This window comes from Centruroides vittatus, unplaced genomic scaffold (assembly GCF_030686945.1).
Source record: "Centruroides vittatus isolate TY-2023 unplaced genomic scaffold, ASM3068694v2 scaffold_1172, whole genome shotgun sequence".
Taxonomy (NCBI): domain Eukaryota; kingdom Metazoa; phylum Arthropoda; class Arachnida; order Scorpiones; family Buthidae; genus Centruroides; species Centruroides vittatus.
In genome coordinates, this window is record NW_027122672.1 from 749,027 (window position 1) to 865,074 (window position 116,048).

At 30.3% G+C, this 116,048-nt stretch overlaps 3 protein-coding genes and 1 long non-coding RNA gene across 5 annotated transcripts; 1 reads left to right on the forward strand and 3 right to left on the reverse strand.

Moving 5' to 3' along the window:
- Positions 1-6,277: 6,277 nt before the first annotated feature.
- Sirt6 (sirtuin 6) lies at positions 6,278-14,101 on the reverse strand. 2 transcript variants are annotated; one of them, XR_010882531.1, is made up of 7 exons: positions 13,929-14,101; positions 11,903-12,030; positions 11,592-11,834; positions 9,018-9,191; positions 8,817-8,940; positions 6,544-6,870; positions 6,278-6,469 (listed from the first exon to the last, which is right to left on the reverse strand). XR_010882531.1 is itself a non-coding variant. In XM_067284422.1 (6 exons), exons 1-6 carry the CDS (start codon positions 13,992-13,994, stop codon positions 6,595-6,597), a joined length of 1,011 nt encoding a protein of 336 aa, XP_067140523.1. In that variant the 5' UTR covers positions 13,995-14,101; the 3' UTR covers positions 6,278-6,594. The 2 variants fall into 2 exon arrangements, 1 of the variants encoding a protein (XP_067140523.1); XM_067284422.1 differs by having other exon boundaries at positions 6,278-6,870.
- A 4,103-nt stretch (positions 14,102-18,204) lies between these two features.
- On the forward strand, positions 18,205-18,596 carry LOC136986762 (uncharacterized). The gene is made up of 2 exons (XR_010882525.1): positions 18,205-18,290; positions 18,360-18,596. It is a non-coding gene; the product is annotated as an uncharacterized lncRNA (long non-coding RNA).
- Positions 18,597-25,221: 6,625 nt separating this feature from the next.
- On the reverse strand, positions 25,222-108,718 carry Nedd4 (E3 ubiquitin-protein ligase Nedd4). The gene is made up of 21 exons (XM_067284374.1): positions 108,386-108,718; positions 68,374-68,453; positions 65,283-65,364; positions 64,897-64,935; positions 63,806-63,859; positions 61,892-61,998; positions 60,295-60,403; positions 56,967-57,163; positions 54,414-54,543; positions 53,897-54,028; positions 52,739-52,837; positions 50,416-50,470; positions 49,769-49,827; positions 46,415-46,480; positions 42,329-42,558; positions 38,241-38,362; positions 37,201-37,271; positions 35,792-35,961; positions 32,901-33,129; positions 27,062-27,231; positions 25,222-26,529 (listed from the first exon to the last, which is right to left on the reverse strand). Exons 1-21 carry the CDS (start codon positions 108,449-108,451, stop codon positions 26,427-26,429), a joined length of 2,370 nt encoding a protein of 789 aa, XP_067140475.1. The 5' UTR covers positions 108,452-108,718; the 3' UTR covers positions 25,222-26,426.
- Positions 108,719-113,907: 5,189 nt separating this feature from the next.
- LOC136986802 (inactive hydroxysteroid dehydrogenase-like protein 1) lies at positions 113,908-114,864 on the reverse strand. The gene has a single exon (XM_067284417.1). It carries the CDS (start codon positions 114,862-114,864, stop codon positions 113,908-113,910), a length of 957 nt encoding a protein of 318 aa, XP_067140518.1.
- Between the last annotated feature and the right edge of the window lie 1,184 nt (positions 114,865-116,048).

Consider the following 116,048-nt stretch of genomic DNA (forward strand, 5'->3'; position numbering starts at 1 on the left):
ATAAATGTGTATCTTCGGACGGGTTTCTCTTCTTCAAAATATGCATCTTCCACTCGGTTCTGGGGTGGTCGTGTAAACACTAGACAACGCCCGACTTTATACGCGACCGTCCGAGAGATCCGATACGAAAAAGAAACTGCCGAAAGCCACAGAACAAACAAACATAAACCCTACACAAATACGGAAGTGAAACCCGAAAGACCCAAACAAATGAATTTTGAAGGTCTTAAAGGCTTAACGGATCGAGTTCTAAAACACAATATTCCAATGGAGGCTTCCTAATATTGAAATTATGTAATTAACGGCGGTTTTAATGAGCTTTCTGAAGCCTTAAAATGTTTAAAAATATTTCGTGTTATCTTCATAATAATTACCATGCTGATAAGACGAATATATTACAGTAAAACCTGTGTAAACTGGAATGGCGCGGTAGCGAATGTTTTGGTTCCGGTTTGGCAGGTTTCCGTTTCGAACAGGTATTTTAACATAAGAAAATCGCCCCGTTCCGAAGAACATTTCCCGTTTAGGCAGGTTTTTACCGTAAATAATAATTTTTTAAATACAGTAGAGCGTCGAAAAGTGGAACCAATTGGGGACTGTGGTCCTTCCAGTTAATGATTTGTTCCAGTTTCCGACTTTGTACAAAAAAATACATTAACCTGTCCGATGTTCAAATTTTTCTCCGTTGCGTGTCGCTTCCTGTTGAATTTTTCTCCGTTGCGTGTCGCTTCGTGTTGAATTTTCGTCGATTTTAAGCCTAACGAAAATTTTTATAATAATCATCGAGGCTATCGTATCGTTAAAAATTATTTCTGCATTTTGTACAAACAAAATAAATATATTAAAGAATATAAAAAACATGAAAATTATACTTTAGAAGTAAATTTAGTATCAAAAACATTCGATTCAGCACGACACAGTCCGACTGAAAATCGTTCCACTTTCCGGCCATTCCACTTACCGACGTTCCACTTATCGACGCTCTACTGTACTCGAAAACTGAAGAATCTTCCTCCGATATATTTTGAATCGTCGAGTAAATCATAAAATTAGCTTTTTAGTAATAAAAAATAGAATTTTTTTTAACAGAAAATGATATTAGAATACAAAAACTACTGTTAATGAGAGATTATCTTATGTGTTATTACTTTAGAAAAAAATATATACAGTATATAAATTATTCTGCTCAAGAATAAAGTTTTTTAAGTGCTACAGTATATTAGCGAGTCGATTATTTAAAAATAGTATAAATACAATGTTTTAACTGCATAAAATTTATAGTGTAACAGTAAAAATAATTCAAATTTGACGGGAGAGAAAGAAAACTCGAACCCGACATCAATTTTACAGCCCGGTTTATCATCCTCTCACTTAAGATTTTCATACTAAAATATGCCTATATCCTTAGAAATCCTACGATAGGATATATAAAATATACATTCGACATAGGACATAGGATCCTGAAGGAAATACAGAAAAACCTGTTCCAAACGGAAAAACATTCGGTAACGCGCCAGTCCGGTTTACACAGGTTTCACCGTACCTTAATATCTATAACATACGTAATTGATTGTTATATAAACTTCAGTTAAGGTTCGTGTTTAAATTACTAAATCTATAATATTAAGAAAATTATTTTACTACAAATGAATGGAGGGTGGAAAAACGAATGACGTCATGGAAAATGCTATCGAATAATAAATTTTGGAGATATCTGCTCGTGCTCCCGACCAGCTGCAATGAGTAAAATAAACCCTGGCGAGTCTGGTTGCTGAATGAATCGTGTCATTTCTATCTTCGATGAGAACGTCAAACCACGTGACTATGTCAAACCCACTGTAATTAGTCGAACCGACTGGAAGAGGGGGGGATTAAATAAAGGTTTTGTAGACACGAGAATCTACAAAAGGTTAATTTATGCCACGAAAACCAGAACTCGATGGACGTTTTGTCATTGGCCTCACGAAAATTATCAGTATATATATATATATATATTTTTTTTTTATCATCTCTTTTGCTAAATGGAAATTCTAACCCCTGAGGTTAGAATTTCCATTTAGCAAGTCATATCGTAAAAAGAGTCAACTCTTGATATTGTTTTAACCTTTCGCTGATAAACGATCCTTCGTTATTACTTGAAACACTTCTTTATTCTTTTGGTACATCATTGCTTACAGAAGTTGATCCGTTTCGGATTGTTTGATGTTTAATTGGGTTTCTAAAATCGCTGCGTGTTGGCCCTTCTTCTTTCTCCTCCTCCATTTTGTTTTTTCTTTGTGGCAAATATAATACTTGTATACTAACGCGGGATCTTTGGCCCGAAAAGAAAATAAAAGACGACGTAACCACCTCCCGTAGATTACTTTGTAAGGATACAAAACGGGGCATTGATTGGCGTTCGGAATTTTCCGATGGGTCAACCGGGGTCAATTCTATCCATTTAAGAAATGTTTTATGTCGAATTTTAAAGAAGTTTGGCGATTTTCTCGAGTACGAAAGGAGATAAGCGGGCGACAACTGATGGAGCGCGCAGACATTCTCGGAAATAAGATATTGTGAAGTACGAGGTGTCAAGGATTAAGCAAAGCGTCGTCATCTGTAAACCATCAAACGCCCTTTAGTGTAATGTGAGAATCTAGTCATTTTTTAGTGGGAAGATGGGAACAAGGATAGCCGCACTGGAATTTAATAAGCAGCCTCGTTCTTTAACATCACCGACTTTTTCAATAGGGATCGGAGGGAGAGAGAAAAAATCATCCGGTGACGTGTACCACATTGCATTTTTTCAAAAAAAAGAGGAAAAAAAATAACCTCAACCACTTAAAAGGACAATGTTTCTTTGCAGATTTCGCAAACGAAAAAAGAAAATCGATCAATGATCCCTCTGTGTTTCCATTAGGATCTCATCTGAATTACTATTCCACATAAGCAATATCCGGTTGCTTACAATACTCGATGTGGCCCTGCGCTACGTCGTAGAGTACAAGAGGACCAATACGTATAAACTGAGGCCCTAAGCCGTAGCTCGTTTAGCTTATATGAGAATATGGCTCTGCTTGTATTATATGCACATAAATACATTTAATAAACTCTTTTATTCTCTAGTTCTATTAATTTTATTAAAATGAACTAATAAACTAGGAAATATATAATAGAGACGAGACAATCTGATGAATATGCTGAAAGACCTGAATTGCAATGTATAGTTTACGAATGTATATTCACGTTTTCAATTATTTCTAAACGAGACAAGTCATTATTTCTTTATATATATACTTTTTTTAATTACATCTTTTCTCGACAGATTCGTAGAAAAATTATTAAAAATTAAAAGGCGGAATATACAAAAGATGGTTTCCTTTCTTTTTCTAAAGCTCTTCGTGTAAATGTTGCGGAACAAATGAGCCCTGTATCATCTAAAACAGCACATTTTATTAATGAATCGCATCCATTGACGAAACGAGCACTCGACCACGATACTTAACACTTCTCTCTACATTTTCCTAACGCCTTCTTAAATTAAAAATAAAATAGTATTATGTTAAATTCATATAAATACAATAAAATTTCATACCGCCGGACAATTAAATTACTTTAAACTGCATAAAATTCCATTAATAAAAGTAGCGACTATTGCTGTCCCTCCAGGGAAAGAATCGCCATCTGTTAACCATTTTGTTCACTATTACCAACCACCCTTTCAATTAAAAAGGCATTATAAATTAAAATACATACTTTAATTATTATAATAACGACAATACAAAAACTTTTCGAATGTTCAATTAATTCAAAATTAAAAAAAAAAAAAGAATAAGAAACAAAGAAAACTTTATGCAATTAAATTGCCAAACTATCAAATTTATGTGGTTAAATTTTCAAAATAAAATGATGAGATACTTAAAACAATGGCAAAGTTTTATTTAATTATCTTCTACCATTCTAATTCATTCAGAGTATTTCAGAATTACTCTGAAAATATAGGCCTATGTACTACATGAAATTCTATAGTAATTGTATAAGATAAAGTATACAGAGTGTGTTTAATATGTTCTAATATTTTTTTAACAATGGCAAATAAGAGAAAATTAAACAAGCATTTCGATAAAATAATATAAACAAAAATTAATTAAATTTCCTAGCCCGAGGAAGATCATCATCCAAGAATGAAAGTACTAACCAAATTAATCAAGTTCTTTATACTCTTTTTTTAAATTAAGTGTTTGTTTAATTTCATTCCGTTATAACTTCACAGCATACAGCCAAATATGTCATTGTCAAATCCAATTAAAAACGAATTCTATTACAATAAACTTAATCCAATTAAATCATAAAAGCATTATATTTTAAATTTTTCATTAGTTTATTCTGTAGAGATTTTTCATATTTATTCTAAATATTCTTTGAAATGAAATAGTTACATTTCTAGGGAATTTCATTATGTAATGCTTATATTATTATTAACTTCATTATATAATGATTTATAATATTTTTATTAGTTTTATATACTCACTTTATACATTTTTATAATAATTTACATTAAAATGTTATTTCCTGTATTTTTAAAACTGAAAGTAGAGAAAAAATCTTAAATTTATAAATAAAATTATATGCTTTTTTTAAAATCTTTATATCTAAATTATTCAGGTTCGTAACCCCTTTCGGTATGAATGGCATATTCGTATAATTTTATCATAATTTGTCGACTAAATGAAAAATTTCACTCAATAGCCTTCATATATTGAATGAAATTACTTGAAGGATTACTTTCTGATTAAATTTGAAAATTATTCAGAATTATTTCAACTTTTTTTGAGGTAGATCTCTTGCCTTGAGATGGTAGACTGCAATTTCTTCTTCTTGACAACTGACAAGTTTCTTTTGACTTTGATTGTAAGATACATCCTGATTTCAGAAATCTTAAAAATATAATTACTGTACATCTTGGAAACAAGGGAAAATAGTAAATCAAATTCCAGGTAAATCAACAAATATATACATATATATATTTGTGAACTTCAGCTTACATTTAAAAGATAACTTTTAAATAACAAAAATACAGGATGGGAAAGAAAGTCGCGTAACATCCCTGCTACCCCAGAATATAAGAATGTATGTGGTACTTTGAACACATTGTGTAACATGCAAACCCTCTGCGACCGTTCCGGATGAGTCAATAAACTCTTTCGGCAATCAATTCCTTAAGAAGTTCTGAACCTAAATAACGTGTCACGTGATCTCCTTCCCATTTATAGTTTTGAAGTTGCATTCAAGATGGCATACATACTAATCTGTTTCCCCCTTGTCTAACGTGTTCCTGACATGAGTGAAATTAACTTTGGATACATTCTATATTCCGTAGCAAGGGTTTTAAGTGACTTTCTTTCCCACCCTGTATATTATATTTAAAAACATTTTGACTAATCAAATAATTGCTGATATATAGTATATGTCATATTAAATGGAACATTAATTCATTCTGAAAATTTTAAAAAAGTTAATATTAGCTTTCTTTTTAATTTTTGATTATTTCCACCCTTTGGAAACTAAAAAGCCTTTTTTTTCTTTTTCCTGTCACAGGTTTAGCTAGGCCCACAAAGGGGCAGCCAGATGAGATGTACTGTACATACTCCAACATATATGGGACAGACCAGCCCCGTCCCTGCTTTAACTGCTGATTTTCTGAGGCAGTTAAGGCATCAGCCAGGCAATTTAGAACTTTGACTCTTTTGTTTGTTTTATTTATTAATCTATTATTATTTACTAATATACAATGTAAATTTACTTACAAAAGTAGACTTAGCAATGCCATGAGCTAGCCATGCTTGTTACTGCCAGTTACTTGACAAGAAATACATAAATCATGAACATTTATTTGCTATGAGATAACATTTTTAACTCTAAATAAATAAATTGGTGGTGTGATGAGTCAATTCCACTAGCTCCCAACATCACAAAGTCTACTCCTTGCAACTCATTTTATTTGATCACCAAGTATAACAAAAGAAATATGAATTATTTATGCTTTATTTCATAATTATTTTTAATGCATAATGTAATCTGTGAATACTTTTTAAAACATAATCCAACAAATTACTGTTATAAGAGATTCAAAATCCACATTACTGACAAGCATTTTATACGAATAATTAGAATAGCAGACCAATTTTAATAATGTTCTATAAATTACTTGGGAATTATTTAGTGGAATAAAATAATTATAAAATAAATAAATAAAATTATTTCTAGATAAATTTAGATATAATATATTAATCATAAATTTCTTTAAAAACTTTTGTTTAATTATAAAACACATACGAATACATTAAGTAATTACGTTAAATCCGGTTGTCACATTACGGAACTACTGATGTGTCTTCGTGCCAATTTTTCACTCGCACTTTGCAGTAAATTAACAGATATTCGTAATAATACTGATTCGATTTTCTTGCTTCAAAGTATCATATAGACACTGTAAACATGTTAAAAAACAATTGCATATATACAGATTGCATGATATATACTTTTAAATATGTAACATGGTACCTCAATGTTAAATTTTCATTAAATTATTGAAATTATAGATGATAATAGATATCAAGTATCTTTAAGTTCTACGAAATTTTCAATTTTAACTTTTTTATAAACATTGTTCTCTTCTTTCAATTTCTGATTATTTGAATTCTTATTCTTGCATTTGTTATCGTTTCTTATGAATTTAACAGATGGACGTTCGATGTACTTAAATAAAGTTGAATTTCTCGTAGGATCAATATCGTCTGAGTAAGGAGTAATCTTCACTTCCAATATTTTTAGTAGCTGAATCATGATATTGTCCACATAATCATGTATGAGTAAATCAGCGTGCTTGTCCTAAATTTAAAAAAAATCATTTTATTTTAAATTTGTAAAGAATATATATCTATTTATACATAAATTTTATTGAAATATATAATAAATGAATAAATTACGAGAAATAATGATACAGCATTCGCATTAGTATTTTACTTTCTAGTCTTATCCTAGAAAACAGATTGTTATTATAAAAACAATATTATTAGCATCTCTATTCTTTGTGAATAATAAACGAAATAACGTATGTACAACCATAAATAACTCATACATGAATAAATGAATCCATTTAGATAATATTGTGTTAAGATTTACTTTAAATAAGTCAGCAAGACAAACCTAGTCTTCTTTATAGAAGTAAGACCTGAAACACATAAAAGATAAATCAGAAAAAATACTGGAGGTAGAATACAGATGATATTTCTGATATTCTTATCCAGGATTTAACAGCACAGACAGAACGAAAAGCAAAGAAATTAAATATAAACATCATGACAACATAAACAAATACAAACAATACTCAAAAGACTATGTTGAAAGCAAGAAAACTAAGACTCTCAAAATGCTATAGAACGTAAGACTGATAGAGTAAAGAAACAGAAAAAAATCTCGAAACACTAAAAAGAATATAGTTGTATCCTTTCCTCTAATGAATTACATAATCATCTCAAACTATCAACTGGCGGAGATGTACAAGGCTTTATTAAATTGTATTGGAGCATTAGAAAATCGATATCACATCAAAACACACTAATTTAATTTGTAGGATACACTTCAACCTTCACTAGACCCTCTTCAGCCACTATTACATAAATATTGATACCTACAACAGTTTGATTAAATAATTTAGTATGTTGGAAGGGAAAACAATCTAAAAGCATGAAAAAGAAGAGTTGACTGTAGTATATCAATCAAGATTTTTAAGTCTTAGCTGCATTTTTTAATCAACTTTCTGTTACAAATTGTAGTTTAAGCCAATTGAACATTTTAGTAATCCTAATGGCTCCATTTTTCACCAGTCAAAAATAAAGCACTGTACAGTTTAGAATTGTACACAATATAATAATTTAATAAAAATAATAAATAATAATAGAGATTACAGTGTTTCATTTACATTCGTCTTGGCAGATAAATCAAGAGATGTAAAGAAATAATTACACAGCTAGCTGTTTCGCTAACTACATGATTATTGCAATTTTTCTGACATAAGGGAAAAGTTCATTATCTAATAAATGCAGAATAAATTTTAAAAATCTTTTCACTTTTCAGATTTTTACAACTTTTTACCAGATATTTAACCATTATTTATTTTTATTTTTATATAATCTTCAATTAGATCGGCTTTATAATTAAAATATCTTTTATTTTCATAATAAGAGTAAAATTGCTACAGTAACATAATCAATAAACAAAATTCTTTTAAAATACAAACAAATATATGCTTTAATAAAGTATAACATAGAATGGAACAAAGAAACCGAAATCAAACATTTTCAGATTTATGTCCATCTTTCAAGTATACTTATAAGATTATAAAACACCTACTCTACAAGCTACTACAGTATTCTTTTGATTACGATTATAACTTGAATGTTGCTCCCGACAACACAACCACTATAGCAAAGATAAGATAACTTTTCGCACAGTTAAACTTAGAGAAATATGGTCATGGGCGTAGCCAGGAAGGGGCGTGGGTGGACACGGCCCCCCAGTTAACCTGGTGCCCTTCCCCAGAAAATTACAGCCTCTACTAGGTCTCCCCATAACAAAACCCTGGCTATGCCAATAAATATGATTTTCTCATTTTCAAAGCAATGTGACAAATCTTGTCTTCTAGTATACAAAGAGTTAAACCAAACATTTTGTCTGTATTGTAAATTTGTACAGGCTTGTATGTATTTGAAACATTTTTAACGTTAACGGAATCACGTATAATATTTCAAAATATAAAACTAAAATATACATACATGTTTTGTAGGCTGTAAATTGCAAATTACTAATTTTCCATTATTTGTTTTTGTAAGGAGAGGTAAATTACCACTTGGTATTATTTGAAGAGTTGTGCCTAAACAAATACTCAAGTCGGCTTCCCTGAAAAAAAATCATTCCAAATTAAAAAAACTCATAATTTCGTACATTAATTATAATAATTAATAAGTTTAAATTACTTTGAATGTTTCTCTGCCATTTTTAAATCAATATCAGGTAATTCATCTTCCCAATCCAAAATTGTGTCGTAGAGTGTACCACGACACGGTTTATTGTTAGATTTAGGAATAGGGCACAAGACTCCCGTATTTTTTTGTCCGACGGATTTACCTGCGGTATTTTGCACAAATAATCTACAAATAATAAAACTTCATATGTTAAAAAATTTGATTAAAAAATTCTAAAAATTAAAATGTAAATCAAATGATAAAAAAATTTTATATTGATGTATATAAAAATACTAATATACTCAACATGTTTAAAAATAATAGAATTCAAAACATTTTATTCTTTCAAATAGAAATCCAAATTATAGTCAGTCACTAAAATTCATTTTGTTTCATATTACGGTAAGACCCCGCTTAACGCGGGGGATGCATTCCTGGACGACAAAGCGCTAAACAAAACAGTGTCAAACGAAGTTATTTTAACAGAGTAAATAGGGATAGGGGAACGTGCGACCACAAATAAACAGATTTTACTATAATTTTAAGTTATTTTTATATTAATTTGCATAATAATATATGTTAAATAAAACACACAAACATGTGCGCACAGAAATGTAAAGTTCATTTTTTGTGACAAAGGTCCTGACTTTTTTGAAATTCTTGTTTTTTGCCATAAAGTCGTGTAGTTTCATTTGTTGCTTTTTTTCTTTCCTTAAGCAAATGTCGGTAGCGAAAGATCGCATCCAAAATGCCTTGTTTCACTTTTGCACTCCTTTGAAAATCTGGATCATTCTTTACAATTTGATCAACAATTTCGGTTATCGTTACCAAACTTTTACTAAGGAAATCTGCAGAGAAATTCTTTGGGGTTCTTCATTTTCATAATCACCATTTTCCAGTTCTACATGAATTTCTTTTTCTGCCAGTTCTTGAAGGTTGTCGTTGGTAAGGCTTTCACCAGAATTTCTGTCTATTATTAAAATAGCTTGATATTTACATATGAGATTTTTATTTCAATTTTCACCTTTTCAACCAGCTCTGTGGATTTGAAATGCTAAAAATTAAGTTGAAAAGTTTACCTTATTATTTATCTTTAATTTACAATTGACAATGCTCTTACAAGCAAGAAATTACTTCCCCAAACAAATACCTCCAAATAAAAATAACAGACAAAATCAATGCCATAAGTGTCTACAATTGAATAATAGATAAACCAGATGATTTTAACAGTTCGACTTATCAGTGGTACACTCGAGATTTGATTTTGAAGGAGCCGAGTTGAACCGTTTAAACTTTTTAATCCAAAATATCAATAAAATTATATCCTTATGTGACCATTAATTCAAAATTACTGTAGAAATAGAAGACACGACACAATATAAATAAAAATATGAACTTTAATTGAGAAAAGATTTTTGGAAAATTTTCTAGTGTTTGTTTTCCTTTTCTTTGGGGGTGCCAAGGTCCCTGGGTGCACCACTGCTACATATAGTAAATTACTTAGAACTTTGGATTAAAAAATTTATTAATATCAATTAAAATGATTCATTCTTAATTCTATTAAGGGAAAATTCTTTTTATATACCAATGTTCAACGTTTCAGTATTATAGTATAATTTTTAATATTGCAACTCTGAGTTTATTTTCAAAATATCTTGTTTTGGCATCAGTACCTTTGTATGTTCTTCAAGAAGACTTTTGAAACTGTTTACACGAAAGGTACAATTCATTATATGCAGTATATTATTTACATAATAACAAGAGAAATGTTATCATCACTAGATACTTAAATTAGTAATTACCACAACTGTGGATATAATAATTCCTAGAAAATTAACATGTTTTGACCAGTTATATATTGAGTTAAAAAAAAATGGAATAAAAGCAAAGTATAAATTACAGATCACTTCAGATAAAATCCAGTGAAAACTACAGAATGGCTTTAGAAATAAAAATGACAATCTGTCATTAGATTTTTCAGTATGGCTGGTGTACAATATGACAATCTAGTCCAGGAATGATGAACATTTTTGAGCCCTTGTGCCATATAGTAAGCATACTTAGCTTTAAAGATTTTATGCAGGCCAAAGGTTTGATTTCAAATAATGATATTTAAAGAAATTAAACGAGTATACTTTAATTATAATAAATGTAAAAAAACTGGTTAAAAAAGTATGATCAAGTGATAAAACAAAAGGTTGATTGAAAAGCACAGCTGATAAATTAAAATTGTATAATATTTGGGCACATTCACATCTAGTCAACAGCAAAGAAGCCCGCAGAACGGTAGTCTTGGCAATCAAGGACATTCATAACCTTAGCAGTAGCAACAGTGTTATAAAAACCATTCTTTTTTATATAAACATTATTGTGTTCCTGTGTTTGGAGATGATCATATGAATTTATCAAAATGATTCATCAAGAAACACTTCTGTTTTAATATATATATAATATTTTATTACTACTTTAACGTTTCAAGACAATGAACACTCTACAATGTGTGAAATTTAAAAATAAAAACATTTTTATAATAATTTTTTCATATTAAATAACAAATGATTAAATTTTAAGCAATTAAAATAGTACCTTTTACATTTATTACATTTGTGAAGAAACATATTACCGTGAAGCTCCGACAACTTAGAAGTGGGAAATCCAGATCGTAAGTGCAAACCGTCAACGTTCTGGCTAACTATATAATGAACGTATCCGGCTTTCTCCAATGCAAGCAATGCCATGTGCGTGGTGGTCGGCACGGCCTCGTCAAATGACGTGTTAATTTGAGGCTTTATGCCCTTCTCTTCTAAAGTCCAGACTCCCTTCGGTCCTCTATAATTTGATTAAATTATAAAACATTAATTTGAGATAGCCTAATATAATGACTGCTCAATTCTCACCTAAAATCGGGAATGCCCGAAGAAGTGCTAATTCCTGCTCCAGTGTGAAAAACAGTATGATTAGATTCTCTCATCCATTTAGCCAATAATTCTACTTTTACCACAATAGCATCTGGATCATCGTGTTCCTAAAAATTATTTTTATAGTCAAACAGTGCTTTGAAGAAATTTTGGGTAAAAGTTACTTTTTGCTAACTTTTGCATACATTGTATACAACTGAACATGGTTCATGTCTCAAACAGTGGCGTAGCGTAGTGGGGGCGGCAGGGGCGGCACCTTTAGGGGCGGCAAAATTTCACAATAAATAATAATAATATCTTGTAAAAATTTGAACCTGTACAATACACAATAATGATGATTGTTCTTGCTGAAAACTTCTTTAGAATTACTGTATATTTTAGTCTTTTAAATTGAGATACCTAAATAAGGGGGCAGCGAAATTTTCTTCCGCCCTGGGCGGCCTCCGACCCACGCTACGCCACTGGTCTCAAGTCTCAAGGAAACAAGAAAAAACTTTAAGACAGACAGGTTTCGGGGTACAGAGGCTCATACACAGTATACGGTAATAGGTTTGATTAGAAGTAGGGTATTTTATAAATACAATGGCAAGTACAGTACATACCTTATTAGGTATAAATAAAACATTTTTGACATATCTGAACAGAAGTAATTTATCAATAGTTTCCAATACTCAACTTTCTTTGTCCAATTAGACACAAGACTCTAGCCAATTAGAGAAAAACATTATTCACAACTACAGTAGAATCTTGTTTTAACATATCATAAAACAATAGATTTCTCGAAATAACAATATTTTCCAGGTCCCACCAAATCAATGTAATTTTACTTCCTGGATCTGTTACTCAGAATAACAGACTTTTTGTACCCCAAATCTATTGTAAACTTCACATTTTCTCAACGTTTAGTTAATATTTGAGATATTTGTTTCTGGAAATTTGTAGAGTTTACATTTGGGATACGTACAATGGAAGAATTATACGAATTGCTGGCTGATATGATTCAGGAGTCACCTAGCGAACACTCAAAGGTCTATGCGTAATGCCAAAATTTAGCAAGGCCATCAAGTATTTCCAAGCCATAAAGACTTTCCTGACAAATTTCAGCAAAAATGAACAGGCTGTACTGTTCGTGATATTGCTAATATCACTAAATACACTCATCCATCTTGGTTTCTTTTCTATCAATAGATAGAAAAGCATCAAAAGAAACCAAGATAGCCAAGATTTTTTTTTCACAAATTGTGAAGTCAAGCAATGTCATGTTTTGCTAATGAGCATATGTAATTTGCCTCTTTTTATGCTTATAGTATGTATAGTTTTTGTCAGCTTTCTCATACACACGTATGGCGTAACGTGCAATCACGTACAGCATAATATATGCGTACGTTACAAACATACGTTTTTCTATAGGATAAAGAATAAAGATCCCACGAGACTGAATAATTCCAAGTACTGGTATTTCTTATATATAGGGGTTAAAAAAATGGAAATTTCTTCGAATAATTAATATTTTCCCAGGTGTGCCAGAAATCAGTCGTTTGCAAAATAACAGATTCGCGAAACAACAGACGGTTTTTGGCAACCCGAGCAATCCATCGAAACCAGATCCTTCTGTATATATCCGGTGTGTTTCCTCGTTGGGCAGCTAAGTACGTGAGCCAACGACGTCGTTTCGTACTAAACAATCTATATCGTTGGCTCACTTACTTAGCTGCCCGACGAGGAAACGGCACCCACCATATTACAGGAGACGATTCTCACCTGCAATTTATGCTATCGAAACGTAGTGGCCGAGCTTTGAATTTGTAGTCGACACTTCAGTCCATATTTTGAGAGAGAGGTTTTGGAAGAAAATTATTTGAGATAAACATGAAAAATATATTCAATTTAGGCTGAAAGTGCAGGGGAAAAATAAATTTCGAGCAAAGCATGTTTGGGTTGTCTAACCCATGTTTGAGACAGAGATATTCAATTGTATGAACAAATTACATGTAAGTAATACTACCTCGGGTAAGCCACAAATCCCTTTGTCATCGTAATCCGAAAGACCTTCCGCATAATTGCAAGACATTTCGTCACGTTCTTCCAACAATCGTTAAGTTTTTAATACGTGTTGATCCGCGAAACACGTTTTCATAATATAAACAATAGGAACACAACATACAACGATTACACCGAACTTCTTAAATTTCCCGCTTGAGGTCACTTTTACGACTAGTTATAAATAAATAACCGTAATAATCTTCATAATAAAAATATTATAGCAATTATTATTTATTATTATTTTGGATTAAAAATTTTTCGCTTCTATATTACATTAAGCATAACGTATACAATAAATAAAGCCGGGAGCGCCTACGCGAGAACAGATGAGTCACGTGATCGATTCCAATCGACTGGGCAGTTAGGTTGCGACTATGCAGACACGAGCGAGCGATAATATGTGGCGAAAAGAGGTGAGACGCGATAAATATCAAACCCTGCGATTAACAGAAATTTGCTCTCGCTAGCGAGATTTCTCGCTTCTCTCTTGTGCGTGGTTTTCCTTTGCGATAACTATATCGCTCGCTAAAAAATTCGCGTCTGCATAATCGCACCCTTAACCACTGTTTCTATAAGTTGGATATTAAAAAATCGAACTGTCCCGCCTAATTCGGGCCTTCTGGTCACTTTAGCGAAGCTCACAAGAGGAATCGGTGTCGCGTTATAGCTTCGTAACTCAAGCAAATTTCAATTATAGGCCCCACGCACGGCGTTAACTTCAGATATTTTCCTTCGATGGACATTTTGGGGTCCCCTGTTAGTTGAGACTAGTCGCCAACTATACCGCACAAAAAAAGACCGCATAAAAACAGGTTTGACTGTATTTAATTATAAATTTCTTTAAAAGTATATTCGTACAATTAAAGAATTTTTCGTACTAGGTATGTACATTTCTCACACATTTTGTTTTACCAAGTAAGTTTTTTTTATAATTTTAATTTTAGCCCTTATATCGTGACTAGTGATTCAAAAATTTATTTTAAAAAAGTTTTGGCTCGAGACCACATAATGAAAAAAAAAAAAAACATTATTAAAAGAGAAAGACCGATGCCTAAATTAAATATAAATACGTCGACAAAAAAATTTCGACATTTTGACGATAAAATTTATGACGAGTGACGATTCTTTCGTAAAATTGAAGCAATTTGGAAATCAAAGCGGAATAGAATTTAACATTGGTAGACAATACGAAATAAATATTGAAAATTATAACGAGATAATTACGATTAATGGGTATATCTAAATTAATAGATGTTATATGTTTTTTCTCAAAGCGAGAATTGGCATTTAGAGGGCACAGGGAATTTATTGAATCTGATAACGGAGGTAATTATATTGAACTTTCTTATTTATTAAGTACTTCGAATAATCTATTAAAAATACATTTAAAGAAGTATACGGTTTTTACCGGCTTATCGAACGAACGAATACGAACGGGCCCTGACGCGCAATTAATTGATTGCCCCTGAAAGTCGGCTTCTTACAGAAACACAGCTTCCCTATTATCAAATGTCACGGCACGCCACTGCCATTCACTCACGGTGGCGTTGCTTGTAGATGGGCAACCTGCGGCGTTGCACAAAATATCACAAAACAATATAACGCTATATAAAATAAAAATTTTAAATATTGACATCTAGTCGTTTGTAATCGTACTAAATATCAAGAGCCCGCTTCGTACATATATTCGACGCAACTAGAGTTGGCCCTTGAGTTGAGTCATTTTTGGATCTTTAAATATGAATAGAAAAAAAGACATTTTTTTTATTTATGGGCTGGGCCGGTAATAATTTTCTTCCGCACAAAAATTTTAAGGCCAGTCCGCCCCTGGGTACAGGTCAAGTAGACCAACAGCAAAACCTTTGTCTTCTCCGTATTATAACTACATTTAAACGACTCGCAGATAGTTTAATTAATAACTAACGATGACCACTAAAAATTCCTTTTTATACGCTGCCGATGCTTTTTCCAAGCTAAAAAAATCAAGTCATCTAAGACACAAATTTTGTCAGCGTGAAAACGCAACAAACTTACGAATTTTGCTGACGATATTTTACAATTCGTTGCTTACCACAAAACCGTTTAAAACAAATATCATTGTCGTCATCAGCTTCGGCTTATTCTACCATTTCAAATTATGGTGTAGTCTCCCGTACATAATCGTCTGCCATTTGTGCCCATGTTTGTCTATCGTTAGCTTCTCTCCACCATGTTGTGCCTGTTTTTCCTTACGTCATAGTCCCATTTTAAGAACGGACGTCCTTTGGGATAGTGGCGTAGCGAGGGGGTATATCATGCACCGGGCGCCACTCGCAAAGTAATTCTACGCTGTTAGATGAAGAAAAGAAAAATATTCGTAGTCACTGCATTGCCTTCCTTTTATCTCTTATAAAACAACTTCGGCAATAGTTACCTGACATTATATCAATTTTGAAAACCATGATGTCACTAACTATTGACCATTGTCTCAATCCAATTAAAAGTGATATAATAAACCTCGCGAAAACGTTTTTCTTTTACTGATGATGCAGTATTAACTAGCATTGACTTTCAATGGAGGAAAATCCATACAGTCTAGTGGAAAGAAACTTCCAGCGCATTATACCTGTGGATGGAAGTAGCTCAATACCGAGATGGTGCCAGAGAAACTTCCTTTCGAGACTTTGCCAATTTTGTTTCAAAAATTCTTTTGTCACCTCACTCAAATACAGAGATTAGATATGGTTTGAAAAGATTAGGAAAATGCAGCTACGATTATTAATTGCAAGTAAATGTCATTGAAAAAATACGCACTATAAAATCATACCAAAATTTAAAGTCTGAAATAGCACTGTCTTTTGAACACAATGAAGAAATGAAGAAGTAACGGAATTTAGCGACGAATAGACTTTTTGAATAAACTTAATAATAGATTAATCAAATGTTGGTTTTTACTTTTTGTTTAGTTACTTTATTAGCGAATTTTGAAACCTTTTAGCTATTTTTAGAGACTTTTTTGTTTGCTTTTAGCTACTTTTATTTTTTTTTTTTTGAGTTGACAACCCTAGGCCAAGCGGTTCCCTTCCATGAACGCTGGCAGTTGGTCGTGGGTTCGTTCCTGGCCACGTGAAGTTTTCCGAGTTTTCTCCACGTCTGTAACGCCCGAAAAGCTTTTAAAACACTTCTTAAAAGGCATTATTTCCGGGGTATCGACCATCATAACCACACACCCCTACCCTTACGTGGCAATTACGTCACACTTCACCACAGGGCGATATAGCCTAAAGCTCGTGCCCAACTAGCTGATGCGATACGATATGAAAGAAGAGGATAAGACAAAACATGGTCTGTAAGTACGAAGTCTACACAATACCGTGATAAATTGCGGCAGTGGCCATATTGGTTCCTTTGTCTCTGATGTTTATATTCGGTATTTGTAGAGCGAAGTTAGCTCTGTTTATTCGATCTCAATTAACAGGATTTTTTGTTATCTATATTTGTCTTTTACGATCTCTCTTGGTTATTCCTAGCATGTATCGCTCCATTGAGCTTTGGGAGCGATAGGACCATGCTAGGAATAACCAAGGAAAATCACAAAAGAATAGAGTGGATTAGGCAAAGAACCCAGGTAATTGATGTGATCCATAGAATTAAATCTCTCAGATGGCAACGGGCAGGACATCTGGCAAAAAGAACTGAATACAGATGGTCCAGGAGAATCACAATGTGGTATCCACGGGAAATCAAGAGACCCAAAGCAGTGGCGTAGCGAACATAACTAGGGCCCGGGGCACGAAACTTTGTTGGCGCCACCTTCCCCCTCCAGAAACACAGTTTGTCTTGGAGACTATTTGGGCGCCCCTTTGCGAGTGGCGCCCGGTGCATGATATACCCCCTCGCTACGCCACTATCCCAAAGGACGTCCGTTCTTAAAATGGGACTATGACGTAAGGAAAAACAGGCACAGCATGGTGGAGAGAAGCTAACGATAGACAAACATGGGCACAAATGGCAGACGATTATGTACGGGAGACTACACCATAATTTGAAATGGTAGAATAAGCCGAAGCTGATGACGACGATGATATTTGTTTTAAACGGTTTTGTAGCAACAAATTGTAAAATATCGTCAGTAAAATTCGTAAGTTGCGTTTTCACGCTGACAAAATTTGTGTCTTAGATGACTTGAGTTTTTTAGCTTGGAAAAAGCATCGACAGCGTATAAAAAGGAATTTTTAGTGGTCATCGTCAGTTATTAATTAAACTATCTGCGAGTCGTTTAAACGCAGTTATAATATGGAGAAGACAAAGGTTTTGCTGTTGGTCTACTCGATTTTTATTGCAGGTGAGTGTCACTAATTATTCTAATTACGTAGAGAAATATTTAATCGAACTGGATTGGTTTGTTTTGCAGTTACTCCAATCGTTACGAGTGGTTATAGACTATGTACTAATGCAGAAGTGCGTGGAATTTGCAGACCGTATTGCTTGCTGACTGATAGACCGGTGTGTAGGAGTGTAGATCCTCCTTGTCTTTGTCCTCCTCGGTATAAAACAAAGCGACCAAGAACATGAGAAAATGCTTTTGTTTAAATCAAATCCACGACGTTTTGTATCGAAGAATACTGAATAAATATCGTTTTGTGATAAATGTCGTGCTTAAATTTTATAATTCATACATAAAAATATAAAAATACGTGCAGTAAACACATTTATAGTGTTTTTTCTAACAATTATCTTCTTCGATTTTCTGTAAATACTGCTTTTGAGTTGTAAATTTCCGTTAATAACTTTGTCCCGCCGATCTTCGCAGTAATAGGCCAACCGGGCCACCATTGGGGGAAAGACGGTCAACATATATTTAATTGCGAGTCGATCATTCGACCCGGCCGGAATTAAAAAAGCCGAAAAAGCTTCTTCCTCGACTCCCCTCACTCCAACACATCAGAAAGGAGATTTTTAATATCAAATTCTGATAATAACAAATGCAAAAGGTGAGTAATTTTGTTGAATTATGACTAATTTCTATTTTAAAACGTTTTTCCACATGAAATTAATTTTGAATTAATTTTCAAGCAACGTTTATCAGAAAGTTACCATGTATTGACTTTCGATGTTCTGGAATAAAGCTTTTGACGACCGAGCTTTATTTCTAGCTGCTTTAGCGTTGAAGTTACAAACAATGTCTGTTTGTGAACAGCGGGTGATGGGGGCATAGCTCAGTGGTAGAGCATTCGACTGCTCGATCGAGAGATCCCCGGTTCCACCCTCCTTGTAATTTTTTTTTTTTCCGAAGAAATTATAAAGTTACATAATTTCGTTATAATGATTATTAGAAAATTTAATATACTTTTTTCAATTAAATGATAAGATTACTCTAGAGTCTAGATAGTCAAATTGGTGTTTACTAGTTTTAACTCTCGTGAGTTCACCAATTTAGAACTTAATTGTTTAAAGGATTTCGATATTAATGTCTTGTGAAAAAGTTGTATGTAAAATTTTCATGTACAAGCACTGTACTTGATTTCTAACACAAACACATTGTGGTGCCTCAGAAACACTGCACGTCGCATTCTAAACATTTAGAATATATGCTTACATAATAACTCTTGGATGTCTTCTGTTTTGAAGTTTAATGACAATACAAAAATACCACATTTTTAAGTCTGGTTAGTCTGACTCTAAGTCTGACTAGTTAGAGTGATTCCATTAGCTAGGTGTATACAGTAAAATGCGTTGATTTTTGTCTAAATTTTCATTTGTTGATTAAAGAGCTGATTTCTGTAAGACTTTCTTATTTTTTATTAACCCTCAATACCGAAGTAATCCCGGAATCCCGGGATTAGAAATAAGGGCAGGTATCGAATTCCCTAGACATGACTAAACGGATAAGATAGATAGATTTAATTGAAAAATTTTAATTACCTCGGACATATAAACATAAAGTTTACAATACAAAATGATAAATATTTATCATCTGTCTTGTGGCAGCAAACATAAGAAAAATATTTCTTATAAACATTTCTATTGGACTTGGTAACTTAATATTACTTTATTCAAATAAGACTTTTTAATCCCTTTCAATACTTTTAATTATTTTTATATATAAATACACACACGCAAACGAGCAATTATTTATTGCGACATCATTATTTAATTTAAAATATATGCTCTCCACCTAAAATCGGTAGTGTCTTGTCCCTGTACATCATACTTTTCCTGTTACAATAGAGTTGTGCCGGTCATCTATCTAACTCTTTCAGGGGGAAATTTTTGAATTGAAATAACTATACATGATTAATTACATTACGTATAACCCAATTAACCATGTAACTACACGTATAACTATAATCCAATTAACTATATAGAAACTACGACTATATTTACTTTGACTTTTTGACTTATTGTAAATATTTTTTGTTTTTTTCTCGGCCCTTTATTAAAATTATACAAAACTTGGCTAATTTTTATGAATTTTAAAAAATTTTAATAAACAATTGTGTTATTTATGAATAAAATCTGTATGTATTATTCTATTCATTCATTATTTTATTGCTAAAATTATTGTTTGTATTCCAATTTAAATGATTTTTATATTATTTTATACAGATATATTAATTTAGAATAAGTTGCAGTGTATTATATTCACAGATATGTTACGTTACATGTATCGAAATAATACAATACAACTAAATAAAAACTCGGTCCACTAACGACGTTATTGCGGAAAGGAAATAAGGGCAAACAACCAATTGCGGGTCATTCTTTTTTATTTATTTATTTATTTATTTATTTACAATTCTTGTAGGAAGATGTTTACCATTATTTTATTATCAGAGAAGAAAATCTCATTAGAAAATATGAATTTGTGTGTCTACGATTTACCTAAAAATCTCCAAATGACATACATAGATTGTACACAAAGCTGACTATAGAACATGTATCAAATTTATTTAAGCAGATTGTTTAGTGTTTTTCCAAAACTGATCATTCTCTCTTCCAATCGTATGTACAGTACATAAAGTATCAATCTGATAACATAATACTGTCATATATCACTTTTTTAAAGAGTAATTTAAACGCATTTGTGAATTTATACTTAAATTTTACCGTGGCCTTGAAAAATTCTTTGTATTTTACAATTTTCAACCAACTCTATTTTTCTACGGGTCATCCTTGCCATTTAATGAGCAAATATTTTAATTGGATGATCACCCGTCTCGGCACTGACAAAAACACAATTGGCACATGTACACAAACACACGAAGATGTTGTACGTCACGGTCTATTTAAATAAGAACATAATGTAATATACACACGATTTCTTGCAACTGATAATTGCCAATTTTTATATTCATTGGCCAAGTAGAAGCGCAGTGAATGACTGTCTAATATATACAGCAGAGCATCGATTATCCGACCCCCGATTAACCGACCGCGTTCTAGTCGGCAAATTCAAATGTCCGCTAGTGTAGTGATGTGGCGCTACAATATTTGGTTATGTCTTGGCTACTTTATTATTATTTTTGTTAAATTTTTGCATGTTTTAGCTGGTAGCACTGGCTCGACCGTGAAAGGGGGGCTAGTATTTAACCCATAAGTACCGGTTTTTCTTCATAAACCTAATTATTAAAGACAAACGAACCGAACTGTCGAATTATCGGGCTACAAGGTTAATACCGCTATTAAGGCAGCCAAGCTAGACAAATCGAGACTACTACAGAGCAAAAGAAGTACAGTAGAGCGTCGATAAGTGGAACGTCGGTAAGTGGAATAGCCGGAAAGTGGAACGATTTTCAGTCGGACTGTGTCGTGCTGAATCGAATGTTTTTGATACTAAATTTACTTCTAAAGTATAATTTTCATGTTTTTTATATTCTTTAATATATTTATTTTGTTTGTACAAAATGCAGAAATAATTTTTAACGATACGATAGCCTCGATGATTATTATAAAAATTTTCGTTAGGCTTAAAATCGACGAAAATTCAACACGAAGCGACACGCAACGGAGAAAAATTCAACAGGAAGCGATACGCGACGGAGAAAAATTTGAACATCGGACAGGTTAATGTATTTTTTCGTACAAAGTCGGAAACTGGAACAAATCATTAACTGGAAGGACCCCAGTCCCCAATTGGTTCCACTTATCGACGCTCTACTGTACTACAATCTCGAAAACGAACTAGAAATCCGCCATGCTACGGGTGAAAAAACACATAACATCTGTTTTCTCTTAAATGCATTAAACACGATTCCAACCACACGAATTGAATTGGAAAGGGCATTCTCGGTAGCAGGCTTTTCATTAGTTAAATAAGAACCGGATCGTATTATAAAATTTTCCAATAATTTTTTGTATTGTGTTTTATTGACCTAATTCTTTTTTCCATTTTTAAATTATTCTGTTGAAAAGACGACGTTGCTTGAGTTTGTGCGTCAATTTCGGGTGCCGATTGTCGTAATGGTAGCATACCATGACCAATATTGATATCTGTATTGGCATAATTCGGTTCTTCTTTAATTTCAGCAATTTCGGCATAATGTAATACCGAGTTTCCAGTAACCCCTGCAGTTTTATTACAAATTCTTGAAGATCTGGATAGTGGTGAGGAAGATGGAGAAGGAGAAACTACGGATGATGATGATGATGATGACGGAGTAACAGCTGTTGATGGTGGAAGCGATGATGACATATTTCCTTGAAGAGGTTTATTGATTGTTGGAGATGATCTAGGCCATGTACCATAAGAGGTTGTTGGCCTTGTTGTTATTGAATTGCTTTGATTATTTCTTTGGTTTTGAACTAAATTTTTTGATTGAAAATTTTCGTGTTTTATGTCGGTGTATGGTACACTGATACCAGAATTATCAGGGGATTCTTGAGGGGAAGTATTCACCCTCATCACTGTCCCATTACTAGTTTCATCCGAGTTTTTAGACATATTTTGATGTCTTGGAGAAGTACCGGGTGATAACAAAGGAGTATTTGTTGGAGATGCTCGTCGTGGAGGAACAGGAGGCGGCCCAGAAATAGGTGGTCTACGAGTAGATTGCGGTAAGACACGGGGTGAAACTAATGGAGATCTGCTATTTGACCTTCTTCCATCGGCAGTTTCTGATCTTGGAAAGAGCCAAAGCTTGAAGACAGGAAGTCCATGTATTTGGATCCTCAAAGTTTTCATCATCATCCAAATCAACAAGATTAGTAGTATTTGAGCCTTGAGAATCATCTCTTCTGATTGTTCTTCCACTAGGATCGAAAGGATCGACGACAATCTGTTCGGTACCTTTTATTTCAGCTCGGCAAAATGGACATTCTTGACCTTCCGAATCCTGCCACGAAGTAAGACAAGGTGTACATAAAAGATGACCACAAGGTTCAATTCGAATATCCTTATCATTTTCAGCACATATTGCGGGTCATTCAGTTTTCCATAATATCGAGTTGAGGAGAATATCCTCACAAAGGGTTTTGGAATAAGTCTTCGGAATTAGTTTTCTTACGCGTCTCCAAATTTTTAATGAATCGCTATCGATTATTAAAAATTATTCGTTTATCGTCGAGGTAAGGAAGGTGATCAACAGTTCGATTTCTTCTTGGTCTAAATCTTCGATCATTCGTTGAACTTTTACGAACGACGAACCATTTCGTGAATGAAGTGACGTCAAACTTCTTGAGATACTTTCTTTTCCGGTGTTTTGTGATAGTACAGTTGATTCCGACGGTATTGGTTTCCATGCAGTAGACTTTCTGGTTGCACTCGGCGAACAAATCAGTTCGGAAAAAAATCTTCTACACAGTTGGAGGAATGTTGCGCAAACTATTATAATAGAGATAATTAGAAACACGAACATAATTCGGGTAGGCGATTGTTCCGTTTCAGTTACATCGATATCTATTCCAATATTAGATTTAGTTGACACCGACTCGTCCTTGCTTTGTTTCTCGAGATCTTGTAATTCTTTCCATTTTTTATCTCTCATACTTTCCAGTTCCAATTTCAGCCAATCTGTTTGTGTCTTTGGTGGATAATTGGCTGCCGTCGTTATTTCCGTCACTCTTTCGGGTGTTACATTGCCGACGTCGCCTTTGGTTGTTGGACGTGATAATAGTCGATACAAATGCGTTAAATAGTTGTAATATTTAAAAGATTTTTGAAATTGTTGGGGACCTCGTCTCGCACGGAACACACTAGGATAATTTTTGTCTTCTGTTCGGTGTTTGACTGGATTCAAGCGTCTATACCGAATGGGCGTAGCCTTTGACAAAATTTGTATAGAGGAGAAGATGAAAATTAAAATAAACACGCGAAACATTTCGAGCGACTTTTTCTTCGTACAGAATATAGTCTAACAATGAATCTCTATTGTTACTTTTCGTTTATTGTTGAATTTCATTCTTATGTTAGAAAAATTTACATTCATAAACTTTTATTTTGCGTAATGTGAGACTGTTTTTAGTACCAAGACGTTTTTCTAAAATTGTAACCTAGAGTTAAAAGACTTTTATATTTTTAACTATTAGGAAATTCCAAACAGCGTTTGAGAGTAGGGATGGGTTTTATAAAATATTGCAAATGCTACCCTGTTATATTGTAAATGCTACACACGACCCCCGTTATCTTTCCAACCCCTCGATCTTTAACCACCAGAACTTAATAGTATCAATCTCCCTAAGAAACAAAACCTCCCTGCAAAATTTCAGAAATTTCCGACAAAAAGCACAGGAGTTATTAAGCTTCAAAGAGGGTGAATATAATCGTGCCCTCACGGAAACATATTTTATTTATAGATAATAAATTTAATTAAATCAATTGTAATTGAAGTCTCTCTTCCATTCACACGAAGTACGTACAGGCCTTTAGTGCCACGCTTAATTATCATAAAATATAGTGGCTCAAAATCGAGCTGGGTGGTTAAACACAAAAGAACTTGATAATGCCGCCAGCGGGTCACGCTTGTTACGTCACCGGTGTCGCCAAATTTGACTGACGTCAGTGTATTTATTGCACTTCTTGTGATTTCTAATCTTGTTCGACCACCCAGTATTGTACAATGTACTTCGCGAAGATATTATAGTATTCATTAAAAAGGAACAACGTGAAGCAGGAAGAAAAGTAATCGTAGTACCTACTTTTTGTTAGATTATTGTTCATCTTAAGATGTATTTTTTGTTTCTATTTGTAATGCTTCCGAAATCAGCAATTTCTCACGAAAATTCCTTAAGATTTTAGCCATTTCTGTGACCAATTCATTATATAAATAATACAAAAATTGTTTTCAAAAGTCATATAGCTTTCTTTATTGATGATAAACAATAAAATGACATTTTGTTTTTGATAAAACATCACAATCAATTAAATAATTCACATTCAAAATACATTGGGGTAAATATTAGTTTGTTTTTTTTCCTCTCATGGATCCAGCAACAAAACGAATTTATCAAAACAAAAAAAAAGAAAGAATCTTTTAACAATATTTTACATTCAACATTCAAATGAAGAACATCTTTTAGTAAACAAAAGCATGGCTTCTGAATGGAATGTTCCAGTTATTAACTACTTATTTAAGGTTTCCTCCAACGAGACAACTCCTAAACAACAGATATTTTCGAAGCTATAAAAATAATAACTAACAGCAAAACTCATACCAGACTTACGGCACAGGTACAATATGAAGAATAATTATTTACATATATATTTTGTTTTTTTTTTGTTTTGGAAATTCCCAGTTTAATCAACTTCTTTTGAACTTAAGCTGATTTCTTTTGGGAAGAGAAGAGACTTTCATAAACCGTATAAAATATCTAATCAGGTTGAGAAAACTTGAAAAGTTTCTATATATACAAACATATTCATGTAAATTAAAAACCTATGATAAACTGTACATCTTTGAGTAGATAATTTAAGATTAATATTGGTTTTTTTTTTTTTCTTTTTTTTAATAGGAAATATTGGACACAAACTTTAATGCACTAAATTTCACTCCTTTTTTTTTTTTTTAGTTATTTATATACAATTAATTATTTAGCTGCAGTGCAACGCTTTAGTAAATAGAAACCTTTCTAAGGAAAGAATCAATTATTCATGATTATATCACTGATCAGGAGATAGGTAAAAACAGTAAAAAGTAAGGCAGGAAAATTGAGGTGTAGCAAGAATTATTTCTTGAAACGTGTGGTCGATACTTTTACTTTACGTGAATTATGATCAAAGCCTCTCGATTATCTCTCTTTAATTAAGCAGATCTCTGCTGTTTTGTACTTTGTACAACACCAGCTTCGCATGCTATGATAATATATTCAAGTTAGCGAGAACCTTAATAGATTGAAATCGTTTCGAATCTTATTACACTGCCATTATGAATTTTCTTATTTTTTTTTTTTTTTTTTTTTAGCAAGAATTGCTATAAAATTATACTAATAATAACTAGGTGAATACAAACATTTCATATTAAAGATAATGGCACAAGCTGAAATTTTAATCCACGCCTCCAAATGATTCCGAACCTTCGATGGCCTTAATCAGTTTCTCTCTCAACTCTTCGTACACTTCGTATGGGGGTAAATCTATTCGATTGAAACTAGAAAACAAATATAATGTATTAAATACAGCTTTACTAAAAGAAATTCATTATAATTTTTTTTAATGTAATTAAAATAAACAATTCATCACTAACAATTTGAAGCAGGCAAACATTTAATTAGTAATTATTACAACTTTTTTGCTTATCACACTGACTCGCTTGACAAGAGGAGTTTATTATTTAATTATATACGCACATACATGCACACTATTACCAATCTAAAATGCATTTCGGGCTTTACAATGGCCCCCTCTTTGGTTAGACATGTTTGGTAATTTAAACATTAGGTGTATAACAATCTATTAAAATTGTTATACACCTAATTAAACTCCTCTTGTCGAGCGAGTCGGTGTTATAAGCCCTAAAAGTTTAATTCTGTATTAACACAGAAAATTGTAATAATAATAAGGGCAAGAAGCTATAGTAATGTAATTTAATTGGTAAGTTATAAGTTCATAAATAAAATTATACATTAGCTTTCACATATGTATTATTCAGATGTGTGCAATTAAATATATCTATTATTTACCATGTATGAGAACGAGGTAAATTATTAGGTGCTCCCCACTTCTCTATAGTAAACAACTGTGGACCATTACTTCCGTAGAGCTCTTTAAAACCGTTCATAGGTACACGAGAAGTTCCCGTCACAAACTGCAATAATCTTGCCCTCATTTCATTATTAAACGAAAGAAGAACCTGGAAGAATTTTATTTAAAATATAAGCATATATATACATACGAGTATTTAAGTAAATTAATCAAGTTATTATAAGCTTTACACTAAAGAAATAAAACATTATTAAAATATTTTATGCACAAAGCCACATTACTTATTATTATTTTAATTATATTCTACTTTTCAACAAGTGCTCAAGTGGTGTCATGCGAAATATCCATCTCCTGGCTGACAATACGAAAAGTTCTGCAGTCCATTTTAAAATAGGTATCTGTGTAAGATCCACATTGTGCAAAAGCTGCAATCTTGCAAAAGACATACTGATTTTGCTTTCTGGTTTTTGGCAAGAATGGCTGCTGATGATGCGTGGCCGTGGAGAATTCTGTGGTCGGATGAGGCTCGCTTTCTGTTAGATGGAATGGTGAATAATCAGAACTGTAGCATATGGGGTTCCTTGCGGGAGCCCAATTTGTTCACCAAAAGTCACTGCATGCTGATTACGTGACCATGTTGTGTGGACTTACTGCTGATTTTATTATTGGGCTGTTTTTCTTTGAAAATCTCACTCGTGAAGAGCCTGAAAGATGCTTTGTCACGAGTGTGCATTACTGTGAACTCCTTCAACAAGCAAGTCATTCCTACCTTACAGGAATAACAACGTTTACAGTTCACTGTCGTCATGCAAGATGGAACAGCTCCCCACATTGGACGAGTCAAGAAACTTCTTCTTGCTAATTTTGGTCAAGATCGTGCAATATCAAATGCTTTTTGGGATACCTGGCCCCCTCATTCACTGGACTTGAATCCATGATTTCTGGTTGTGGGGATTGCTAAAAGATTGGGTTTATGGAGGAGAGATTAGGATTCTGCCTGAATTGAAAGCCAGCATCGCATGCCATGTTGCTGAACTTCATGGAGACTTTCTTTGTGCTACCATTGAACATGCTGTGTAATGTGCTTTGAACACATAATGTGAAGCACACATTAAACACATTCTTTGATTGAATAAAGTTTAATATTTCTGAAATTGTTTTGGTCCTTCTTTAGGCACCACATTTTCACCTGGTGGTCTGAATTTTGAATTATTTTTTTACTGTTAAAAACTCTTTCCCATGGTCTACATAACAGACATTTCAAGTTTCATCAAAATCCGATAAGCAGAATGGGCTCTACAGGGGACCGAATTGGGTCAATTTAATTATAACCATCCTGTACTGTGGCTGTCAATAAACAATAAATATTCACTAACAATTTTCTATATCTATATTAAAAATGTACATTTAATGTATTCAAAATAACTTCAATTAAATTGCCGAAGTGTTGATCACAAGAATTGTAATGTTCTGTACTCTTTACAATTATTACATTAAGCTATGATTTACGTATTATGGGAGACTCGTTCTTTTCTGCTTAGATTTCCTTCCAGTTGTAACAATAAGTAAAAACTAAGTTTTCTTCTGCCTTTAACTGAAATCCAATTAAAAATTTTTTTCATTATGTTAAGATGCTTCTACTTTTAGAATTATTAAAACAAAGTATACAGCCAAAATTAGAAAATTAAAAATTAATACGTGTTCAAACTTTTTTAACATTTCCGACAAATGTAAGTGAATAATGAACTGAAAATTATGAAATTGTTTTGTTTGTATACTTTGTGAAAGTGTTTAATTAGTCTTGATTTTAAGTCATTTATTTAAAGAGATTTCTCCTATTTATGAAATGCTTTGTATATTTGTTAGTTAAAATATTATCAATGACTTTATATTAAAATTCTGTAACAACAAAGAATTTGTTGGGGAGGCCCAGATTAACTATATACGAACTTCCAGTTTGCATTGGATTATAGTTATACGTGTAGTTACATGGTTAATTGGGTTATACGTAATGTAATTAATCATGTATAGTTATTTCAATTCAAAAATTTCCCCCTGAAAGAGTTAGATAGATGACCGGCACAACTCTATTGTAACAGGAAAAGTATGATGTACAGGGACAAGACACTACCGATTTTAGGCGGAGAGCATATATTTTAAATTAAATAATGATGTTACAATAAATAATTGCTCGTTTGCGTGTGTGTATTTATATACAAAATTAATTAAAAGTATTGAAAGGAATTAAAAAGTTGTCTTATTTGAATAAAGTAATATTAAGTTACGAAGTCCAATACACATGTTTAAACTTAAGAAATATTTTTCTTAAGTTTGTTGCCACAAGACAGATCATAAATATTTATCATTTTGTATTTTAAACTTTATGCTTATATGTCCAAGGTAATTTAAATTTTTCAATTAAACCTATCTATCTTATCTGTTTAGTCATGTCCAACTCTCGGTCACTATATGGATCAAAGCTCTCCATGCCTCTCTAACCTGCACATCCTCCTTCAATTCCGTTATAGATAAGTCAGTGTCACTTTTGATTGTGTCGAGTTACCAAGTCCTTGGTTGGCCTTGTGTTCTTTTCCTGCTAACCATCCCCAGCATGATCACCTTCTCAAGGGAGTTGGTTCTCATTATATGACCAAAAAAAGATAAATTTCTGTTTGGTTATTTGGCTTCCAGTGAGATTTTCGGTTGGACTCTGCCTAAGTCAGTTTTGTTGGTGATCTGCGCTGTCCATGGAATGCACAAAAGCTGTCTCCAACACCACAGTTCAAAAGCATCTAACTTCCTTGTGTCTGATTTCTTTAAATTCCATATATGACAATAGGAAAAATAATTGCTCTAACTAATCTGCACTTAATTTGGAGGCAGATGTCTTTGCTCTTCCAAAAGCTATTCATGCTGATCATCAAGGTTTGTCCAAGGGCTATGCGTCTTCTGAGTTCAGGACTGCAATCTCCATTATGGTTGATTTTGGACCTGACGAACATGAAATTTTCCACTATCTCGATTTCTTCACCATTGATCACTACTTTGAGTTCCATATTCTGTGCGGTAGTCATTATTTTGGTTTTCTTGAAGTTAAAAAGCAGCCCTACCTTTGCACGTTCGTGCTTGACTCTCAGAAGCAGCTGCTCAAGATCTTCCTGACTTTCCGCGAGCAGCGTGGTATCATCCACACATTGGAGATTATTGATGTTCCTGCCTCCAATTTTCACTCCAATGTTAGACTCATTCAAATCTGCTTTCCTCATCGCCACCTCTGCATATGGATTGAATAGCAATGGTGAAAGGATACAGCCCAGGTGGGTACCCCTTCTGATCTTGAACTAGTTTGTATCACCATATGGCATTCTTACAGTGGCTTCTTGTCCAGTTGTTCGAGTAATCAATGAAGCACATGTATAGATCTTTTCGTTATTCCCTCGCTGTTTCCATCATCCAATGAAGATTAGCGATATGATCATGTGTTCCTCTTCCTTTTCAGAAACCTGCCTGTACATGTGGCATCTCTCTGTCTATGGTTGAGTACATACGCTGTTGAACAATCTTCAGTAGAATCTTACTAGCGTGTGAAATCAGAGCGATGATGCAATAGTTGGAGCAATCTTTGGTATCACCCTTCTTTGGTATGGGGATAAAAATAATCTTTTCCAATCATTTGACCATTCTTCCACACACTATGGCACAGTGCTGTCAAAACTTTTAATGGTAAAGATTTCAGTAACTCTGCTGGTATTCCATCGATTCCTGGGGCCTTGTGGCTGGCCAGCTGTTTGAGTGCCCATGCTACCTCTTCTTCTAAGATGTCTGGCTCCAGCTCTGTCAGTTCTTCCCCTTCAATACCTTAGGTACCAACTTCCGTTTCACTGGTGTAAAGTTGTTCTGGGTATTCCTTCCATCTTTCTTTGAATGCGTGTTTATCGTGTAATTCATGACCATCCTGGCCATTGACAGCTGCCTTACGTGCGATAAATGGTGTTTGGGTTTTCTTCACATAAGCGAAGCATTGTCTAATGAGGCCTTTCTGATCTGCTACTTCCATTTTCTTGCATTGTTCTTCCCAGAATTTTCCTTTATCTTTCCTGGCTTCTTTTTGGAACTTTGCATTTAATCTTTGCATTTCCTCTCGGTTACCACTGATTTTTGCCTTTCTTCATTGTTCTGCTACTTCTATTGTAGTTTCTGATATCCATTTCGCCAATTTTACCATCTTGTATGAAATGAGTTGATGTGTTACATCATTGATATGTACTTTTATATCTTTCCATAGTTCTTCTGGTTCTTTTTCTGCGAAATTGAGTGAGTCAAATATATTCTTTATTTCGATATCATAGGCAGCAGGGATCATTTTAACGTCAAATTTTGGTGTCGTTAATGGTCACTTGACATTACAACACCTTAGTTTCACTTTGGCAACAAGCAGTTCATGATCCATTCCGCAATCGGCACCAGGATATGTTTTCACAGACAAAACGGAACTCTTCCTCTTTTGCTGGCACAGGAAGTAGTCAATCTGGTTACGATAATTTCCATTGGGAGAAGTCCATGTATACAATTGCTACCTTGGCTGTTCAAACCATGTATTCATCGCAGTCATCTGCTGTTCTTGGCAGAACTGAATCAGTCATTCACCTGACTCGTTTCGTTCTCCAAGACTAAATTTACCTATAATGCATGATTTCTCCATTTCACCTACTTTCACGTTGAAATCACCAATGACATAGACAACATCTTTTGTTAAAGTCTGACACAAGTGTTTCTTGGAGTTCATTGTATAAAGCCTCAGTTACTTCTTCTTCTGAATCAGCAGTGGATGCAGAATTGTAAACCTGCAGGATTGTAAAATTGCAAAGTTTCCCTTTGATACAGATTGCTATGATTCTGTCATCAATTGTTCAAAAGCTTTCTACGGTGCAACTGATCTTCTTGTGCAGAATGAAACCTGCTCCTCTTCACCAGATGGTATCATTTCCAGAGTAGTAGATGACATAATCATCGAAATTAAAGAATCTGCTTCCAGTCCAGTGAACTTCACTGATGCCTAGAAGATCTATCTTCAACCAATTCATTTCATTTTTGATGCTGTTCAACTTTCCTACGTGTAACCTGTTCACGTTCCAAGTTCCAATTTTAAATACTTTAGTACAGCGCAGAGTTCTCTTCTCACTATGAGAGACATCAGCAGTCAGGTCTCCATTAGGATTTAGCCTGGTCGCATCATCAATGCTCCTGCTACTAATAACAACTTGTTGCTCTTTCCCAGTTACTCGATTAGTACCTTCTGGCTCAAGGGTGGCACAAGTCGGTACCATATTTGAAACTGTATTTGTAAATTGATCCATAGGGTATTTTGGCAAAATACTGGAGTAGGTTGCGTTAAAACGATTTCAAACATTCTGAAATTACGCTTGCGATACAAAATTTGTTCAGCCAATCCATTCAATTAAATATAAATATATAAATGTGTGAATGTGTGCTGTGTTTATTTGTAATCATGATTTCTAAACTTAATTTTTATATATTAATATGTTTATTATTATTATTGATTTATTTTTAAAAGTTTCATTACTGTCTACATGTCAATGGACTTTAATACGTGATAATGTTTGGTTACAGCAAATTATGAAAGCTCTGAGCCAAAAATATTATATTTGGTGTCAAGCTAAACAAATCATAACACTGAGATAATAAATGTACAACATTTTGACGAAATGAAAACATTAGATTATCGTTAAATACATTAACGATAAAGAAAAAATATATAAAATAATTTAAAATTATTTTTAACAAATAAGTACTTACTCTCCAAAACCACTGAATTACAATATGATTCGGATGATATCCACCCTTATATACAGTATTCTGTTTCCAATCCTTAACGTCGATTTTTCCAATGCCACACATCAAGAGTTCTAATTCGTGCTCATCAAACACTTTAATTAATGATAAAGGTACAATTTCATTGAATCCTTCTAGAAGGGAATTCATTTGTGGTTGTATCCGTGACATAAATCTCCATTTGATGACGAGTCTGTTAGAGAAAGATAAAAAAAATAATAATTTATTTAATATAACATTGTAATACACAATTCTATTTTAGCATATTTAAAATACAAAATGAAAATCAAATGACTCAAGTTAATAATTTCAGTTAACAGTCAAGCACTTTTGAATTAATTACATTTCAAGTTTATGTAACTAAATTAACAACAACAAAATGTAATTTTTAATATATTTTAATAAGAAAACAAAGCAATTTTTTTTATTTGTGACTAAAGACTTTTCGTTCTATAAGCCAGACAATCTCTGATTTTTTTCAGGCATTTCTTGTTCATCGAATTTTTAAAATAGCCATAAATCCCGAGTTTAATATAGCAATTCTTTTCATTGATACGTATTTGTTTTTTCACAATTAACATTAGATGCATTTCAGACTGACTTCCTCATCGGTCACTTTTTTTATATTATTGATTATTACATACATGCATTGCTTTTCTACATAATAAATCCATCATTATATAAGACATCAAAAGGATAAGAAGCTAGTGTTCAACAAATAATGAAACAGAGCAATGTAAATACTTCCTTATTTCTGTTAGCATTTGATCGAAATGTAGATTTTAAATTTATATAAAAGTATTTTTTAAAGGAAAATGTTTCTTAAATTATTGAAAATCTTGAAATATTTTCAATCACTTAAGAATGTTTCTGTGTTAATGATTATAAAATTAGACTGTAAATTAAGCCTGAAATTATAAATTAATCAAATGATAATGCCAGATTCTTTGGAATATAACTTGGCTAATTAAATATATAAAGTAATTTAGACCCACGGTAGGCAATTAAGTTAACTTGTGGCCCAAAGAATCTGGTATTATCATTTAATTAATAATTATAAAACTTTAACAATAAAAAGCAGTATAATTGCACATGAATACCAATATATAATCCCACATTATTATGCAAACAAAATATTTATAAATGCACAAAAAAAAAAACCATATAAATGCTGTTATATGCAAAAAAGAACATGTTTATATGCAATATAACACCAATAAAATGTTTATGAGTGCAAGAAATTATATTTAGGGTATGGGAGTGATACAAATAAAATATTTAGAGGCACAGATAATTGAACAAACAAATATATTGTCTCATGTGTGGAAAACCAGGTTTTACAAATAGCGCAACTGAGTATGATATACCTCAAAACATTGGTAGAGCTGAGACACGTGTTGCTTTGTTTGCAGTAATACTTAGTTTGCCTAAGACATCTGTCTTACCTGCTTCCTCTTTTTATTGGCATTACATAGAACACAGTTTTACCATTTACTTTTTCCTGTTGTTGTTTCCAACTCTCTAAAAAGTGCTGACCTGTAAGATATCTAGGTGGATCAGAACCTTCTATTCTCACACACTGCTAGTCTGCATACTCCCACCATATTTTTCAAATATTTCCATAATCAATTTCGATTTGAATTCGAGCAGTGTGAGTCTCCTGCATAATTTTTCATGGATAATGTGCAAGTTTGGTGCACACACATCCAAAAACCCAAGGTATAACTTTTTGTAATATTTTTTTAGATGCTTTCTGAGTGATAAAGTGGGTAATATCTGATCTATCAGATCAATGCCTCCCATGTGGTGTTTATACTGAACACATACTTTCTGCATTGTATGTCACTCAGCATTGTCACTCAGCATGTTAGTCTCCTCACAAATATGATTGATTATCTCATCATTTCAGAGAGACTTGAAAATTCCTAATACATCATTCAGGTCAGTTACTTGCAATTTTACTCTCTCTTCACTGAAAAATTCAAATGGCTTCCTGATTTGTGATGAATTTTGCAATCTCGACCATAAAGAAACATCGACAACAAAATCAGAATCTGAATCAGAACTTGCCCGATACAAATATATATGCAGAATAATATACAATATTTACACATAAATGAATGAGTATCTATATGCATCTGTCATAAATATCCTGCTACAGTCATTATACCCAACGGCTAAGTAATTTTAGAGCTACTGTCTAACAAAATCTGCCTGGCACCATCTAGAGAAGTATGGTTTCTTTTGTTTGAAAAATCATTATAACTAAGTAACAAATGAAGTGAATAAAGCATAACTTTTAACATTAATTTTTTCCTGTAGTTGTTGGAAACTTGGAATTTAATTATTATTTTAAATTTGTATCATATTAAAAATTTAACAATTGTAAACTGTGATATGTTTTGGATAAAAAAACAAAAATTAAAGCGATTCTAGTGCAATTTTGAAGCAAGGTATCGCAATTTTAACAATTATATAAAAAAAACGCACAATTTCCACACAATAAAAAACTGACTTATAAAAGACTTTTCCACAGATAAAGGCTATTAACATAGAGAAACATCAAAGCAATTATCTTAAAGATAAAACATTAATCACTTAATTTTTTTTATAAAACAAAGTCTTTAATGCTGTCTAACAATAACTGCTAAGGAAAACAAAAACTAATGAAGTCGAGTGCTATTTTTGTATTAAAATTGTAAGAATCTTTATCATAAAACACTTTAAATATTTTAAGATAAAGTATTGTATGTAAAGAGATTTAAAAAAATTAAATTTAGTTTTAAAAATTATCTGATAGCTGTGTTGAAAGTTTACATAAATTTGTATTTAAATAAAAAAAAATTATATCTTACTCAATATATTCCATCTTGTTTTCCTGACAGACAGAAATGTTGGCACCTTCGGGTTTTAATTCTCTTTGCTGCATCTGACCAAATAAATCTTCATCGATCGAGAATCTCAAATCTAATTCTGCTGGATCGTTTTCCATAATCCAAAGGAGGGAATTGTAATATTCAGAATCCTGAAAGTAAATTACAAATTGATGAATTACTTCTTTACTTAGCAAAATATTTTATTAAAGTACTATTAAGAATGATTCAAAACAGATTTGAACTATTTGTGCTCTTGTGAATTATTTGCGCACATATAAAACAAAATATTGAATGCGAAAGTAAGTTATTATTTGATAAATTATTGTAACTGAATTGGCGCAGAATCTTTGAGACCAGGTTAAGCTGGAAACTAAAGTATGATTAAACTTCAACTGGTTACAGTGCAGTGCAAGTGGCCAGTAATGGCATTAATTTCACTTTTTAAACTAGTTTAAAGACCAGGTGATCTATTGACTCTGATTAGAATAAGTATAAAATGTCAGAAAGCATTTGCACAATTTTAGGGCACATTGTCATATAATATAAAATTAAATTAAGTCATAAGGCATAATTTTAAGATAACCTTTTATTTCTCTAGCTGTTTTGCTAATGTATCATTAATACCTCTGGCATTAGGATAGTTGATTATCATAAAAAATACTCTGGATTTCAAAAATCACTTTCAGATTTTCCTATTGTACAAGAATCAAATGATAAATACACATCTTTTTATAATGGTACACATTCAGAATAGCATGTGGATATGGCACATGTACAGTAACCTGTAAAAATCATCCTAATGTCATTTTATTTCTTTATTTATACTGTTTTGAACATGGACAGATACGAGGATGAGAAACTACATTTTTATGTGGAATCTGAAACAAGTTTAGACCCTGCACGATATCAAAAGCTTTGCATCTGAAGTGGCTGTTCTACAAGCTGAATATGACTTTTACCCATATTAATATTTATCTGTAGCTAAGTTTTGTAATAAACAGTAAAATGAAAATAGAATAAAAGGCCAAATAACATGATTGCATGCAGAGGTAGAACTTACGCATGCAATAATATAAAAAAAGGAACACCAGACATGCAAGATGACAAATTTCCACAGCAGTTTTTTGAGGGCCTGTCACACTTGTAAAAAACATTTGATCAAAATTTTTACACAGATGCATAGCACGCAACACGAGAATATTACAAGTATGTCAACGCAATGAAAAATAACTGCAAAAAAACTATTATGTGCAGAAAGTCATCATCGTTACACATATTGCAAATTAACAAACTATAAAATTTTTCTCACAACAAATAAGTCTCCATCCAAAAAGAATATCAAGAGAATGTTTTTATTTCAAATAAAAATTGTTTTTCAAATCACTTACCACAGATTCCATATCTTTCAATGTTATTGGTTTTCCCAACATCATTTTATAAAATGGACGAATGAAAAATGCTGTAAGAAAACGAAAGGGATTTTATAATAAAACGTGATAAAAATAAACATCAAATATATTCACATCACGCAAATTATAAAGTTAATTTTAATAATACACAGTTAAACTTCCATATAGCAAATTGCTTGTGAAAAACAGAGATTTTGTTACAAAGATAATTCATTAAAATGCAGTTTATAAAAAAATATCAAACAAAAGATGGTATTTTTATTGGAATTGATTAAAGAAAAAAAACTGTTAAGAATATTTATTATATCAGTCATAAGTATTTATGTTAAAATGCAAATACAAGCAAAAATTACTGACTTTTTCTTGCATTTTCTGTTGCCAAAAGTTATTTATTTCAAGTGAACAATTCTAACTTTATTTAAATAATTGAAACTTTCATCTGAAACACTTTCTTGTTGATTTGAAACTATCCTCTGTTACAGATGTTTTAACATCTTTAGTAGTAATATAGTATGATAACCTACACTTACACTATACCAATAATGACATTTGGCAATGGAAGTTGAAGAAATAAATGAATATTTTTTAAAATTTCATCTGGCTTTCACAAGTTTGTTACATGAAATTTAAACTTTCTTAAATACAAACATTTTTAAATGTAAAAAACACACGTTCCACATAAAACTGTATTTTAAAATAAATTGGTATAGTAGAACTTCTGAATGTGGAAGTCCAACTGTATATTAATCTGTATATTTAATAGCAAAAAGAAATAAGTAATGTTATAGAATAGAGTATAAAAATTAATTATAATTGTAATTTTTTTAAAAATATACTGCAACAAATCTGTGAATTCATTAGCAAAGAATACAATTTTAAACTTACATTAAAATATATAAATATATCTAAGCTACAAAATTGTCTTTGTTTTCCGTCATTATATTTATATATTTTATATTTGAATGCAAATGTGAATACCATCAGCCAAATTTTTAAATTTAAATAATTTTAAATCTAACCATCAAGAAGTTTTCCATGATAGACTGCCATTCCGGCTATTCGACCAATAAACTTGAAATATGAAAGGTGTTCTTCATTGCACATACCCGAAAATGGATTAATCTGTAGTGTATAATTATCCCTAGGAGAGGAAAAAAACTTAAAATAAATAAACACAAATAAAGACTTTATTAATCTGAATAATTAATTTCTTGAATTTTACAGAAAACTACATCATTTTTAATTAATAAAACAAAATTATACGCATTATTGTTTACTTTTAATATGAATACATAATGAGATATAAATATTTATTTCCTAACACACATATTCATTGTCACCTGCAGGTCAATAATTTTACTTTTATTAATCTCCATACACTTTTTTTGTATTCTGTAAACATTTAATTAACCATGATAGATATTTCTTATATCATTGTTAAAATATCCGCAACGTAATAGACTCAACTCTTTTTATCATTTAATTGCCAAGTTGTGAGTAGCAGAATGAATCATACAAAATATAGTATTTCATTAAAATATAGAAACTGGAATAATAAGTTGTTATATACTAACAAAAACATTAATGCCTTTTTTTAACTATCTACTCCATCAGTTATCTAATTCAAAGGATAACTATAAAACTCAAGGAGTCAATGGATCTCAACATCATATCTTATACTGCAGAAGCATTTGATCTGATGATAAGATGCAATCTCAAAAAAACAACTCAAAATAAGTGCATTGATTCTTCAAGCTGTGTAGCAACTCTTTGAATTAGAAAACCATTAAGATTCATTTTGTTCGCAAACAATTATTTGACAGTTATATAAAAAATAAAGTAAATGTAAAGTGTGTGTGTGTGATATTTTCAATTTTTTTTATTTTCTTCAAATATTATATAAAAAAGTTGAATATCTTTTAAAGGAATTAGAAAGGTCTATCAAACTTCGTAAAGCCCAATATATATTTTATTTTTATACATATGTTGCCGCTAAAGCTCAAAAGCCGTTAATGTGTACATTACCTAGCTAATCTCCAGATTAACTAGGTTGATTCGTTAAAGTGCGGAATCAAAGAGTTTTCCGCATTTTACCTAGGTAATCTGCACATTAACAGCTTCCGTATCGTTAAAGTTCAAAAGTTTGTTTCTCTCGTTTCCTTTCCCTACTACTTCCCGAAGAAGACAGAGCAAAAACTAATGCACACTCAATCTTAGCTGTGGTTCTTAGTAAAACAGAGGATGGCTTTTATAAATTTGGTACTAAAACGAGTATTTTAAAACAATTGTATGCAAAATCTGAATTTAGTGTTTGTAAAGAGTGATTTTTAACGAAAGATGATGTCCCTGCTGTAGAAATATCTTTACGTCAAACAGCAATAAAACAATACCTTGGTACTGGGCAGGGTTTCAGAAAATGTGACTGCAAATCTAAATGTACCACAAATAGGTGTGCTTGTCGCAAAAACCAATTGCTATGTAACTCAAAGTGTCACTAATCTTTAGTTGCACTAATAATTAAGCACAATTTTATCATATGTTTTGCAAATTCATTTCCCTAATTGTAATAATATTTTAAACCGTTTGATTTTTTGTATTACAGTTTTTTAATTGATTGATAATTGATTCTATCAACTAATTTGTTGATTGTTTGATTGTATTAACTTGATTCTTTAGTTATTGAAAATTAAATAAATGACATTATGTTAATTTAAGCACATAGAAACATTGCTGTTGTTCCAGCAAAGATCTTATTTTCACTTTACCAAGTGCCTAGTAAATAATGTGCAGATTACCTAGGTAATTTGAGAAACGGAACATTTTTTGAAACTTTAATGGATCACCTTAGTTAATCTGGAGATTAGCTAGGTAGTGTACACATTAATGGCTTTCGAGCTTTAGCTTATACAACCAATCGCCTTAAATAATCAGGCTATAAATCCACTATTTAATGATTACAAATTACTTAGTATTCAACCACTAAATAGCAGATTTATAGCCTAATTATTTAAGGCAGTCATTTAGTTAAGTAATTAGAAAGGTCAATTGTATTACTGGATGCACCACCAAATTTACCCTACAACGCTGAAGTTTAATGTAATTATATCATTTTGTAAATTTAACTTTCCTTCAATTTTAAAAATTTTCTTATGTATCAGATCTTGTAATATTGTTCTTCCTGACTTGTCCTTTCTAAAGAAAATTCTGTTCAAGTGGTAACTGCTTAGAAAGAAACATTACTTAGACAAAATAAATAGCAAAGATCACTTAACGTGATTTCTGAAAAATGGACAGATAAATTTAAAGCATGGTTGAAATTTTTATAGTGAAGAAAAATGATCTTCCTAACTGATTATAATTCTAGCAGAACCCTGATTATCCAAGGTGACATGGACCGATGTGACCTCAGATAACTGAAAATTTTGGATATGTGAGACAAATTATTTGTCTCACATTGAAGCTAAATGAAAAAAGGTGAAAAAAACAAATTATTTTCAAATATATGTTGTCATTTTACACTTTCTTTCATGAAAAGCTGCATAAGAATAGTAATGTATTCACTTATAGATTTGCCTTAGATAATGCAGAACTTCAGCTTATCAGGGTTCTACTATATATGTGACGTTTCTCAATTTCCACATCAAATAAAGACAATTAAATTGAGTATCTATGCAAAAGTTACTTTATAAAATTTAATATTGCACTGTGGATTTTGGGAATCAACTTATGGATATAGCATATTAAGGCCAATTCTACACGGGAGAAAAAAAAACATTGAAAGAGAAAAATAAACCTGCTTTAGTACTTTCAGACATCATCAAATTATAATTCATAATTTGTTGTAATTAGGTTACTTTTTATACAAAATTAATATTTCTGTATTAACTACTTGTAAAACTATAAAACTGCTCGTTCATTAAAAAATTAGCTTTTCAAATTTTTGGAACTAAAAATTTATTTGTGTAATTATTATTTTAAATTATTGTTAATCTTATGTTCTCAATGAACTACAAGATGCATACCAGAATTATGTACCGTTTCCCTCTAGCGGGGCACAGCAAACTATGTAAGCATGCCCTCTTGAGAAAAATTTGAACAAGCCTTTGTCAGTTGACTGTGAAGGTCCAGTAGTGTGCCAGCAGCAGGTGCAGAGTAATTCACATTTTTCACGAACTTGTTTCCACGTGTGCCCGAAAGCATGATGTTTTCATTTCATGAGCAGCATGCTGTCATCAAATTTTTGTTCACTCGTGGTAAAAAAGCAGTAAATATTCACAAACAGTTAATGGATGGGTACAGGGAATCTGCTCTTGCTGGCTGCACAGTTTGCAAGTGGGCTTGAAAATTTGCAGGTGGGAGAAACTCTACCAAAGATGAAACACACTTTGGTCACCTTGCTGTTGCAACATCTGAAACTGATATGATTATTGGTCAGTATGCAAAACATATGCTGAATAAACATTTGCTGTTTGTAATTCAAGAATGGTGTCCCAATTTTGCTAGCAAAAATTTTGTCTTGCATGAGACAATGCTCTGCTCCACAGAGCTCAAACTGTCTGAGATTTTCTGATAGACAAGGCCATTGAAATCTTGCTGTATTCTCTGCACTCACCAGATCTGGCTCTAAGCAACTTCTGGCTGTTTGAAAACCTGAAGGAGTCACTGTGTAATATGCATTATTTGTCAATTTCTGCACTTGGCAGTGCAGTTTTCCAGCAGGTTCTGAAGGACTTGAAAAAACGAGTTCGCACAGTGCATTGGTAAGTGGTTAAAGGATACCAAGTGTCTTGACAAAGATAGGAATTGTGTTCAAAAGTGAAATCAAAAGTTTTCTTCAAAACAGACTGCTTTAGAAGTTATGGATAAACATTACATAATTCTGGTATGAACCTCATACAATAAGAAATCTTTATTTTGAGATACAGTATGACTTAGTTATTAGATACTTCTACATAGGCAATAGTTTCTTGGTGCAATACTGTTATATTTTCTTTAATTTTGGACATACAAAATGTTTAATTGAATTTTTTTGTAACATTAAGTATTACTTTTTAAACTGAAATGAATATGTTTAATGAGTTTTTCATATTATATAACTTATACTTACATTGCAGAATATTCAAATAAGCCATAATATGGATTAAACATTTCCTTAGACAAAAGAAAAAACCATTCTCTGGATGCCCCACCATAATCCAGAACTTCTTCGCCGTCAAATTCTATCCATAATTTAGTTCTAAGGAGATCAACTTGTGACACACCACAGATAATTCGATAGGAATCTTCCAAAATGTTGTTTCTACAGACATTCATCACAAATTTGTTAGGCACATTGGACTAGAATGGAAAATAAATTACACAAAATTAAAGATATAATTTTAAACTATTAATATGAAGATTATTATATCTAATTAAATAAGCTACATATAAAGAGGACAATTATGTTAAGAAAGAAGATAATAAAAACAAATTCCTTCAATACTTTCTGAATAATTACACCCAATACAGTCAAATTTACACACAGTATAATAAACTTTTATAAATAAATTTCTAATACTTATCTAACCACTAAAACGGGGGTTTTTTTTTGGACTAATAAACAAATTGTTATATCTTTCTAATCAAACTTTTCACTGGAGTTCAAGGATTACTTCATAGATGTCATAGATGTACAGTACCTATCGTAAAATAGGTACCATCTATGACAAAGACCATGCCAAGTATTCATAATCATCTTAAAACACTAAAATTTCACTAAACCATCCTGCATTGCATAACATCTTTTTAATTTTTTTTTAAATCTGTGAGACATCATTCCACACGTCATCAATTATCATCCTGCTGTTTAAATTAATTAAGTTACTACTATTTTTAATTGCTATATGTTCTTTAAATCTTCTTAAATATATATCTTTTTCTCTAAATAAGATTTTAATGTTATTTTTATTAATTTTACAATTATTATCATTACAGTGAATGAACCAAGGTGATTGGGCATTTTTTAGTGTGATTGATGCATCATGTTCCTTTATCAATGTTCAAATAGTGTTCATTATATTGGAGAAACAGGAAGAATGCTAGAAAAAAGGATAAAAGAACATAAAAGAAATGCATATAAATAAAACATTTGAAAATTAAAATTGTTCCTGAGTAATTCTTGAACTTGAGTAAAAAGTTAAATTAGAATTAGAAATTAGATAAGTAACTAATGAAGCCGGCTAATATTGCTAAATTCATCTGATTAATAAATTTATAAAATAAATCTTAAATTTTTCAGTAAAGTTGCATGTAAATTATCTTCCGTTTAAAAAAATACACTTTATTTTACAAATTTTTTCCGATAACATTGTTCCTCGGTATTTTAAAATAGAGAAAAGAAAGCATTATAATTAATTTGCACAGTGTTAACATTTTTCTATAATGAAAGGAAAGTGGTAAAAATTTTTTCCATTTTTCTTTGATAGTGTTTATAGTGATTTTAAATTCAGATTCAATACTTGATGTTTATTATATTTTCTGCATGTTTCCAATTGATTTTTTTTCCTTAATATGTTGTAAGTAACAAATGCTATGTATAATGTAAATCTGCATAAGAGAATTTTTATTTAATTTACCTTTCGTACAGTTTTAGCAATGTTGATTATATGTGAGAAACTAAAACACTGCAAAAGAAATTGGTTGTAAATACTGGACTTTGCATGATTTACAATTAGTAAGTGGAGATAGTAACTAATGACACTTTGATTTGATCATCAATTAGTTGGTGTAAATTTAATCATTTTACAAGATACAGTAATACCTCGACTTACGCTACTCCGACTTACGCAAACCCAGAGTTACGCGATTTTCAAATCTCGACGATTCGTCTTTTGTTTGAGCACCATGCAACTCTTGATTTCTCACTTCCTCCACACTATTGTTCAGCTTACACGTTCGGACGTGTCGCGCAAAATTGATGCAAAGCTACAATTTATTTTGTGTTATTTATTTCTGTGTCTGTTATATCTATGGAGACTTGAGAGAAACTATTGTGTCATCCAAACGAAGTAGAACTGATTCTTCTGCATCAAACAAGAAAAGGAAAACTTTATCTTTGGGGTGTAAAGTTAACGTTATTAAAGACTTTGATACAAAAATGAAAATTTGTGAATTGGCAAAGAAGTTTGATCTACTGGAATCGACCGTCAGAACAATTATAAAAGGTAAAGAAAAAATTCTTGAAGCTGTGAAAAATGCTCATTCTTTAAATTCAAGTGTCATTCATAAACGTCACGGTATTATCACTGAGATGGAAACAATGTTATCTAAGATTTTATTAAACATTTTTTCTAAATTTGTTTTCTTTAGTCTCCGGCCCCAATTAAAAATACTTTGTATGTATTTATATACGAAGTTATACCCCGACTTATGCGGTTATCGCTCGGTCCCACCTATCGCGTAAGTTCGGGGTATTACTGTATTAGATAGAAAGTTAACAATGAAGTAATGATTAGGTAAAAAAATTAATCATTTTTTCAACACATACTAAACATAGAAAAATTTACGATTAAAAAACAAAATCATCATCATTATCAAATCTATAACTTTCCAGATGTACAGATAATATAGGCTTTAGATGAGAATATCATTTAGTTATTACTTCAGTAATTATGTTGATATTATTTTTAATATATTTATTATTTTTGGGTGTAATTCGTTTTATATCATATTCTTTATTCCTTCCCTTAACCTATGCCTCAAGAATAAAATAAAAGAAAAAACTGTTTTGGTAAGTTTCTGTTTAATTATCATAAACAGTGAAGGCCACCTTTTTATGATTGTATCTTTCAAATATACCACAGATCAAGTTACTAGTCATAATATTCAATTTCATCATTTTCAATTTGTTCTGTTTGAATCATTTAGAGCAGCTATTTATATAATAGGAAACTTAACAATTTTTGGTTACATCAATAAATTTTCTCAATATAAATTAATTATTTTTTTTTATTTTCAAATGTAATAATTGCTAAATTTTCAGAATTTCTTGACTGATAATTCATTTTTTAATAATTTTTCTTTACAACTAGAAAATTCTTAGAGTAAATAGTTTTAATGTTTTATATTATAGTAATTCAGTAATTGGAAATGATCTGTTAACATGAACTGTTTATTTATATATAAATATATTGTGTGAGTGTGCACATGCATGCATGCATGCGTTATGAAATATATACATTATACATAATGTTTGATTTTTTTCAAACAGTAAAAGCTATAAATTTTTGCAATTTATTTTTGAAAATGCAGCATTATGATAATAGCATAATAATGTTATGCAAACTAAAAAATAACTTGAAAAGAATATTTTACTTATATTATTTGACATTCATAAATATATAACAGAAAAGAAAACAAACATGATAAAAGCAGTAAATTACAGTTTTAAAAATTAATTTCATCTTATATTATCTTTCATCCTTGAAGCAAGACTGATAAACTATAGTTCATATACACTACAGGCCATTAAATTGCAACACTAAGAAGGATGCATCTGACTACTGCAAAATTTGCAAGATACTTAGATCATTAGGGGACATGTAAATAATTAGCAGTAAAGCACAAATGCAAATCATGTGTGCCAGTAATGTTCCTTGGAAGTATAAGAGGGAAGAACAGAGATTCAGTTTTAAGTATTGGAATTGTGTTTTCTCTCTATTCTTGTGTACAGATGGCTTAAGTATACCTCATCAAAACATATGGCAGACTTACCAGCAGGTATCTGATTTTGATAGCTGCAGAATTGTGGTATCATAAATGTGGATTATTATTCTGCAGAATTGGTGTTCATATTGGAAGAAAGACACCCACATGGAATGTGCAAACATGGAATCGGCAGATCAGGGATGAATGAACTGATGTGAAAGATCCCAACAGAAACACCATACCACCAAATGAGAGAACGCTATCTAACCTGCTCAGCTATTTGAGTTTGTGATATGGCTGCACAAGATACTGATTTCTGTATGTTCCTCAGCTTGAACCAAGCTGAAATTGTAATTATTTTACCCTTGTTCTATATAATATGAATGGCTTTGGTATCTCATCCTTCTTGGTGTTTCAACTTTAATGGCCAGCAGTTTAATTTTATTTTGCAGGCTTTCTTCAACAATGCTTATATATAAATTTTTTAAATCTAAGAATTTTTACTTACTGGCTTTGGAAGTTTTGCCTTTAGATACTCATATTTCCGTTTGTAGTCTCTGGAATATGGTACAGCCTAGAAACAGAAAAAGTCTTGTTATTAAACCCGAAAAGTTTTTATTTTATTAATGTAAAAATTTAACAACTAAAATATTTGAATAAATAAAATTTAATTATTATTAACACTACAAAATATTAGAGAGTAGAAACTTATTATTACTGTACTGTATATACTATTGAAATTTTGAGATTTAATTCACTATCATTATTGCTTTAACATTCAATATATTTTCATTAATTTATCAGAAAAAATGACATGAAATTAGTTAAGATTTAATCAGATTTATAAATCTTTTAATAGTACAAACACACAGTACAAAAATAATTAATTATAGCATATAATATATAATATAATTATCTTTAAACAAAAATACTTCCAATTAAACAGATGAATAGAACAATCAAACTGAGCCATATTCTATTTCAACTATGTAATTATAAGAATATTTGTTAAGTAATTTATATAAGAAAATCTAGCTTTGAAAATAAACTTATTCAATTAAACGTTTATCTAATTATTTACAACCTGCTACTTTAAATACCATTAAATCCTATATAGTAATAAGTTATGAAATGATCATATACTAGATACAGTAGCTTCCACTTATTATAATCATGAATAATTTTGTAAGTTAATATCACAAAACACAGAATTTAAATATAAAATCTTTGTTTACTGTACTCAGAAATAAGTTACTGTTATCTTTATCTTTGAGTGAAGAAACTTTTTAAGCTCTCTCTCTTTTCATGATACCAGTCTCATATATGGCTGATAACTAAGGTTCGGATTTTTGGGTGCATTTTTAGAATGGATTGGGTGCTCACTTGGGTGCTTTTTTATCCATTTTGGGTGTTAGTTTGGGTGCTTTTAAATGCTGTATTATTAAGACAAAATTAACTAGTAGTATTATATTTACAAACTACATAGTTGTTTATTGCAATTTACACATAAAGATGAGCATTGTAATTTACAACAGTAATCATTTCAATGTTCTTAAAAGTGAAGTTTCTCATTTGGAAGATAGAATGTCTTTATGTAAGGAAAAAGATTTTTTTACGTCGACCGAGACTAAGAGGGCAGTTTCATTTTTACTCGGAATTCTAGTTCAGTGTAATCCAAAATATTGTTCAAGTCGGGATTTTTTGATAAACTAGATCTGAGTTTGTCCAGGATAAAACCGTCCAGTATATCAAATGCCTGACTTACAACATTCCACTGATCCTGCATTTCAGTTTCACATCTTTCCAGCTCCTTGATTGTATCCACCAAAAACTTGTGCGAATGCACAGAGTAGAGCTCTGTCTCACTACTGGATCAGTGACCAGTTTCTTGACACTGTCGACGGTAGCAGAAACACCAGGAGGAAGTTTGTTGATAAAAGCATTGATTTTCCCAAAGTCCTCGAAGTAGAATACCACACTGTTTATTCAAGACTCCCAACGGGTGACCACTGGATTGGGTGGCAATGGCAGCCCAGTTACGTCTTGGTACAAGCATTCATGACTAAAGCACTTGAGAAAAACCACTTTCATTTCGAAATGAAACCGTTGGCCTTGCTATATTTTACATGAGTATGTTCACATACTCGGTGTAAGACAAGTCACATGCTTTAGGTTGTTGTAGATGCACTTCAAATTTGAGAATGCTGAAAACATGTAAGATGCTTGATCTGTAATGACAAGCCAAACCTTTTCGTCCTGGATATCACTTGGCCACAACTTGACATAAACATCATTGAAAGTTTGGGACACTGTAGTTGAGTTTTTATTTTCAAGTTGGTACATTTTGAACAACATTAGAATCTGGTCAGTGGTGCAACAACAATGTTCAGCACGTACTGTTTTGTGGAATCCATTGTTTCGTCCAGTATAAATGCTACAGGATTGTCTCCAACAACGTCCAGGATTTTAGATATTGTTTGATCATAAACTGGTTTCACATAGTTTTTCTGAGTGCTCTCATCAGGGACAAACTTTCCCATATATTTCTGGAGAAATGACTGAAAGGCTGGATTGTTTATCTTATAAACGGGTATATTTTCCTGCAGAAGAGCGGTAGTTAAATTTGCATAAAACGTATTATTAGCATTAAACGTTTCTGAGATTCTTCTCCTCTTTGAAACAAGGCCCCTATAAATGTCTATTCAAAATTCCTCCTTTTCTGTTTGCCTTCTCTTTGCTTTTCCATACTCGGGTGTCACCTGATTTTTGTTTCTTGGTGTTTGACATCAACTGAAATCGCAAATGAAACAGCAAAGAAGTTTTTCGTCTGTGCATATGCCTTCATCTTTAAACTTATTTGCTAAAATATTCAGTTTAGATGGGGCATTGTGGGCATTTTTGCCATTTTCTAATGTCACTGACACCGAACAAAGGAAATTGGAACTGTTGCGCTCACAAGTCAGGGTAAGATGACCTTAATACAGAATTTTCTAGATTGTTCTTTTCTTAGAAAGAAAACACTTGTTGCAGATTTTCAATGAATCCGTTTACATTCTTAGAACAACCCTAAAGCTTAGTTGTTTAGTCCAGAAATTTTCCCTTTACCCCCTTTTCTCTCAACAAAAAAATTGAGTAAGCTAATTATCGAACTTTTTCCCTCAGCATACGTGGTCTGGTTTAATGAATTTGTTTTTTCCCCTCAAGAGAATGAATAAAAACCACAGAAAAAAACAGATAATTGTCAACATATTGTTTGAAAATGTAAAAAAGGGGAAAGCTGGATGCAAATTATATAGTTTGGGTGGTAGTCACCGTTTTGGGGGCAGGTTTGCATTTTGGGTGCATTTGGGTGCTAAACAATTTGTCAATGAGTGGACATACTGCACTCAAACCGATGTAGTTTGTCTTTTTACACTCTGCCCCGTTCAAAAACAATGCAGCACCCAAAAATCCGGACCTTACTGATAACATGCAATTTCATTAATTCTTGTCGTCAATCTTAATCAGTACTTTAAACATTAATCATTATTTGTTTTTCTAATCATATTATTTGCTTAAAATATACTAATTTAAATTTCTGACTTTATAATTTATTAAATCTTCAACTTAAACCCTTTTATTTTATTGTTTCAATATGTTGTAATATTAGAGTCAACGAATCCGGGATTTCCTCTAATAGTAGTCCTGTACATCTACTCCACTTAATATTATCGATTGGCCGTTTTCGTCAGTTTAGGCTAATCTTGAAGGTGGTTAAAATAAACAGAGTCTATTGTATAACTAAAACTAAATTCGAATTTTTCTTTTTTAAGCGGCATTATAAAGCAGTCGGAGAATAATATACAATAACAAATTAACATACCGGTCCTGCAATATTAGGATTATTTAACCGAGGATCTTCCCATTGCGTTATCCTGGTATCTGAAAAAAATATAATTTTTAATGTAACTACAAATATTAATCATTAATGATTTTCTAAGTAATTTCAATATAATGATAAATTTATAATTAAGCTATCAAAGAAAGATAATTAGTTCTATTTAAATTTAAAAATTTATTTAATTTTTTATTTAATTATTTAAAGTGCAAAAGAAAAACAATACATTTTTCTTATTTTATACAATTAAAAGTTGTCAAATAAATTCTTCATTACAATTTAAACTTTTTTAAATTTGTTTTTAGTAATAAAATATCACTTAAAGGTTCATTTTTTACTTTATTTTCAAATGTGGCAATTAAAATGTAATTTTTATGGGAACAATAATATTCTATGCAGATCATACATTATGAAAAAACAAAAATGTATCACATGCCTTCCTTTCTGACTGTATCATTGTTTTAAATATTGCATCTTCATCCAACAAACTCAATTTGCAATTTTCAGTTATTTATTTTTATTAAATTTCATAAGTTTATATTAAAATTTAATAAAAATGAACTTCTATTAAGAGATGAAAGCAAAATCTGTTCTTGTAAATAAAAAGTTAAGCATTATATTCATTAACTTACTATGATCAATAAAAAATATTCTGCCATCAGTATGTACACGTTCCTCCCATCCTTCCTATAATTAAAAATAATAAAACATGTTTTATTAAAAAACACAATTTACTAAAAAAACTAACATGGAGTTCATTAAAATTTTTATTTTAATTTATGCTAAAATATTTTTAAAACTATGTAAATGCCAACTGATTAAAACTATCTACACATAATAAATTAATAATGTGTATATTTCAGGAAAATTATACAAAAAAAAACCTATTAAAAATTATGTAACAGATTGTAGTTAATTATTATTATTGACATTGTAAAAATTACCAAATGCTATTAAAATTATTAGATCCTGACAATTATCATGGTGTTGGTGAAGTATATCCTACAAAGCATACTTTATATACAAGATCAAATTCAAGGCATAACTATAGAAAACAAATGCTTTGTTTATATGTTGTTCATGTATATATCTGTGTTTAAGAATATCCTGACAATGTTACATGTATTTAATATGACAGCCTTCTGTAGTGTGATGTTGTGAAGCTTTAATACTTCGAGTCTTGTGTAGTGTATATGGTATGATGCCTGTGCAAGAAAAATCTACTGGAACAATATGTAAATCACCCACTGCCCAAATGCACTTTATTTATTTGTGGACAATTTCTGAATATTTACTAACTTTTCATCATGTAATACTAACATTTTGTTTCTTATGGATGTTTGGAATAGCTACGTCTATGATGTATGCGATTGTTTTGTTTGTCAACAAATATGATGTCTGGTCTGTTGTGATGAATTTATCTGTGATTTTGGGTATTTTGTTTGTGTTGTTTTCTATGAATGTCTGAAGAGTGTAGTTGTATGACTCCTGGATGCACAATAGTTTGTTTTTGACATATTATATTTGCTATTTGGATATGCTGACAAAAGTAGTCAATTTGCAACCTGACTTGACACATTGTATAATCTTGTGCATGACATGGCATTTCCTAATGGTATTTTCTAGGAGTGTCATGTCTTTTAAGATGTGCTTTCTGTAGTTTTTTCGTCATTTATGACCTGATCTTGCAAGGCAGTCATGAATCTTTCAATCTCTCCAAATAGGCATCCGTAAGTCAGCCAGAAGTTTGATATAGTTTTATCAACCAGATCCTGGCTGACATTGTTAGAATGCCTACTGTGGAGAAACTTCTGCCTGGTGGTGTCTGTGCATGTTGTGTACTTGTCATATCCAGATCAGTGTTATTTAAGTTTAATGGTATACTGTTTTTGTCTATAAGAGAGAACTTTGTGTAACTGATATTTCTTGTTTTCAATAGAAATATTCTTGCAATATCTGTATTTGTTTCTAGTTCAAGTTTAAAATACCTGTAAGGCCTTATCTTTCCTCATTACAATGAATGGTCAATCTTTCCATAAACAACTTAGGGTGGTGCTTGTTTTCTTTTGTTAATATTGTTCATGTTTTCCTTTGAAGCTGTTCTGTTTCTGCTTGTATTTATATGAATATGTCAGTACTGGGACAACATATGTGTTGATTGCTTTAAAAGTGTAATTTGTATTGAGCTGTGTTGTTAGTATCAAGTTTAATATAATGCTATACTGTTTTGTTATTCTTTGTTTTATTTGTGCATGTTCTGGAGTTGGCCTGTTGGAATCCTAAATATCTTTAGATTTCACCCACAAGCATGATTCAATGATACCTTCACTTCTGAGAACAAATTCACGATTCCTTTTCCAATGTAAATTGTTCTGCATTTGCCTAGGCCAAACTCCACTGAATGTCAGTGGAGTGAGTGACTGTATATAACTTCTATTGTGTGATTTAGCTGTGCTTGTTCGAATATATAGTGTTTTTTGTTGTTCAAGTATAGTCAGTCACAAAATATTTTTGGCTTTGTGTGCAAGCAGCCAATGTGCCTGCTGAGATCAAAGATAAATTCCAGAAAATTATTTATTGATAGTTAAGTTATTAAGATGCACGTTATCAATCTTTAGTTTGTAGAACATTTATTGAATTTAATTAACAATTTCAGCTATTTAAAAAACCATCATAGGTTAATTACAATAAGAAAATATCTTAATATACACATTAATAAGTTGCATTCTGTCTGTCTGTCTATGATTATTATTACATTAAAAATATATTTATCTATTAATCACCGACTAATCACAGAATAAATCATTGCATGCATAAATGTCAAATAAAGATGAAATTTTGCAGAAAAACTAATAGTTAATATAGTTCTGTTAGTACTTAATTAAATCAATATTTAATTCGAATGAATACTTAGTAATGATAACAACAGAAACAGTAATAAAATGTTTAACTTACTGGTAACTGTCCAAGATCATCCACACTACTAAATGATGGCCTGTTGGGCACATTATTTTGATTGGGAAGAGGACTTGGTCTGCCAGTTCGAGGATCGACCTTCGGGAAAATTTTATAAATACATTGCATAAATATTTTTGAAATATTGTAATTGATTTTTTCATTCACAGAAATCAAAGCACACACGAAAATTCATACATTTTAATAAATAAATATCAATATCTTAAATTTTATACTTATAAACGACTATCAGAGTTACAAATTATAAAGATTTACTTCTATGTTTTCATATAATATAACTTACTAATTAAAAATTCAGTCAATTTTAAGAAAAGAATTAATATTTCTGTTTCAATTTTTCTACAAATTAACATTTTTTAAATGCAATATCAATTAATATGCCGCAATGCTTTAGTTTTGCTATTAAGGATTTATTTGAACTTTTTCCTCCTACTATTTCAAACTATTTATTAGTCAAGATAAAAAATTTCTTGTTTAAATTTCATGCTAACAAAGAAATAATATTTCAAAATACTAATACTATTCTTTTGTTTCCATTTTTAAAATTTACAGAATTTTTTCCATAGAAAATAAATTAATAAATTCAATGACAATGCCGCATTTAACAATTCAATAATAAATTTCATAGAGTAATTTCAGAATGTGAAAATAACCTTCCTTGTAGACAAAAAAATATTAGTCTAATTTGTGAAAAAATAGAAAGACATTAAAATATGATAATGTTAAATGAACTGTTTCTACAGTAAGATCTATATTATTTAATCTAAATATTATATCTATTTTACATATTTTTATGTATAAAAGTCATCAAAAGCACGAGAATAATAATTTTTGAAAATTCTTTAATGAAATCTTTTATATGTAGTGGTCTTCGGGTAACTTTACACAAATCATAGTATGTGTTAAAAGTATTTAAAACTGTACATTTTTATATAACTGAATATAGTTTTAAAATGTTTACAACCCTTTTAATACATAATGTTTTTCTTTTCTACACTTTTTTGCAATTTAATTTTTACTTTTTGGAAGCATTTAAATCTAATTATTGAAACAAAAATTAACTTTTTTTAACAGAGGTAAAATAGGATTTACATACATAATTATAAAAATTAAATACAAAGTAACTAATGTATTTACCCAAGTTGTTGTTTTTGTATTATGATCGATGAAAAACACTCTTCCATTTGGTGCTACTTGAAGTGACCATCCTGCAGGTAATCCGTCGAGCGATAAATGAGCAGACAATTGTGATGATAACTCTGTAGGTGACTAAATAAATAAAAATGCAATAATTAAGTACAGATGTAGTACAGTGTAATGATTTACATGTTAAATATTTTTAAATTATAACTTATCAATGATATTTAAAAGAAAAAAATTAAATAATCACAGAATTATTTAACTTTGTTAGTTAAATAATTATTTATGTATAGAATACATCACGAAATGAACACAAAACACATCAATATCATTAAAGTTTGCACTAAATATTCAATAACTATAGATCTAAAGATCAATTTTATTCCTTATATTTAACTGATTAAATCTTCACATAACAATAATACTTGTATGAATATTTCTACTGAATACTTTGAAACAAAAATAAAATTTCTTTGTTCATATAAATTTATATATATATATATATTTTTTATACCTGTACAGGTGTTTCTTCAGGAATTTGAGATTCCATTTCACCATTGTCTGCACTAATGTGAAAACGCCGTTCAAATTCTCTTGCAGAATCTAAACTACGTTGCTGTACTTGTTCTTCTGTTGGTGAAACTCTACAGAATAATTTAAAACATCAATAGGTACAATAAATAGTATTTTTGTATTTGAATAATCTACTTTAATAATAAAAAATGTGAAAAAATGAATGTGTACTTCTATGCACTTATCAATATATTACAATACTTATATAAATAGAAATTAGAGATGATACAATAATGAATTCTGTAAATACAATTCAGATACTGATAATTTTATCTGTATTCTCTGTGTGTCAATACATGATAGCTCATTGATTTAGAACAGGGGGTCACTAAACTTTTTTCACAGTGGGCCACGTAACTGTGAGAAGGACAAGCACGGGCCGCATAACGATTTTGTTCAATACAGTATATTGAATACCCAAACAATAAAGACAACCAATATATTTATTTACCAATACACAAATACGATCGTGCAGCAAGCTCGTAATCACTTTTCTTAGAAACTTCGTTGTAGGTACTTACACAAAAAGTGCTCAGATATCCAAATTTGCAAAAAGTCACCAAATTTTTTATTTAACTGATTTTCCTAAATATTATATTACTGTCAGATGCAAAAATCAGATTGGACTAATTTTGGAATTTTTACTTATACATATTTTAACTTTTTCTACATAGTAAGTTTATCTATAGTCTAAGATATTTCCATATAAATAATTATATTTTAGCTCATTTGTGGCACAGTGCGGACGAACTGACCTTGCGGATTGTAGTTTGGTGACCTCTGGTTTAGAGGATAACCATTTAAATTCAAATATAAAGAAATATAAGTCTACAAATTGATTTACAAGCTTATTTTGGATCCAGACCCTAGACAATCATAATTGTCTAGTTGGCCTAAGACTGCTCTAGCCTTGTTTCTAAGAAAAAAAATTTGAATACACCTTGAACAAATTTATAATTGTATAGAAAAATTACCATATTGAAAAAATCATTTGGCAATGATTTTTTCAATGAGGTAATGTCTCCAGACCTGGTAATGTTGTTCACACATTATCCATCCATTGATAAAAATGCATCCAGCATGCAAAGTTTTTTTTGTACAAGAAGAATAAGCAAAAGCAGTATCAGTTTGCTATATAATTGGTCAAAACCTGTCACAACAATGAGAAATATGTACAAGAATTAATTTTAAAAATTCTGATAGTAATAAATTTTAAAAAAGACAAATGTATTAATAATCAGTAAGTCAAGATTACAACAAAAATTATTAAGCAATAATAATAATAATAATAATGATAACAATAATGGTAATAATAGCAAAAACACCAAAATCACAGTTCATTCCTCAGCAAAGCTAGCCAAAAAACTTCTTCTTGTCTTAGCCACTTCATAAACATCTATTTATACCCATTGACACCTTGACATACATAGTTGCTGTTTACCTCATTTACATTCTCCGTTAATCCTATTTTCATCCATTCCCTCATGAAAACAATTCTGGTTCTAATAATTTTTTACTAAATATTTAATAATGAATAAATACAAATTCTTGTACTTTAACTTTGGTTTCAATATTATCATTCTCTTCTTCTTTCCAAAAGTGACATCATTGCATCACTGGTGTCCAGCATGACAGACTGTGCGTGGTAAGTTCAGTTTAATTTTAAGTTTTTCCTCCTATTCAGAGGTGTGAAGTAGTCACCCTTTCCTAAACAAAATCTCCAAAATAAACATAACTAAATAAAGAGAAATAATAATGATTGAAAAGAAGTCATGTTCCTTCTCAAATGTTAGTGTTTGGATCCATATTTTCAATGAAAATCATTATTAATTATAATTAAAATTGATTTTAGTTTATAAAGTAATCAATATTTATTAATATTGTTACTTATGCAAAATTTCATTTTTCTTTCCAAAGAAAATGATTTGCATTTGTTAGCTACACAAAGCACTTATAAAATCAGAATAAAATAAAGAAAGAAAACTTATCTAAACAATGCAATAACTCTACCCCATAATCATATATGAAAATTTCAGAACAAAATATCAATGCTTACTACTATATACTGTATATTTTAAGAATATGCATTACAATAATCATCTGATTTGGCATGAGCAATGACAGAGAAATCAGATTTAAAATGTATGCCATGAACTTCAGTTGTGATAAGTTTTAAACAATCATAGAGTGAACTGAAAATGCTGTTGCTTAACCTGGTTGTATGAAAATGTCTCATGGCCATCGATGGCAAACATGTGAAGAGAGGATGTTCTGTCTACTGCGGGTTAGTTTCACAGCACAATATGTCCCGTCACCATGTTCAAATGCCTGTCACATGGCGAAACAATGCAATGATAAGTATTGGGCAAAAGATTGGAGTTTGTAAAATGAACGAACATTTCGATATGCTAATATATCATTATCAAAACCTATTAAAAATACATAAAATTTAAAAATTAAGGAAACATATAACAATTTGTAACAAATAACTTACCCAGTTGGTCGTTCCCACTGTGTGGTACGAGCTATGTGATTTACATAATATGTTCTTCCATTAGCATCTTGTCTTTCCTCCCAACCTGCAGGTAAACTAGCTTGGTTAGAAGACTGAACTAATGTCATAATTGGTTCTGATGGTGTTTCTTCGTGAACATTATCTTCATCCATCACTTCAACAATTTCCCATCCACCCTAATACATAAATAAAAATTAAAGTTAATTAGTGTAAGAAATTTAAATGATGTTACACACAAAATATTATTATAAAGATAAACACAACAGATCCTACTTTTTGACATCTCATTTTACAAACCCATACTGTCACAAAAGGTGTGTATATTTATATTTTTTTATGATTGCATATAATGCCATATTTAATATACAATATTTTTTATTGGACATTTCAGTGACTAACAAAAAATGTACTGTATAGTTTAAAATTAGAATGCAATTTACAACAGCTCGTTTAATGATTTTGCACAAACAAATGAAATTATAAAAGTGAGGATCTACTATATAATTAATTATTTGATTAAAATGAACTGTTTTAACTGAAACATTTTATATAAAATTATTATACTGAAAAATATAAGATGTCAGGATCACTCTAAAATTAATTTATCCTTGCAACTTTCAATAAATAACGTAAATACTGATAGATTGAGCTGTAGAAATCAATAGATTTTTTTTACAATTAATTCTACTTAGTGTGAAAAATAATTTAAGCAAATTTCAGAAAAACATATCAAAGTTTATTGTTAACAATTACTATTATACTAAACATTTTCAGATGCCCAAATGCATATATCACCTCATACATTTTTATAGTGTAATGAAATAGTCAGATACACATTATTTTTACATGTCAAATACATTTGGAGTGATCAAAAAGTAACTTTATAAGTTTTAAAAACCAAAACAATGTCAAAGTGTAACTCCAATGTATTTAATTAGTAATGAGCCAAATTACAAATACTGAATAATTACAGTAGAATAACAAGTATGTGGGACAGTTGTGATGTCACATTTTCAAATGGCAACAAGGTTAGGGAAGTAGTCTTGAGAAGAAGTTTGAGCAGTTATTTCACTTTTATGAACCAAACATATTCCACCTGCTGAAGTCAGCATTGTCAGTTAATCAAGGTATACGAAGACAATTCACATCACATCAATATGTCATATAATGGTGCCATAGTTTTGCAATCAGTTGAGAAATTTTGAGTTAAGAAAGTCACAGTGAACATCCTAGCTGCTGTTCAACAATGAAATTCAATACAGCAAAAATTAATGCTTGAATGCCTAAGGAATCCAGGATATTTACTCTTGTAATGGAGAGAAAGCATCCGATTTCTTAGCTGAAGCATTAATCTCCTATGCAACAATGCCAAACTGCATATAGCATATCAACTGAGAATTTGCTGCAAACATTTCAATAGAAGACTCAACACCACCACCTTACATCTCAGATATAGTAATACCTTCTGACTTTTACGTTTTCCCATATTTGAAAGAATACTTGTGATTGTAGGTCTTAAACTGTAGTGTATACTGAAAATCAATACAAATTACATGTAGAAAAAATATTATTCTATTTTAAACTGTGTGAAAATTTTAAACCTTTACTGGAAATTCAGAAAATATTCAAAGATGTCAATATGTTTCATCACGTTTGAAAATGTTCTAATGTTTTATTCAGTTTTTATATATGTATCTGAAGATGAGCTGAATTAAGCTTTAAAAATGCTTAATACATTTAAATGAAAACATCCCTACAATTAATTAATGATTTTATATATGAATTTATGGACAGTTCCCACATTTATAAAGCTAATTTAAAATTAAGTAATGTGAGAGAGAGATATTTAGAAAAAAACTGTAGAATGTATTAATTAAAAAAGTAAATTTTAGAATCACAATGTAAAAAAATTGGATGTGCCTCATTATTATTGTTTAGAGCAGAAATCATTTTCATCTCGAAACATCTATAAACACTAAAGTGATATAATTAAAAAAGTATTTTATACATACACATATATTAAGTACTGTCAAAGTACAGTAAGACCCTGCTTAACGCTGCCTCGTTTAAAGCTGATTCGATATAACGTGATCTGCTCGAAGCCTAAAAAAAAGCTCAATATTTACTCTGATTCAAATTATCATGGCTTTTCGTCAATTCGTATATAATACGATTATTTATGAACACGAACCGATCAGAAAAAGGTGGCAATTCATCATAGTGTTGTACTTTCCTTAAACCTATATTTGTTTTGTTCAATTTTGGAAAAAATATAGAATCATAGATGCATCGGCAATATCAACTTCGCTTGGCAAGAACTAACTGATAAATGCATGAATGGAGCACGGAAGAAGTTATAGCTGAAAGTAACCAAGATTTCTCAACAAGAAGAACCTATTGCTCTATCATCAGGTTGACCAAACTGTCAACCTAATCGACACAGCAGGATTAGGAGATGTAGACAAGCAAGATATTGAGAAGTTACTGCTTGTTTCTGGTGAGAGTCTTACCAACAACGACTTTCAAGAACTGGCAGAACAAGGAATTCGTATAAAACTGTGGAAAATAGTGATTAGGAAAATGAAGAACCCAGAGAATTTCTCTGCAGATTTCCTTAGTAAAAGTTTGGTAATGATAACCGAAATCATTGATCAAATTATAGCGAATGATTTGGATTTTGAAAGGAGTGCAAAAGCAAAATGATGCATTTTGGATGTGATCTTCTGCTACCGAAATTTGCTTAAAGAAAGGAAAAAAGCGACAAATGAAACTACATGACTTCTATCGCAAAAAACAAGAATTTCAGAAAAGCCAGGACCTTCGTCACAAACATGAACTTTACATTTCTGTGTGCATAAGTTTGTGTGTTATTTATCATATATTATTATGCAAATTAATATAAAAATAACTTAAAATTAAAGTAAAATCTGTTTATTTTTAATCGCCTGTTCCCCTTTCCTTATTTACTCTATGTTAAAATGACCTCGTTTAACGCTGTTTCGTTTAGTGCTTTGTCGTCTAGGAACATTTTTTGTCCCATTAAGCAGGGTCTTACTGTATATGCAAATTATGACAAAGTTTAAAATCAAACAAAATGTGCTGTAAGTACTTGAAATTATCAATTAAACCTTTAATGTGAGAGACATTTATGGCAGAATTTCTGGTTTGCTGAGATATGTTAGCCTTGTATCAGTGGCAGAATATAAATGTGTGTCAAAAATGAACATCTGATTCTAATTGGCTATGTGTAACACTTTTTGATGCTTATTTCTTTATATATATAAATATACATAAGTAGTAACTATACCTCAGTTTCTTGTTGAGTTTGTATTTCCTCTTCATTACTTTCATTATCATTTGCACTTGCTATAAATGCATGATAGATCTGTAAATGACCCTTCACGCGTGATCGAGCACTGAAAATATCCAAAATTTAAGTAAGAATAAATTGAAGAAATAATTATTATTTATCAATTAATTTCATATTTTACTATATATGCATAAATAAAATTGTTTTCACATATCATTAAAGAAAACTAATGTTCTTTTTATAATTCAAATTAACTACAGAACTGAATTCAAACATAAAAGAATGTGAAAAGCAAAGATCAAGCTATACCCATGTTTAGGTTTTATTAATTACTTTAAAATGATATTTTAATGTTACTATAACATTATTAATTAATCATTAATGCAAATTTCACACTAGTTTTCATACTCACTTGAATTTACTTGTGTGGAAAATAAAATCATAACTAAAAATATTCTTGCTACATTATGTGTTACTAAACTTTTTAAATGAATTTTTAAAAGTTTATTTTATAAGTTTAATATTCTATTTTAACTTCCACTTTTTTCTTATATCCATGTTTTATAGATAGATTATATAATTATGAAAATGTTTAAGAAATTGTTAAACACTAACTTCTTCAAAATTACATCCTTACATATTTTTGGTTATTTCAAGTTAAGAATTAAACAAATATATTCATTTTTGTAGCAATTAGAGTTTAATTTTGTATATTAGTAATAACAGTTGTAAATAATAATTTTATAAAGCACTCCACCAAAACAAAAATGTCAAAATTTTTAAGCAGCAATAAAACTTTCAAAAACTTAAAGTGATTAAAAAATTTTAAAGTTTCCTAAGTCTAACTGGTATTTGTCATTACAAATTACATATGCATTGCATATGCAATGAGTCATTTCGTTTAAAGATCTAATAATGCTAATAAAATGTAAGGTATATAATTCATTTAACAAAAAAATGTTTTGTCAAATGAACAAATAAATATTAACAAAAAATAAAAGTTTCTTTAAATTTAATACAGTCAGTGTTATAACACTTTCATATTAACTATGTAAAATATTCATGTCATAATTATAATATGACATAATAAAAATGTGCCAAAAACTTGTTACTTATGAAAAAAATTGTGCTACTTTTTGCATTTTTTGTCCCTTCCACACTGTGGGCATCAAGTGAGCTTTTTTTCCCTCATTTATCATGAGTTTAGCTAGATCTAGAACAATGCAGACGATGGGGGTTGGACTTAATATATCAGCATCATATTATCCCCAAAAATTCCCGAGGAGTTGTCTGCCAGATTCAATCCCAGGTTCTGCAGTGTGGTAGCTTAACACGTTAAAAATTTGGCCATCATGCTATCAACTTATTCAACTTAACTATATAAGTAACATTTTCAGTTATTATTTAATTTCAGCTCCAATGAAAGAAGTTTGTTATTTGTTTATAGAATATGATATAATTTATTAGCATGCATGTATATTTTGAAAACTCTTTGACAAAAAGTAAATAGACCTTTTTATTTGTATTTTATTATAGTGTTATAACTATTCATTTTAATTAAACAATAAATTTTTCAATAATGTAAAACTCTAACCTTCTTGGACGAAGAATATAATACTTGTGTGGAATATAATGACCCGGTCTTTCTGTAGGAATATGATGAAGGGGAAGTTCTACTAATCCAAGAAAATCATCCCTCGTCTGAAAAAAAAATTAATAATTTGTTAGTAACCGGTTATAAATATAAAAATAATTACTACTACACTAAAATATAATTAATAACTAAATTCAGTTTTTGAAAATAAATGTAGGATAATATCATTAAATGAAAATAAAGAAATGCTCTAGAAAAAATATAAAAATGCTAAAAGTTCAAATTGTACAGTTTAATAAATACAAGTTAAAGTAAGATAATTATTCAAATATTCATTTCCTATTCATTTTCAGATTATAGAATTTCAAACTGGAAATCTATCAAAATGTCTTTCCACAAATCTAAATCACTCTTGTTCAGTTAAACACTGTATTTTAACTTAAAAATACAGTGTTTATTATTATTATTATTAATTATGATATATACTGCAAGAATATCAAATACAATAAAATTTATATTTTTAAGCATTTAACTATAACAACATTTAGTTAACTTACTCGAAATACAAATCAATCAGTAGTACAAATATTTAATTTATGATAAAATTAGTTATGACATCATCGAATTGAACAGTTTTTTCTCAATTATTTTTCAAGGAGACAACATTTACTTCAGAACCAACCAGAAATTTTTGTGATCTCTTACCAAATTTATAATTTTCCTGCAATAATTGCGAAATAGAAAAGCTATTCAAATAGATTATTTACAAACAACACTATCTGTCGATATTTGACATATTTCAAATTCAAATATTTTTATTACTTTTTTTTTCTTTTTAAATTTTTAAAAAATTTCTTTCAATGATATCGACTGCATTTTGCAATCTCAACAATTATCTCTCGTTATCTGTCAATATCTATTATTACATTGCATATCTATATACTGTTTCAAATTATATATCAATTATATATGTTATTTTATTACAACAGTAAATCAGAATTCATTAAAAATGATGTATTTTATCGTCTAAATACATCACCCCCACATTTACGACATTATTATCAATTCATATAAAATTTTCTGCGTCACGCACTCACTTAAATTTCATAGCATTATTTTTTGGAAGGACATGATAATATTTTAGAAGAGTTGCTGCCATTATCTGTTTGATTTGAACAGATTAAATTAAATTTAAAAAAATGTAATAATTTTAATATTGTGAGTGTTTTCGGTTTCTGAGTTCTTTTATATGGTATTAATTTTCTTGTAAGTTAATTCTAACACGATCCGATAAAAATAATTATATTAAATGTTATACATTATTCCTAGCAACATGAAAAATTATTACAACTAGTCATAAATTTTTAAATATGAAAATGTTTCAATCGTTAATAGTAAATAGTTTTAACTAACGTAAAAACTATTTAATTTTCAGAAAATCCTTTAAATATACTTTACAAACTATCAATAATTTTAAATTTGTATATTGATAATTACTGTTATTAAATATTATCTGAATCCCACTTTTTATTCTTTTAAATTGTCAAATACAGATACTTATTACAATTGAAACTGTATTTGCTGTTATTTAAGATATCATCACATAAAAAGATATTTTTTACAAGGAAACTTTTCATAAAGTGAAAGTAATTTTATAGAGAGAAAAATTAATTGTGTGTGTAAATATAGTATAAACTGAAAATCAATAAGAAACCATAAATTTATCTTATAACTACCAGGCAAGAAACAATAAATCGTAAATCAATGTTAGCCTTGTGTATGAGAATACCAGATACAGAACATCCCCTACTTTTGTAGAAAAACAATATGTCGTATGCCAGCAATAATTTTTCTTACAGAAATCTATATTCTCTGTTTTTTTTTAATGTTTAATAATTAATACTGATCACTAACCAATCGATTTTCATCAAAAACTTCCATCACCATCTTATGATGCTGAGGTCTTACCTATAGAATAATAAAATAAAAAATTGTTGAAATGTAATTCATCAATTTCAAGATAAAAAAATTAACAAATAAATTAAATAAAATACATTTAGATTAGCTTGTATGCAAGCAAATACAAATATTTCTCATATTTATTATAATTAAAACTGTATTTGCTACCATATAATGTAACATTACATTAAAAAAATATATTATATATGTGTATATATTGTAGATACTGTGAGATGTTATCCAAATGAAATATGTGCAACAAATAAAAAATTATTATTTATAAATGTAACCTTTGTTTCTAAAATTGTTTAGCCAAAAATTTTCAAAATGGAATACTTCCAAAATTCATATGACAAGATAATAATATGGATTATAGTGATGATGATAATTGCATCCCTGGAATGAAAATGTGTGTCAATACACCTTCTAGATCAAGATGTATCAGGCTTTTGCCCTCTACCCATAAGCACATATTTAAAACTTAAGTATGAGCACAATTTCTAGTGGTGATGGCTGTAAAAAGTCACCAAGCCAATTGGTGACAACCCTGCCATAACATTGTTAGTGCTGCATCACAGTTTGAGGTGGACATATTTCATACTGACAGGTCCCTCTGTCTGGGTATTGGTAAGCACTTTCCATCCATTCTCCACCTGTGTCCAATTGCTGTATATATCTTTTACACCAAAGATGTTTATTGCTTTGATTTGTAAAACCCTACAAGTTATTGTGTATTGCCTTGTATTAGACATCAAGTAATACAGTTCTTGCCATATCTGTCTGTATTCGTCTACAGTTCTCTCTATTCGTGTACAAATGTTGTCCGTCCTTAAGTTTCGGACGTGTGTGTATAATATACAATCAATAAAGATATATCCTGCATGTTTCACTGAACCAAATATGTAGATAAATATGTAGATAAACATTTTTTGATTTTTACATTGCTTTATTAATAACCAATTGTCAAATATATACTGCAAGAATATCAAATACAATAAAATTTATATTTTTAAGCATTTAACTATATCAATATTTAGTTAACTTACTCGAAATACAAACTCCTCTTCCCATCGTGGATTTAATGTCTGAAATTTATAATAGAAATAATCAGTTACTAATAATAATAATAATAATAATAAATTCTTAATAAGAAAATAATTCTAGCATATTACAATAGAATTCATTATTTCTATTTATAGGATTCTATTAATAAAAGTAATTAACTCAATTTAAATGAAATTTATCAATAATAGTGTTGATTAAATATTAACAACCATTTATTCCTTCAAAAAACATTACTCATTGTGTAGAAATTATGATAATTAACTACAAAATATAATCCTAAATTACTGTATACAAACATTAATCAAAGTTTAAAATTTCATTAACATAATCTTTTAATATTCTTCGGTAATTATTATTCGAAAAATACCTTTTTCTTCGTTTTCGTATGTACTGAATCAATGACTTCATCGTTGCTTATTTTTACAAGATCAATCCGAACATAGGGATCACTATAAAAAGTTACGAGATATTAGAAACATTTAAACAATTTTCAAATGACTAATTGATGATTTTTTTTCTACGTCCTTTCATTTTATATGCTAAAAAACAAAGTGTAAATACAATATAAAAATATAAACAATGAATTCATAGCATTATAAGATAAAATAATAAAAACTTTATACAATTCTTGTAAAAAGGAGAAAAAACTTGATAAAAATAGACCTAATGGCCATTATTTTCGTTAATTTATTTTTTATTTAAAATCTGACTAATTCAAAGATTTATATGTATCATACGAAGTAAATTAAGTAATAATATTCCAAAACAGTATTTAAAAAAAGCATATAAAATCAAACTTAAACAAAATTCAACATACTCAAGACATTCAAAAAGTTCCCAGAAAGTGATTATTATTCATAAACAGATATATTTATGATTAACTGATGCGAGCAAAAACTTGTCGAGACTTTTATCCGGTATTCACATCTGGCCCCATCGGACTTTTCGATTCCCAAATTTAAAAAAAGCATTTGCTGGCAGTCAAAAGATCAAGTGAAACATTTTGTAGTGTAGTGGCTAGAATCAAAGACAACTGATTTCTACTGGAAGAGCTTAGAAGGATGCCAACACCTTATGGAAAATTGTTTTAATTTAAATGGAACGTATCTCTAAAAATAAAGCACTAAATTCAATTTACATCTTTTTATTTACATTTTCTGAAAACTTTTTGAATGCCTCTTATATAACAGCTAACCAATTCAAATGGTTTCTTCTGTAAGCTCGTCAACTTATTATTTGCTGTTGCTTGCAATCCACCAGTCACTTACATTACACAAATTGTCGTAATTACAAAAGAGCAATGTTACAGTTTATTGCTCTTTTGGTAAAAAAAAAAAATATAATTAAAGACTGCTTTACTGGAGAAGTCATTTATATTAGTAAAAATAACAAAAACCTTTGAATCTCTTGACACATCAGAGGTGCTAATTAATACAACATAATACAACAACAACTTAATACAACATAGAAACAAAGTTTGAAACTCCAATGTAATACAGATTAAAACTTCAAAAAATATTCCACACTTCATCTGAATTCAAAATTCTAAGAGCAGAGGAACATTAAGATCCCAATTAACTGTCACCTTTCAAGCTAAATACATACAACTATTAATTTCAAGAAACTAATTTCTTTTTCTTTTAAATTAGTAAAGTAAATTTTTTTTTAAATCACTCCAAGTTATTCAAAAAACCTGACTATATGTTAAAATGTCTTTTCTTCTTCTTTCTCTGCCTATCTTGGTTATGCTTCTTTGTCACTTTGTCAATCCACTTCCGAGCTTTCAGTAGATCATCTCTATGTCTAATACTAACTACTTTCTTTCCCACATTTAAAATTCTTCAGCATACCATATGCCCTCATTTTCTCTTATCTCCTACCATAACCTTACTTCTTTCCATTAAACATCTCTTTTTCTAATGTATAAAGTCATTTTCTACCCCTTTCTTTTGAGGTCTTCAAAAAATGTCATTAGTCTTTTTTTTTTAACTCTCTTTGTTTTGCTGTTGTGTAGCATTTCTTAGACCAGTTGATATCCTTATAAGTATACCGATTTTTATAATTTACATCTTTACAGATGATATATGAGGATCATTCAAAAAGAAACAAGCCGGAGGCTGGAATGTGAAAACCGATGACAGAATTGTAATATTGTTGAGTGTCTAAAAATGTGTGGTTCCGACAACAGCACGGAAGATCACAGCCCACCACTAGAGGGTCACGGGTGCATATCATGTGAATACAAAGCTAGCAGAAGCACGCATCAATCAACCTTTGCGGTCAGTCGTGTTGTAAACAGTGAAATGGAGGTGTCAAAAGAAGAGCAAAGCGGTGTTGTTTGTTTTCTGACAGAGGAAGTAGGGGGAACGGACATTCATCAAAGAATGTCACAAGTGTATGGTGAACACTGCATGTCCCTTGCAGGAGTCAAGGCGTGGCACAAGTGCTTCAGGAAAAGACTGTTGTTGTTAGCCGATGATGCACAGTCAGAAACACCACACCACATTACCGATGACATTGTCCAGCTGGTTGATGGAGTCATTACCCAGGAGCAGCGTGTCAATCGTCCACTGCGGTAAACACAAGTGACCACGGTGGACAATTGACATGTGCTTCTGCTAGCTTTGTAGTCAAGTGGTATGCACCTGTGACTCTCTGGCAGCGGCCTGTGATCTTCCGTGCTGTTGTCGGAACCACATATTCTTACACACGCAACAATATTACAATTCTGTCATTGGTTTTCACATTCCAGCCTCTGGCTCATTTCTTTTTGAATGATCCTCATAGTTTCACATTAAAAATACTCAATATTTTTCTCATTAAGTCTTGTATGTATATTTATATTTGAGAATTATATCACATTAATATAAAAACCAACAAGCTGAGTTGCTCAACTTTCCTGGCAACATTTATAATTTTGGTGGTGTCATCTATTATCATATTTCATTAAAAAACTTTTTATATTTTAACTATTATAAAATGGCAAAAACCTTAATTTCGAGGGTAGGGATGAGTTTTAAAAAAATTGTAAATGTTAACAAGTAAAATTGTCCGACCTTACCGGAGATACACACAACCCTCATTCTTTCCCCACTCCCTAGACCTTTAACCACCGAAATTTAACAGCATCAAATCTCCTAATACCCAAGCCTTCCTACAAAATTTCAGAAATTTTTGACAAAAGGCACAGGAGTTATTAAACTTCAAAGTGAGTAAACAAAATCGTCTCCCCCCACACTGAAATCCATACATACAGAAATTACCCCCTATTTTTTTTGCATTTCTCGATGTTCAAGGTGTCTTAAGTCCAAAAATGTAAAAATCTTGGGGGAATCATTTTTTGACCGATCACCATATTTTTCCTCTTTTATATATAACAGCCAGGAAAGTAAAAACATCAGCATTGTAAAAATAATAATGAAATAATAATGTAATATAATTAATTTTGTAATTTCTACCTGGCTCCAAATATATCTTTCTTGGCAAGATTATGACCAGCAACAATTTTCAACCTCAGAAGCCTTGGTGGTCCTTCATTCTGCAAGGTAAAATTAAAATTTACTTTGTGAAGAAACATTATAGTTTCTAAAACACTTTCTGAAATATAACTTAGTTTACATTTAGAAGTAAAAATAAATGAAATCATTAAATCAATGTATAAACAAGTATTTATAGAATGCAAATGTATTTATGAAAAAGTTTTGTTTTTTGCTTATGCAGAAATAGATAAAAACTTTTACAGTTTCTTAAAAAACTTCTAAAATTATGAATCATTCTAAATGCAGATTTGTTATGCAGTGTCCAAAAAGTAACTGTGCAATGAAAAAGATTTAAGTATAATAAAAATGAAGTTTTATGTATAATATTGCAGTTTCTCCTACAGCAAATGCCAGAAATGTCCCACAGAAATCCAAAAATGAGGTCCAAAAACTTAGCAGGCCAGATTCCATGAGAGATTATGCAATTGGCCATCTAACACAAAGTGGAAATGTGAGACGGACAACTTACAGGTCTCTACGAAATGCTGCATATAACTTTAACGTCATTATGAATTTCTCACTGCACAACTTTTTGGTCACCCTGTATTTTCGAAGTAATTATTGTTTTACAATTACACGTAAAATATAATATGTGGTCTCTAAAGGATGTTAATGAAAACTAAGCATGTCAGTTAATGAAAAGAAGGCTCTACAAATATCGAAAACCCGTTTTATTGGTAAACTGACATAAAATAAACAAACATGATCAACCCATGCCACATCCAGAGAACTTTTAAGAGAATTAGTTAAAAATTCTCGTTTATACGTTTCTTAAATAATTCTTAACAACATTCCATTTCCACATTCCAATTTGAAAAATCCTGAGGAAGATCTCTTGTGAAGATCGAAAATGTTAGAATTTGCAATAGATTATCTTGGAATTGCTTTTAAGGTTCAATTCGTTGCTATTTATTATGATATATTCCATGCTTGCAGAGTTTGAGTCTTATGCATAATTAAATTTTTTGTATTGAATTGTAATATGACAGACTAATAAAAATAATATCTAATTTTACCTTAGCAATAGCTTTTTTACACAAGAAATGATACTAGTTGCTATCTTCAGTTAAACTGCCAAATGCAAAAACAAATATTACGGATTCATCGTACAAAATTCAAACAACTCCAAAAATTATATAAATCAAATAATGAATCATCGGACAGAATTCCAAGTTATTTATAATCTATAAATATACAGTAGAGCATCGATTATCCGACTCAATTGGGGACTGGGATTGGTCGGATAACTGAAAAGTCGAATAACCGAAAAGTATGAAAAATACATTATTAGTATAGTATATTAGGCCTGGTTTAAATACTAGCCTCCCTTTCATGATCGAGCCAGTGCTGCCAGCTAAAACATGCACAAATTTAACAAAAATAATATTAAAGTAGCCAAGACATAACCAAATATTGTAGCGCCACATCACTAGCAGACATTTGAATTTGCCGACTAGAACACGGTCGGTTAACCGATAAGTCGGTTAATCGGGGGTCGGATAATCGATGCTCTACTGTATTTTGAAATTTGATTTAGAGATAGACTAAATCACCCCTCATAATACTTTTAATAAGTACAATTAGCTAAAATTATTTAGAAGACCCAATTTAATACTGAGAAATATTGAGTTCAGTAATGTGGCTGACCCATTTTCAGAAGTTTGTGGATGCTGCAGATTCATGTCCTGTTCCAGTCACTCTTTTTCCTAAGCACTTACCAGGTTGTGCAATAAGTTTTGTTGTTTGATAAGAAAAACATAATTTTATGGTTTGAAATACATTTTATTATTCAATATAATCTCCCTGAACTTCAATACACTTGTTCCAGTAATCTTCTAATTTATGGATTCCATCCTTGAAGTGAGAATCCGGAAGACTGTCGAAATACGCTTCCACAGCTGCTATTACCTCTTCGTTCGATGAAAATCGTTTCCCACGCATGAATTTTTGAGATGCGAGAACAGCCAGAAGTCAAAGGGAGCTAAATCTGCGAATAGGGTGAACGTTGCAACAACTCATACTTTAATTCACTGATTTTTGCGAGGGTTTTTTGAGCTGTGTGAGAGGGTGCATTGTCTTGATGAAAAATGATTTTCTTCTTTTGTAAACCAGCTCTTTTACTCACGAATTTTTCATCCAGCTGGTCCAAAAGGTTACAATAAGAATCTGAGTTTATTGTTTTACCAATTTGGAGGTATCCGTGAACAAAATTCCTTTTGCATCCCAAAAAAACTGATGCTAACACCTTCTTGGCCGATTTCTGGACCCAAACTTGCTTTGGAGCCGAAGTACCAGATTCACACCTCTCCTTAGCCTCTTGTTTTGATTTGGGATCATGGTGATAGACCCAAGTCTCATCCATAGTGATAAAACGACGCACAAAATCCTTTTTATCCTTTCTAAAACGCTCCAAATGATGCTGAGAAAGTCACATTTGAATGTGTTTTTGTTCCATTGTTAGCAAATATGGCACCCATTGTGCACACAGCTTTCTGTAACCCAAAACTTCAGCCAAAATATTGCTCACACAGCCTAATGAGATCCCTAGGGCTTCTGCTAAATCTCTCTCAGTTAATCGATGATCTTCCAAAACCGTATGCTGTATTTTTGCTATGATTTCTGGTGTTGCACTTTTTAGACGTCCTTCACATGGATCGTCTTCAAGACTTGTATGACCATGTTTAAATTCAGTAACTCATCTTTCTACTGTTCTAATTAAAGTTGAAGAGTCCTTATACACTTTTAACAATCGTTCATGAGTTTGTTTTGGTGCTACACCTTCCAAAAATAAGAATTTTATCACTGCACGATATTCAATTTTTTCCATTGTAAAAAAATACAGTGACACATCAACTTTGAACAGCTGTAAATATACTAATGAGTTGACAGATCTACATGAAACTTCACAAGTGTTCATAAAATAGTAGTACTATTTTTAGAGAAATAAAGCGACGAACCTAATAGCGTCAACTCTTATCTTATTGAACAACCTAATATTAATCAAATTCAAATTATTAAAATTCTTCAGATATGTGATTCATCTTTCTTCTGTATCATAAGCAGTTTATAAATAGCTTATAAAAAAATCTGACAGTATTCGACTATTTGATTTCATTACTATTTTCTACTAGTTAACAGTATTATAACATAAAAATATATCAATTTTATTCACAAAATAGACACAGCTACCATTTCAAATCGCATATTTCTTTTGCACTTACTATTTGAGGATGGCTATTATTTCCTTTGCACGTATCTGTTTGATGTCCATTTTAAATAAAGTATTTAAGTATTTATGAAAATTTTGTTTTGAAAAAGAAATTACAGGTATCCCTTGCTTAACACAGAATTTGATTAATGGGCAATCCCTTTATATAATGGCAGCAGCTTTAATTAATGCAGCTATACAGCCGTCTTTACTTAACATAGATACTGTATTTGATTAATGCGATTTTTATATACATGGTAGCGTCGAGGGATTAATTAACCGCATTAATCAAGGGATACCTGTATACTTAAATTGGCAGCTGATATCTTTCATTATAATGTGTGTTAATTCATGCATACAGCAATAAGATTTTAAAATAGCAATACTCTATACATTTTTTATTAAAGTTTACTTGTTAAATAAATACAGTACACACCTACCACAGTTTATAGTATTTATTAATTTTACGGCATTTCCCTAATTTTTCAAAAATTGTTGATAGTAGACAACAGTGTCACACCCAGAGGACAGCCAAGGGGGCCCTAGCACCCCCAAGAAAAGAAAAGAAAACAAGTAAATTTTCCTAAAATTTTTTCCTAATCAAAATTCATTTTTTTATTTATATTGTGTGATGTCTTCCATTTCTGCATTACCTATAAATTAGCAATCACATAATGGAAAATTTTATTGAATTTGCATTAAAAATTTCTTTTATCTGTTTAACTTTGCTCCCACAAGATTAAATCCTGTGTGCGCCACTGTTAGACAAGGTTATTATTTCAAGTTTTAAAGACTGGATGTAGTTACTAATCATGGGCAGTTTATTATTCAAATAAAACAGTACATTACTTAAATTAATCCACAATTTAATAAATACATGTCGAGTATTATGATAAGTTTATGAATTTTATTTACTTTATTACACAATTTCACTCTATATTTGCATTGTTTATATAACATTTATTATTTACTAGAGAATAATATAGACATACACATACAAGCATTATACTTCATAGCTTTGTAGTTTATCTAATATCCTTCACTAATTTATGAGAAAATTATCATCCATTATCTATTTAAATCAAAATAATACAGTAGTTCTTTTTAAAAATTTTCACGATAGTTTTTTGAGAGGAAAAACAAATCGTGAAAGATCCAGTCAAAGAATCTGATGTTAAAAACGAAAAACAAAATTTTTATCGCATATTGTTATCAAAATTTATCAACTTTTTTTTAATGTTAAAGACAAATTTTATAATTTTAAAGCAATATAACTGCTCATAGCTATAGTTAATTTAGACTAAATACTGTATTTCTTCAATTAAACCTCAAAGGGATATTCTTAAAACGGGTATCCCTCTGGGGGTCTAGTAAAGGAGATATAGTATTTAACATAGCTATCTTCTAATATTTAGATTTGATGCAATTTCACAACGATTATTTTGAGACCTCTACGGTATTTCCGAATTAATGAGTTGAATTAATACTGTCATCTTCATTTTATGACGTATTCTTGTGTGTTTATTTAATCTTTTCAGTGTTATGTATCTCCTTAAAAGAAAAAGCAGATTAATGGATTAAATTTCTTAGTCTGTACATTTAATAGCTCGTAAAATTTTTAATACAATCAATGTAATGTGTACCGAAAAACGCCACATATTTGAGGTAAAATATTCTCTTGACACATGCTGTAGCTCTATGTAAATGCTTACACATGCCAGCCACATCAAAATTTTTTATTTCATAATTAATATGAAAAACACAGTATAATTGGATCGTATAGCAATCAGTTCATTTTTGAAACATTATATGTATGCATATAAAATTGTGTTCACACTGAAATTGTCAATAGATTTCACAACGAAAAGTATTTTAAATATGGAATATTATACTAAATATTTCATATAAAAAATACTTTTTGTTGTGAAATCTATTGACAGTTTCAGTAACAGTGATTTTGATACTGTATATATCACATCTCACTATTTGTAATAAATGATGATTAAGCAACAATTTTAAACAAAGGTTAAACCACTGGACAATATACAAGATATAACTATTGCGATTAAATACGATAAATAATTTCAAAAATTTTACACGAAATAACTTGAACAGTTACTGTAAAAGCTAGCTAATGTAAGAACTTTTTTGAATATTATTATTTTTTTTTTATTTTCTTTTAACTTCTAGAAACAAATATATAATGAGCTTTCCTTTATTTCCAATTAGATTCTTAGAAATTAAGATAATTATCAAATTTCATCTGGTATTGGAATTTCCAGATATTATTATAGAAATTCTGATAAAAATCGTTCATTTTGAAACGAGAGAACGTAAGAAAAGGGAATTTATTCTTTACAGAATAAAAAAAAAATATGAATATTTGACATCGAACATAAAAATTTCTATTAGTAGATCCCACAAAATACATTCAAAGACAATCTATATATAAATAAACTATTAAATAGGTTTAGTAGAAACGGATATATTTATGACCTTTAACAATGCATTATTGCATCACAACACAAACATGCTTTATGAAATATTAATATATTTTTCAAATTTCTAGATTGCTTAACATTCTAATCTAAGCGAGTAATACAAACTAAATATATTACATATATATTTTATATGGAAACATTTATAAATTGCTCTCTTGTGACAACGGAAGTAAATTAAAATTATCAATTAATAATATATTAATTTAGTGTATATTAAAAAAATTGCTTTAATGTGACTAAACTAACTTAGAAATTAGTAACTACATGTTACCTTGACACGGAAACTTTTATTTAAATAATAATTGAAAAATACAAAAATAATCTTAACTCCATTTTGATCAATTAATCCTAATGAGTTTTAGAATAATAAAGCAGTAAAAAAAAAAATACATATCATTGAAAAACAAAGATCTGGAAATGATTTCAATTGGAAATTAATGAATCATACTGCAGTTGTATGATCGGTATTTAAGTTTTCAATCCATCAAGGTTTATCTCTGTACTTATTTATCGTCGTCACATATTAAAATAATTCTTTTCAGTATGGATTGACGAAAAATATATTTCAATATATAATGTTAGTAAACAATTCTTTTTTTGTACTTTAATTCTTACAGTCCTTGAATTTTGGCACCATGATTAATATATTTTCTATTACTGCTTGCTATGGAAGCCAATTCTTGTAGACTTTAACTGGAAACATTTTCAACCCTTGGAGTTAAAGCACTTGCATCATTCGTTCTCGCATTGAAATTTTAAGTCAAAAAATGCTAATGCCGTTTGATTTTAAATCTTTGTTTCATCTGAAGTTCTAGAAGCTTACAATGGTTTATTGGCTGAAGTTGGATTCAATATAGTTAAATACATTCCCAATTAAGGAGATTTAGAACTGGCTTCCATAACAAGCAATAATGGAAAATACATTATATAAATATATCATATTGTTCTCATCCTTTTTACTATTATTATATATATTATATTCATCAAATGAATGTATAGGCTTAAAATTTCTTTTAGAGTGTACCATAAATATCAATAATAGGCTATAAAAAGTATAAACACTATACAAAAAATATTGACTAAGATAATATAAATATTAATTTTAAAATAAATTCAGTTATCAGTTTAGAAATAAAATAAAATAAATTATGTTAAATCCATGTTTGTACTAACTTTTAACTAATACAAACAATCAACAGTAATGAAAAATATTAATTAAACTTTCAATATAATAGAAAGAAACAATAAATATTTTTCTAATTTTCTATAATATAATAAAAATGTATATTAAAAAAATGAAACAAAAAACACACGTTAAAAATATATAATCTAGAACAACAGGTATGAACATAGAAAAACTTATAATAGCAAATATGTAATTGTATATACCAGGATATAAGATTTATTAATGTAAACATATCAATAATTTGCTAGTATATACTAATATATTATGTAATAATATACTTATATACGCTGTATGTATCTTATGAATTCCACAAAATATTTTTTAGATACAAATGTACTTATTTATCATCTTACTCAAAACACATTTCACCACTAAGTTATCAATTTTCATTAGTATCATTAACAAATATATATATAATAAATTTGTTATATATACTGTATACACAAGTTATATACTGATATGTATGTAACTTTATATTCGAGATAAACATAAAGTTATTTCAGTATCGAAAACATGTGATCAATGAAAATAGTTTACTTCCATACAGACATATTAAAATCCTTTCTTAAACATATAATTTGTAATTATAATCGTCGTCCACAGCAGAGATTCCCAATGTGGTTAACCAACAACCTTCGAGAGATTGATTGACTTATCTAGGAAACCAATACATTATTAGGGTTATCATCATCTTTACACTTTTTAATGTAAAATATACAATTCTGAATTTTGGTTTGTTTGAAAATTATAAATAAACACATACATACATATTAATTAAACTGTGTCAAACTTCTTATTTGATTATTTATTGCAATGAAGTTTAATATAAATGACACAGGTTCGAGAGCAGGATGCCGACAGCTTGTCGAGCTGTAAGACGAGCGCTAAGTGCCACTTAAGAACCCAAGCTTTTATGAGTATTTTAGCGTTTTAAAGGCAAAGGCCACACTATTATATATTTTCAGAAAATTAAATGTATAACAACTAAATGGAAGAAGCCGACAGAAGAGGGGTAAAGACCCAAAACGCGTCTCGGCAAATGAAAAAAGAGAATTAAATAGACATAAAGTAAGCCTTGTGTCATTTATATTACACTTCATTGTGAGAAATAATCAAAAAATTCAGAAGTTTCCTTTTTTTTTTTAATGGATATTTTCATGATCACAAAATATTTAAATTTTATTTTGTAAGACTTTTAATTTGATAAGAAGGTAATTTATAAATAAAACTGATACAAGATGTCAAGAAATTCACACCTTTTCCACAATAAATATTACTGGAAAGTAAAAAGGTGTTTCGGTATAAATTTTTCCATAAGAACATCTTCATAGAGCTAAAAGTTAAATTATTTTCAGGCTATAACTAAGCAATTATAAATTAAAGCAAGTTATAGAATTTGATCTAACTAATCTACTTAATTCTAAAAATAATCTAGCTTTTAACATGTTTGGATATGAAAAAAATCAGCAATTTACAACTACAGTGGACCCCCGATATAACGTGCACGTTGGACGGGAAACAACACCCGTGTTGTAAGGCGAACCACATTATACCGAGCGGCACGGTGTAATGCAGTTCACCTCTTTACTTTAGCAATAATGTCAAGCTTTTCTTTCACACTGTAAGCTTTTCTTTTACTCATCACGCATACAATAATTAAACACTATTCAAAATACATTCGGGAACTCAATACATACACAATTACTCAATACGCAGTAACAATACAATGTGCTACTCACTAATGCCGCACGGACCCGTATAAACGCGTTCGAGCTTATCGCGTCGCGAATATCGCCCGCACTGTAACCGAGTGCGCGGTATAGTGAGCAGCACTATAACAAAGGTCCACTGTATATCTTTATTAAAGTAATGGCAGAAAAATAATCAAAATGATACATTTTTTAAATTACTTCGATAAAAGAAACTTGGTTTAGAATTTGTCCAACCAAATTGAAATTGCTTTTCGTTGCTTTTTTTAACATAATTTTTCAAAACAATTAAAACTATGTTATTGAATTATAAGAATTTAATTTATATTAAGATCATTACAAGTTTAAAAAATGTTTAAATTCATACACTTCATATGATTAATACTTAAGCAATTTTTTTAAATATACAAAAAAAAAAAGCAATATAATCTACTCGTATTACTTAATACGAAAAATATCGCTTATATAAACGATATTTCTCATAACATTTTTACTGTAACATTTCTAAAATTACAAAAATAAAATAAAACTGTCGTCACAAAGGTAACTCAGCAGAAATATTTACAAGTGATAAAGAACTTTTTCCACTAAATAAAAATAAAAATAAAAAAAAGTAGTAATAATAATAATTAATCGATAATTTCCAGTAAATAATTAACAGTCCATTCGTTTCCTGTACGTTATTTTCGCATTTATTTAAACAGGTGAAGTAAGAACGACATTAATTTCCACATGTCTTACGAATGCTTAAACGATCTCATAATAATTTCAGTGATTTATTACTCATCCGTGACCGTTCCGTAACCATCCCGTTGTGTAACAGCATCAGTTGAGTTTGCGGTGTTACATCACATATACACGTTGCGATATTTCCTAGCTTTATACATCGAGAATTAAAGCCAATATTTTACGTTTTCTTCACTGCGTATCACAATAACAATCACTAGTAATTTTCCCTTAAAAAAAAAAATTCGTAATTAATGTTTTACCACGTTAAATTTCATACCGAATGGAATTTGGCTTCTATCCAATATTTATCGGTAATAAGGGGTGACGTCAAATCTGATAAATTGATATAATCTAACCGAGTGTCACACGTTTATTTTCCCAATTTTTTAATTAACTACTAAAAGTGGCAATTTTTAAAGTCGAAAATCTCGAATCGACGTTACGTAATCCAAAAAAAAAGCGTTACGGTAAAACAAAATAACCCGTAAATTAGCTCATCGTACAGGAAGGGGAATTGCAAGTAACGCGGCAAGATATTTTCACGATAACAAATCACGTTTTCCACCCGACAGGTTGGAGACGAACTTTCTAAACTACTTAAAGGCGATTAACGTCTTCGGGGCGTGTTGTTATTCCTGTACGGATCGTAAAAAGGACGAAATGTAATGTAACGAAACGGTACAAGACTCGACCGCCTTATTTTTCGGGTACATCTCGCATGCCGGTGTTTAAATTTTTACTACTATAGAAAACACTGGCCTTGAACACAGCAGGAAAATATCGTGCGGCTTCGTATCGGAAATCGAGTTTCGGGTCTGTAAATAAAATTATGTACCGTATAAATCCATACACGACCTTGCTTTTCCATTTATCAAAACATGGTATTTTTTATTTCTTTTTTTTTTGCACCCGGTTATCAATTAATTTTTAAAATTATCCGACTCTATCGGTAAAACAATACACGTTTTAATTTACGAAAAAAAATCAATTCCTATTTTTTTAATGAATTGCGCTTATTTGAATTATACGAAAAATCGTTTGTTCTATTTAAATTATTAATGATTTGTGTGTTATTGTAGTGAGTTAAAAATAATAAAATTATGCATGATTTTACGTTATGACAATAGATATTGTGTGTGTATATGTACGCACACAACACACACACACAGTCATACATTTGGATTTTTCTGTTTATTTATAATTATGATTACGAATAATAGTTTTTAATGCCCTGGTTGCGGTGTTCGGTTTGTAATTATATACTGTATAAACTAAACATTACAACAAAGGGAAAAGGTTTATTCTTTTAAACTTAACACTAAATAAAACGTAGGCTCGAAATATTTTTACTTCCGTGTATCATTATGGAGTAAATGAATTTAAATAAAATAACAACTCGACTTTTTAAACGCGAATCGGCAACAAATCGACCAAATTTAAGTCGAAGGTCTTCATTTTAGCGAGCAAAAACGAAAAATAAGGTCGCTAAATAATAAAAAAAAAACTTACTATTTTAACAATTTTACTCATCTGATCGACATATAAACACCCAAAAATAGTTCGTTGAGCTAAGCAACACACTATTCGCACAAATGATCCTCGATCGAAATTCTGAAATTCATCGCTTATCCTCGGCGAACGAACGTCGTCTACCGAACGAAAATTGAGTCTAACGATTGTAAAACAATGTTAAGAGCAAGAACTAAGTCAGTGAATAAACAACTGACTAGTTTAAAAATCTGCAAAGCCAGCAGACGAAACGAAAAAAAAAAAAAAAAAAAAAATTGCAAAGAAAAACGAGAAGCTGACAGCAAACAAATCGTGCAGAGAGAAACTGTAAAATAAATTTAAATTTAAAAAAAAAATAAGCGCAATTAACAACACAGAAACGTTAACAATACCAATGTTAACTATAACAAAACATGACATTAATATTAAAAACAAACAAAAAACAAAAGTGTCCGTTTGAATAGACAGGCTTTTAGAACAGCATGAAATTACAAATTATTACAAATATTAAAAAAAGTGAGAGTAAAGTCTTGTCAATTTGTAAAGCGAAGACATCGAGAATTGAAAGAGATGAAAATAGGGTAAGATGGAAAACAGCCAATATGCCGGCGCGTACACGAGTTAAAAAAACTTAAGGAAGCAGTTTAACAACAAACGTTTATTAATTCGTAAAACGAGTACTGCTCGAACAGGAAGCTTTTGCCACTGGATGTATTTTTATAGGAAAGTGAAGAAGATAAATAAAAAATGATTTCTCATTCACTCGCGGCTTCTAAATTTAAACGTTTCGCACTTCGGATCGCGAATAATCGCGTAGTGGCGACGTCGAGTTTAAGCAGGTGCCTGCGTTAAAAATAACTAATAACATCCACAAAATTACCCGTTCTTCTATTGATTTTAATACATTTCACAGTCGGTTAACACGTGTTTTGCCCCCTTTTTAAATTAAAAAAATAAAAAAATAAACAAAATCGCTAAAAATTTGTAGTTTGTACTGTACATAAAAAAAATGGCTTCCATTCTTTCGTGATACTGGAAATTTATATTTATAATAATAATAATAATAATAATAATAATAATAATCTAATAAATAATTTACGTTACTGGCAATCTGTTTATTCGACTCTCATTACAGTAATTCAAAAATATTTACAGTTGTACTTGGAAATATATTCAACAGAGCTGTTTTCTACTAATTTCCAAACAATTTACGACATTTTAATAGATTTGTTAATGGACACCGCTTCCACATCTAGTACAGGCTAACACAGATTCGACAGTATTTATTTATTACTTAATATTCAAATTTTGATTATTAATAAACCTTCGTTGTTAGGAGACCTAAATAACTTATTATTCCTGTCAAGGTTGTAATTATTTTTTACATGTATTTGATTTTTAATAGAAAAATATATAGGACTAAGCACAATAACCTTGGCAGAAATATATATATATATATATATATATATATATATTTAGATAATGATGGCATAAATTAATATATATTTTCGACACTATCGCAATATGCGGTTTTCCTCCTGTTTTTTTTTAATATACAGCCTTATAGAGAGATTAATTACGAGTTTCAAGGATTATAAGTGCAATTCTGACTGACTATAATAAAAAAAAAAAGTTTCAGTCAGTTATAATTGCAATTACTTTTAATACTCGACAGGCATTTATAACTTTATTACAGATAATACGAATGATTTATTATTTTATTTATAAACGTGAATTAATTGGTTTTGTTAACGCAACGGAACGGTGGACTATATATATATACGTATATACGAGACTGACACAATAGGTTTCTATACAATTATATAAAGAACTAATCAATATAAAACTATACACATACTACTATATATGGATCTGTCCCTCGAAAAATTTTGTCAGGTGTGAAGAACTCTCTCATTTTCAATCGTAAAGTGACTGAATAGGACGAATTTCCTCTAAATTTTTTCAAATTAAATATAAAAATCCTCTTATGTCATCTTTAAATTATTTTTACTATATTCAAAGAGAAAATTTAAACTAACACAAAGCAAAGAATGGGATTTTTAAAAGAATAGGTTTTAAAAAAAAAGAAGTTATTTTTACAATATAGAGTAACAAATTACAATAGACTGAGGAGGAAATGAACGGGTACAAAATAAAAGTTATATAAACACTGTTTAATTTAATTTTACTTTCCTGTGTTATATATAACAGAGGGAAAGTGTGGCGGATCGATCAGAAAATGACTCCCCCCATGACTTTTACATTTTTAGACTGGGGAGATCTTGAAACGTCGAGAAATGCAAAAAATTTCGTAGGTAATTTTTGTATGGGTGGATGTTAGTGTATGTGGGATACGATTTCGTTCACCCGGTTTGAGGATTAATAATTCCTGTGCTTTTTGTCGAAAATTTCTGAAATTTTGCAGGGAGGTTTGTTTATTAGGAGGATCGATGCTATTAAATTTTGGTAGTTAAAAGTCGAGTGGGTGGGGAGATAATGGGGGTCGCGTGTATCTCCAGTAGGATGGGACGATTAATAGCATTTACATTTTTTTAAAAAACCCATCCCTACCCTAAAAAATTAAGCTTTCTGTCATTTTTTAAAAACAGGGATCGGTTAAACCCCCAGGAGCAGAGCCTTGCTGTGTATAACTTAATTTCTGTGCATTTTAAACTTCAAATTATTTTACTACATTTCGATCACTATACATAATCTGGTTTATTATTATTCCTCATTAGTTCTCGCTACATTAATTCGAGGAAATACTTTAAATTGATATTTTAAAGTTTCCCTATTGTATTTTCCGTAGTAGACTCTTAATTTTTAATACATCTACTTAATTCCCATGATGTAAAACTCTTTGTGCCGGTACTAAACATTGTGTAAAATTGTCTGGTCTTATCTGATGACTTAAAAATTCACCAAGTCTTCGTATATAACACCAAACACTTTGTTTTAATTTACACTCAATAAGATTATAATAAGCCAGTTACATGTTTAGAGGAGAAGAAAACACATAAATGGTTAATCCAATAATCAATTATTGGATCATCTGATTAGAAACAGTAGAAGATTTATGCGTGTTATAATGTAGAAAATTTATTGGGCTCCAATTTAAAAAAATTGTAGACCTATAAATTCCCACTGTCGTCAGTGTGTCTGTCCTCCTGTCTTTCCTTAATCTCAAGAATGGTGTCAGATAAATGAAATTCAAGACCAGATACGGAAAACTTAGGGGCAAGAGGCCCCGATTAACTATATAGAAACTTCGAATACAAACCGGATATCACACTATTTCAATTCAAAAATCTCCCCAAAGGTGTTAGATGGATGACTGGCAGGACTCCACTGTTAAAGGAAAAGTATGATGTACAGGGGCAAGCCACTACTAATTAGAGATGGAGAGCATAAATGTTAAATTAAATAGATTAAAAGTATGATTAAAAATTGCAGCCCGTCATAGTGACTGGTTACATTTATAAATTTCACAAATTAATCTCCACACTGTCACAATACAAAACTAATAAATAATATTTACTTAACAAAAAAGCCTATTTATTTCATATCCACGGTACATATTAAATTTGAAAAATTGCATGGCAGATGTCAATTCTGTGTATGAATTAACCCACTATAAAAAAAATTAAGCCACATTTCTGTGAAACTGTTTATGCAACATTAACTAGAAATTTATGTAAGATAATTGGGTGAAACCGTAAACTGTTGCCAATTTATTTTCATTTTAATTCTTCAAATGTCTTTTTATTAAATTCTTGTATTTCAACAACTGTCGGGGAAGCTTGCGACTTTTTCCCACAAAACTTCATTTCCTGTAATTCTATCCTCTTAACCATCAAGTTACGTTTAAAAAAAATTTATAAATCTGGCAATTCAATCCTTGTTTTAATGTAAACAAAAACATTTTTTAATATATACTGAATTTAATTATAAATATTGACAATAAAATAATAATAAAAAAAAAACAGAGTATTGCTTGTTTCAATCTACAAATAAACTAAAATTAATCAAAAGATCTCCATTTTAAAATAAAAATTATTTTATCCATTAACTTTGATTCGGCTTATTTAGTCGCGACTTTGTGAATTTTGTCGCAACTCTCAAAAATTTCGTCGTCTACGCTTTCAATAATAGGCTAAGGTCTGCAACTCGGAATCGACACGTTAGTGCTTCTTAAATTCTACCCATGCATTTAAAAAAAATAAACAAAAAATGCTACTTTAATTTTGCAAGAATTATTAAAACAAAATGTTTGGCAAGTTAATGATTCATTGTTAATAAATACGTATATCAGTATAACAATAGATAATGTAATGTTTTCTAATGTTACAAATTTGTCGGCAGATACCAAGTAAGGGCTTAACTCCACTGCTTAATAAATTTATAATAATAAAAGTATAGAATAAAAATTCTAAAGATACTAGAAGGAAAGTAGCAAAATTGTTGTAGAGAGTTATTTAGTCTACTTTTAAAAAAAGTATCTAAAAGTGAGAAAGAAAAGGAAGTGTTTAAAGAAAATGGTTGTACAGGTTCAATAGCGACTACTCCGGGTTAAAGTAATTTCAATTTAGTCTTTACAAGGATTAATTAACTTTAGGGCTATGATAGAGTGAAATCAAAGTAACATTAAAATGGAAAAACTATCAAGGTCTGAAGTTTATAAAATAATCACTCGGCGTTATTAAAGCTTTTACGTATAAAAATATAGGTTAGTTGGCCATAAAAATGTGACTAATAGAAAATATATAATCATTATTAATCGACATATTAGCTTTAGTAAAATACCGTAGATGAAAAATCCCAAATTAATATAATAATTTTTAAAAGAAAATTTCATTTCAAAAAATATAACTTGTGTTATTAATTTACAATTCACAGTATCATTTCTTATTTAGCGTCTATATAACAAATAATGAGTTTAATTTTATAAGAAATCAGAAAAGCAACCAAAACAAAATCTTTTAACAAATTTTTAATGCAATGAATACTTTTTTGTATAGAAAATTTATTATTTCATAACTGATTCTCTAATAGGAATTTTAAAAAATCTGATATCACAAGATCACTGCTGCAGTAATAGAGGGAGGTGCTTTTAATTAAATTATATACTATACATGCATCATTCCAATATTTCTCCCAAAAATATTCTGTATTTTAACTTGCAACAACAGAACTGTAAACCTAATTAGTCAGGAAATGCAAGTTTTCTTGTTTTCTTATTCAGTATTCACTAACTTTTACCAACTTCTCTTATATTCCTGCATCATATACTGTATATAAGAAATACACACCATACTGTCGTGCATAGATTAATACAATATTACAACTCTCTACTACTATACAATTGTACAACTACAGACATTAAAATCAGTGAATGACGTAATTGCATTCAGTCTCCGAATTCATAAACATAATTTTGAATTTAAAAACTAAAAAAACAAAAAAAACTTATTACTTGTACTAATCGGTAATGTAGATTTAATTTTCAATTCTATTAAAATTCCGTTTTCAATATTCAGTACAACTTTGTTCGATAATTTCGAAAAGGATCGCTACGAACTTTTACTGAAGTTTTATCTATATTTATATATATATTTTTAATACAATTTTTAGTAGTTCGACCCGACTTTCCGTCTTTAGTAAGTACAAAAAGTTAAAACTAATTTTTCTTAATCTTTTTTAATAGATTTTCATTAATTTTGTATAACACAAAATTTTGATCTACATTAAATACTTGCTCTAGTTTTATTTATTCTGTAATTTAATCACCGATAACTTACAGAACACAAGCTTTTTTGTTCACTTAGTTTTAGGAAAGAAAAAGAGTGTAATCAGTTGCATGAAATAATCGTTTCTATTCGACGTTAATAGTTCACACTGACATTATGATATTTCTGCTGAATTTTAATCATTTTTAATGTATAAATAATTTATGCAATGAAGCAATATACAACTGAAGAAGTCATTTGCCTAGGATACCCAATTATGAGTCTTGTAAATGAATATCAGATTTATGTTATAAAATATAGTTATTATTTTAAAAATATTTTTAACAAATGCTGGTACAGAAATATCATTTTATTTTAAAAATGCAAAGAATCATTAAAATATGCTCACCAACGAAACATTGATAATTTATTAATTATTTTTTTAATATTGAAAATGATGTTAAAAAATGCTAGTTGCGGTAATATGAGAAAGATATTTTCAGCTCAGACAACAGATAAAGTTTCTATTTAATATATTTTAAGTAATGATTATTTGATGGTTTTTTTAATCTATTACAGTAGGAGAGAAAAAACAAAGCCTGATAATGTATGGATATTTCAAATTAAAACTTTGATTAATTAATTGAAAAAGTCTTTCTTTCGATTCAATGTGTTGACTTAAAAATTTATTTTATAAGATCTGGTGCCATTTTAATTTTTATATTTATATTATCATTATTAAAAAGCATTATAAATTTTTCATTGACATTTACAGGTATACCTCGAGTTACGTCGTTCTCGATTATGCGTCATTTGTCAAAAAAGTATACGGAAAAATAAAAATCAAGTTTAAATCATTTTATTCGATTTTACATCCGTCCGCCACAAATACCGAAGTCGTAATATCACTAAAAAAGCATTAAATCACATAAAATCATATTAAAATATGTACATTTACACTAAATGTTAATATAATCATCATAAATCCTAGAGAACGAAACATGAAAACATCTGTGTTTCTGTGTTGTGTCTTATTTGGTGGTCTTTAAGTGCTCATTATTGGCATTTTCCACCGTAGTTTTGACTGTCGTAACTACACAAGTAAATTCAACTTACGTCTCCTCTCCTGGAACCAATTACCGACGTAAGGCGAGGTATACCTGTATAAACAATTTCATAACTTTTTTAAAAAAATAAAATGCTCAAAAGTACACATATAGCAGCTGAAATTGAAAAAGATTAAAACATAATAGCGAAATTGAGGCTGAAATTTTAAACACGAAAACGTGTACGTCTGACGTTGAGCGCGGCTTTCATGTAACCTAGAAGTTTGACAATGGCGTTTGGAATGTCGAGCATAATTTCACTGACTTTCCAAACACCACTGTCAAACTTCTAGGCTTACAGGAAAGCAGCACCAAACGTCCGACGTACAGGTTTTCGCATTTAAAACTTCGGCCTCAATCTTGCTATTTGCTCACTGTTTGTTTTGAAATAAAAAATTTGCTGGAAAAAGTGAGGAAGGTGATCAATTTTCTCTTATGATAATATTTTGTTTATTCCATATGAAATATCTCATTTTATTATAGAACACAACAAAATTTACTTCAAACATTCATAATAAAGTGCAGTTCTGACTAAAGCTTAAGATACAAACAATTTCAAATGTAGTTTCCCACATGTTAATAATTTCTATTGATTACATTTGTGCATTAATTTAATTCCATATGAAATTTTATATGATATTCAAATTTAATATTAACTAATATAACTTATAAATCTATGCCTGCAAAATACTGAATACTAAATTCTATTATTATATAAGTCATTTATTTATTTATTTATTAGAAATGTCTTTTTCAACTTAATTAATTATTAAATTTAAAAATTCCAACTTTATTATTCTTCATCTTATCGGGCTAAGGTCTTAAGGGGTTAAACTATTTAACTGTGTAAATTTGGACATATTTTATATAGAAATAAATTATAAAATATTAATTTTTCTTCTCCAAAGTAAAAAGTTATATTAGTGTGTAAGAAAATTATTAAAAAGCATTCATTTGAATTTAGTTTCTTTGATTAGAATTTTATAATTAATTCTTAATAATTAAAAAATAAATTTAATAAAGAGATTTTTGATATCTTTGTCTTTCGTTATTAATACTAAGTTAATAATATATTTGAGTATACTATTAAAAAAAATATCCCAAAATATATTTCTGCCTCACTGGAAAATCACTATTATTTTTTAAATATATGAAATCTTATTGAGTACAACAACGACATAAAATTTCTGCATCATCACCACGAGAACATTTGTTATATTGACGACAAAACTATTTTGCATTCCACGCAAAAAGAAAATAAAAAAATGTATCAACTTATAAATCACTTTAAACTGTAAAGTTAAAAGATGTTTACATTACAGCAATTTTAAAAAGCAGAAAATTAAATCAATATTAATATTTAAACAGCAAATTTTGATAAAATATATAAATTACATAATCCATTTATGTATTTACACTAATAAAGCGGTTGAAAGTTTAGCAGTTTAGATTACAATTACAGCAGGTAGTTGCTGTTTTATATCTATATCATAATATATTCAAAAAAACAAACAACCTACTTAGATATGATAAATTATATATAATTAGTTAATTAACTCAGAATGAACTTACACAACGAATAATTTAGAAGTATATAAGACAGCGTATACAATTCTAATATATATAATTCTACATAAAACTTAGAAAAATGATAAGTAGCATGAACTAACTTTTCATGAACACTAATTTAATAATAAAGTAATTAAACATTATTTACATGTATGTTATATGATGACCAGCCACACAGTTTAATAAGAAATGATTTATTTAGCGAGACTTTTATCGTATTTTATAAAAAAATACTTATGTTTTAAATTTATTCACATGGTAATTTTTAATTATTTTTTTTAAACTTAAATTTTGATCGAAAATAAGATTTTTTCTAGCCTATTACATAAAATGATTACGAACGAATTTAGCAATAATCTTTCTTCGTAATAATGTATTGCGGCAAGATAAGATATAATATATTTGGTTTTCGAGATAAGACTACAGCTTAATTCTTTAGACCAACAGTCAAAATAGCTTTTATAAAGTGACCAGATCTAATGAATTATAAAATTACTCGAGAAATATGCATTATAAAACAAAAATCAATAATGTTTTATCATCTGCATATTTATGTAAATAATATACTATAAAACACACTAGATAAATATATCTATTTAATAAACTTTATCTATTTAAAATATTTTGCTGGCAAGAATAATTAGCAGTTACATACCATTTTAAAATTTGAAATAAATTATGGCTTTTGAAATATAAGGATTTATAACAGATTAATCAACTAGAATATATCCATCATATTTAAAACAGAAAAACCTCATTTTTATCCGGTTTTTTTTAATTATAACAAAGAAATTACAATTAAAAAAAAGGAAGATTCTTATTTTGTATGAACAGTTGCCATTACGTAAAACAAAATAAGAAATAACTTTAGTATTTTGGATGATATAAATACAAATAAAGTAGATATTGTAATATCCTCACTGTAAAATACACTTGGAATAAATATAGTAGCAAGTTTGCACGTTGCTACTTTCCATTATAAAGTTATACTTATAATCTTATCAATAGTCATAATGTTATAATTTCAAATGAAGTCTCCCATTATGAGCTTATATTATAAAGTAAGATTGTAATGGTAGCCAGTCGAAGTAATCTTTTGCTTAGAACATTGCAAATAACGTTTAGCAAAAGACTGACATAACTTTTTTAAACATGATGAGAGAGAAGAAGACACAAAGCTTAAAGAAATCTATACTTTATATAATCTGAACATATATTTGAAATTAGCATTTCGAACATTCTGATATTAAACCTAATGGTCTGAAATAAGCATTTTTGTTCCTTAGCAGCTCTCCGCATACACTTATATAAAAATTAATTTTTACAATTCTTTCGAACGCAAGATTTCAGAGATTTGTATGACATTCACATATAATCATCACAATATTTCTCAGTCGACAACTTCATTTTGTTACATTATTTTTAATGGTAAGTAATGTAAAAGCACATCATCTATTAATAGTCTTTTTTTTTTAATGTTATGTTGTATGTATAACAAGATTTTGCACAAATGCTATCTATGATTTTTAACATTACCTTATTTACAAACTTGTAAACATAATAGGAAATAGGCTACCACTGCATAAACTTGTTAGTAAGTCATTTAACTAGAAATCTTTAATTGTTTTAACTTTCATCTGTTTAACACCAAAATGACATGTTTTTTATTCCTATTGATTAATTTTGTATGTGCCTTTATATATTGCAGTTTAGAAATCATAAAAACAGTCATGCTACAAGGTGGTACTGGAAAGTTGCCAAACTATAGCTGGTGTGACTTTACCATTTAACCAAATTGCATATATGGTGCAAGTCATCATCCAAGTCTGCTGAGTCAGCATACCAAGTGACATCAGATAGTAAACACATATTCAATCATTACGTATGGTTTTGTGAAGTAGTAGCGTGAAGATTGCTCTGAAACTGTAACAATGTGTGACAAATTCAAGCAATGTGGCAGCCATAAAACTTTGCATCAAATGGGAAATCTACTACCAAGACCTTCAAATGCTTAAACAGGCTTATTTTTCTTTATTAGAAATGTCTTTTTCAACTTAATTAATTATTAAATTTAAAATTTATATGATGACCAGCCACACAGTTTAATAAGAAATGATTTATTTAGCGAGACTTTTATCGTATTTTATAAAAAAATACTTATGTTTTAAATTTATTCACATGGTAATTTTTAATTATTTTATGGTGACCATTTGTTAGGCCAAACACAGGTTTTTTGAGTGGCATGTGTGTTTCAAACCACGCTCATTGTTTTCAACATTAAGGGCATTTTCCATGCGAGTTTGTTCCGCCTAGTGTGACGGTCAATTCGGATTTTTACTGCGATATTTTTAAGTACTTGAAATGTGTGACAAAAAGACAGAACTATGACACAATGACAATTAGCTGCTTTATCATGACAACATGCCTGGTCACATCTCACTAAAAATGACACATTTTTGGCCAAAAACATGATGATGGTTTTCGCATACCCTCTGTTCTCAACTGGTTAGCCCCCTGTGACTTTGTCTTGATCCCCAAAATTAAATTGAGGCTAAAAGAGTGCTGCTTCAAGACTATTGACAAAATCCAAGTGGAATCACAGGCAGTATTGGCATACTTTCAGGAAGCAGACTTCTGTAGTGTCTTGGAATCATGGAAGAGGCACTGGAATCATTGTATACACTCCCAAGGGGAGTACTTCAAAGGGGATAATGGTTATATTTAAATAAGATAACCCTGTAACTTTTTATATCCCTAGTCTGGGAACTTTCCAATACCACCTCATATAGTAAACAGCCTTAAATTGGATCATCATATTTTACTGTAAGACTGGACTTAAATCTAGATAGTTATTTTGAATTCAACTATCAACTATAAGTTACAAAGTAAACCTAATAAGAAAATATGTTACTCATGGACTGATAAATTTATTTGCTATTTGAACATGGAAAAATTGTGCCTAATTAAAGAATAAATATTTTCTCTATTTCTTTGTAGTAATATTAATTTCAATTGTATTCTAATCTTACAAGTTAGTAGCTCTTCTTGAATCTAGATCACTTTAAAGAATATATCTCCTGGAATTTAAGTATATTAATATTCATTCTCTACATATTCTTTTGAATAATCTTTATAATTTTATTTTAATTAATTACATTTTTCTTTACATTTATTGTTTTTTTTTTTTATGTCAAGTTAGTTTAATGCAGTTTATGAACAACCATGTATCCATTATATTCATGCTAAAAATGTACATGCATTTTCTGTTCTAATTGTTTAGAACTTGTTTAGTCTTTAATAATTAACATTTAGTTTATTGTTTTTCTATTTATAACTTTTTAGAATGACTGAATTATGTCAAAAACATTTCCTGTAAATCATCTCATCCACAAGAAAAAAAAAGAAGATAAAGAAAAAATGAAAATATCAACTAGAATTACAGGGATTATTCTTCAAAAGTTCTTTAACATGAACAAAAATATATTCTAAAACAAAGCAGGAAGATTGTAGATGTATGAGAGCAAAACTGTTACAAGGAAAATTTCCTAGACATATGCTATTACAAATTATGATTGCTTCAATAACCAAGATACTTTATTAATTATAAGTAACTTGTCAAATTTTGCTGTTATCAATTTTAGATAGCATTTAATAGAACAAGACAACATTCTATTCTGAACATCTATCTAAATTTCCAATAAACAAACTTGAAAGTTTTGTGTTTTAAAACCTGAACTACATCTTCTTTAGGTGTCTTCTCCTGTCAGGAGGTTGATGACCATTTCACGTCACCACGATCTATTTTGTGCGCTTCTCTTGAGCAATCTTCGTACGTCAAGTATGTCCAATTCTTGATGCATAAATTGAACATTTAAAGAGAATTTTTGGTTTTTACTCCAGGTTTTAAAACACAATTCTCCAATATGTAAGCTGGAACTTATGTTCAATAAGTCACACAATACTCAAAAGTTTTTTTATTGGAAATTTAGGTAGATGCTCTAAAAGAAAAAAAAAAATGTCTTGTTCTACTAAATGCTAACTAAAATTGATAACTATTAAAACTTTAATTGATGCTATTAAAAGATATGTATAAATACATGCATGAACAATATAATTGAAAGAAAACTAAGTACAGTAGAGTGTCGTTTATCCGTAAGCTGATCAACTGAAAGTGTTCCAGTCGGACTGTGTCGTGCCGAATCGAACGTTTTTGATACTAGATTAACTTCCAAAATATAATTTCTTTGTTTTTATATTTTTCAATATATTTATTTTGTTTGTACAAAATAAAGAAATAATTTTTAACGATACAATAGCCACGATTATTATTTTAAAAAATTTACATTTGGCTTAAAATCGACAAAAATTCAACATGTAGCGACAAGCAACGGAGAAAAATTTCAATGTGGGATAGGTTAATATATTTTTTCGTACATAATCGGTTATCCGAAAAATAAGTTATTTGAACAACCCAGTCCCCAATTGATTCGGATAAACGACGCTCTACTGTAATGAAAAAAATTTATTTTAAAATAAGAATATCACAATTTAAGTTATAATATTTATATTAAATTATCAATGTAAATATGCTAAAGTAAAAGTTTTTCATTAAACAATAAAATGGTCTGTTTACAGATAATCAGCATCATATATCTTGAATATCGAGGAAAATTAAATTAGACAAAAGAATTAAAAGCTTAAACTAACAAATAACATATTTGAAATGAAAAATATCCAGTCTTTCATTTTCTCAAACTAAAATTTATTATATACTGTACGTCTTTCAAGTTTCAATCAAATTCCCAAAACTTCAAATTTATCAGAAAATTCCTGGATAATTAATTCTTTATTAAAAGTATTAAGAAATCACTTTTACTCATTTTTACTCAGTTTTTTTACATTTATTAAAGTATTATATATAAAGCCTAATCTAAAAATAAACAATAAAATAACAATAATAATAATAATTTTATTTTTTTGAAACACATTTACATTTTACTTTTTATAATGGAATATTTAAACAGTCATAAATGATAATAGTAGTTTCATTTTAAAGTCATTATTATAACAACGTATACGTCTTCAAACATTATTATTTCGTATCCCGACGATTCGGTAAAAAAAAAAAAAAATAAGGAGGATGCCAAATTCCCGAGGATGCCAAAAAAAAAAAATCTTTTTTTTTTTTGGCATCCTCGGGAATTTTGGCATCCTCTATGTAATATCAATTTGGATATAATAATGAATTCTTAAAGATGGAAACAATTCAAACATTTTTTATGCTTATAGTACAATATAACTGTACTATAAACAGGAAAAAAGTTTTTGGAAAATTAAGTTAGTTAAATGACAACATAATAAAAACAGTTTATGCATATAATTCAAGTAATTAAAAATTTTTAATGATACTTGAAAATATACAGATGTTGAAAATTAAAAATGAATTCAAGAAGACAGTGTGAGAAACATCCTGCATGTTACATACAAGACATACACAATACAGCAAAAACAAGTTTAATTAAATGAATACATGATGAAGCTTAAATAAGTAGACAAAAGTACTTGTATGTTGTTAATTCTATTAAGCTTTAAGCATATTATACTGTCAAGTTTTCTAAAAATGTAAATATTTTTATTACTTTAAAGCTTCTTTATACAGCTTCTTCAATAACAATTTCATGATAGGAAAATTAAAGTATAAAAATGTATTCGAATCTTTTTAATTAAGCAATTTTGATTTCGAGAGAGTAAAATATTTAACAATTTTACGTATTATTTTTTACTTTTATTAAAGAGTACAACTTTTTACGTTACCATTTACTAAACTGATGATTATTATTACTTTTGATATAAATTATTCACTAATATTACAAGATGAATAATTTATGCTATCATTTCAAACATAACTTTCTTTTGAATTATTTTTGTTACATGTTATTCACTGGCTATTTTTAACGTCATACATATATTCAATTTATCTACATCTTAGCTTTCATTTAACTGCATTAATATAAATGAGAGTAAATTCTTATGTTTAAGTATTTTGTATTTTAGTTTGTAATTCACGTAGAAGCGTATTAATATTTTTAATGTGTTTTAATCTACTGTCAATTTTAAACTTTTTTTTTAATCAAACATTTTATCGATTTTTTAAAATTTTCTCTTATCCATTGTTTTGTTAATATTTTTTATAGTTTTAATGTATCGTTTGTGAATTATATTCCTCAAAATAGGCATAATTTTAGTTACTTTCTTTACTTCTGTAGGTCAATAAGAGATTTTCCACATAAATTTATTAAATATATGTGGAAAATACCTGATTCACAAGGCCAACTTGATGGTTGAGGCGATAAGCTAACTGCCTCAAGCAGCAAAGTGAAAGGAGCATCAAATGAAAATAGTCAAAATTTTCAAAAAGAAAAATAAATAAAAATCATCTATCAAACACCTTTCAAGGGAAAATTTTTGAATTGAAATAATGTGACTTCCAGTTTGTATCAGAGGTTCGTATATAGTTAATCAGGGCCTCCTGCCCATAAGGTTTCCATATCTGGTCTTGTCTTTCATCTATCTATCTCCATTCTCGAGATTAAGGAAAAACAGCAGATGGACAGATGACAGTGGGAATTTATAGGTCTACAATTTTTTCAAATTGCAGCCCAATGAAAGTTACATGCCAAATACAGTAAATGTACATTAAAGTTGTTTATAAATAGTTCATACAAAACTGCCAGCACTAGAAGTGCTTTCTATTGGCCACAGTTCTGGAAGTAAAGGTGACAAAAATCAGTTTTGCTTAAGGTGTAATCTGCCATTAAGCTTGCACTGCTGATACTCCTTTAATTTCAACCTTTTTTCAGAATTTGGCATTTAATGTAGAAAACAAATCAAAGCTAAATTATGACTCTGCATGTTTTAGATTAACATGCAAGGTCATGGTTTAGTTAATTAGTATATTGAAATAGCAAGAATAATTTTTCTTTACTAGATTTATTAATCTTCTGCTTTCAGCTCCCTGATATATAACAACAACAACATGACTGGCATTCGACATAAAAAATAGCTACTTATTTTGAGAAATACAACATAAAGATGAGAATAAGGATTAAGTACTATATAATAAATACAAAACTTAGTACAATTTTAATTATTAAAATACTCTGCCAAATATGGATACCAAAAAATATTTATCTAAAGAAGCTTTAGCTTACAAATTGATTATGTTTTTTAATCATTGTTCAATTGAATATTACATCCGAATGCAGTTTAAAATTATTTTAAAAAGAACGTATAGAAAGAAATACACGTGATAAAATATGTATTAAAATTAAAAATGAGTTTTGGCAACCCCAATACCAGTCAACCCAAACCTAACCAACAGCAACGTTTAAAAATGCCTAAAATCATATAACTGTCCTGTAGTAATTAAATCTTACTTCTGCCTACAACTGTAAAAGAAAGGAAAATGAAAATGTAACTGAGACTAAAATTAACTCTTGTTACATATAGGAAATTATCTCATTTCCTTATTGATCTTGTTACAAAGATTTTTAAAATCTATGTTATCTAGAGAAGGCTTCCAACATTCCTGTAATTCTTCCATATCATTAAAATTTATAATGTTTAGGTGCTGCAAGAAATCATAACTGTTTAACTGTTCTAGCAGTCTCATCAGAAATAGTGGTCTACATTCTTTAATAAATGTCAGTGTTTACTAATGAACATCATTGTCCTTTTGCCATGCCCACTGAATTAAGGAAGTATCTCTATCATAAAGTGTTTTATCTACTGACCTATAATGTTCTCTAACTCTTGTTTCAATTGATCCAGTTGTTAATCCTATGCAAAAATAATCTTTCAATTTAAAAAGCCATATAGCATGTATATCTGACTTTTCTGTATGATGTATATAATGTGTTAATAGCGAGGTTGAGGCCAAAGTTTTAAATGCAAAATGTGTACGTCGGACGTTCGGCACTGTTTTCCTGTAAGCTAGAAGTTTGACAATGGTGTTTGGAAAATCAGTGGAATCATTCTTGACATTCCAAACGCCATTGTCAAACTTCTAGGTTTACAGGAAAGCGGTGCTGAACATCCAACGTATACGTTTCCGCATTTAAAACTTCAGCCTCAACCTCGCTAATAAATACTAAATAAAACTCATTAGTTGATTTTGTAATTTGGACTTACAATTGCATTTTGTTGCAAGTATAGGTTCTGTGCTAACAAGTTGCTACTTAAAAAGAACTTTTAACAATTGCCAACGTTGAATCTATGGGAGAAGCACTGAATTTTTTAACAGTTCCTATATAATGAGAAAAAGTTTGCAATAATAATTAAAATATTACACTATTAAAAAATTCAGTCATAAAATCTTAAATCTTCACACCAATACATGGCACTGGTATCAAGCTTACAGATACATAACTTCCTGTTTCGTTTGTAATACTGTGTTTACATTGTTTAAAGCAGTTTTAAATTGTTTCACATTATTTAAAGCAGTTTTAAATTGTTTTACATTGTTTAAAGCAGTTTTACCTTGTTTAAAACTGCTTTAAACAATTTGATTGCCTACAACATATCTAATTGCATTCTTGTCAGACGCAATGTCATAAGTATATTTACAACTTTGTCAATATCAATATCCAATATAAACTTCATCAATACGTTTACAACCCTATCCAGTTCTGCCATCGAAATATTTTGCCTTCCAGAAGCTTGGGATTGGACAGGTCATCACAATACACGTCAATGAGCCCTCTCAAGGATGCAGTCACAATTTTTAAAAATTTATTAAAAAGTTAATTTTTATCGAATAGCTTGAAAATATCACTGATACGTTATCTTACAAATTATATAATACTATAAAAAATTTTAATATTATGTGTATGTATGTCTTTGGAACCCTCTAGTTAATTTATTAATCAACATTTTATACAATAAAAACAAAATTCAAGCTTAAAAATATCATATTTTTTATCATTAAACAGTATAAATATCAATCTCACAAGTAAACCCAGCTTTTTCATCTATTATACTCCTATTCAGCAAAAAGAGGGAGTCTACAGACACATTACACTCCACACTTACGACATGCATGTCTTGTTCCCTAATTCTTTTAATTTCTTTCTTAATTCAGCAACTATTACATTCTTTAAATCCAGGTTTTTTATAAGCAGATCAAAACTTCTGCTCGGTTTCCACTATTTTACACACTACCAGAAGTTAAGTATATATCAAGTTAACACTAGCACTGGCAGCAACAAATGCATGCCGCATTGTGTACAATAAACAAATATTGAGAAGGCTGTGTTGAAGTGGCATTAAATAAGAAAAAGTTCAACTCGGCCCGAGTCCTACAAAGGGGTGCCTGTTTATTGTATATTTAAATCTGCAATTTTTAACATATATATCCTGGATGTATCATGTAACTACAAGTTGCATGATGCATCCCTTGCACAAATGTGCACGATGCAAATTGTGCACATGGGTATTGGTACAGTGTTACCAATCGAATTGCACATGCGCAATTTGAACCACTTTAAACATTTATATTTAAATTTGTTCAATTGCTTAAAGTTGTTCTGTTCAGTATTCATTAATATATACATGATGATGTTTGTGGCTAACAAATGAAAACATTCATATCATTAAATGGCTTTACTGGTTTTAAATATTTAGTGTGTTTTTCATTACAAACAACCAGTTTTTGAAGGATGTGTGCATACCAATATAGGTATATAGAGAAAAAATAAATTAATTAAAATTGAAATTTTGCAATTTTAAATGTGCCAAACTGATTATGTAAGCTATATTAATTATTCATACATTGAATAATTACAAATTTAAAATTTTCTTTCCTATAAATTTAACATCAACAAGATATAAAAAAACATACTTTAAGATATTTTTTAGATAACAAGTCAACAATACGCTTAATAGAATGGAAATTACCGATAGAAGGCAATGGCTTTTCCTATTTTTATAATTATAGATTCCTTTTCCTCTTACCTAATGATATTCAAGGTTTCTACTGTGTCGCCTTACTACTCTAAACGAAGCAAAATTGAACAGCTAAGAAGTAAAGCCATTACACATTAAATAATCGCAAATGCTGTATTTTATCGCTAATTATACCGCCGTGTTGTTATAGAAAATAATCACTGAATAAAACATCAAAAACTTAAAGCAATATAATAAGCTAATAAAATATTTTTAAAGTAAATTAGAAATATTTTTCAATATTGTATAACTGTATGATTGAAAATAATTAAAACTGGCAGATTAACAATTAAAAACTTCCTTAATTTTGTTAAAATTGAGGAAGTTTTTATAATAAACTAATATTTAAAATTAGAAGTTTTTATTGTTTTAAGAACTCAGTTCCACTTTTCAAATATATTATCAAATATGTGTCATCATCATCAATTGTGGAAAATACAATTATTAAACAATATGTAATTGTTTTTCCTTTACAAGAAAATTGCTGAGTTTGTATAAAATAATTTTATAAATTTCATATTAACATATGGAACTACTTCAAAACAGGATTACTGATGACAATTATTTAAAAACTTTGAATATTTAAATCTTATGGTTAGAAAACAATGATTATAAAAGCAAATTCAGTTTATCAGTTTTTAAAAATTAACATTGCATTTGCTAAATTTAACAAAATACAAATACAATTTTTTAATCATTTATTGATGACATTCGAAATTAAAAGAGAAGACAAAACATAGTAGAATAGGAAAAGCCAAATGCTTGCTGAATCATATCGAATATATAACTACTACTACTATTAATTAAATGCTAAGTAACACCTAACCTTATGCCTGCCTCTATTACCAAATTACTTGGCATTTAATTAATAGTAGTAGTAATAATATAGCCCGATATAGTTCGGCAATCATTTAGCTTTGATATACAACTATCGGGTTTGGATTTTTATATTTTTAAAACAGAAATACGCAATAAAAATTAAAACAACAACAATAACTAAAACTATATCTTTAAAATCAGACAATAGCAAATATATAAAAGGAAAATATAACAAAAAATTTGTACAAAACCTGCATATTAATATAAAAAGATATTTATATTGAATATCTGATTATTTTATTATACTACACACGATTATGTGATTACCAAGATTATTCATTTTCTATTATAATCATTGTATTTTAACTGAACACCAATACATAATATCATACGTGAAGCAGACTACATAGCAACCAAATGATGGATAATGTAATATTTAATATTACATTTTTTTTATACTAATATAGAAATCAATAATTAAATAAAGTTGTAATTAAGATAGATAAAGTCACCATAAATAATTAATTTAAATTACCAAACAATGTAAATTAAATAATTAATAATTTAGAAATGTTTGAATGATAAATCACCTTTGAATAGTACTCGAATCCACAACAAGCCTAAAAGATACTTTATCATCTGTTTTATTTGATCTTACAAGCTTCCATTCTAATTGTTTGTCTGAAAGAGAGTTTAACTTAAGAATGCTAAGAAGGTATATCTGATGACATATGCATCTGGCATACAGAGATTATTCATCCAAACTTCATTCCAAGCTGATCTCTTTTAATTAATTATTCAGAAATATTGCAGATAAGTTATTTAATTACTAAAATTAATAATAGACAATAATACTGCTTATTTCAGTGTGAGAGCCCGGACTTGACAAAAAAAATTTTATTCAAAAAAATGTTTTTGAAAGAAAAAAAAATCATAAAGGATATGATTATAACTTTTCCCATGGACTTGCTTCCTTAAGGTGACACATCGAACGTTTCACCAGGAACTAACGGAAAAATTGCCACTGAACCATAGAACTAAATAGTATCAAAAAAAGGCAAGAGCAGTGAGGGGCAGACCCCAGAATAAAAGAACAGGTCCGATGACGCAACAGATGGTTTGCCGTCAGTGATGGTTCATCTGCTGTAGACTTGTGTTCTTGCCTGATCCCTTTTGGATACCACTTAAGTAGCCATCACCCATCTCAAGACATCAAGGGACTTCCATCCTTTTTGATTCATTGAAGTTTCTTTCAAACCTTGCGGACCAGGAGTGCATCAATCTGCCAATTCTGCAATTCCGAAAAGAAACCAACTTCTACTAACTAAGGTATTTACTGACGCATGAACGATTGTAAACTCTCTCTCTCATGGTCAGGGACCTGTGATCTTATTGATAAGGGTTACTTTTTCCCTCACATGTTTTTTATAATTAGCATCAGCTGAGCATCTTAACCAACTTCTATATACATTTGTAAAAAGTCTGTGTAAATAAATGGGTATTGTTAATTGTTAAATTCATAGTAGTGTGCACTTCTTTCAATTGTCTCAGACCATCTCCATCCTAGGCCCAAGCACCTACACAAGCAACTGCTCGCAAAAAACGAAATTAATGGTTTCTGTGTCTGTCCGAAAGACAGTGGTGTCAGTCCTGACAAATTTGTCATCTTAGTCATCGCCGACATGATGTCGACCCTTCAATCAAGTGGTGCCGAAGTGTAGAGGGTGCTTCAGCATTGTCACATCAGTAACAAATTGATTTTATTGTTAATTTTTGTATTATTATAAATATAACCAGGTAAATATACAAAAATAGTTTAACATTTAGTTTTATAGATTTAATAGGAATAAAAAAAACTGTCTTACAGAACAATCTTAAAGAAAAATGATCATATTTAACAATACTAAATCATGACTAAATGTAATATGTAAATTTTCAAAATTTAAACAGTTTTAATTAAAAAAATGTCTGAATTAGTTATAGAGTTTTTTGAAAATAATAAATAATTACATATACTTTTGATAATAATGTGGAGTATCTTCTTCAGTTACTCGAACAAAAAAACAAAAAGAACGAACCAAATTCAAATTTACAAAATCACGAGAATGGAAAGAATTCTCGTGATTGCACAGACTATGCAAAAACGATGTACCGAAAAACGGTAAAAAATGCAAATTCTTGACAAAAAAATGCAGATTCTTGACAAACTATATATAATATCACAATCTTACGTTATCCAATGAATGATTTCCAAGCAGACGATAGCCCATCTGTGTCCCTGTGGTTGATGCAATGGGATGTTAATTGTGCCCTATATATTTCTAATTTCTCCAAAGTGTCTAACGGCCTGTTTAGATCTAGTGGCTTTTATGATGCCTTTTTCGTAGTAGCTTTCTCTAATATCACAATCTTACGTTATCATTGGATAACGTAAGATTGTGATATTATATATAGTTTGTCAAGAATCTGCATTTTTTTGTCAAGAATTTGCATTTTTTACCGTTTTTCGGTACATCGTTTTTGCATAGTCTGCGCAATCACGAGGATTCTTTCGCATCTCGTGCACATTTCATGTAACAAATTGATTTTATTGTTAATTTTTGTATTATTATAAATATAACCAGGTAAATATACAAAAATAGTTTAACATTTAGTTTTATAGATTTAATAGGAATAAAAAAAACTGTCTTACAGAACAATCTTAAAGAAAAATGATCATATTTAACAATACTAAATCATGACTAAATGTAATATGTAAATTTTCAAAATTTAAACAGTTTTAATTAAAAAAATGTCTGAATTAGTTATAGAGTTTTTTGAAAATAATAAATAATTACATATACTTTTGATAATAATGTGGAGTATCTTCTTCAGATATCTGAAGATGATGTTCTGTAAAACAGTTTTTTTATTCATACTAAATCTATAAAACTAAACATTAAACAATTTTTAGATATTTACCCAGTATTCAAAGTAGATTAAAATTCTATTTACGGAACCAAGAAAATCTAAAAGTCCTCAGGACTATGTTCCTAAGGTGGCATGCACATATTGTAACGGCAAATTTTGTTTCATTTTTTACTGCCATTCCCCTTCTGTAATACAAGTGGTCATCACCACTGCCTCCTCCCTCCCCATTTGTGCAATCAAATGTACAATAAATGTCAATTACAGCAGAATATTCTAAAATAAATGAATTATTTTGTATGCGCAAACACTCCGATGACCTCCCTCCCCAAGTCAACATTCATCAACACCCTCCCCCATCTTGATGTCATTGTAATAAATGCCCACCACCTGACCCAGAAGGATATCATCAAAACAACATAATCAAATTTTTAGCTTTTTTAAAAGCCTCCAAGGATGTTTTCTTATGTTGTAATAAAATGTAGATACCAAATCTGAAATAACCATTGTTGCAAATTAAATTGAAAGGTGCCAGTTTGCCATTAAGTGCAACCATCATTGTAAAGATTATGTGTAAACAATAGAGAAGCTATGTTTATTTCATGCCATTAACAAAACCTAATAAAAGAAATTTATTTTACATAGGTACTTCAATACATAGGGTTTGTTAGAGAGGTTTACAGAGTATGCATAAAAGACATAAGTGGTGTAAAGAGCATAAAACTTAATTATGTATTTGAAGTACAAATAGCATTTCAAGTATAAAACAATGCAATAATTAAATGTCACAATCAACAGTGCAATAAAACCATCAAGTGCCAAAATTTGTAAAAATAAAATCAAACATTGTTAAATTAATTATTTGCCAAAAACTCCATAACTAATTCAGATACTCTTTAAATTAAAACTTTTTAAATTTTGAATATTTACATATTACATTTAGTCGTGATTTAGTATTGTTAAATATGATTATAAATTAGCCACTGTGATAATTTAGCTGGACTAATTACTGCACCTTTAATAGTGAGATTTTTAGAATGCTAAGGTCTTCAACCTGGTTAAAGTGTCATTCTCAGTTAACTACATGTATACAGTTATGTATATAAAACTATAGTAAACTAAATACAAGACTTTTAAGGAAAAAAATATATCTGTTCATTTTTCTCTTCATTTAAGTAATTAATACTTCACATTCAATATGGTAACTTTTAGCTACATTCCATTGAAGGTGCATTTTATTCATAAAAAGCTTAGAAAATGAGAATAAACACATTTAATAAATTTGAAAACTGAAAATGAAGACTATTGTAAACTAAATATAGGGGATACAAGCCTAAATTTAGAGGAAATGCATATCTAAAATACATATCCAGCATTTTAGATATGCTTTAAAATAATATTTATTCAAATTTTTTTCTGAATTTTTTTATCAAAAACACACAAATACTATTTAATTGTTTCAATAAAAATGTTTGCTTTATCAATATATCACTGCATCTGTATCAGTGCGATTAACATCATAAAGAATGATGGGATATAAAACAGAAAAGTAGAATAATCTTCCATTTTCTCTTCAAACCAAAAAGAGTAGAACAGTTGTGAAATGCAAGAAGTGTTGACTATTTAGTCATTATAGAAGTGTTTTTTATATCTCAGAAAATATGAATCGACTTTAATTTGATAAAGTAAAAAAATTGTTAATAATAAATCTTATCAGCATATAATCTAACATACTGTAATCATTTATAGCTGACTAGCGTAATCATTTAGTATATATACTTGATAAACTTCACAATTATCATCAGTATAAATTCATTCATTTTGGGAAAGAAATTCTCATAAAAAAATTAATTTATTGTGATTTTGCTTCTATCCCAGCATTGTTTGAAAACTAACAAATGGGACCAGAGAGGTACATAATCTTGGTCCAGGACTCTCTTGGCAGTTCTGTAGTATATCTATTATACCCATTACTCTGTAGTACAGTAGAGAGTCGTTATCTGAATCAATTGGGGACTGGGGTTGTCCGGATAACTGATTTTTCGGATAACCTATTATGTACGAAAAAATATATTAACCTGTCTGACGTTGAAATTTTTCTCCATTGCGCGTCGCTTCGTGTTGAATTTTCATCGATTTTAAGCCTAACAAAAATTTTTAATAATGATAATCGAGGCTATTGTATCGTTAAAAATTATTTCTTGATTTTGTACAAACAAAATAAATATATTGAAAAATATAAAAACATGAAAATTATACTTTAGAAGTAAATCTAGTATCAAAAAAGTTCGATTCAGCGCGACACAGTCCGACTGGAAAGCTTTCAAATAACCGACGTTTCGGATAACTGGTGTTCGGATAAACGACTCTCTACTGTACATCTCAAAAGAGCCTTGGACAAAGATTATGGACTTCTCCGCTTATGTCTGAGAGGAATATTAATTGTGTGTGATTTCAAAAAATTCAAAATAAATTTTCCTTTTAAAAAGCAGAAATATCTTGAATTAATGCAAAATTCAATTAGTTCAGTTCTCATTCATAAATTAAAACTGTCATTTTAGAATATCTATCAAACAGTAACAACCATTTTCACTGATTTTAGTATCTTTATATTGTTCCGCAACAATAGAAAACAATTCGCTTTGATTTATAGACAATAAATCAGGCGTTTATATCTTTAAATTATGTACTAATTCTATTAAATAAATGGACATAAACAAACAACATATAATACATTAATACAGATACCAAATAATATTACATTTTGCAATTTATGTTCAAAAAGATCTAGAAATGGGCATGTAAAAAAAACTGTAAAGATATAATTTTTGTAATTTATATATGATCAGTCTCATTCATGCATTCATGAGACAATGATCATAAAACATCATGTGTGCATGTAATAGTTCTTATTTCCATTAAAAAATTCATACAAAACATATTTGAAATTTGTCATGGAAAGTTTGAAAGAACAGAGAATTTTGTATTAAACTGAAAAACATTCAACAGAAGTATATATCGCTACTTTGGAAGAAAACTGGCACAACTCAAAATAATTAGTTTTGAGAAAATCCCATTCAAAAATTTAATTGAATATCACTTATCACTTATTCAACACTCACATAACTGCTTCCTAGTGGCCAAATATGCAAGTTACTTTTATGACACTTTTACACATCAAAATTTACTACATTTTCATTTTGATTATGACAATCAAAAAATCGCACTTTTTTGAGTTGTGCCAGTGTTCTTCCAAAGTAGCAATATTATGATAAAGCAAGCTTTATAATATGAAACTATCAAAATGAGAATATTTCAAATGGCATAAACAATTCAAAACTGAATAAATTTCTGTAACCAATATATAAATAACCCCAAACTGCAAGAAAAATGTAAAATCATTGTTTAGCTGGTAAACTGTAGATTCTGAATCCAATTCTGGAGGTGGTTTCACACCACCCCCAGAATTGTTCACCCTTCACGAGATACTCATCTTCAAAGGTCGGTTTTTTAACACGTATCAGTCTACCCCCTTTTCTACATGCTTCGCATGTAGACGTGTGCCTTGGTGCTTGCTATCATTTGCACCTCAGCACCCAGGTAAGGACAAGCCTCCACACCTCCCTAAAACTATATAACATCAAGTACTCTATGAACAGTCAAATGGGCTATTCGAAGCTGGCACAGTCACGTGGGCTAAATTGTTAAATGCGATAGTCTTTCGTGATAGTCTTCTGTCATCCTGTTAACCAAAAACATACCAACAAGTTTTTAAATTATCTCAATGGAATCAAATAAAAGTTTTAAAACACTTCATATTGTTTATAAACAATTCCCATCTGTAGCATGGCAGATTTTGCTGGATAACACAGTTTAAAAGAGAAGATTATAGAAATCAGTTTATATGGAGCATGCGCAATACAACTAACTTATTATGGAACATTTGAACATGATAATATTCAAAATAAATTCATATGTAATGTTTATTCGAACGGTAATGACCAATTTTGTAAAGCCCGAGGAAGAGCCCAGGAGGAGCATCGAAAACGTTCGTGACTCCAGTTAACAGGTTTGAAGAGTACATACACTTCACATTAATGAAACTATCATAAAAAGCTGAAGTTATCTAAAGAAAACTTAAAGAAAAAATATCACTATTAGGAATTCTAAACATTTTAAAACATTCTAACATTCTATGAATAAACATTCTAACTATTCTAAATATTTTCAAAAACATTACTAAATTAGTCAAGTAGCTGAATTAAAGATATATCAGATATATCATAAAGTAAATAATTTTTAATTTATAATAATAATATAAAAATTATTACTAATGTAACTTAAATTATCTGAATACAATAATATTTTAAATATCGGACACTACGAGAAAATTAACTGATTTAATTTGAGTTCGGTTGTATGTATACTTGACTTTGATTTTAGTTTGCTAACATTTTAAGCTCAATTAAATATTAAAGAATTAATCGAGTTTACCTTATTCACAAAACTCATTTAAAACAAACATAGGAAAATAATAAATTCACAAATAAAATACATGAAAAGATAAGGCTAAGCAAGCGATGCCTACCATTTATATACGCATATATACGAATAATGTAATGAAATAGTAATTACGCATATCTATAGAACCATACAAAGGATTAATGCAGTACATAAAAATTTTTCAGTAATTACAAATATTGAAATGTTAATAATGTTGCATTCAAGTTAAGATTAATTTCTGAATCTAAAACTTCAACTTACTAAAAAGAAATAAAAACAGATATAAAATTTAGCAATGGAATATTACAATTATATTTAATACGTATCTTTTATAATTATTTCAATTCTTTAAAATATTTGAAGTAAATAATAATTTTCATTTTAAACATTAGTGTATTAACAATACTTTTACTAATTCTTATTTTATTTGTATAACCTTTTATTCTATTAATAAATGTACGAAGACCTTGAGATAACAAGAATAAGCAATCAAATCAAATTGCAAGGATTTCAAATAATCTAACCTGTGATTACACTCAATTATTAAGGATCATTCGAGATAAATGGGTCAGAAAACTATTGTTCAATTTGAATACTATACTTACGAGTTAAAACACAGACATTTTTCGTTATTTACATAATAAAATTTTAAATCATCACCATTGATTATTTTGAAATTTCATTTTGTCATTAAAAAATTAATATAAACTAGAAACAATTTTTTTTTTCAAATGAAAAACTTCTGAAGTCCAAAACATATTTATATTTAAAACACTAAGTATAAGAAACTCATCAATTTTGCAAGAATATTTTATTAAAAAAATATGTCACATTAAAATTATAATTACTGATACAGTCCTTCATAAAAAATCATAATTATACATTCATATATAGAAATATACACTAAATATAAATATAAATTTTTATATAAAAACATTACACAAAACATTTATTATCTTAAATTTATCAAATTTCAAAAACTAAACTTTTTACCCACGTAACTACAAACAAGTCTAAATCTACAAGATTACCAAATATGTAGAGGCAGATTTCATCAAAGTAATAGCCAGTATTTGGAAATAATTTTATACTTTATACTGATACCTTCAACATCATCAACAGAATGCCTATCATATTATAATGTGAATCATAAGCTATTTATATAAACAACTTTTAATGTTTCACTGATATTTTAAATATTAGCACATCATTTTTCTTTAAAATATTTTAAATTTTAATTCAACTTTTAACATATGTAATAATTTTGCATTTTAGAGAATTGCTAAATTGAAAATTACTTAGCAAAAATGGTAATTTTATTTTGTAACTTATGTGTACTTATGTTTAAAAGTGTATTATGTGTGCATTACATATAGCATGTGCAATATTTTATAATTGAAGAAATATAATTAACTATTTGATAAACTGGATATACATTAAGAATACACAACTAAAACATCAAACTCCAGCATATTAAGCTACCAAAAAGGTAGCGAACCCTTCCCTTTTGCAAGATAATTATTTTTGACATCGCATAATAAATACTTTTAATTCATCTGTCGTTATCATGTAAACGGCATTTTGCAATCGATGACTTTCTCTATTTTTTCAACCGTACATTCCATCCTGCTTTGTTTTATTATAGAACCGACCTAACCCAACGATAACCATTTACAACAATAGATAATGTTTGTTTCAGCATTAAAGTATATTTTACGTGCTAGATTTTGGCATTTCGGTTACGTATTCCAGAAGATAAACATAATCAGTTTCCACCACTGTAACAAATAATATTTTACATATAAAAAGTAGACACAACAGCAAACACAAGATATTATAATAGTAGCAAAAATGCTACTTTCTAACATCTTCAATTCACACTTTATCCGAAAGACCGATAACTTGTAACGAAAGACTTTGATGATGATAATAATAATAATTTTTCTACTTGTTATACTTGTACAATCATTACTACTAGTGTTATAACCTCTTCATATCAATGCAAATGATAGTGACTTACATATATGTTTACCAGTAATAAGATATGAAGATTTTATAAAATACCGAACGGCATCGGGACGAAAGAGAGAAAAACAACCGAACGACGCCGAGACATTTAAATTACGTCCACCATTTAAAACGTAGCAAAAAATTTATGACGTTATTGCTCAAGCACAGTTGTTTATGTATTTATAAGCTATTTTATTAATAATCTGGGAGATAACTTACAAGTCATTTTGATTACACGGTCTCATCAATTTACTTAATCTCTACACATTTAAAACCCCTCTGGCTCAGAAAATTTAAGTGTTTTAGTATAAAAATTGTGTAGAAAATGTGGAACGGACATAATTACAATGAAATCGAGAGAATTTTCTATAATAAAACGTGAATTTCGTGTGTGAATGGAAAAGCGTTGACCTTAAAGTATTTAAATAGTGTAAAGTGTATACTTACTTCGGCTAATTGTTCGTCCGGTTCTTGATCGTTGATATTCAAGCCATAAATTCCCGAATAAGCCATCCAACATTCGACAAAAAATGAAGAAAAAAAAACAAAAACAAAACACCAAACTTTCTCTTCCAATTCACCAAATTAAAAAGGGAAAAAAATATTCTACAGACCACAAAAAATCACTAATTTCACTTATTATCGACGGTAATCGACTTAATAACTCTTTAACAGTTCGAAACCATCCGAATATTTATTTACTAACGATAAAATTATTAATGTTTTTCCTTCTTCGTACCAAAACAGTTGACGCCATCAGCATTCACGTGACTTACGCATAAATGATATCTTCACTGTTGCCAGACATTGAGTAACGTTTCATTACTAAATTTATATTTATTTTAAAGAAATTTAATGTTTTGGAGTTAATTTATTACTTCTAATTACTTGAAGTATAATATTACTAAATTAAATTGATATCGTATTCTAGTTAATTTATTTATTTTTTTCGTCATGGAGGATTGATGACGTGTAAAAATTGCGATGTCTCTAATGGAACGATGTAAAATAATATACAGAAAAAAATAATCTGTTTTTTCTAAATTGCGCGAAATAAATCCTTAAATTAGAATCTATTCGGCTTACGAGGATAATTGCTATAAATCGAATTTCCAATTGATGGCCAGGCTAATTTACACGGTCTCATCAATGATACTTAACGTCTACAAGGTGGAAGGTGTCTAAACAAAGAAACTGAAACTCAAATAGCCATTTTTAGTGAATGGTAGAAAGGAAAGGATTGATGGTATTTGCAGAGGAGTGGTGGAAAGATAGAAAGAGATGGAGATCTTTGGTCCACGACCCAATCCAGGTTTCACTGGATTAAGTGCGAAGAAGAAGAATTAACTTTGAGAATTATTAATATTCGGCGGCCGGATGGCATAGGCGGCTAAGGCGCGAGTCTCTATCGTTTTGGAATCCGGGCAGTCGAAAAACCTCAAGAAATTTTCGAGGGCGATTCCCCGTTAGATCACTCCCATATCTCACTACTCGGTGCCTTCTTGTGGGCTAGCCGAACTTACGCTGTGCACGGAAAAAAATCCTCTTAGTAACTACAGAATGGAGAGCCAAAAATAAGAAAAAAAAACCCTTTTAAAATTGAATCAAAGAAGGGATATAATTATCTACTTTTTTATGGCTATAATTTAATTTGAATGGAAGTGTAATTTTCTGGTTCCATTGATAGCTGTGTGAACGAAACGATGCCCAGCAGCGGTCGAGTGGAATAAAACCACTTAACAGTGGCGTGCCGTCATTGGAAGCGGTGGAAGCGCCGCATTCACCTTCCAACGATCTTCCCTCGTATTTTATAAAATATAAATTTTCATATTTTAACGTACTTTGAATTAATTAAAATTAATATTTTATTATAACCGCATTACGTATCTCATTACAAATTTCTATACTATATGTGAGAAAAACGATAAGATCGCTATTGTATATTCGAATGTCACTGACGGTATGGAAGCGCTTACGAGACAGCTTTCGAGGCGAGAATAACCGAATGGTGTAAAGCAGCCGGAGGGCATGACGCACGCGCTTTACGGAGCACCAACCTCGGCCGGTTTAGCCGGTGGAAACTACACACGCGCAACACTTCCAACGATTCTATCCCTTAGCCACTGGTAGGGAGCTCTCTGACTAAGCGAATTGTATTTTTTTTTTTAACTCTTTCCGCCCTGTGGGCACTAAGAGGGCCTCTTTTAGTAGGCCCATTATGGGTTCGGCCAGGCCCACAATGGGGCGACCGGGTGGTGAGGGACGGGGCCCGACATATCCGAACGGACCACCCCCCGAAAAATTCCTGGGGATTATTCGACCCGTTCGGATTCGATCCCGGGTCCCCCAGAGCGGTAGGCTGCCACCTTTACCGCTCGGCCATCCGGCCGTCAAGCGAATTGTTTAAGATTTAAAAAGTAAAGAGTATTCGATGTTATTTTTATGTACGTATTTTGCAAAGTTATATTTAATTATAATTTTTTTTTTTAATTATACCGTAATTAAATTGACAGATTTTCAGACAAAATCTTTAGAATTTTTATCACTTTTAGATGTTTTTCATAATATTAAAATTATTAACAATTACCGAGCGTGTTTTAATTCTTTAAATTAAGTAAATTTTATGGGAAATTTTTTGATTTATCTAAATTACGTAGCGAATCGCAATATTTATATTCGTGCCCGGACTATATCGACGAGTAACTCTTAGACATAAAACATATTATAATTAATGTCGATCCGAACAAAGACGTACTAAAAGAAATATACGATTTAATACATTTAATATTTACGGTAGCATCTACCGGTGGGTCTGTCGAGCGCAGTTTTTCGACCACGGAGCGAATTCGTACATCGGCCAGGAACACTCACTCGGTCGGAGGAAAAATGGTCGTCGCTGGCGTCGTTTTCGATAGAAAAAGAGCTTTTAAATACGTCGACGGAGTCGACGACCGGCGACTTTTACGATAAAGTAATTAACGACTTGGCGGAAAAAATCGCCGAATAGAGTTAGTTTGTAAAAAATTAAAACAACAAGTTTTTCTATCATTGTTTGTATCGTATCAATTTGTATTGTGTATTATTTGTATTTTACAACTAAAATACGTAAATTGTTTATTTTTGTCATTTCGAGTATTTGTTTAAAACTTTTATGGAAATGTGAGGTTCCGGGCAGGTCTGACCCGTCACGAAAGACGCAAAAAAACGGTTAATTTAGAGAAAAATTTATTAGTTTAAAAAAACATAGGTAAAAGTCGTTTGTAGTCGGACACCCGTTGTTTATATCAAACTGCCGGGCAGAAACCGTAATTCGCGGAAGAAAGTCGTCCTACGATCGGTGGAAGATCGAATTCGTCTTCGATTTTGACTTTTCTCGCGCTCCGGGTAAGAGTCTCGGTACGTTTAGTAACCAGGGACCGACCACTCGGGAAGCGTGATCGAGGGAGAACGACTAATCAAAATGGACGAAAGAAAGAACGGAGATCGATATAATCTCCGACGATCGAGGGCACCTGGCACTCGGTTAACGTTCCGAATAACCAAAACGCCGTATGTCAACGCGCAAAAAAAGAAAAAGAAAAAAAACCAGTTTCTCGTCTATCGTGCCAACATGTAACCCGTGCCACTTCGGACTTAGACCGTGTCCCCGACTCCAACGGACGAAGTCTCCCCGCGCCTTACAGACTCGTCGACGCCACTGTCCCGGGGTCACCTTCGATCGACCATCGAAGAACCGCATCGACGCTCGGGACGTCCGAACGGCCGATTGTCCTAAAGCAAACTATTTTGTACATAGTGTATGTTTATTTTATGTTAAAATAAACGGTTTTTGTCAGATACTTGTCGTCTTTGTCCCTACAGCCACCACCCACGTACGAATGGACCCTAGACCATTACTGACGCGCAATTAACCGATTGTCCCTGGAAGTCGGCTTCTTACAGAAACACGGCTTCCCTATCATCAAATGTCACGGCACGCCACTGCCACTTAACACTGGTTTTCTTCACGTTTGTAACACCTAAATATGGTACGATTTCCCTTAGAAAGTCCTCTACTACTTACTCCACTTGTTACCTACTGTAATGAATATTTGAACATTCTGAATCATAAAAAATAAATTTTTTCGGTCATGGGTCTTATAACGTTTCGGTTTCGTTTTCCATTTATCACAATAACTATTTTTACCTCATACTTGTGAATTGTCGATTTATAAAAATAGAAAACTTAATTAATTCATTTCCTAGTATGCCAGTATTGCCAGGAACAAATATAAAAGTTACCTTATTTACATGACTTTTATTGTACTCTGGTACATAAGGTATTACAGCAAGAGTCATACAATCATTCAGATGCTCGTTTGTTATTCTGGATCCGAACATTGATTTTAAAAATTTAATTGTCGAAAAACCACTTTCACAAAGGTAAGTTGATCCAAAGCAGACGTTTTGTATCTCCGAAAAGTTTTTGGAATCCAGGAATGAAAGTCCATTTTATTTTTATTCAGTTGTCGAGTATTGACTTCACCGGACTTTTCTCCCGTGTGATGCCTTAACTCTATCGGTAATAATAAACGGAACGTGTTAGAAAAACGTCACACATGGTTCCATAATTTTACTATCGATTTCTCTATAAATTTCCATTGTCTGTCTGTCGGTCCTTCTTTAAACCCAAAAATGGAGTTAAATAAATGAAAGCCGAGACACGATTTAGAAAGCTCGGGGGATGGAGACCCCGATTATCGTTACAGGAACTTCCGGTTTAGACCGGAAGTCACGTTATTTCAATTGAAATATTTTCCCCCGAAAGGAATTAATTTTCTTTTTATCAATTTATTTTCACGTCTCCGTGTGGTATAAAATGGCCGAATTTATTCTCTCAAGTAGAAGCTATTCAAACAACAATACTACTAACCGGACCTGTTAATTATTAGGCATTTATTTTGGATTCAAGGTTATCAGCGAAATTAATTAGTCAAGGAAAGTTATTGGAGAAAGGATTATATTATAAATTTAATTTAATAGAAATCTTTTGCAATCGTGTTTTTTCACACAATTTTCTACGTAACTTTCCTTGTATTATTCTATGTATTTCCTTAAATATTGCTTCGTAATATCCCAATCTATATATATAATCGAGACGAGTTGATAATAATAATAATCAGCGCAGAGCCCAAACGGTTAGGAGTTGAAAGTTGAAATTTGGTACACAGTTAGGGTACGTCACGAGAACGCACTCTAAGAAGGGCTTTTTTGAAATTCCTCCTCACGAGGAGAGGGACAGGATTAAAGCGTAACACTTCCATCAACAATGGAAGTGTTAAGCAACAATGGAAGTGTCAAGTAATAATGGAAGTGTCAAGTAACAATAGAAGTGTCAACAATGGAAGTGTTACGTAACAATGGAAGTGTTAAGAGAAAGCGACGTGCAAGACGCAGATGCAGTTTTTTTCGTTTTTGCGGGATATCGAAATATTTTTGACCCATCTAAAAATTATCTAATTAGTCTGGAAACAGGGGAACCCAATTCTTGCATTCTGTTAAAACGGGTAAGGTTGACTATAACGTAATAATCTGAATCTTCGCTATCGTTACTTTTGCCCGAGCAACGCCGGGCCTATCTGCTAGTTTTACAATATTTTATGGAAGAAGAAAGAAAGCAAATTGTATTTACAATATATTTATTTTTACAATAACAAAACTGAACTTAGAATAATACTTTTTATAATTAGAATTAAAGTTTTATCACGCATTTTTTTTTTACTAAACTGATCAAAATATTTATGTAAATGAAATTCTATATTTATATTCGATCACGAATAAAGTTTTTTGGACTATAATAATTGTTGCAAACTTTACAAAAATGTTTACAAACTTCTTTTACTTACTGATACATTTATTCTTAAGCATTTATTTAAATCTTCAGAGCAGAATTACCTGAAATGCTAAGAGAAGAGAGAATTGCTATTAAATTATCTCTCACGAAACACAATTATACGTTGCAAACGTTTCTTTATTCTGAGCATCGACTTTAACAAAAGCCATTTCCATAGCATTGTGAAACGAATTTCAACAAAAAATTTTAAAATGTGTAACCAATATCCACAAGTGTAATCGGAAATTCCTAAAGTTCGAATGGCACCCCTCACGTAACGATCGCTGTTAGGTATTACAACGCCGAATTTTTTGAATTTGATGAATTTGGTGGACACGTAATACGGAATGAGCGTCTGAATGTCCATTCCTTTACCCAGACGTTCTGCGGAAACACTTCGGGAAAACAGGGTGCAAAATGCTTTAGAAGCAGAATAGATATTTAAACGTGAAATGGTGACGATGGAAGATATGGAGGAGACGAATATAACGGCTCCTTTCTCCTTAGTTAACATCGATGGCAGCACGCAACGAGTTAACTGTACCACAGAAGTTACTTGCAACGTGATTATTTTTAACACGTTTTCCGTCGTTTCGTCTAAGAAGAGACGCGGTAAATTGCCTAAAAACCCAGCATTGTTGATCAATATTCCTACGTCTTTGCCTTCTAATTCCCGTGCCACGTCACGTATGGCACCCTCTTCTGACAAGTCGGCTCGGATGTAGAGGCACCGATTTCCGTAAGTGCTCTCGATTTCTTCGGCCGTACTTCGCAGGGTCTGTTGGTCTCTGCCGACGATGATTACGTTCATACCTTTTTCTGCCAATTGCAAAGCGTAACTCCGTCCGATGCCAGCATTTCCGCCGGTGATAACGGCCCATTCTCCGTATTCGTTACGGAAATCGTGAAAAAATCGAAGTAGAAAGTGTAAATATATAAATCTGAAGAAGGAATAAATCGCAGAAATTGTTGTTAAAACACCCACTGCGATGAAAAAGCAATCGCACGTCGGAAACGAATAGAATCGCTCGCATCGCTGCTCACTTTCTACCATTGATAATCAAAAAATCCGTTCGTCAGATAAAATCTTTGCGGCCTAAAGCACACGCTTTACTTAATTGAACAATCAGTTTTGAAAGAAGTCCAATTTCTATACATACATTTTTCTTTTTGATAAATTTAAAACCTGTTCTGCAGATGTTTGAAGTTTTAATCACATACATGTGTAAGTTCGCTAGCCTGGAGGAAATTGGGGACTTAAAATCCCACTTCTCGAACACCAGTATAAGTTCGCCGACTTCTAGGGGGAATCGTTAATCCCGCGACAGGATGGTCTAGGGTCGTTCGCCTGTGGGTGTGGGAGAGGAGACAAGCAAGGGCGTCGCCAGAGGGGGGCAGAGGGGCAGTTGCCCCTCCCTAGACATGCGAAAAAAATTATTTAAATGCTAAGTCATTTATTGCCCGATTTATAATTCCCGCGCGAAAAACCCAAGAAGATTATGTTTTAATTAAAATAATCTTCTTAAGCTTCTTAAAATTTATGAATCGTTTTTATTTTACCTACATACAATTCATATCCTCTATCAATTTATATCATCTTGCCCCCTCCTGGCCCATTGGCTGGCGACGCCCTTGGAGACAAGGACGACAAGTGTCTCACAAAGAAACCCGTTTATTTAAACACAAAACAACTCACACTATGCACAGTCCTTTACACCGGTGAACGTTTTTGTGTCGATGAGTTTCCTATCGTTGCTCGATAGCGGGCCTCGGGGCAGCGGCGGGTGAAGCGACTCGTCGGTCGGCGTCGGCGGACTTTTCGATGGACACCTTGGAGCACCTCTTGTCTCTCTCGAAACTTCTCGGAAAAAAAAGGTCTACTGTCTTTTTCGCTCGGCGATTACATCAATCTTCCTTTTTCGTATTGTTCGTGTTGATTGGCTCCACACCCCCTCTTTTCCGCTTCTCAATTGGTCCCTCGCTTGTCTCTAAGCGAAAAACGACCTCTGTTCGAGTCACGAGAAAGAGCCGCTTCGTCGAATCTAACTTGACACCGTCCGTTACTTCAGGATGGGAAGAATTGATGGAACTTTGAAACTTGCGCTCATATTTTCCCTATTGTTGTCTAGTCGGCCAGGTTTTTGAAATTTAACGATTTGATGCGATGTTCCTTTTTATTGAAAACCTTTCCCTTTTCCCAAATTTCGATGATCTAAATTTCGTATACGAGCGACTTAT

Coding starts and splice junctions, on each gene's coding strand:
- Sirt6 (XM_067284422.1), bottom strand. CDS start 13,994: ATGTCTTGCAATTATGCGGAAGGTCTTTCGGATTACGATGACAAAGGG. Junction 11,835..11,902: donor TCGGGCATTCCCGATTTTAG/GTGAGAATTGAG, acceptor ATCAAATTATAG/AGGACCGAAGGGAGTCTGGA. Junction 6,871..8,816: donor ATTTACAGCCTACAAAACAT/GTATGTATATTT, acceptor TTTTAAATTTAG/GACAAGCACGCTGATTTACT.
- Nedd4 (XM_067284374.1), bottom strand. CDS start 108,451: ATGGCTTATTCGGGAATTTATGGCTTGAATATCAACGATCAAGAACCG. Junction 54,029..54,413: donor CTGAAGAAACACCTGTACAG/GTATAAAAAATA, acceptor TTATTTATTTAG/TCACCTACAGAGTTATCATC. Junction 50,471..52,738: donor ATGATCTTGGACAGTTACCA/GTAAGTTAAACA, acceptor TTTTAATTATAG/GAAGGATGGGAGGAACGTGT.
- LOC136986802 (XM_067284417.1), bottom strand. CDS start 114,864: ATGGTAGAAAGTGAGCAGCGATGCGAGCGATTCTATTCGTTTCCGACG.